General features: G+C 41.4%; 1 long non-coding RNA gene across 2 annotated transcripts; it reads right to left on the bottom strand.

Annotated features, from left to right (window-relative positions):
• Positions 1–1,133: 1,133 nt before the first annotated feature.
• Positions 1,134–58,507, bottom strand: LOC125961414 (uncharacterized). 2 transcript variants are annotated; one of them, XR_007472122.1, is made up of 8 exons: positions 58,474–58,507; positions 37,619–37,718; positions 33,192–33,299; positions 24,935–24,999; positions 24,449–24,521; positions 16,848–17,008; positions 10,837–10,979; positions 1,134–1,383 (listed from the first exon to the last, which is right to left on the bottom strand). It is a non-coding gene; the product is annotated as an uncharacterized LOC125961414 (long non-coding RNA). The 2 variants fall into 2 exon arrangements; XR_007472121.1 differs by lacking the exon at positions 24,935–24,999.
• Positions 58,508–121,896: the final 63,389 nt, after the last annotated feature.

Below are 121,896 nucleotides of genomic sequence, written 5' to 3'. Positions count from 1 at the left end.
ATAATAGATGTCCTTATGATTTCAGCCAGTTCTCTCCAAGATTTTTTTTCACATTAATCATGATTAAAATGCTAATAATTTAATTATTATCACACTGGGGTAAAATGGCAGGACTTTTGAGGCATTGATGTGGAGGCTGGAAAAGAAAATTAATCATATTTCTTTATGTTATTTCCTTAAAATATAAAAACTCAAACAGAAAAGTTTAGAAAGTAATTAAATATTACAATTTTACAAAACTTCTTGTTATAACATATCAGATTTTTACATGAGAAACTTGAATTTGCATCCATAAAGTTTGTGTATCATGTTTTATGCTTAAAGTGGCTCCATGCAATTCCTGTTTGGGTCTTTTTAATGACGATCATGTTACATATATGATAGGTACCATCAGTGCAAAGCTTTGTTAGCACAAGGAAGCTATATAAAAACATACACTATGGTTTTATTGTTTTCTTAAATAAATTTATTTATTTATTTTTGGCTGCGTTGGATCTTTGTTGCTGTGTGCGGGCTTTCTCTAGTTGCAGTGAGAGGGGGCTACTCTTCGTTGCGGTGAACAGGCTCCTCATTGCGGTGGCTTCTCTTGTTGTCAAGCATGGGCTCTAGGCACGTGGGCTTCAGTACTTGTGACACATGGGCTCAGTAGTTGTGGCTTGCGGGCTCTAGAGCACAGGCTCAGTAGTTGTGGTGCACGGGCTTAGTTGCTCCGCCACATGTGGTATCTACCCGGACCAGGGCTCAGACCCGTAACCCCTACATTGGTAGGCGGATTCTTAGCTATTGCGCCACCAGGGAAGCCCAAAACATACGCTATTTTTACAACAAACTTTCAGAAATTTCCAATACTAACGTTTTATTTAAAGGCTCTAACAGCAAGCATATCCTTTCCTGTCACTGGTAAATGTTGGAATTTCTTGTGATAGTGCAAATGGCTTTCAAGTCCAATCAGACTTAAAGGTGAAATACTGTATATTTTACAATAATGATGAACTACCACCAGCAAAGCACAGAGGTGTGGTTCAAGCAATCACTTGCTGGTAGCCTGCATCCAGTAAACAGGCACAACTGAGGACGCAGTGAAGTAACCAACTTATATAAAGGCAGAGATCGGGACCACTACGTACCTGGAAATGGACCAGCTAGGAGACCTGGCCAGACGCCCAACCAACCCCATGCTGGTCAGCTTGGGCACCATGTTCCTTGGGCATCTGGAACACAAGCTCCTCCAGCAGCCCAGGACGCCTTGGCCACTGTTCGTAGCAGCGAGCTCTGCAGCTGATGTGGACGTCCAGCTGGTGGAGCATCTTCTGGACCACATTCAGCACATCCTGCACCGTCCCAGCTGCTCAATGGAGGACCACAATGAAGACCTGGTGCTTCCTGGGGTGGAGGGTGCATAGCTTTAGTACTTGTCAGTTTTCTTTTGTTAATGAAATCCAAATTTGAACTGGCTTTAGACAAAGAAGGGAATTAATGACTTCCCCTTCAAGGATGGTATTACCAGGAATGGCTTTCTCTCTCTCTCTCTCTCTCAGACCTTACATAGAAAAAGAATATATTTCATCAAGTTAAATTTTTAAGTTTAGTTTTAATTTTTATCTATGTTATAAAGGCACGTATTTTAAAGAGTTAAATAATTCTGCAAGGCTTGTTATGAACGAGAGTGATCTCCCCACCCCTATTTCCCAGGCCCCAAAGGAATTACAGTGTAATTATGTTTAGACAAATATTCAGTAGTCATAGTTGCACCATAGGGTATTCTGATTCCTTTTCCTGTTCTGCACACCTTTTTGTTTTCATTAGAGTTAATAATTTTCCTTTTCTCCTTGTCTGCTTACTTTTTTGTGTATTAATTCATCTGAATTAGTCACCACCAGTTGTGTAAATCTCTTCTCAATGTATTCAAACACTTTACAACTTCTATCGATTTCATCTTCTGAAGAAGTTTCTTCAATGTGGATTGGAGCAGCTGAAGAGCAATTGTCTTAAGACGTTGTCTTCACCATCATCCTGGGGATTTCTTATGTTTCTTCCTTATGGCAGATCCCCTTATGTCTTCACCTCTTGGTTTATTCCCTAACTTCTCCTTTGTGTGTGTGTGTGTGTGTGTAGTAGATTCCTGTGACAAAGTATAAGGAAGGTACAGTTTAAGATCTGTGTATCTTCACACTTTATGGATTTGAGTTTAAAATTCTAGGCTATGTAGACTATTACTCAGCAGTGAAAAGGAGCAAATGGTAGCTACTTGTAAAACCTTGGTTGAATCCCAAAACATTAGGTTGAATGAGGGAAGCCAGTCTCAAAAGGTTCCTTACTGTAGGATTTCACTTATATGACACTCTGTAAAAGACAAAATGATAGAGTGATGGAGAACAGGTCAATCATTGCCAGGGTTTAAGGGTGAGGGGAAGCTCTGAGTACAAATGGGCCACACCAGGGAAATTTTGGGGGTGATGGAAATATTCAGCATCCCGATCGTGGTGGTGGTCCCCCAAATCTATACACGTGTTAAAATTCATAGAACTGTACACTGACAGAAAAATGTCATTACCTGTATTATAAAACAAAAACGAAAGAAACATCCTAGGTTATAATTCTAATTGATTCTTGGTGTTTGAGTTAGTTGTGTCCTGCAGTCACCATGACTACCAAATCAGCGAAAACCGAACCACTGCTTCTAGAGGAGATACAGAGTTGGGTTGCTTTGAGTCCCTGGTCATGACATTTTCATCAACACATCAATACATAACTTTATTTTATGTGTGTTTCTGTTGAAAGACAGCTTATTTAATATACATTGTTCATTCGTTAGCGTTGAACTCTCTGCCAACAGAGCTCATGGTCATGCCTGAGCAAAGCTTACCTACCACACCGATGTTCTCCACAAGGCTCATGGCAGGCTTCTTGTACTTAGAGCACTAGATAGCAATTCAGCACTAGGCTTGGGGGCTGTTTTAAACAGTCTGAAATCACTAACAAAAAGCACACACACAAAATGTGGCCCTAAATAGACTGTGAAGAGGCCACTTGCTTAGGTATGAGATCTGAAACAAGAAGGCAGAGCATTGCCTTGGTTGGCCTCAGCTGGAAATGCACGCTTCATGTGATTCAATTTTTTTTGCTGCTCTGCACGTCTTTGAATGACCCCAAAAGCTTCTCAAGTATTGATTTTGGTGATAAAAATAAACTGTAACGAGTTGATAAATTCCAAATACTGAATCCGCTAATAATGAGGATCAACTATATAACTGTCCCTTGGAAATGTGAAGGCCTTGCTCCACTGTCCTTGAGTTTACCATGTTGTTGATGATATGTCTCATGCCATTCTGATTGTTGTACTTTTAGATGCAAACTTCGTATTTTTTTCCACTAGCCTCTACCTTTCCTTGTCCCTTTGTAATCTGAATTTTAATGATGATATTTATTGGTTGGGTCTATTTCCACCCATTGCATGGATCCCTGCTGTCTAATAACTCATGTCCTCTGGTTCTGGGAATTTTATTGGATTTTTTTTTTTTTCATTCCCTCTGTTTCCTCTGTTCTCTTCCTAGAACTCCCAGTATTCGGCATTGGAACTCCTGCACTGGTCCTCTCATTTTCTTAATTATCATTTCTCTCCAGGTTCCACGTCTTGTTATTTATTTATTCTTTTTGCTCTACTTTCTGGAATATTTCTTCAACTGTGTCATCCAAGCTTTCAACTTAGTTTTTCATTTCTGTGCTCATATTTTTAATTTCCCAGAACTCTTGTTACCGGAATTAAAAAAAAATGAACTCTGATTCTTATTTTGTGGCTGCAGTATTTTCTCTTATCGACGATGTTAATGTTTTAGGGAGAGAGAGTTTTGGTTTCCTCCGTGAGGGCTGCCTTCAGCGGTTTGGTTCTTTTAGCCTGTGTCTTTCAGTTTTCCTCAAAGGTCTCGTACTCCTTGGGTGTCCAATTGTCTTCTAGAAAGAGGCAGCCTGAGCATCGCTGTGGAGTGACCTGGCTGGGCTGTGTCATTGCCGATCACCCACCTCCCTACACTCACATATCAGTATCTTTAGGTTTTCTTCTTTATGGGCAAAATTTCCAGAGAATTCTTGTCCACTCACCTGCCTGGAGGAGTTCAGCCTTCTTGCCTGGTCTTGGAAAGGGTGGGGAGGAAGGCCGGGGTCTCAGCAATCAGAATGTCACCTTTCCCCCATCCCCTCTATCTTCAGTTTAGTCCCTGTCCACAGACCTTCTTTCTCTTTCATCCTCTCAAAAGCACAAAGTCCAGTCATTTAACCAGGTTTGAAGGGCGTCGGGTGCCCAGCATGTGGCATGGGGGAGGGGAAAATGGGGATCTGACTCTTTCTTAGATTTTCGCGCACTCTTACTATTTTGGGTCACGCTTTCACCTCCAGCTTGCAGAGGTATCTGGTGCCACTAATTCCTGAGCACCTCCAGGGCTCCTTTCTGGCCTCTCCCACTGCCGGCTCAGGATTTGGCTTTCCTGGATCTGCTGATTCAGTTACCACTTGTTCGCTGCATTCTCAGTGTTGCAAGAGGATTCTCAGAAAAGCTAAAATCATGACTCTCATACTGGTAGAAAAGTGAACACACTTTAAAGATTTTAAGATTTTAAAGGGTGGGGGGAAAGTGTGACTACCAAGGGGCAGCATGAGGGTCTTTTCTGGACAGCGATGGAACTGTTCTGTATCCTGATTGTGGTGGTGCTTACACAAATCTATACATGGGTTAAAATATATAGATCTGTACATTTAAAGGAAAAAGATCAAGTTATCTGTACTGTAAGCTAAAACAAATTTTAAATGTATTAATTAATGAAAAATTTAAGGAAAGGCTTTACCCTTGGAAAGGTATATAATCTGAACCCCTAGAACTGGGCTCTGTGGAGGTGAGATTTGAGGTTCAGGGAGGGAGTGTGTGTGTTGATGGAGTTCTACACGCCCCTCCTTTTCTGACACCGTATTAGGGGCAAGTTGATTTCAAATTTCCTGTCTCTCCTCCTGTGTAGTCAGTGTAATGCTCTCCCCTTCCCGAGATGTTCAAGTCCTTATTCCTGGAAACCATGGACTGGTTACCTTACTTGGCAAAAAGGACTTTGCAGACATGACTCAATGAAGGATCTTGAGTTGGGGAGATGACCCTGGATTGTCTGGGTGGGTCCCGTGTAACCACAAGGGTCTGTATAAAAAGGAGGCAGGAGGAGATGTGGTAATAGAAGAAGAGGTCAGAGAAAGAGAGAGATTTGGAGATGCTACACTGCTGGATTTGAAGATGGAGACAGGCGCCATGAGCCCAGGAAAGCAGGCAGCCTCTAGAAGCTGGAAAAGACCAGGAAACGGATTCTCCCATTGAGCCTTCAGAAGGAATGCAGCCCTGCCGACACCTTGGTTCTAGGACTTCTGACTTCCAGAACTGTAAGCTAATAAGCCACTTAGTGTTTTAAGGTCACTAATTGTGGTGATGTGTTACAGCAGCCATTAGGAAACCAATACACCTCTTTTCACACGTTCATTCAATATCCCTGGTCTGTGACTGTGTTTGTTCTTTGGACCCTCCTTTGAACTGGTTCTAACACCTCCACAAGGAACCAGACCTGCTAACACCTTGAATTTAGCTCAGGGAGACTGAGTTTGGACTTCTGACCTCCATGACTGTAAGATAGTACATTTGTGTTGTTTCAAGCCACTAAGTTTGTGGTAATTTGGTACAGCAGCAAGAGGAAACTTCTCTCTGCTTTGGGACACAAAGGGAATTTTAGTGCCTGTGCCTCAGATGAAAAGGTTGGTGTGGAGAAGTGCTTGAAAAACTCACTAACATAATAACTCAAAATGAAGGCTGCAGCCTGAATTAAAGTAAGCTTTTATTATATCAGGATCACTTATGTGGTTTTCAAAATGCATTCAAATCCCCAAGTTCCTATTAATGTATCAGAAATTCAACTAAAAGTATGAGAAACAAAGATAGTGTTGGGTCAGCATTTCTGTTTGACCATAGTACATAAAAGGTTCTTGAGACCTCCTGTAGTTGTAGGAAATAAAGCTGGTGTTAATGAGGCCATGTCCAAGAGGTGTCAGAGACAGAAGAAAGTTATACAGTGATGGTTACTGACTTTAATCTCTTTTACCACATTGCAAAGAGGACTCAATGGTTGAAACATCACAACTGACTTCCTTTTTGATTTTTACCAGAGATTTCATTGTCTGCTTTGTTTTTTTGTTGGCAGGGATGTGACATTTTTTTCCAAAAAACTTATTCAGCACTTCAAGGTGTCATTATTCTTTAGTCTTGTGTCCTAGCATATTTGGCTCAAGTTAAAAAAAGAAAAGGATGACTTTGGTGTGTACACTTGGCTGACCAGGCCTAGACTAAAAATGAGAAAGAAAAGTGAGCAGAATTGATCAAGAAGATTTCAGTAAGGTCTCATAACAGCTCATTTCTGGCACAAATTGCACTTTTTTTTTTTTTCCTTCAAGGCTTCCCATCTGGGAAATGCTTAAAGAGACACATAAATAACTTAGTTTAGGGCCCAGCTTCTGTTGTGGGTTGAATTGTGTACCCTCCAAAATTTATGTTGGTTGAATCCCCCAGGGAGCTCTGGGGGCAGTGTTGCACATACTCAGCTGTTGTCTTGGTCAGCTTGGGCTGCTATAACAAAAATGCCATAGACTGGGGGGCTTCAGCAACATAAATTTGTCTCTTACACTTTTAGAGTTTGGGAAGTTCAAGATCAAGATGCCGGCCAATTCAGTTTCTGGTGGGAGCTCTCTTCCTGGTTTGCAAATAGCTGCCTTCTTACTGTATTCTCACATGGCAGAGAGAGAGGCAGAGAAAAAGAGAGGAACGGGAAGACACAAACATTCAGTCCATAGCACCTGTCTAGATCTGTTCTGTTCAATATGGCAGACCCCTAGCCACATGCAGCCGCTGAGCCCTAGAAGTACGGCTAGTCCAAATTGAAATGTACTGTAAGTGTGAAATACACACTAGATTTTGAACACTCAGTACCAAAAAAAGAATGTGAAATACCTTATTAGTAATTTTTAATATTGATTACATGTTGAAATGATACATTTTTACTGTAATGGGTTAAATAAAATGCATAATTAAAATTATTTCTACCTCGGGGCTTCCCTGGCGGCGCAGTGGTTAAGAATCCACCTGCCGGGCTTCCCTGGTGGCGCAGTGGTTGAGAGTCCGCCTGCCGATGCAGGGGACACGGGTTCGTGCCCCGGTCCGGGAAGATCCCACATGCCGCGGAGCAGCTGGGCCCATGAGCCACAACTACTGAGCCTGCGCGTCTGGAGCCTGTGCTCTGCAGCAAGAGAGGCCGCGACAGTGAGAGGCCCACGCACCGCGATGAAGAGTGGTCCCCGCTTGCCACAACTAGAGAAAGCCCTCGCACAGAAACCAAGACCCAACACAGCCATAAATAAATAAATAAATAAATAATTTAAAAAAAAAAAAAAGAATCCGCCTGCCAATGCAGGGGACACGAGTTCGAGCCCTGGCCCGGGAAGATCCCACATGCAGCGGAGCAATTCAGCTCTTGTGCCACAGCTACTGAGCCTGTGCTCTAGAGCCCGTGTGCCACAACTACTGAGCCTGTGCTCTAGAGCCCGCGAGCCACAACTACTGAAGCCTGCGTGCCTAGAGCCCGTGCTCCACAACAAGAGCAGCCACCGCAATGAGAAGCCCGCACACCGCAACAAAGAGTAGCCCCCGCTCGCCGCAACTAGAGAAAGACCGCGCGCGGCAACAAAGACCCAAGGCAGCCAAAAACAAACAAACAAACAAATAAGTAGATAAAAATTATTTCTACCGTTTATTTGTGCTTTTGTGAAAAGTAGCTTCTAGAAAATTTTGAATGACACAGGTGGATGGCATTATGTATTGGATGAAGCTGGTTTATACCCTTGCACCTATTGGTCATTAGTTAAAGGCTTGGTTAAGGCATTTCTAGATCTGCCTGATCCCAGGCAGAACTGCCTTTGGCAGCTTGAAGTGGACAAAAAACCCAAGTGCGGGGCTATGGGAAGTAGGTACAAGTTGAGAGTCCGTGTGCAGGAAAATGGGAAAGGGGTGCTCAGAGACACTATATACTCACACCAACTGTTCTAGCCTGTGTAGTACTTATACAATGACTTAGTTTTATTTTCATTTATAAGAACTTTTTTTTATAAGAACTTCTTTTAAAACAAAAGTTCATCATAAGCAATACTACTGTGGCATCTCAGGCTTGACACACTAGTCATATTTCTAAGATAAAGTAAAATAAACACAGAACAATTAAAATAGAATCATATTTATCTCCTGTCCCACTGATGGTGCAAATTTTGGAACATTCTGGCAAAAACCAAGTTTTTTAATCTTCAGCAAAGGAATTCTGTAGAAAGAATAGTCAATCATTCTCTGATATGTGTAATTATGACTTTCCTACTTTTCGATTTTATGAAGCCATTTGAATTCCTCCAATGTGTTACTTTGACACTTAATGCAATGTTTATGCAACTATCATAAAAGTTAATTGTCTTCCTTCTTAAAACTATTTAAAATCCTCATCCTTGGTCTGCCTTATTGACATGTGCACATTAAAGTATGATTATGTGACAACAATAATTTTACAACAATGAATAAATGTCAAATTAATTATGTTAAAACAGTGATTTGTCTGTTTCCTTCCTAATATGTATAATTATTAATTTGGAGGAAGTATGCGGAAAATATTAAGGATATTGTCAGAGCTGAGGTTCAACCTCTGAAGTGATGTTTACTTTGTCTTCTGAAATGTATTATTTGGAAGTTTCCTTTTTGTCCGTATCTGTTACTTGGTGGTCAATAAGTTTTAGGGAAATTCCAGACTATGTCTTAGATTGCAAACCAGTGGCTAGGAGGTGTCAATGGCCACATCACCAGAACTTTCTGTTCATGAAAACTTATTTTTTTGGTGGGAGAGGGGGCAGGGTTTTTGTCTCTCACGATAAGGATTGTACCATCTTCTAATTTTGTTTGTTTGCCAGGATATCTATGCAGCTAAAAATGGAAAGCACATGTGCTTCTTTTCATTCTTTAAATACTACCTTAAATGTATATCCTCAAAGAATCCTTCCTAATTTAGGCTTCACAATTTTGGTAGTGTTTTTTGCCGTCATCTAAGATGATACAAAGAGATGAACTGAATCTCTTTCTCTTTTTGTAATTATACTTAGTTTATAATTTTTCATGTGTGCATTTACATAGTACTCCTTAATTGGAGGTGGAGTTGGTGAAAAGCATCGTGGATGTAAATGGGGGCTCTGGCAGACTGAGGTTTAGCTCCCGCCCTCCTCTCTACTGTGATACGGTATCGACAGTACTGCAAAATTTCTTACTAGAAATTACCAGAGCCCAGAGACCTCAGCCTGTTCTCAGGGCGCCTCCCTAATCCTTGGATGATTTGAAGCCTGCCTCCCTTTTTGGGGGGCCGGCTCACCTCCAATCTTCCGGGTGTGTTGTGGGCAAGCCCCTCCTCTCTCTCCCACACGAGGACCTGCCTCTGAGTGCTGAGCCCTTTCTCTTTTCCTCACTGTCTCCATCCTCCTTTTCCCCCTCCTCCACTCCATTCCCCTTTCTAACAGCCGGGGCTGGGACTAGGGTCAGTGAGTCTTGCAAGTGGAGGGATACATTCTGTCCTTACTTAATTTTTAAATATTTGTTCATCATGGATTTTTTGGATTAATTTAAAAAATATTGCATTAAAATGTTATTTATCTTGATTACTGAGCTTTTTGGGGCCTCCTTAAATTTTTTACCTGAGGTGAGTGCCTCACTTGCCTCACTCTGAACTTGGTCCTGCTCCTGAGCTCTTCCCTGATAAATTGAAGTAAAGGCAGCACAGTCTTAACAATTCTTGATAATCCTTGAATTTGGATAATGAGTATATGGGGCGTCATACTACTGTGTATGTTTGAATTTTTTCAATACAAAATACAACTTTACGAATATAATACAAATAGATGTGTAATAGAGAAAGCTTTGTTGTATTGCTTTACATATATATTATATATATAAATATAAGTATTAATTATAATTAAAAATTCTACACTTGTATTGTAAAAATTTGGAAAATATTTTGCAAGTATAATGAAAAAGATTAAATCCCACCTCTCAGAGGACCACTGATAATGTTTTTATGTATTGCTCTCCTATCTTTTGCCTTTGTGTGTGTGTGTGTGTGTGTGTGTGTGTGTCTGTATGCATGCGTGGGTGTGTGTGTTTGTGTATATGTATAAGATATCAACCAGAGGCAGATGAAGACATCAATTAGAAAGGCCCATTGGCATGGGGATTTGGGGCTTCAACATTTGGGATCATATTTTATAATATATGCAATTGGCACTTTCTATTTTTGCTTAGTATGTCATTAAACATTCATAAAATGATTAAAAATAACTTCTTTTATGTCTAATTCTGATCATAAAAAGGATATATGTTAATTTTAGAAAACTCTATGTTTGTATGTGAATGTGCACTTCCAAAGTATCATCAGACTATACACATTGTTGAATTATATATATATATATATATTTTTTTTTTGCGGTACGCTGGCCTCTGTTGTGGCCTCTCCCGTTGCGGAGCACAGGCTCCAGACGCGCAGGCTCAGCGGCCATGGCTCACGGGCCCAGCCGCTCCGCGGCATGTGGGATTTTCCCGGACCGGGACACGAACTCGTGTCCCCTGCATCGGCAGGTGGACTCTCAACCACCGTGCCACCAGGGAAGCCCGAATTATATCTTTTTATGGAACAAGAAATCATGAATATTTTTCCAGGTCAGTAATATTCCATGATATTTAATGGCTACCTTGTATTCCATCAGATGAATATAGATGAATGTGTTGGTTAAGAACACAGGTTTTGGCATCTTGTCCATCTGTTCTGATCCCTCCTCACTAGCTACGGATCTTGGGCAAGTTATGGAACAGCTCATGTCTCTGTTTTTTTCCCCTATAAAAGTAGAAAGAAACAGTGTATATCTCATATGATTGTTACAAGAGTACATGGCAGGGCTTCCCTGGTGGCGAAGTGGTTGAGAGTCCGCCTGCCGATGTAGGGGACACGGGTTCCTGCCCCGGTCTGGGAAGATCCCACATGCCGCGGAGCGGCTGGGCCCGTGAGCCATAGCCGCTGAGCCTGTGCGTCCGGAGCCTGTGCTCCGCGATGGGAGAGGCCACAACAGTGAGAGGCCTGCGTACCACAAAAAAAAAAAAAAAAAGAGTACATGGCAGAAGGTCCATTAAACCCTTGGAACAATGCCTAGCATATTTCAATGCCTAGTATATTATAATCAATAAAGGTAAGATAATAACAACAACGATAACAATAACAATAATAAAATCATCTAATCCTCTCTGACCAGATATATAGGTTGTTTCCTGCTCTTTGCTTTTTAAAGTAGTGCTGTTAGCATCAACCCTTTTCTTAGGCTAAATTTTTAGACGTTAAAACACTGGATTCAAGAGCACAAATGTTTGTGAAGTTCATGCTATATAATGCTGAGGTGCCTTCTATAAATTTGTGCCAACTTCTGTTTCTACTGTCCGCTGAAATACTTTAAATACCCTTTTTGCCAAGTTAGATATTATTATTATATTAGTTTACATTTCTTTCATTAGATATTCATGCTTTTTCCTTCCCTAGTCCCTGTTACTCACACTTATTTTAATATTATCCCCTTATACCTCACATAAATGACATTTTTTTCATTATTTGCTGAACCAGGGTATAGACAAAACTAGTATTGTTTAAAGCAATGTGGGGTCTTTTGTTTAAAAAGTGTTACACGGACACATGTAAAGAGTGAATGTGTTTCCCTCACATCCTGCTCACTACAATAACTCTTAACAGGTTTTTTGGTATCCTCTGGACCCTTTAAATAATCATTTGAAAAATAATAGTGAGCAAATAATATATTTTTGTCATAATAATGCAAGCAATGTTCAAATATATCTATGAATGCTTATTTTAGAATGACATCTTACTATTCTTACTGAATGCAGAATGCTTTGTGTCTTCAACTCTGTGTCACGGATAAACTTCCACACTGGTATAAGCAGATCTGCTAAATTTTTCAAAGTGTCTGCAAATCATTCTATATCTCGATTATATGACTCTAATTAAAATTTATTAGTCATTCTCTATTGATGGACAGTTGTCTCCAATTTGTTAATATTATATTTTGGTGAGCTGTGACAGGGCAAGAGAGAGGCATGGACATATATACACTAACAAACGTAAGGTAGATAGCTAGTGGGAAGCAGCTGCATGGCACAGGGATATCGGCTCGGTGCTTTATGACCTCCTGGAGGGGTGGGATAGGGAGGGTGGGAGGGAGGGAGACACAAGAGGGAAGAGATATGGGAACATATGTATATGTATAACTGATTCACTTTGTTATAAAGCAGAAACTAACACACCATTGTAAAGCAATTATACCCCAATAAAGATGTTAAAAAAATTATCTTTTGGTTCATTCAACGTCTTTGTACCTATATTTTTGCTTATTTGATTATGGATAAATATCTCAATGTTCAATTGTTGCAGTGATTTTTTAAAAATGCTAATGCAGTCAGCAAGCAAAGCTAGATAAGCTAAGATCTGAGAAAATACAGTTGTAATCCCTCTTTCCCCCGCCAGCGGTTGTCTGAGGTATTCCAACATAAATAATACATGTACTTAATTAAAACAAAACAAAATAAAACAAGTCATTTCCACCCAAATTTGTTTTGAATTCTTATTTACAAACATTAATTTTGTCTTGTTTTTTCCAGCCTTTGCTGTGAAGTTTAATTTTTAACTGTAACCTAAACCATCTTTCAAACAAATCATTTATTCCAAAGGTTTGCAATGTCATAATTGCCTGGTTATTTGGATGATGGACGTGTCATATCTGAAAACAAACTAGTTATCGTGTGAAATTTATTTCAACATGCGTTATCTAAACCACCAACGATGAGAACACTGCATGGATAAATATGATAAAAAATATGATGGATTCAGAAGCACAATGGTCAGGTTTAGTATTTAGTCATTTTTATTATATTGTTGGGTGAAAAATATAAAAGAAGACCAGCAGAGGGACTGTTAATGCATCTTAGAATTTTTGCCTGTTCTCTTGCCTGGGAAGGAGGTAATTCTAGCCTATAAACTCTTGAATGCTTTACAAGTAATAGAAACCAAGTGGTAAAAGCATGTTCTATGTTTTAGTGCTGACATCCTCAAAGGAAAAAAAAATTAAAGATTCAGAACACTTGGCTGTGATTCAGTACCTAAACACTTCCTGGTGTTTTTCAGAATTCCCTGGAGACCCATAAATGCTTCTGTACTGGAGGTACCCACTAGGGCTGCACACTTAGGCCAGTTTATCAAACTAACGAGCTCAAGAGTGATGCTATTTCCAGGTTCAACTCCATGAGGGAGGGACAGAGAGAAAACAAAACCAAAATTCAGACAGAGGAGTAATCCTAAGGGCCAGACTGACAAGAAATTTATTAACTCATACACACCAAAATCTTACCCAGTGTAATATTCTTGGTGGATTTTACTCTACAAATCTTATGCTAGTTCCTCCAGTCCAAGCATTATAGATAAAGCACTGTGGTTTTTACACTGGGTGATGTTTATTGATATAGACTTGAAAAACAGTACTCTACAGCTTTTTCCGCTAGCATAATATTTTCAAGTAACTGTGAAATGTATAGAATGTATTTTTCTCGTTAGGTGCCTAATGCCTTGAAAAAAAATTAACAGAAGGGGAAGGAGGTCCTAAAATTCATTTAGAGGAACTTTTTCTTTGACTTGGAATTTGAATGATGGGTAAAATTGGGGGAAAATAGTGAGTTTCTGTGTAATTTGTGTCATCGGAACAACCACTGTATTAGAACATGAGATACAGTATCAATAGATAATAGAAAATGGAACTTATACGAATGTGTACTTTTTTTTTTAACAACTTTATTGGAGTATAATTGCTTTACATTGTTGTGTTAGTTTCTGCTGTATAACAAAGTGAATCAGCTGTACGTATACATACTACCAAATATAAAATAGATAGCTAGTGGGAAGCAGCTGTATAGCACAGGGAGATCAGCTCAGTGCTTTGTGACCACCTAGAGGGGTGGGATAGGGAGGGTGGGAGCGAGACGCAAGAGGGAGGGGATATGGGGATATATGTATACGAATATGTACTTCTTAAAAGCTTTTGTTATCTATTATTTTCTAGCTGTGTAGGCAAAATTTAGACACGTGTTGGATATACTTCTGTTGACAGTAACATATCATATAATTTAAAATAGTAAGTCCCTCTTACAGTTTTGCCTCACACAATGCTGAATCATTTTGAAATTCAACTGGCGTTTGTTTAAATGGATTATTCAAATACCGTCAATCAAACATTAAAAAAAATTCTCAGAGGTAACTTACTTCAGTTTGGCTCTAATATTTACAGTGTAACCAAATATGAATTTTTGAGTTGTAAAGGTGTTCTTTTAGCATTACAACTTCGGGTTCTTTTTATTCTTTTTCATTTTCTTTCTTCTTTTCCCCCACCACTCTTCTTCCTTCTTCAACAAATTCACAGAAGTAGGAGGCCTTCTGTATTAACTTTATTGTTTATTTGAAAAATTTTCTTTCGGGCATATTTCGACATATCGTTTGGATGAAGCATGACAAAATTTTTAATTGTTCTACACTTTTTCTTGTTTTATGGTAGAAAAACAAAACTAGTAATATATATGATCTGCTAATATTTCTTAACCTTTATATATGTGCCCAAGAGAAGACATTTTTTCCTGGAATGGCATTTAAAAAAAAAAGAAAGTCAAGTATTATGTATATAAGTCTTGCATTCTTGGTAACATTTTTAACTTTAAAACATTATTATTTACATTAATGCTTGAAGTACTTCCCCTTGAGGAACTACCTGTATTTTTTGCATAATGGCCTAGGTTTCAATAGTAGTATTTTGTAAACGATGATGGTAAAATTTATGTTCTTGGACTTTCAGGCCACGATTCATTCTCTTTTGAACCTAAAAAAGAACATTTCTTTCCCAACTGAATGGTCATGCCTCACATTTATTCTAGCCACATGATCTACTACTTTTGCCTTAAAAATGTATGATCATATGATCATGTTTTTATCATCAGGAATTTCATACATGAGTCATGAAGCCCATGGATTTCCTCATGCTTAACATGCTCTTATTTACTTATCTTTTTGCTATTTATGGTTGATACTTCTGGGAGAAGAATTTGTATTTGTATAAATCAAAACTAAGAGCCTATGTTTGCAATTAAGTATATAAATTTTTGCAATAATGCTGGAAACAAAAAGAGTGTGAAGAAGTCCTTTAGGGGAGCAAATACTGCCCCTCCCCAATACCCCTCTACCCCAAATGTGTAGAGCAGGGCTTCCAGATAAGGATAAGAAAAATGGTAATATTACCACTACTTTACGTTTCTGTGACCGTTTATCTTACAGTCAACCCCAGGATTTTCCCTCTCTTCCAACAGTATCCTGTTTTCATTTTCAGATATTATCTTTCCCTCATGAGCATGGTTAATCAAAGGGTTCTCACTTCCCACTGTGGAGGCCAAAGAGGTCTCTTCCAGAAACTTCTAATTATTCCAGTGCAGCCAAGGGTGGACAAGTGACCTAAGGTCAGTAAATCAGATTCTCTTAACCCAGGACTTTGAATTGTGAGTGAAGTGACTCAGAGATGGAAAGATAGTCCAAGAGTAATGACCCCTGACTCCGGTTCTGCACTAGCTCCTGCCTTTGTTCCTGACCTTTGTTCACGCCCCATTCTGCAGCCTTCCCATAAGTTCTGGAGGCTCCCAAACCTCCTTCCAGTGAATGCCCTTTTTGCTTTTGCTGGACAAATAACAGTGGTCAAACAGTTTCTGTTGCTTGCCACCCAATAATTCTAACGGAAAGAGCATCTACATTTCTCATTAACCACACTGGAGTGGGGAGCAGGCATCCCCACCCCCATTTTATAGATTGGGAACTGTGGGTTCAGAGAGGCTAAATGACTGGCACTAAATCTCACAGTGAGAGCCTGACAGAGCTATAATTTGTTCCCACAGTTTTGATCTCTACTTCAGAGGTATGTCTTCAAAGGTAATTTTGATTTCCTTCTGTGGCAAAGCATGGCTTAGATACCAAACAGCTTTGTGTTTGCATCTTGGTCAGTGGCTGAAACTAAGCTTCATTCCCTCAACTATAAATGAGAATAACAATATAAACTCCAAAGGACTATTGTGAGGACCATATAAGATAATGATCTTGGAAAGTACTTATCACAGTGCTTGGCATGCAACTGTGCTCAGTTAATACGATTCCAAAATGAGGAGTTGACAACGTAAGATTCAGGATCTCTAGATGTTATATGGGCAGGTCTAATACAATTAAAGCTCCTTAGCAGTAGAAGAGTTGGTGAGATGGAGAAGCACCCTCAGAACAACAGGCCTAACTGGGTTTAACCAGATTGCGTGATCAGGTGGCGGGGCTACTCCTACACCAGCTGCCTGTCCTCCGAGCTCTTCAGGAGTCATCAGGTATATGCATCTCCCCGTCCTGGACTATGGGGACCACGGGAAAACTGGCACAGGTTTTTTCTCTTGAGGATTGATCAACCAAGACTTTGTTGGGTCGTGCCCTTGGCAAGGAGATTGAATGCACTGTAAAGAATATAAAAGGCAATGCAATGGAGTGGACAGAGCTGAGATCTCAGAGTTTGAATTCTGACTCCACCTCTCACTGGTTTTGTGACCTTAGGCAAATAGCTTACACTTCTGAGCAACAATTTCTTACCTATAAAATGGGCATAACTCAGCTGTCATCTGTGGGCTTCATTATCCCACATCTGGAGAAACTTTCACCTCTGTTCCTCAGGTTCCAGTGTTTGCGGGTGTCCAGCTTTACCTTCTATACTTTGCTGAATCCCTGAGAGACTTTGATCCAGACACCATCTGCTGGAAGATGAGAGAGGAGAAACCTTGAAAAACAAAGTTTACTCAAGAACTTCCTTTAAATGGGAAGAGATTGTCTTAAAACTAAAAGAGGCTAAGATACAGTGATGGGCAAGTTTGTTTGCTTTTCCCTCTTGTGTGCGCCAGACCTGGGTTGTTTAATACAGACCGTGATAATGGACACGGTCTGTATCTTCATGTCCAATTTTAGTAGCCACAAGCTACATGGGCTATTGAGAGCTTCAAATGTGGCTGGTGTGGCTGAGAAACTGAATTTGTAATTTTATTTAAATTTAATTAAGTACAATTTAAATTGAAATAGTCGCATGTGGCTCATGGCTACTATATTGGAAAGCTAAGCTCTAGAGGAAGAACAGGCCAGTTATAGAAAACAACGATGCTCTATTTACATTGAGTGGTACAGTTTAAATTAGTGACCTTGTGACGTAAGCGGCGTGGCCTTACTTCTGAGATTCTGGGGGGAGTGCAAACATTCAGACCATGGACCATGAGGCTGGGATGGAAATGGTGGGTAGAGAAGGGTGAAGGGTGGCCCTCTGTAGCAAGAAAGAAGAGCCATAGAAAATGATCATTAGAGTCTGCTATGGGTCAAATTCATATACTGAAACCCTAATCCCCAGTGTGATGAAGTTTGGAGATGGTGTCTTTGGGAGGTCATTAGGTCATGAAGATGGACCCCTCATGGAGGGATTAATGCCCTTATAAGAAGAGACATGAGGAAGCTTGTTTTCCTCTCTCTTAGCCATGTGAGGGCACACGGAAAAGGCAGCAAGCCAGGAGGCAGGATCTCAGACAGCAGATATGCCAGCACCTTGATCTTGAATTTCTAGCTTCCAGAACCACGAGCAATAAATGCTGGTTGTTAAAGCCACTCAACCTATGGTTTGTTATAGCAGCCTGAATAGACTAAGACACGGTCCCTTCTTGGGTTATTAATTTTTTTAGAGTACTATACTTTTTTGCATAGAGGAAAGTTGATCTTACAGAGCAGGTGGGGGAGAAACCCAGAAAAATGCAACATTTAGCCAAAAGTGAGAGACGGTTACTTGAAAGATACTATTTTGAACTCAAAGAGGCTGCATTTAAACCAGAAGAGACAGAGATACCTTAATGAGCAGGCTTTAATTTTTATTTCTGCATGTCCCTCTCATCTGGCCACCCCACTGCCCCCCAGGGCCTGTTATAGAAAATGAAGATACATTTTCCCTTGCGTATCTGAACACAGCTTGCTGAATGTTATTTTTTTTACCTCAGTTACAATAATTGCATATTTATCTGTGTAACTAGTATTCAATTAATGTCTATCTTGCCTTCTTGACTGTTAACTCCCCAAGGGCAGGGGTTGTGTTTGCTTCCCTCCCTATTGCATAAAGGACCATAAAGCGTGTGTGCTCAGTATGTATTTTCTGATTGTCCAATGACTGGCACCCAGCAGTTACTCAGTAATTGAAACTCACTTAGTAATTGAATCTTTCTGTCTGCATATAGTAAGGGTCCCCCAAATAGGGTAGTTGAAATGTGCTTTTTGATATATGCTGCCTGATAGAGATTGTTGGATTCATTTGTCTGTGATTCTGACAAATAGGGATCCTTTTTCTTTTCTTTTCTTTTTTAGGAATCCTTATTTTTAATAGATTAAGAGGAATGGTTACTTAAGGACAATTGATTAGTTACTTAACAGATTAAAATACTGAATTTAATTTACCTAAAAAATTATAAATATATGATTTCTAGAATTATCTAGATAGCTCAGTTTCCCCAAACTTGTACAAGACTTTTTGCCATGGGTACATAAAATGTGTACTATCATTTATTTTTATTTAATGAACTCACTTAAGAAAGTAAATAACTATCTGAGCATCTTCTTTGACATGAATGTCTATAAAATCACAGATTTACTGTGCTAAATTTTCCCTAATACTTTTCTAATACACAGGAAAATAAACTCATACCTAGTAGAGTATAGAATCGTCAATGATGCCACTTGAATATGTAGCATAACTTGGGGAACTCCAGATGCTTCATTACTGAAGTCATGTTTTATGGATTGTATCTATTTGTTACACATAGAAGGCTGGGGTCTCTAAATTCAGAACTGTAGCCCCCTCCACACAAAGGTGGTAGCTGACTAGGGTGACCAATGGGTCCTGGTTTGCCTAGGACTTTTCACTGCAAGTTCCATCTCCTGGGAACCCCCTGAGCACTGGGCACCTTATAACTGGCACACTCATGACTGAAAGCCACCATCTTTTTAGATTTGGCTCAGTTAGTCCAAAGTCCTTGGGGCAAGGAAGCAATGGTAAGGAGGAGACAAATAAAGACCATCCTAGATGTGGAGGTAGGAAAACTGGGCTTAAGAAATGGACTCTATTGCTCATTTACTACATGATTGTCTTAATTTGGGTTTCCTAAGTAGCAGACCCTGAGATACAGATCCGAGTGCTAGCAGACTGAGAGGTGACCCCAGGAAAACACACATAAAGAAATGGGGCAGTGAGACTAGAATTGAGAACAGCCAATAAAAGATGCGCTATCACGCAAGTTAGTTCTGTGAGTAAATGGGGCCACATCCCTTGTGGGAACCCCAGGAGCTAGAGTGGACGGCATGCCTCCCTGACAGGATGGAGAGGGAGCTGGGGTATTTATACACCAGTTCCTGTTGGTCATTTGTTGAGAACTGCTCTTGGGGATGTTAATTCTCCAGGACTTCTGGCCTGCGCTGAGTGCATATGCAGAGTGGGCTCCCTCCACTGGAAGGAGCCCCTAGGCAAAGAGGTGGGATGCTGGCAGTGGGAAGCTGCTCTAGAGAGCACAGCAATGGAAATGCCTGAGGGGCTGTGGGCAGACACCAGCCAGGTCCCTCCAACAGCCTTGGGCAAGGCAGTTTCCCTTCTTGAGTTTTATTTTCGCCAATCATGTGAGAAGCTAGAGTTTGAGGAAAGCTTCCTAAAACTGTGGACATAGACCACTGCCAGAATGAGAGATGATTTTAGTGCTACATGGACATAGCTTCAAATAGCGCTGAATCCTGATTCGTTCAGTCCTTCTAGAAATATGGATGAGAAAGTCTACCTTGGGTGCTATTTTGTCCCAAACACTTCTTTTCTCTTGCAACCTCCTCTTTTTCATAAAAAAGAGCAAGCCCCAATGCAAAACCCAGTTTCTAGAATGTAATACTACTGTTTTCTTTTAATTTATTTTTATGGTTAGTTTCTATTTATGGTATGTGATCTTGGTCTTTAAATGAAAGTCAAACTGGTTAAAGACAAATATTAAGCTAATAACTGTACAGATGGGATGTTAATACGGTAAAAATCACGAGGGTGAGATACTGAGTAAAATAAACTCTAAATGCTCTCCTGATTCAAAAGTTCAGTGTTTCTGTGTTCTTTGAGAACCTTGTTGTTTTGGTGAAACTCTTATTGTTGGTCTTTTGGTTCATATGTTAAACGTTCTCAGTGTTTAAGCGTTTAATATCTTTTCCCCGTTACTTGTGTGATGAGTTCTTTGGTGTACCGAATAGGGAAAAACTACGATTAACGGTTGTATAAAGATGGCTAGTCTTGGTTACTTCTCTGAAATATGCTGTGGTAGGCTTCCTCAGTACCTTTCATTTCTGCCTAAAGAGGGATTTTAATTTGGTCGTTATCACTGTCTGCATCAGGCCACAAGTCAGCATCAGCACATTTGTACTGAAGGCCAAAGAAGAGTTTTTAAGAGGGGCAACTGTGTCCTCATCTTATATTCATCTGAAGTCATGTTTGCAAGATTCAAGGATTTCTGAACAAAGAAGGTATTTTAATAAGAAAAAGTGATTGTTTCCAATCTTGATGTGCTTTGAGAAAAAGAAAGATATTTTAGACTAACCAATTGCATTTAATAGTTGAAGAGAAAAAGCATTGTGAAATGTAATGATTTTAACAAAGAATACTGTGAGTTGAAGCAATATATTCTAAGCATAGTCTGTTTTATCCATAGCAAATCTGAGTTGCAACATTTTCTGGAAAATAGGTCAAATTCTGAGTATTTTGTATAAACATTATCTCCCACTAGAGGGCGCTCTTTAGTTGCATATTTAACATTCTCTTCCTTTTTGTAAAAATAATTAAAAAAAATGACTACAGTGCTATGAATTCTGATACAATTCTCCTTGAGCATGTTATGAAATTTTCTCCCAGACATTGTTTTATTTTCAGCTTATATGTGTGAAATTCCACTTTAAGACGTATAACATGATCCTGAGTCTTTCAATATGTATAAAAATCCCCATGGTATTATGGTACGATAGAAGCAAAGACATAAGTCTAAATTACTGTAATCCCATAGGTCTTTTGACTATTGTTTCTCTATATATGTTACTGCACAAAGAAAATTTATTGTAAATATTAATACCGTCCGCTTAGATCCTTTGTGAAAAGACAAAGAGAGGCAGTGTGGTCTAGGTGGGTGATTCTGCCGGTTTTTCCAGAGTGATTTTTGTTATCTAAGCCAATTTCCAGGACATTCTTTTAATTTGTTTTTCAGGATTTCAGTCTGTTTAGCTTGTATTGTCTTAGCTGTCTGATAATCATGGCTTACTTTTCTATTCTTCTAAATTCTTTCCCTTTCTCTTTAGATTTGGGCTTCTCAAACTATGCTGTATGAGATGCTAGTATTCTTGAAACCACACTGAGGTATGCTGCCTTTAAAAATAAATTATGGGGCTTCCCTGGTGGCTCAGTGGTTGAGAGTCCGCCTGCCGATGCAGGGGACATGGGCTCGTGCCCCGGTCCGGGAAGATCCCACATGCCACGGAGCGGCTAGGCCCATGAGCCCATGGCCGCTGAGCCTGCGCCTCCGGAGCCTGTGCTCTGCAAAGGGAGAGGCCACAACAGTGAGAGGCTCGCATACCACCAAAATAAAAAAAAAAAAAAATTATGACTTTCCCTCCTGATTTTCAGAAAAGTAAATTAATCAATAGGAGTTTCTCAATTTAAGTTGTTTCAGTGCTTTACATTTTTCTTAAACTGCTACAGTTTAAGGCTATAGTTTAATATGATATTGACATAATGCAGACATGCAAAATTTAGTTATTTAAAGTTTTATAAATTGATTTCCATGGTGTTCTACAAAAGACTTCATCTGCATATGCTTGAGAATTCTAACTTTGTCCTGAAATTACAATTCTTTTTAAATTTTTGTAATTACACATATAATGTAGGAACATATGTTTTCATAAAAATTCAAACAATAATCATTTCATGACATAATTTTTAACATAGAGGTAAACATTATAGTCCCTCTTTATCCCTTCCTGAAAATCCTCATCCTTCCTCAGAAGTAATCACCGTTCACATGTACATGTACAGACTGCAGACATTTCCTATGTGTATCTGTACTTTAAAAATAAACTGTTGGAATGAATAAAGAAGATGCAGCACATATATACAATGGAATATTACTCAGCCATAAAAAGAAACGAAATTAAGTTATTTGTAGTGAGGGAGATGGATTTACAATTTGTCATACAGAGTGAAGTAAGTCAGAAAGAGAAAAAGAAATACTGTATGCTAACACATATATATGGAATCTAAAAAAAAAAGGGTTCTGAAGAACCTAGGGGCAGGACAGTTTTAAAGATGCAGATGTAGAGAATGGACTTGAGGACACGGAGAGGGGGAAGGGTAAGCTGGGAGGAAGTGAGAGAGTGGCATGGACATATATACATTACCAAATGTAAAACAGCTAGTGGGAAGCAGCCGCATAGCACAGGGAGATTAGCCTGGTGCTTTGTGTCCACCTAGAGGGGTGGGATAGGGAGGGTGGGAGGGAGCCGTAAGAGAGAGGGGATATGGGGACATATGCATATGTATAGCTGATTCACTTTGTTATAAAGCAGAAACACACCATTGTAAAGCTATTGTACTCCAATAAAGATGTTAAAAAATAATAAACTGTTAGTTTTTATTACTTCTACCTTATGTAATTATAGCCTATGTATTGATATATTGCTTTTTCTAGTTAACAGTGTGTCTTGGTGACCTTTTTATTTTACTATGTGTAGACCTAACATAGTCTTTACAACCATTGGAGAATATTCCATGGTCTCTGTGGATGTTCTTCCATTTATATTCAAAGATTAAGGTTGAATCCAATTTTTAAAATATTTCACACAACCCTGCAGGGGACACCTTTGTTTATATATCTTTGGTGCCCATGTTGATGGGTCTGTTGAATGGATCTCTGGTGGGGGGGCGGTCCTCCAGGATCACCTGAAGCTTGTGAGAACTTGGGAAATCCCTAAGCCTCCATGTGTGGATTTTGTGAAAAATCTCAGCCTCTGGTTCCTCAAGGATATGACTGCGCCCAAGCTGATTCAGTTTCTCAGAAAGAAGTGGAATTTGAGACCATTAATCTGATGAGGTAAACCTTCATTAAAGAAAAAATGAGAATTCAACTCTGAGTACTTGTTGAGTACCTGATCTGTGTAAGCTGCTGTGCCAGTCATGGCTTTAAATTAAAAAAAAAATAAGTTAAACAGAGTCTGTGCTCACAGAGGGCAGCTAGCAGGCAGGGTAAATTGAGAATCCAGCTAAATCTAATCCCAGGCAGAAGAGTGGGAGACAGTGGAGCAGGCCAGAGAGAGAGAGAGAGAGAGAGAGAGAGAGACAGAGAGGGAATCACCCAGCTGTGGAGGCTCCTGAAGGAGGTGGCATCCCTGATGGGTCTTGAGAGATGGGCAGACCTTTCACTCGTGATGATGAAGGGCAGGGTGGGGAGTAGTTGGAGTGGATGAACTATTGTTTGAAAATGACATGCATTCATCTAGTAGAAAATTTAGAAAACAGAAAACACTTTAAGAAATCCTATTCATTTGCCCTCCCAAAGGCAAACACTGCTGTAATTTTGACATAGTTCTTTTGGGTATTTTTTTCCAATGCATATTTTGTAATGGGGGGGGCACTCATCGCAGCTGTCGGGGTCCTTAGTGAGACTGACTCAGCTGACAAGAGCGGATGCAGAGGCCCCCCCCTGCCCCCGCCCCCCGCTACCCTGAGAGCATCTGGGAAGGGCCTGATTGATTGCCTGTTAAAAGGAGCTCCAATTGTGAACCTATGAAACTAGATACTCCTTCCTCAGGCTCAGCCTCTGGGATATACAAGTGGCTGATCACCATTCTAGAAGGCACCATCCATTGTAGTGAAGAGAAAGTCAAAAAAGTGGAATGTACCCATCAAAACATGTTACATCCTTCTACACTTGTCGAGACGTCAATCCACACCGTTAGGGGATTTTTCTCCACAGGGCTCCATCATTCCTGTGCAGGAATGGTGGTAAGGGATAGCTGGGAGGATTCCAGGCTTTCCAGGTTAAGGAAGAAGTTTCTGTTTGCTCATTAAGCAAACTTAAAAAAGATAACATAAGCATCAGGAGGATAGGTACCTCTCTTTACGGTGTTTGTCTTCCATCCTGGAGAAAGTTATCCTCCCCAGAAGAACGGGCCAAATGTCTTCCTCTAAATGTAGCAAGAAAGAAGCGGAAGACAAGTTGATTTTTTTCTCATGAGACAGTTTGAAACTTCAGATCCTGCAATACATTTTAAGTGTGATTTTTAATGGAGTGTAGCCTGGACCAGCAGGGTTTTGACAGGCAGAAGAAAGAGACGGCATCCCAGGGAGAGGTATCAGCATGTATAAAAATGGGATAATAGGTGTAATGGGGGATGGGAGTGACTCTGAATTGCCTGACTTAGATGGAACAGATGGAAACTTCTGAAGTTCCAAAGGTACCGTTACATGTGGATCAGGTCCTCAAGAACTGTGGCAGACACTCTCCATTTTTCTGGCAGCTCAAACCCTTTTTGCATCCTTCCTAGGCACGGGAGATTCTCCACGTTGTAAGAACTGTCACCTACCATAGAAGGCTCACCTTCCCAGCCTCCCTGGCACCTCTTGTACAGCCACAGTCAGACAGCCACTGCAGATCCTGAGGTCCTGCCAGGGAGACAAAGCAGGCACCATGTGGAATGCATTCTGGTGATTGGAGTGGGAGCCCCATCCAGGCTCTGGAGGCAGCAGCTGCAGGGACGTTAGGACTGCTGTCCAGAGCATACAGGGTGATGCAGGTGGTGCAAGCTGCAGGGTCTGAGTCTGCAAGGGGACATCAGTGTCCCCCTGGAGCAGTTCTGCAGTGGCATTGTGGGCATTCTTCCTGGCTGAGCTGCCTCCAAGCCTGGTTCTCAGTCTCTCATGAAGATTCTCTGACCACAAAATATCATTTCCCACTCAAAACAGCCAGAGATGGTTCCTACTGCAACTCTGAATGCTGACTTTAGGATGAGTGGTTTGAGAGTGGTGGGAGACGAGGCTTCATGAGGTATTTGTGACGTAATTTGACACTGAACAAATGTCTATTAGGACTTGGCTATATAATAATAAAATTTAATTTCTCAGACAATTCAGAAAAGAATGTATTAAGCACATGAAAAATTATGCCGCCTCAGTAATAACAAAATTGCAAATAAAATCCAACATTATTTTTATTTCAGAGAGCTGGAAAAGATTTTTTAAATGCTCGGTGCTGATAAAGATGTGGAAAAATAGACATTTGCGTTCCGTCAATATAAACGTTTTGGAAAGAAACCTGCAATAACTAGCTAAGTAATTCACTAACTTTATATGGCCATGTGCCTTGATCCAGCAGTTTCACTTCTAGAAATTTACCTAGGGAAATAATTAGATGGGTACAGAGGAAATTCAGATAGATGGGGATAAAAACGTCAGCTTTAGTTCTGATAAAAATTTTTTTAGAGGATGTTTTTAGGAGTGCGTCCACCTGGGCACAGCCCACCCAGGGAAAAGCTATGTTTGTCAAAGATTGTTGCCTCAAAGATTGCATGGTTCTGGGACAGAGAGGAAAGGGAGCAAGTTGCAATTAGCCTTTTAATATGTTAGCCCGTCCACCTGAGCAATGCGGACCAATGGCTATCACCCATCTATCAAGTAACTCACTCCTCTGTGGGGTGGGAGCAGGAGTGTCACTGTGATTGTGGTCCCTCTTTAGGGAAATGTGAGACACAGAAAATAAATGTTCCCTGCCCAGCATCATCGTGTGATTCCATTTTTGCTTTGAAAATGTGTGTATGTTTGTGGAAATAGATACACAAATAAGCCTGAGATGGATGTTTGATCAGTAGTTCTCCCTGTGGGTTGGGACTATGAGGAGGATCTTTAGTTTTTCTTTATTATTTGACTTTCAAAAATACACAATAATTATTTTTCATGAGAAAAAGCTGAAATGTTTCTATTAGAAAATGAAGTTTCTGTTCATATTGAGTGTAATTCTTACTTTATGTAAATGACATCTAGTCATACAGCAACCATCTTTTATAGTTAGCTAAACATTGACAATCAAGCGGTACAAGTTCCACGATGAGAGAAACGGCTGGGATTCTCATGTGTTCTCTGCTGTCCTTTCAATGTTTGGATGTAACCCAAGTCCCTCCTCTGCTATCCCTCAGACGCCCTCTTCAAACCCTCTTTATTAAAACCCATTTCTCATGTTTCCATTGTACCTTGAGTGAGAAGTCATTCTCAGTACGTTAATTTACTGTGGGAACACACGAGTCACAGGGAGGTATCAGGATTGAAAAATAAAGTGTTTACAAATAATGATTCTTTGGGGGGACTTGAAGGCAGTAAATCTGGAATCTGGTAAACCTGTGTCCCAGATTTTGTTAGGGTCGCTGTTTCAGATGCAGTTCATTAAAATGAAAACTAAAAAAAGAAAAGAAAAGACAAGAAAAAAGGCAAGTGATTGGTATAAGAGGATTATTGGTCTCTTTCACTTACCTTTTCATTTTCCCCCATTCAATCAGCTTGTATTTAAGACTAAAAATAAACCTATTTAAACTCACACCTGAAAAATCAGTAAGATTTAGGAGGTAATGACAAGGAGGACTGTATCTTTTGTTTTCAGAATTTCAATACCACACCTGCTCCTTCTACCTCCACTGGCCTCTGTTGAAGTCCTACTTTGTTGCAGGCACATGGAAGACAATGCTAGTTGTCTATCTAATATCTGTTCTCTTTTCCTCCTTGTTAGCAGAACCCCAACTTTGTTTAAGCACGCAATGTGTCCAGATTAAAAAAGTGCTCTTCCACCGTCTCCCTGGCAACCAGGGGTAGCCATCTACCACAGTTCTAGTCAGGAAGACTGAGCTGGTCTTTCTGTCAAACTTCAGTTTCCTGATACATGTGCAGTCCCTTCCTACCTTCCCCTTGTTGTCCTTTTGCCTTTATTATTCTTCCCATTTGGAATACAGATGTGATGGCTGGAAAAGAAGTAGCCATCTTGTGACCATGGGGATAAATGCCTTATGCTGAGGGTGATGGAGCAGAAAGAAGGAAAGGTCTGAGGGCTTCACTGACCAGCCCTCGCCTATAAACCTTCAGACTTCCTGTTGTATAAGACAAATAAATCTCTACTTTTTAGGCCAGTGGCTCAGGGTTTTCTCTTATTTGCAGCCAAAAGTATTCTTTTAAAAAACTGAGGGATTTACATAACATAAAATTAACCATTTTAAAGTGAATTCAATTCAGTGACATTTAGCACATTCACAGTGTTGTGCAACTACCACCTCTATCTAGTTCCAAAACATTTTTATCACCCCCGAACCAAAAGAATTCTTAATTGACACAGGTGTTAGACCAATATTGTCTTATTGAATGCTCAACAGTCCTAATAAAGTGGATATTGGTACCAGACATTTTCTATCCAGCATGCCTTCTTCCATGTCCTGGTAACAGCACACAATTTCCCTCTGGGGAAACAATGTCTTCCCCACAGTCTGTCCATGTCATTTGAGTACTGTTGACACCATTATGGCTCCATCATGGGCATGTGGATAACCAGAGCATTGCTGATTTAGGGATAGGCTTAGGGATGGGCACATGACACAATTTGGGCCAACGGTCAAATGGCTGGAGAGGGGTGTTCTATTTTTCATTAGAAAAATATGTAAGCCAGGAGCACCTGGCCGCCATCCTGCTCCCATATGGAGCTGGTCAGCCTGAGTGTGAAGCTGACATAGGGGAAAACGGAGACAAGAAACAGAGTCACCAGGTCTTGATGAGATTTTTTTTTTTTTTTTTTTAACATCTTTATTGGGGTATAATTGCTTTACAATGGTGTGTTAGTTTCTGCTTTATAACAAAGTGAATCAGTCATACATGAACATATGTTCCCATATGTCTTCCCTGTTGCGTCTCCCTCCCTCCCACCCTCCCCATCCCACCCCTCCAGGCTGTCACAAAGCACCGAGCCAATATCCCTGTGCCATGCGGCTGCTTCCCACTAGCTATCTACCTTACTGCGTTTGTTAGTGTGTATATGCCCATGACTCTCTCTCGCCCTGTCACAGCTCACCCTTCCCCCTCCCCATAACCTCAAGTCCGTTCTCTAAGAGGTCTGCGTCTTTATTCCTGCTTTACCCCTAAGTTCTTCATGACATTTTTTTCTTAAATTCCATATATATGTGTTAGCATACGGTATTTGTCTTTTTCTTTCTGACTTACTTCACTCTGTATGACAGACTCTAGGTCTATCCACCTCATTACAAATAGCTCAATTTCATTTCTTTTTATGGCTGAGTAATATTCCATTGTATATATGTGCCACATCTTCTTTATCCATTCATCCGATGACGGGCACTTAGGTTGTTTCCATCTCCGGGCTATTGTAAATAGAGCTGCAATGAACATTTTGGTACATGACTCTTTTTGAATTTCGGTTTTCTCAGGGTATATGCCCAGTAGTGGGATTGCTGGGTCATATGGTAGTTCTATTTGTAGTTTTTTAAGTAACCTCCATACTGTTCTCCATAGTGGCTGAACCAATTCACATTCCCACCAGCAGTGCAAGAGTGTTCCCTTTTCTCCACATCCTCTCCAGCATTTATTGTTTCTAGATTTTTTGATGATGGCCATTCTGACTGGTGTGAGATGATATCTCATTGTAGTTTTGATTTGCATTTCTCTAATGATTAATGATGTTGAGCATTCTTTCATGTGTTTGTTGGCAGTCTGTATATCTTCTTTGGAGAAATGTCTATTTAGGTCTTCTGCCCATTTTTGGATTGGGTTGTTTGTTTTCTTGTTATTGAGCTGCATGAGCTGCTTGTAAATTTTGGAGATTAATCCTTTGTCCATTGCTTCATTTGCAAATATTTTCTCCCATTCTGAGGGTTGTCTTTTGGTCTTGTTTATGGTTTCCTTTGCTGTGCAAAAGCTTTGAAGTTTCATTAGGTCCCATTTGTTTATTTCTGTTTTTATTTCCATTACTCTAGGAGGTGGGTCAGAAAGGATCTTGCTTTGATTTATGTCATAGAGTGTTCTGCCTATGTTTTCCTCTAAGAGTTTGATAGTTTCTGGCCTTACATTTAGGTCTTTAATCCATTTTGAGCTTATTTTTGTGTATGGTGTTAGGGAGTGATCTAATCTCATACTTTTACATGTACCTGTCCAGTTTTCCCAGCACCACTTATTGAAGAGGCTGTCCTTTCTCCATTGTACATTACTGCCACCTTTATCAAAGATAAGGTGTCCATATGTGTATGGGTTTATCTCTGGGCTTTCTATCCTGTTCCATTGATCTATCTTTCTGTTTTTGTGCCAGTACCATACCGTCTTGATGACTGTAGCTTTGTAGTATAGTCTGAAGTCAGGGAGCCTGATTCCTCCAGTTCCTTCTTTCGTTCTCAAGATTGCTTTGGCTATTCGGGGTCTTTTGTGTTTCCATACAAATTGTGAAATTTTTTGTTCTAGTTCTGTGAAAAATGCCAGTGGTAGTTTGATAGGGATTGCATTGAATCTATAGATTGCTTTGGGTAGTAGAGTCATTTTCACAATGTTGATTCTTCCAATCCAAGAACATGGTATATCTCTCCATTTATTTATATCATCTTTAATTTCTTTCATCAGTGTCTTATAATTTTCTGCATACAGGTCTTTTGTCTCCTTAGGTAGGTTTATTCCTAGATATTTTATTCTTTTTGTTGCAATGGTAAATGGGAGTGTTTTCTTGATTTCACTTTCAGATTTTTCATCATTAGTATATAGGAATGCCAGAGATTTCTGTGCATTAATTTTGTATCCTGCCACTTTACCAAATTCATTGATTAGCTCTAGTAGTTTTCTGGTAGCATCTTTAGGGTTCTCTATGTATAGGATCATGTCATCTGCAAACAGTGACAGCTTTACTTCTTCTTTTCCGATTTGGATTCCTTTTATTTCCTTTTCTTCTCTGATTGCTGTGGCTAAAACTTCCAAAACAATGTTGAATAATAGTGGTGAGAGTGGGCAACCTTGTCTTGTTCCTGATCTTAGTGGAAATGCTTTCAGTTTTTCACCATTGAGGATGATGTTTGCTGTGGGCTTGTCATATATGGCCTTTATTATGTTGAGGAAAGTTCCCTCTATGCCTACTTTCTGCAGGGTTTTTATCATAAATGGGTGTTGAATTTTGTCAAAAGCTTTCTCTGCATCTATTGAGATGATCATATGGTTTTTCTCCTTCAATTTGTTAATATGGTTTATCACATTGATAGATTTGCGTATATTGAAGAATCCTTGCATTCCTGGAATAAACCCCACTTGATCATGGTGTATGATCCTTTTAATGTGCTGTTGGATTCTGTTTGCTAGTATTTTGTTGAGGATTTTTGCATCTATGTTCATCAGTGATATTGGCCTGTAGTTTTCTTTCTTTGTGACATCCTTGTCTGGTTTTGGTATCAAGGTGATGGTGGCCTTGTAGAAGGAGTTAGGGAGTGGTCCTCCCTCTGCTATATTTTGGAAGAGTTTGAGAAGGATAGGTGTTAGCTGTTCTCTAAATGTTTGATAGAATTCGCCTGTGAAGCCATCTGGTCCTGGGCTTTTCTTTGTTGGAAGATTTTTAATCACAGTTTCAATTTCAGTGCTTGTGATTGGTCTGTTCATATTTTCTATTTCTTCCTGATTCAGTCTTGGCAGGTTGTGCATTTCTAAGAATTTGTCCATTTCTTCCAGATTGTCCATTTTATTGGCATAGAGTTGCTTGTAGTAATCTCTCATGATCTCTTTTATCTCTGCAGTGTCAGTTGTTACCTCTCCTTTTTCATTTCTAATTCTATTTTGAGTCTTCTCCCTTTTTTTCTTGATGAGTCTGGCTAGTGGTTTATCTATTTTGTTTATCTTCTCAAAGAACCAGCTTTTAGTTTTATTGATCTTTGCTATTGTTTCCTTCATTTCTTTTTCATTTATTTCTGATCTGATTTTTATGATTTCTTTCCTTCTGCTAGCTTTGGGGTTTTTTTGTTCTTCTTTCTCTAATTGCTTGAGGTGCAAGGTTAGGTTGTTTATTCGAGATGTTTCCTGCTTCTTAAGGTGGGCTTGTATTGCTATAAACTTCCCCCTTAGAACTGCTTTTGCTGCATCCCACAGGTTTTGGGTCGTTGTGTCTCCATTGTCATTTGTTTCTAGGTATTTTTTGATTTCCTCTTTGATTTCTTCAGTGATCTCTTCATTATTAAGTAGTGTATTGTTTAGCCTCCATGTGTTTGTATTTTTTACAGATCTTTTCCTGTAATTGATATCTAGTCTCATGGCGTTGTGGTCAGAAAAGATACTTGATACAATTTCAATTTTCTTAAATTTACCAAGGCTTGATTTGTGACCTAAGATATGATCTATCCTGGAGAATGTTCCATGAGCACTTGAGAAAAATGTGTATTCTGTTGTTTTTGGATGGAGTGTCCTATAAATATCAATTAAGTCCATCTTGTTTAATGTATCATTTAAAGCTTGTGTTTCCTTATTTATTTTCATTTTGGATGATCTGTCCATGGGTGAAAGTGGGGTGTTTAAGTCCCCTACTATGAATGTGTTACTGTCGATTTCCCCTTTTATGGCTGTTAGTATTTGCCTTATGTATTGAGGTGCTCCTATGTTGGGTGCATAAATATTTACAATTGTTATATCTTCTTCTTGGATCGATCCCTTGATCATTATGTAGTGTCCTTCTTTGTCTCTTTTAATAGTCCTTATTTTAAAGTCTATTTTGTCTGATATGAGAATTGCTACTCCAGCTTTCTTTTGGCTTCCATTTGCATGGAATATCTTTTTCCATCCCCTTACTTTCAGTCTGTATGTGTCTCTAGGTCTGAAGTGGGTCTCTTGTAGACAGCATATATAAGGGTCTTGTTTTTGTATCCATTCAGCTAATCTGTGTCTTTTGGTGGGAGCATTTAGTCCATTTACATTTAAGGTAATTATCGATATGTATGTTCCTATTCCCATTTTCTAAATTGTTTTGGGTTCGTTATTATAGGTCTTTTCCTTCTCTTGTGTTTCTTGCCTAGAGAAGATCCTTTAGCATTTGTTGTAAAGCTGGTTTGGTGGTGCTGAACTCTCTCAGCTTTTGCTTGTCTGTAAAGGTTTTAATTTCTCCATCAAATCTGAATGAGATCCTTGCTGGGTAGAGTAGTCTTGGCTGCATGTTTTTCTCCTTCATCACTTTCAGTATGTCCTGCCACTCCCTTCTGGCTTGTAGGGTTTCTGCTGAGAGATCAGCTGTTAACCTTATGGGGATTCCCTTATGTGTTATTTGTTGTTTTTCCCTTGCTGCTTTTAATATGCTTTCTTTGTATTTAATTTTTGACAGTTTGATTAATATGTGTCTTGGCGTATTTCTCCTTGTATTTATCTTGTATGGGACTCTCTGTGCTTCCTGGACTTGATCAACTATTTCCTTTCCCATATTAGGGAAGTTTTCAACTATAATCTCTTCAAATATTTTCTCAGTCCCTTTCTTTTTCTCCAGAAGAAGAAGAGAAAAAGAAAGGGACTGAGAAAATATTTGATGAGATTTTTGAGCTTCCAAATGTGGCTGGGTTAGAAGCCAGCTCTAGCTTCAATATTTTCAAATACTGAAGTGAGTTAATCTCCTTTTTCTTTCTTAAACCCATTTGAATGGAATTTCCCATTACACGCAAAAGAGTACTACCACTCACTCAAGAGTATACCGTCCCCGTTTTACAGATGTGAAGCTTGAGCTTCAGGATGGTATAATTTGTCCAAGACCACCCAGCTTTGAACTGAGGTCAGTATCCCTCCAAGGCTGGTCAGTTTACCACTAAGGAATCACTTACCTACTTCTGTTCCATGCTGGCTGTGTCCAAAGCTGGGAGTTAAGGTCCACCATCTTGTTAGTGAACGCAAATCTGTGATTCTCTTGGGTCCCAGGCCGAAAACACTTGCTGGACATAGGCAAGAAGAAAAGTAACATTTCCTTGAACAGATTAATGGACTTAGTATTTACAGTTAGCTATTTTTGAGTTAGTGACAGCAACCTCTGTGGGTTATTTATTGGATTGCACACGACTCTGAAGCAAAACAGCTTTGATATGGTTTCCCAGTGACCAGATGAACTGTATTATTAGGCAGTTGATAGAGGGCTTCCTAATTACAAGAAATAAAAAGAAAAATCTGAGGGCTTCCTTGGTGGTGCAGTGATTAAACATCTGCCTGCCAGTGCAGGGGACACGAGTTCGATCCCTGGTCCGGGAAGATCTTACATGCCACGGTGCAACTAAGCCCCTGTGCCACAACTACTGAGCCCGTGTGCCACAACTACTGAAGCCCGCGCCTAGAGCCCATGCTCCACAACAAGAGAACCCACCGCAACGAGAAGCCATGCACTGCAACGAAGAGTAGCCCCCGCTCACTGCAACTAAAGAAAGCCCGTGCGCAGCAACGAAGACCCGACACAGCCAAAACTAAAAATAAATAAATGAATTTATTAAAAAAAAAAAAAAAGAAAAATCTGAGTACTCCTTCCCCTCCAACATTCTTTGCAAAACATGCTTTGCTAGGCCCTGGACTAGTTCACTAAAATGTGTCACTAGCAAAATATCGAAGAGGCAGAAGAGCCTGAAGGAAACAGTTTTATTGAGTGCCTCTGTGACAAAAATATCTTCAAAGGGAGTTCTATCAATTTTATTAAGCTACATTGTGCACTTTTACATGACAAGCATATCAAGCACAATAGCATTTGAATTAGCAATCAGGTTTTAATAGTATTTGACACTTCCCCACCTTGTACTGGCAGAAGCTGTCTCTCTGAGGAGAGATGCCAGAGAGGAAAAGTCAGCCTCCCGTGGAGAGATGGGTGGCGTCCGAAAGTTCATTTGTGAATTTGTTGGTTGTTGCTCAGAACACGTTTTTCCCACAGTAAGAATGGTGGTTAGGGTCCTGTGCTGACACTTAAGAGCCAAGTGAGCCCCTTTTATCGATTACAGGATTTTGGTTGCAAATAATAGAAACTAACTCTGGTTAATTTAAGCCAAATTACTGGAAGGATAGCGGGAGCCCTGAATCAGTGGGAAGGTTGAGGGACCAGACTTTCCGAGAGGGAGTCCCAGAGAGCTATGCAGCAGACCCACAGTAATGACGGCCATCACAACGTCTGACATCACCCCGTCTACCAAAAACCTGATCCTTCTCGTGGTCCTCCACCTCAGTAAATGGCTCCTCAGGCCAGCGTGTTGGAATTGTACTTGACTCTCCTATTTCTCTCACGCTTCACATCCAGTCTTTTGGTAAACCTGGTTAGCTCTACTTTCTAAATATATATGGAATGTGATTACTTCCTATTCACCCCACAGTTACAACCCTGGTTCTAGGCAGTATCATTTCTCACCTGAAGTACTACCATCACCTCCTCGCTGGTCTCCCTGTCTTCTCCCTCAGTCTACATTCCACTCAGCAGCCAGAAGGATTAAGTTAAAATGGTTGCCTCATGTCTTAGTAAGTGGCTTGAGCTGACTTGATCCAGTTCCTGACACCTCTCCTGCCTTCTCATCCACCATATTTCCATTCCATCCCTCTGCTCCAGCCACATTGACTTCCTCCTCTCTGTTCCTCAAACATACCAAGCAGGCTCCTGCCTCAGGGCCTTTGCACTTGCTCTGCCTTCTGCCTGGAACACTTTTGCAGAGCCTCTCTGTTCAAAAAAGTTTCCTCTGATTGCCCTCTAAAATAGAAGCCATGTTTTCCTCATCTCTCTCACAATCTATCCCCTTCAGCCTACTTTATTTTTCTTCATAGCCTCATCACCACGTGATGTTATATAAGACACAGATGTGTTTATAGTCTAACTCCCTCTTAGGATATAAGCTACTTGAATTTGTCTGTTTTTTTCAATTCCATGTCCTCACACTGCACATATTAGGTGTTCAATAAATTTTTTTCAGAGTGCATGGATGAACACATGCATGGGTAAATACAGGAACAGCCCTGTGGTGGAAACAGACTCATTAGTCATTGTGCTCCCACTGGAAAGAATGAACTCCAATAATTTTCCATTTCAAAAATCAAATTTCAGGGAGGGGTTTCTGATGAGTGTATGTTGACTAACAGGCTCATATCTTACCAAAAGGAGAACAGGATGGAAGTCCCATGAGCTTCCCCAAAGGGAAGAGACACTCCCAAAAGGAAACTACTCCTTATTTTCAACAAATGGTAATGGTTCTTGGGACATAAGTGAGGAAGCTCTGCCCACCAACATGTGAAATTACGCATAGAAATGAAATAACTTTCTGTTCCAGTTTGGGATAGTTGATGCTTCCAGTAACCAAAACCCAAGTTAACAGTAGCTTAGACATACAAGGGCTTATTTTTGGGGCATAACAAATCAGTGAGAAGGCAGTTGCTGGTACTGGTTCAGTAGCAACACATCAGAATCTGGGCTGGCATTTCTGTGATCTTCTTGGTCTTTCCCTCATGGTCACAATATGGCAGCCACTGTCCAAGTTTCCTGCCTTCACACATCCTTCAAAGGAAGAAAGGGGTGGAGGACAAATGACACAGTGTTTTCTTCTGGTACATCTCTCTCTAATCACAGAAGGAAATATCCTTACTAGGAGTTGTCTGAGACTTCCCATTTTCTCTTTTTGGTAAAACTGGAGGACTTGGGACAATGCCCATTTAGCCTTTCCAGTCTCTATGGTAAGAGCTGGGCGTTGAGAAGGGTGTTAGAAAAAAAAAAAAAAAAAGCAAACAACTCGATTTTTAGGGACTTCCCTGGCAGTCCAGTGGTTAAGATTCCGTGCTTCCACTGCAGGGGGCCCAGGTTCGATCCCTGGTTGGGGAACTAGGATTCCACATGCTGAGAAGGGTGTTGGGAATGCTTTTAGGTGGTTGACCAAAGCTGTCTGCCCAAGATCAAACAGCTAGAGGGTTAGGACTTGATTTAATCTGAGTTTTGTCTGGTGCCAAAGTCTATCTCTTGGGCTCCAGGTTAAACTGCCTCTTGGGAGGAAGGTTTTGTTTTCCCTTTCATTTTGCTTTGTTTTGTTTTTAGATGCTGTCTAGGTAGCCAGACACAAGTGGCCATATATTATATGATTCTGTTGATATGAAATGTCCAGAATAGGCAAATCTACAGAGACAGAAAGTGGATTATTGGTTGCCAGGGTCTGGGGAGTAGCAGTGAATGAGGGAGGGTGACTACTAATGGGTATGAAGTTTCTTTCTGCGGTGATGAAGATATTTTGAAATTTGATGGTGGTGGTGACTGCACAATTTTATGAATATACTAAAAATCACTGGATTGTACACTGAAATGTAGAATTTTATGGTGTGTGAATTATAATAAAGCTGATATTTAAAAAAAGGTAAATGCTGAACATATAGTTTTTGTAACCCCCTACATTTAAAAATACACCAGGATCTTCAAAACATCAAAATGCCCTATGCCTCTCCTGCCCTCTCAGGGCTCTTGGGCATATTCACCCCTGCTGAGCTCCCCGGGGTCCAACCTGTCTATTAACTTCCCCTGCCCTCCTTTCACAGATCAGCACTCATTTCTCTCATTCCTTTTAGGTTTCCTTTCTAGGTATTTTTCCGTATGTACTCACACATGAAAAACAATTTATTTCCCTCGCACTCTCATGACCTCATTAAATTGCAAATTCCATGAGACGGTACTTGACATTATAGCTAATATTGTTTCTACGTAGCAGTTGCTCATGTGTCGCTAAGTGGAGGGTCCGATTATAAAAATATTTGAGCAGGACTTTAAGAAGCTCCACAGCAATATTAGACTAGCTGCTTTAGGATGGACATTCTCAACCCAGGCTGTGCTTTAGAACCCCTGGGTAGCTTTTCCAGTGCTGGCGCCTGGGGTCCATGCCCAAAGCTTCTGATTCCATTGGGATGGCGTCAAGGGTAAACCTAATATTCAGCAAGAACTGGAACAGTGGTTTTCAAATGAGAGTGATTTTGCTCCCTGCCCAGGGCACATTTGGCAATGGCGGGAGGTGTTTTTGGTCGTCACAGCTTGGGGAGAGGTATGCGCTGTTGGCATCTTGTGGACCAAGAGAGGCCAGGGATGCTGCTAAACATCCTGCAACGCCCAGGGCAGTCCTCACGACAAGTAATTATCTGGCCCCAAACGTCAGGAATTCCGAGGTGGAGAAACCCTGGGTTAGAGGAGTCAGAGAAGCCTGGCTAGCTGCATCATACGAGTTTAACTCTGGGGCAGATGGTGGCAAGTAGAAACGCATGAACACTGTACCCAGGTAGCCAAGTGGGTAATCATGGGGGTTCAACGCAGCTTTGAGTTTGATCTCCTCATGTGTTCCATGGATCCAGACCTCCTTTGTTGATAAGCTCACCTGAAAGCAAGCCAGAAGTTAGGTTGTTAAAATTCTTATTTTTACAGGCATTCTACAGCTAAAAGCTATCAACTGTCAACCACGATGAGCAATTCACGTTCAAAATGAAGAACTTCTGACAATTACCATGTGTCTTTATGCCTTCGGCATGCTTTCAGAATTATTGCTTTCATTATGGAGCAAAACTTGGGCCACAGCAACACACTCCAGACAACAGTACGCCAGCGTCTGTGATAAGGGGAACAGTAGATAAGAACAAACATCCACAGGCTCAGGAGAGAAGCCTCCGTGGGCCAGGGTGAACACCCAAATCAGATGCAGATCATTCCAAAGCCATCGAAGCAACAAGCATCCTATACACCTTGGGACAAATGTTCACTCTGCGGATTTCTGTTTGTTTGTTTAAAACCAATCACTTGATATGATCTCATAAGCTATTCGAGAGATTGCTATCATGGATAATGAAAACAAAATGACAGGCAGATAAATTTAGTTGCTGTTTAAGAAATCTTGTAAGGTATTCTCAGTAGTATAAAGATAAGGAAATCTCATAATTGAAAGAGCTGAAAACAGCATTAGCACTAGAGCACATAAGGAGAGTAAGGAAATCAATTGTGGAATGTAGGAAAGAAGTTCAGATAAAGCCGAGCTCCCTTCAGTGAATAAAACTGCCCACTATGAAAGCTAGGCGACCTAGCCTAGTGCTTTTCAACCTAGGCTGACCAATAGAACCTCCTGGACAGCTTTAAAAGCTCTGATGCCCAGGCTGTACTCCAGACCAGTACAGTCTGAACCTGTGGGGTGGGACCAGGTTACAGCATTCTGTAAAGCTCCCCAGATGGTTGCACTGAGCAGCCACATTTGAGACCCACTGGCAAGTACTCCCTCTCTCTCCCCACTGTGGTACAGGGTGGCATCTTGGCTTGGCTCACATCATACCCCGTTGCACTTAAATCTTGAGGGACGTAGAGGTACTTTACTTAGTATTTGTAGCAAAGGCGTTGGGACAGTGTTGTGAGCTCAATGGCAGAAATATCCAGTAGCAGCAGTGGCCATGCTACTTGGGTAACTGGGTATTAACAAGAGTTAAGGTCCCTCTGGAGTGACCTTGAAGTGGTTCCTCTGACACAACTTCCCTTGCTTGGTTCCTGCTCATTTTTCCAGCCTTCTTCTCTTTTGGGGGACTTCCTGATTTCCTGCCAACAAATTAATTTCTGCTAAGTTAACCAGATTTGGTCTGTTACTTGTCGCCAAGAACCCTGATGGGTATATTTATTGAATGTTTTCTTGAAATTGACAAATTAAAAAAAAAAAACCTGTTTCAGCTTCATCCTAAGTAATGGTATCCATGGAATCACTTTAGATGTGTTAGTTTTATTTTTCTGAATATACATAAAATAAATACACAATGTTAGAAGTAGACATCTCTATGCTACTTAAAACTGTCCTGTACCCCAGCTGTTCATGAACTACCTTTTGGGAAAGGTTGCGTTAAGATTCTTTTAAGTGCAGTTAATAGAAAGCAGGCCTGAGTAACTTAAGCTGAAATAAGGAATTTATTGGGCTTTCTCATAAAATCAAGGAAGCAGCCATGGGCAGGGCAGCCACAGGGCAGCTTGGGACTTAGTGCAGGCTGTGGCTCTTTTCTCTCAAGTGCTCCCAATAATGTGGTTTAACTCGAAGACATCTCCCGCTGAAACCTGCAAATACAGGGGAGGAAGAGGTTCAGTTGTGGCCAGGAGAGGCAGGCCATGGTGTGTAGACTGCTGCTGGGGGCCCTGGTCCATGTCTAGGGGCAGTTCCCAGCGCAAGGTCATTGACTGGAGCAAGGTAATCGCCTGAAGAGGTGCCTTCCACATTACAGGAGAATTCACACGACCTGGTGGGATAGACTATACGTCAGGCAGGATATGTTCAATGGCAAGTGACAAAAAAAAAAAAAAAACCCAAACCCCCCCAAAGGAAAAAAGGGGCTTTACTGACTCAGAAGACTGGAATGTACAGGAACGAAAACCGGCTGAGTCATTGCTGGATCCAGGTCTCAAATGGTTATGTCAGGACTTAGTTTCACCTCCCTCGCTCTCCCCCGCCTCCAACCCCGGCCCCACGTTGGCTTCATTCTCGGACAGGTTTTCCCTTCCTGGCAGCCCAGAAGTTCAGGGATTATTTGTCCTCTGTAGAGATGCCCATCTCAGTGCCTGGAGCACCTCTCTTGAGTAGTCTGAGCAACATCTCAGGAGAGATTCTAATTGGTCAGGCAAAAATAACGTGTCCCTCTGTGAACCAATCACTGTGGCCCTGGGAGGCTTGGCCCACACTGAGTGGCCAGGCTTTGGCCAAGTATCCACCTTGGGTGGGCTGTGGGTGGGGTCAACTCCCGTCAAAACACATGGGCTGAAATCTGGTAAATATTTAGTAACTGGCTCTGGGGATGGGGCAGGGGACATTTCTATGTGCAAATACTCCCACCATGCCTGATTTCAGACTACCTGCACAGTCTCAAATGGCTTAGAAGGTTGCTAAAAATTTAAGTCAGCTTTCATGAGCTGGTAAGACAAGGGAGAGGTGGCAGAGGCCAAGAGATAGTTTCCTAAAAAATAAAAAAAATCATCATTCTAGCACCAGCACCGGGATGATGGGGAATACGGTGGGCCAGACAAAGCCAACAAAAGCACCCTACAGAGAGTAAAGAAACTTCCATTTATTTTACTAGGTATCTATTGAGGTGTATTTCCACAAAAGTGCTAGGAAGTGGGTTCTAGAGGAGAATTCATTGATCCGTCACTAAGTATTTATTATCTACCAAGGACAGAGCCTGCCTCAATTTTGGGGCACAGAAATGAACTCATCACCTAGTGTGGGAAGCCAACATGTCACAAGAGGTAAAAGATATGGTAAGTGCTCTAATAGAGGACAGGTGTTAGTGGAGGGAGCAGGCAATCTAAACAGGGAGGGAAGGACTAGGGGACATTCCAGAGAGCAGGACTTATCTGTGCTGTTTCTCGCAGGATGTGTGAGAACTTGTCAGGGGTGGACATGCCAGGCTGAGGGTACAGGGTTTGCAAAGTCATAAGGGTATGAAGTAGCTCTAAGTGGTTTCAGATGACTCACGTGGGAGGGGGAGGCAGATAGTTGGGGGCTAGATCTTGCATGATGTGTTAAGGATGTTGGATTTTATTCTGCTGCCATTGAGAGCAATTAAGGTGTTTCAAACAGGAAGAAGGGTCATGATCCAATTGGCATTTTAGAATGGCTGGGCAGCTGTGTGGAGGACTGATTCTAAAGGAGGGAAATTGAAAGCAAGGAGATCAGTAGGAATTTAGGTGAAAGAAGGTGGGAAGAGCAAGGAGGTGAAGTGGAATCAACTTGGTGGCCCATTGGGTGTGAGGGGGAGGTGGAACCAGGAACTCACCATTTCAGTCTAAGAGTAGCTTTAACCCATTTGGAAAGACAGGCTTATATGTAGGAGAGAAACATAATACCTACATGCTAAGGAAGTAATGCCTTAGAAATAAAGTGTCTTACTGGTTTAATATCATAAGCTAAAATGATTCATGATCAGGAAGAAGAGAGATCCATATTGGTTGGCACAATTCAGAAAAACTCATGGATGAGGTAGAAAGGGATGGGCTCTAACTAGCAGGGATTGCATTAGTCAGAATGAACCAAAAACTGCGGTGCAGGTGACACACCCACACTCCTCGTCACTTTTGGGTTCAGGGCTCAAATGATGATGGTGAGATTCCATCTTCCCTCCCCACTGCCCTTTCTCTTTTCCTCTGGGTTGCCTTCATTCTCAGACAGACATACCCCCTTTATCTGGAGAAAAAGAAAAAAAGTCCCCTTTTCTAAAGAAAGGGGATCTGAGATTTCAATTTTTGAGAGATTGCAAGTTTGAAAATATTTTTATTCTTGAGTAACAATTTGGCTGGTTACGGAATTCTTGGTAAGAAATACTTTTGCATTAGCATTTTGAAGAAATGTATTGTCTTCCAGTTTTCAGCATGGCTGTTGTGATGTGTGATGATGCTTTTCTAATCTCTGTCTCTCTGGGAAGTTTTCAGGATTTGAAATTTTATGATATCACTTGGTGTGGACTTTTCTCACTTACTGAGCTGGGTAACTAATGGGTTCCAAACTTTCTTGTTATTTCCCCCTTTTCGCTCCTAATTTTTAGTATTGTTTTATAAAACTTCTATTATTTGGATATTGTATCTTTAATTTTCTTCTTAATATTTTCTCTCTATTGTCTACCTCTTTTTCCTTAGTTCTACTTTCTGGGAGAATTCTCACCATCGTCTTCCAAACTATCGTTTGAATTTTTAAATGTTACACTCTATCTTTTAATTTCCAAAAGCTATTTATCGTTGTATGCATTTTATTTATGAATGCTTTAACACTCTGAAGATATTTCAGTATTTCTGACATTTTTTTCTTGCACATTACACAGTCTCTATTTCCTTAGCATTCCTCCTTTCCCCATGTCTTCATCTCTGAATTTTATCTTTGAGGTTTTTCTCAAATACATGTGATGCTTGGATGTCCATCTGTATTTTGAAGTGAGGCACTAAAAGCACACTCAATGCTTTACGTCTGGGATGACTGCTGACAGGTGGGCCTCTGAGTGGGAGCAATGGGCTGTGACTTGCCTGTTGCATGGAAATCCCCCAGGATGTCAGTATCTGTAGTTTTCCTTTCTCTTAGGTGAGTTTTTTTCAGAGAGGAAACAGTGAGCCTCTCACTTGGGAGGGAGGTGAGTGCTGACCTGGTAGCCGAGACTGGGAGCTGAGCAGAGACAGGATGGTGAGGGTCTTTGTCAGTATGCCTGCTTGTATCATAAAGGGCTGTCACTCTCAGCCTCCTTTGTGCTGGGTGTCCTTCCCTCCAGAGTCTTTAAACTCATGCCCTTAGTAACTTTCATTTCTGTAGGAGGAAGGTGGGGGAGGAAATCCTTAGAGTTTTCCTGATTTCACTCCAAGCCTGCACTTCTGCCTTCAGAAGTAACTGGTGCCTCCCAGTCTCAAAGTTCTCCAGGTGCTGGAGCTGAACTGGCTTCACGATGCCTTCCCACCATCCAGTCCTGGGCTAATGGGAAAGTACTGGGACCTAGTCACTTACCACTTGTTCATTCATTTTCCATCTTTAAAAATTTGGCTGACATTTCTCTCCTGTCATTGTCTGTTCTCCCACTCTCTTTGTCCTTGTGGAGTTTATAACTCTTTAATCCCTTTACCATCATTTTAGCATGGTTTTGAGAAGAAGAGAAGATAAACCGGTGAATTCAACCCACCATTTTAAACCCGAGGTCCTTTAATATACTTTCTATTAATTTTTAACATGTCCATCCATCCCCCTCTCTCTTCACTGCTGCTCCAGACAGTCGGACACCTTGATTGAGCTGTCCTTGATGGCTTTGTTCAAGTCTTTTCCTGTTGAGTATTTCACAAGGTCAGCATCCACAGAGCTGAGGTCAGCCCCCCAAATGTGCATCACAGGAACTTTAGAAGAGCATCTTATTCCTTGTAAATGCTGCCCATCATGTCCTCACCCGCCCTCTTTTCTAACTGGAAGGGGGAAATGGGGCATGACGGAAGAGACTGTGATCTTTGTGACAGATCCTACAGTCATACAAAAATGCAAATGGGAGCCACAACATGGCTGTCCATTTTTCGGTTTTATTATATTTTGAAAGCCTTTTAATTTTCTTTTTCTGATAAAGCCTTTTGAAAAACACTCAATTCTAAAAATACTCCAACAGTGTAGAGAATCAACACAACCTTCCCTAGCTTGTCTCCTTTAATCCTGTGCCTTATCTTTTATACATTTGGTTTGTATCCTTCCATATCTTTAATGCAGACCTTTATGCTTGTACTAGCATATAAGAGTTCATTTATTCATTTAACAAGCAATTATTGAGTCTCTATTTTGTGCCAGGCACTGATACAGCGATGTAAGCAATATGTTGGTGAACAAGACAGGCCAAATCCCTTCCGTTCTGGGGATGTACGTTCTAGTGAATGTGTAAAGCTTTAAATATCCAACACACCTTACATCCACAAATACACACACTCACTGGCCATATTATGCATAGCTTGTTTTTTACTTATCATCTAGTACATCTTTCCATATTAGTACCATAGATCTTCTTTATTATTTTTAATGGTTGTGCGGTGTCTCATTATATGAACCCATCATTTGTCTACTCTCCTAATAATAATCATTTATATTACTTCCAATATTCTTCTGTTACAAACAATGGATCAAGCATGATTTGTGCAAATATTCCCCTATTGATCAACCTTGAAGTGTTTCCAGTTTTCTATTTAAAAATCTTTAATTTTACAAACAACTTTGCAAAATTGATTTTGTACATTTAACTTTGTACTCCTGTGCAAGAATATCTATAGTGCGTGTGTTCCTATCAGAAGAACATTGGGGTCAAATGGAACAGTATTATACATTTTGAAAGCTATTGCCAAACTGCCCTAAAAAAGTTTGAATTTATTTAAACTCCCACTAGCTATGAAGGAGTGTGCCTGGTTCTGAAAAAGGTGTTTTTGATATGCATGGTGAGTTTTTTCATTTTGCCACGTTGCATTTCCCTAATTTAAATTTGACTGTGGCAGGACTGTATGCTTCCAGACACTGCTTGATTTATACCATGTGAGATTTCTTAACAGACTCTCTCAAAGCAATGTGGACATTGAAAACTTATCATTTTCCTTCCACTAGATCTTGAACAAACAAGCTAAAGAAACTTGGTCTCAGACTCATCTTTGAAAAAGTCATTTAATGAAAAAAAAAAATCTAAGAAACCCCCCCAACTATACATCTATATATAATCTTCAATCACTTTTAATCCATAACAAAATGTTATTCTTCAGTTCATATTTAGAAAAGCAAAGCAAATTTTATGTGTAAGGTCATCTCTATATACTCTCTCAATAAGCAATCTCAAAGATCTCTATGCAGGTTGTGGCATGATTTGGTTGTAAATGAATGTGCATTACTAGACATGAAAACCAGAGTTATCCAAACGTGGTGACTAGGATGGGCAACGTTAGACATCACAATATGAACAACGGTCACTCACAGCAACTTCAAGAAGTTATCTCCAATCACCTACCTTCCTTTCACAGACGAGCTTTTCTGTAGGGTTGCTCAAATCAGATCCTTGCTCCTTTAATTTCTTTCTCTCTAAGCGAATGCAAATTGTGCTTGACTTAACCAAGCAGCTCTGCTTTAATTTGCTGGCAAGATGTGATGCGTAACCAAAATGGATTTTTAGGCCCATCAAATGTCTATACTATATGGTTCAAAAGCAGAGTGACCTTTACGACTTGCATTGTGCATTGCATATCTAAAATCAGAGACCAAGATTGGAAATTCTCACACTATTTTCCTTCATTAGAGGAGAAAACAGAATTCAGTTGGACACATGCACTAAAATTAGATTCTTAAATAAACAGCCAAGGTCTTAATAATTCATGCAAAGACACAGGGAAAAAATGAGGAAAATAATTGAGCAATGGCGGGCAAATACCATGTCGTTTTGTACTGCCTCACACTAATCATTGGTACTGTATATCTCTGATATACAGGTTTATTAATGAAACGAAAAGGCATCTACTATGGATAAATAATACATCATATGGCATTCACATATGCTATGTGTAACAGAGATCAGTGACACCTATCAATTCATTTTAAATCAGGTCATGCGTACTTCGCTCAGTCTGCAGTTTGTCAATCTCTACTTTCTGCTTAATAGATGTCGTGGTTTGCTGTGCTTAAAAAAAAAAGGCACTGTAGTGAGGAACCAGGTGAGATATAAAAATAATTTAAAAAAACAGCAAGACTCACTCTGCCTCCGTAAAGGCAGCCTAAACAGTGATATATTTGTACATTTATCATCACTAACATGGAGTCAGCCTAGAGATTTAGTGAAAGAATTCAGCAGTGCCATTAAGAAATGAAGACATTTTGCAAACTTTTTTTTTTCAATTCTACAAACACATTAGGATATTTATGACTCTGGATGAAGAAGAATTAGTATCATTAACATGAAGGGGTTGTCAGGGAGGTTACAGGAAGCCAGGGGTCATGGGACAGGGGGGCAGGAAAGAAAGGCATAATCCAAACTGAGAAAGTAGATTAAATAGAGATTTCTAAAAAAACAGAAAATAATTAGTGGTATAACATAAATAGACATCATTAGCTGTAGTAATGTCTATGACAAATAAATAACATTTGAAAACAATAAAATTCGTGGTAATGTACTGTGTTGTAATATTGCTGGCAACATGTGGGAAGCCTCTGACAGATGTTAAACAGATGTGGCAATTAGCAAACCTTATGGTCATGCCGGTAAGATTATTATGCAACACATTCTCCAGCAAAATTAGATGATTTCCTTCTTTGTGTGGCTTTATCCACGTGGAGAGTGAGCTAGTCTAATGTTCCATTTAAGCAAAGTCGTTAGCTGATATCTCCTCAGCCACACACATATGCAAGTGTGTGTGTGTGTGTGTGTGTGTGTGCGCGCGCATACATATACATATATATTTTTTGATGTCTTCTGAAAGATTTAGAGTAATTCAGAATTTAAACAAGAACAATATCAATTCAGCTGTGTAGCAGATACTTCAATTATAATCGCTAATGGACAAATTGAGAGATAAAAAGACTTTTCTATCATGTTGAAATTCAATGAACAGTTTTCAATTAGGCTCAGGATATAAAAGGAAAAAAGAAAGCGACTTTTCCTTGATGTTTAACATTGCTGAGAAAGATGAGAGGAACTTTGCTTTTTCATTATACTGAAGAGATGCATATAATGCGGCATATTTAAATTATAAATCAGGTTGCTATCTGCCAACTGAAAGCAATATCAATTAGGACTTAGGTGGATTAAGCTTTAAAATGCCTTATATTTAATGACAAAAGTATGACTGTTAATCTCCACAGCCATCAAAGGGATAATTTAAGGCAGCAAGAAATCAAAGAATGATGTCACAAAAATAGGCCCTTGCAGATTTTTGGATAGTATTATCGTAATTAATGTACTTCGGATGACTTTTTTGTGGGTTATGGGCTTTCACAAAAGCATTTATTGCAGGCATAAAATATAAAACTCTAAAGAGTGGGTTTGACTAAGGTTGACTGGAGGGTCCTTACCCTTTCTGCTCAGTAATTCCTGTAAAATAATAGTTTCATTTACAGGCGCAATTTATAATGTTGAATTTATGGCAGTTCATCTGATATAAATCATGGTAATAGCATGATCTATTGTATGTCACTTGAGCGAATGCAAATTAAATATTGTTAAATTAAAGAAAAACTGTTAAAATAACATTAGGTTGTAACTAGAGCTGCTGGAATAAAGGAAATGTGGGGTTAAGGAGGAAATTTCACTATTGTAGGTCTCAATCTGATACTGGAATGTGTTGCCCAAAACAAATGTACCTACGCAAATAAAAAAAATGGGAATGTGGAATTATGGAGAAAGTTATAAATCCACTCCAGAGCATCCTTTCATTTTGATTTCTAACCACAACTCTAAAAATTAAATAGCTGTTTTTGTACTGGGTTTTGCTTCCTACAATTCTTTAATGTCTTATTCAGCAACTGGAAATGAAGTTTCTTTTGTAATTACTTGGTTTTTTTTTTTTTCTTTTGAGTCATAGGCTTTTTTTTTTCTTCCAGGAGCACTTTCAACAAAGCTATTGTTTATTTACTTCTCCAGACCCCAGCATCTCTCTGTTAACAGGCCCAGAGAAGAGAGCACAGGGGGTTAGTCGGTTAGGCAGCTGCTGCTGATTCTTTTCATTGCTTCTACAGTGATACGTTGTGAGGCCAAATCAGCAGAGCCGATTACAGCTTCAATTCTTGAATGTGTTTCTGGAAAGCCTGGGTCATTAATAAGCAGAAGTCATTAAAATGCATCTATCAGACAAATTTACTTCCTCCTACAAATAAGAATTCTCTTTATTCCACTTCAGAAGTTGATTACAACTCGTGTTCAAAACGAACCAGAACCATTGTGCTAAGATAAATTTGGCGTGGGAGGGTGGAAGGAAGAGGGAAAGAAAGAGGCGGTGGGAGGGCACAGAGAGGGAGGAGGTGAGAGGCAGGCTAAGATGAAACAGGGAGTACAGGCAATATTATTTCCCTTTTACTTAAAAAAATATACATTACAAACCATATCATCAATGGATCACACTTGGCAAGGAGTAAGTTGGGGATTTTGGGGTGTGTGTGTGTTCTGTTTCACGTGTAACCTAGCACATTGTCAGAACTCACTAAATGTTGATGGATGACAGGGTGACATACCCATTATAACATCAATTAATTTGCTGTCAAGAAAAAGTGGGTCCTTCAAATTATCCAGCCATAATTGCCTTGGCTTTGCTAACTTTCCCCCCCTCCATAACAGGTTATGTGAGTAGTTATCAACACATATGCTTCAGAAATATTCAATAAAAGGCTGCACTTTTTTCCCACATGCCATGATAGAAAAAAAAGATATAATGATGTGAATATGTGGTTATCCTGATAGACCAAGGAAGCAGCATGGGGGCTGTAAAAAGGAACACTGATAGTAGTGCTGCATAAACCGGGTTTGAAGATGAGCTGTAATATTTATTAAGCACTTATTTGCCAGGTATATACTAACCAGGGTCAGGACTAGAGTAAGGAAAGTGAGGCACTCACTGTGGGTACAAAATTTAGGGGGGAGGGCACGTCAGAAAATTCAGTTATCAAGATAACTCATATTTTGTGCAATATTTTAAAAAATCAAAATTAACATAAAATCCAAAATGAACAAAATATCAAAAATTTAAATAAAGACAGTGCTGTGTGGAGCCATATTGAAACCTAAGGCAAAAAAGGAAAATTTGCATTTCCCATATGATGCTCATATGTATTTTTTAATTGTTAGTTTTTTTCCAGAACATTAAAGAAGTTGGAAAAAAATACTGAAAAATTGACAAGCAGTTGTATTAAAATGCATAACATTAAGTTTAAATATTTTATTTGTACCCCAAACAGAATTGATGATAATTTCACTTTTCTCCTTGAATGGAAGTAAAACCATCATCAACATTTTCAAAATCTAATTCAGAAAAAAATTAACCACTAAAAATATATAAAAGCATGTTTATGGTAATGTATATTTTTTTGTTTTGACTAAGAATCCAGTATGCATTCACACAGAGTTGTTACTGATCCTACTTTTACGTAACATTTTGATATTTTATTCATCATGGATTTTTTCCGATAACTTTGTTTTTTTAAAAAAATGTTGCATCAAAATATGATTGATCTTTTTTTTTAAAAAAAAATAAAGTTAACACTCTTTTGGTTTTGTTTTGGTTTTTTGGCCGCGCCGTGTGGCACGCAGGATCTTAGTTCTCTGACCAGGGATCGAACCTGCACCCCCAGAAGTCGAAGCACGGAGTCTTAACCACTGGACCTCCAGGGAAGTCCCAAAATATGATTGATCTTGATTACTGAGTTTTTTGGCATCCCCTTAAATTCTATGCCTGAGGCAAGTGCTTCATCCACCTTTCCTAGTCTCAGACTTAAAGCACTTTATATATTATTCATTTAATCTTTCAATACACCCACAAGGTAGGCCTTATTATTATGCCTACTTGCAGATGAGGAAGCTGAGTGGCAGGGGACCTTTCAGTGCCCCCCGCCCCCCCACCGCCCCATTCCCTAGGCATTCTGTGGCTCTGCCCCAGGGCCTTCTCTGGTCTCCAGTGAATGGTCTTATCTACATGGGTGTAGAGGTACTGCCCTGTCATTACCCCTGAGAGCAGCCCTCCACCACTGCTGGCAGAGGATGAATATCCCCCCACCCCCTTCCTTGCTAGGCGGGGCAGTACTGAGGCTTGTCTCCTGGAGGGCCTGGCAGGATTGTGTCCAGTTGTCCCCAGCAGTAACCTGCTCCTTGATGAGCAGTAACTTTCCATATTGGGCTCCCTCCCTTCCCTGTCTTGCTTCCTACATCCCCACCAGTGCTTCTGGGGAATCACCTCCCAAATAAACTACTTGTCCTCAAAACCTGTCTCAGGGTCTGTTTTGGGGGAACCCAACCTGAGATACTGTTGTACAGAGATATTGGTTAAGTAACTCATTAAGTTTCTATATTTAAGATGATGTGGGAGAGTAGGAATTCACACCAAGGGAGCCAGCCTCTAGAGTCTGTGTTCCTTCCCACACTCTGCCAACAGCTTGGTGAACTCTGGCCTGTGGGCCAAATCTGGCTCACTGCCTTTTTCTGTCTGGCCATGGGCTATGATTATTTTTATCTTTTATAATAGTCAAAAAATAATAATGAAAAATTACATTTTTTGACATGTGAAAATATGAAGTTGAAATGTCACTGTCTATAAATAAAGTTTTATTGGCACACAGCCGCGCTCATTCATTTACATATCACCTGCGTATGCTTTCCAGCTACAGGGGCAGAGTTGAGTAGTTGTGACAGAGACTGAATAGCTTGCAAAGCTAAAAATATTTACAAACCTTTATGCAACAAGTTTGCTCAGCCCTGCTCTATGGCCTTTCTATTCTAGTTTTGTAGCTTATTAGTTGGGTGGCCTTAGGTAAGTTCCTTTACTTCTCTGAGTCTCATCTCAGATTTTGTAAATATAAAATGGGATAAATAATTGCTCCCTTATAGTACTTGTGAAGATTTAACATTTGAGGTAATATTTGCAAAGCTCCTAGCACACAGTTCACTTCCTGTAAACATAATTTCCATTTCTACCAAAGTAAACTTTATGAAAATATTGTTATTTAAGTTGTCCCTTAGCCTATGAAAACCGTATTTAGTAACCAGCAGATTTTTCTGGTGGGTTGGCCTGGAATAGTGTTTACATTCTATAGTTAATGGTGGGCCTAATTGCCTGTTAGCTGCAGATTCCTTTAAAGTTGGGCAAGACGTGGGAAAGCAGAGAAAACAAACGCATAAAAACAAAGCAGCATGGAAAATGTCAGGGGTAGTATGTGAGAAACTGGAATCAATATTCAAAATGCATGCATGTCTCAATTTTTCTTTGTTACTGTGTCACTGTTTGGAAAAGTCTAAATTATGCTTGCAAAAACTTAACATGCATACATATGTATGAAAGTATACAACTTAGCAGGGATGAGACAGACACACACAACAGTAGGTTTTGCTTAGAATAAGAGGCAGAAGTAGTAGTAAAATTCACTTCCTTACACAAGTGGAGGAGTGGGTCACTGAAGCAGACCCTTCTCAGGGATGTATAAACTGATGATGGGAAATTTAAAGGGTGTGTCTACATTTCTCTTAAATCCATCTCCTTTCCCCATTCCTACAGTCCAGACTGCCTTCCTCTCTCCTGCTTATGGCTTCCCAACCTGGTCTCCTTCCCCCCAGTGGTTTTCAACTGGGGTGATTTTGCTTCCCAGGGGATTTTTTTTTTGTCATAATCACGAGGATGCTACTGATATCTAATGGGTACAGGTCAGGGATGGTGATAAAATCTTACAATGCACAGCCCCCTCCCCAACAAAGAATTCTCCAGACCAGAATGTCAACAGTACCGAGAATCCCTGCTCTAGTCATTCCCTCCAATGTGTTCTCAATTCAGAAGCCATAGTGATTTTTACTTTCTAAAATGTAAATCTGGGGAGTTCCCTGGTTGTCCAGTGGTTAGGCCTAGGCACTTTCACTGCCATGGCCTGGGTTTAACTAAGATCCCACAAGCTGCGCGATGTAGCCAAAAAAAAAAAAAAAAAAAAAAAATCTGATGACGTCATTTCCTTGCTTAAGACCCTTTATTGTGTTCTCATTGCCTGTAGGGTAAGACCTGAATCCTTATTCATGATTACAAAGCTCCCTTGTCTGTTTTTTGCCTACCTTTTCCCTCATCTCTTTCCTCGTCCCATTCTTACTTTATAAACGCACTGTGTCCTTGCTTTCCTACAGACTTTGCATAAACTGTTTCCAAAAGCTGAGTCACTTTTCCACAACCCTCTTCACCTTTTCCTGGCTGACCCCGCTATGCATGAGTGGTGTCAAATATCAGCTTACAGGTTAGCTCCCCTGGATGGCAGCTACCATCTGTCCAACATGATGCTTAATCCCTTTCATTGTAATTGCTTGATCAATTATCTGCATTTCTATTTAGACTTGAGGCTCTCCCAGGGCAGGGATCGTGCCTGTCTTTTTCACTATGACATGTGCGGTGTCTGGCACATAGAAGGCTCTCAGTAAACATTTATTGATGGATGGAGTGCTTACGCTAGTTTGTTTATATGAAACAGTCTATTTAGAATGCTGTTAAGACATTTACAAGTATAGATAGTTGTGATAACTCATACTTTGGGGTTGTGATAATACTGATGTGCCATGTAATTTTACCAAATGAAAAATGAAGAAAGGAAGCAGAAATCCAAAAGGGTGGAACCTGAGCAATGTAAATTAATAGGCTGTTCTAGGTCCTTTGGAGAGGATGGAATAATACTGGTTAATTTAGTAAATTTTAAAAATAAATTAATTTAAAAAAATCACTAGATAATGGGCAATGTCACTGTCAAGATCTGTGGAGGGTATAAGATTTCACTTTGCTTTCCAGCTGACAAGTGAGCCTGCCACAGTTTCATGGATGCTGGCGGAAGACATAAGACTTGGGTCAGAGAAAAAAGATTTTGATACTCCATAGCACAGCAGAAGGCATGAGCTTCCTATTTGTATCTGTTCCCCTTGCCTGCAAGTCCCATGTGAGCACTGTGGAGTGGCCTAGGTAGATTTTGCACATGCAGCAGGTTTATACTATAGCTGAGGACCCCCATGTTTAAGAAACTTCCAATATCATTATAAAGGGGCTACTGGCATATCTGCTCAACCTTTGCCTTAGAGGGGGGCATTACCTTTATTCTCTCGTTCAGCAAACAAATCTGCTTTCTGCTCTGGAGGAAGACACAATTTCTATTTTTCAAGGATATATGCTATACAAACAAACATCCTTGAGAAGACAGTCTGGGACAAAACCTGTCACAAGACATGTAGAAACACCATGCAGAATCACCCCCTCCCCACTGGGAGTCACTATGATGCACTGAACTGTTTATGCTTTTAGAATAAGCTTCAGACTCAACCTTTTTTCTACCCTTTGAAGTTTGAGGTAACATGTCCTTGTATACTCATTTACATGCAAGATAGATGGGATGAAGAGAAAACGTAGAAACATGCCTGGGTTTTTCTGTATTAAGTTATTCTTGTACACGCATAGATAGAGCTTGCTGGCAAACATTCGAAAATGTATTTCTCTGGGAATGGCACCAGCCACCAAACCATCACATCTTGTTGATTCCATCTTCCAAATATTCCTTGAATTCACCTATTTGTCTTCACCTCCATGGCTGCCATCTTGTTTCAGGCTGCTATTTTCTCTCTTGGGGGTTATAGCAATGGCTTCCTAAGTGGTTCTCGCCTTCTGCTCCAGGCACTTCTTAGCCTGAGTCTTGAAGCCCAGTTTCCTTATCTCTGAAATGGACATAGCAACATACCTACCCCATAGAATTTTTGTGAGAATGACATGGAATAAGGTAAGTCAGCCTGACAAGTACTGAGGCTCAACTAATGTTAGCTCTCATGATTTACTACTTCTATATGCACAGGCCCTGAATTCATATTCTCTAATTTTGATTTCTTACAACCAACATGTACTCTGAGGCAAAAATCTTCAAAGTGAAATCACTCCTTATGAATGGAATCAAGTAAGGTCAAAGCATTTTTGGCTGAGAGCCGCTACGCAAGGAGAAGGGGTTTTAAATTGGGAAAAAGGATAAAATAGATCAGTTGATGCTCGCCCTTCAAGGAAATAGAATTTGAACTATTCTCCTACGGCAAAGCAACTCCATCTCACTGGGAATGCACATTTGCTAAGCGCATCAGAATTTTAAAAAAAGATTTGAAAGCTCTTCTCTATTCTGTGATTAATTGAACATGTTTGGGCCAATACAGGAGGAATAAAATTACCACATCACTATATATATGTGAGATAAAATATACGATTAAAAATATTTATTATACTGATGTGGAAAAGAATAATATGTTAAACAGATAAGCACGTAATAATGCATATTTTCCCCATAAAATTTAATTTATCCCTTGGGCTGAGTATAAACTTTCCTCTTGAACAACTTGCTTTCCAACTATAGACTGCTGAGCTAAACTGCTTAGTTTTACAGCAAATTGATCACTACTGTAATATTTCAGGAGCAAAATGATCCTCACCAGTCAGTTTGATTTCAAAGGCCAAAATTTATAGTATTGTTCCTGATTTAGTGATAAGATTTTTTAACATATGGAGCATTTTATCACCTTCTATCAGGACATGGAGTTGAACTTACAAATGAAAAAAAAAAAGCCAACAAAAGAGGGACCATAAATAATATACTACAGAATGACAGAAGAGTTTAATATTCTCTTCGGACTGGTGGGAAATTACTCAGATTTCTGTCCTTGTAAACATATGTCCTGGTCTCTACGGAAGATGTGTTATACGATCTTTACGCTCCTGAAAAAGTAGTCAAAGACAAAGCTGGAACGCCAAACCACAAGGACTTTGCTAATGTATAAAGGAAACTTTATTATATGTATGCTCCCCTGTGTCCCAACTCGACTTTATTCAAGGCAGATAAAATGTAGTCATTGGACACTTCTGATACGTTGAAAATAGGTGCAGACATTTAATGATGGGAAAGTTCATGACTCAGTAAAGATTACTCCCTAGCTGGTAGCTTAGGACAGAAAACTATAAAATCAAATTATGATAATCACTGGAGTCAGGAGAAAAAAGTAGGCCCACTGAGCTCTATTTCCTGAATTTTCGACTTCATTGTGCAATAAAGCACAAGGAACAGATTTTTGATAATCTCGGTAGATTTGCAAAGTAAAACTATTTTGTGATTCCTACAGTGATTTTTTGGGAGATGACAAGTTTGTAAGGGAAGCGACTGGGGTAAGATGAAACATGCAATAATAGAGAATAAAAACAATCTGCTTGCACCACAATCTACTCACATGTATCTGGAATTTACCTTTTGAAGTGTTGGTTTGACATTAAACCAGTAAAAACAGATGTGGTTGTCTTGGTTTTTAACCACCAAAACCTAAAACTCATTTTTTCCCAAACAACATTTCCATCACATAGCGGTGTCTACCTGTCCTGACATAGGAGTTAAACCATTGATCTGGGGCTTAAATAGGATTTTGAGCTTCAATTGTCTATTTTATCCCATGTAACTTATGTGTTGAGTCAGCAAGGCCAAATACACTTCTAGCAGACATCAAATCTAGATAGCTGGGGTCTGCAAGTTCTTTATTTTTTAACCTTCACTCAGATCCGTGTTTTAGGGAGAGGGTCGACATTTTCTACCTGTGACATTAAGAATATCTATGCCTTGGAAAGTGCCCTTGGCTGAAAAATCTCGTTGATGATTTTATATGGACTATCAGCCCCCGCTCTGTCAAATTACACAGCTGATAGCATTAATAGGAGGCCTTCTTTTTGATATGCTTGTTAAATTTATAGAGTTCTTACTATGTGCTTGGTTTTTTTGTTTGCTAAACATTCTTTTTTTCTTTTAACCATTCTGTATCATTAAGGTATTGCTGCAAAAGCTCAGCGACATACACATAAGCATTTGTTACTCTTGCTTGAGGGCGGCCAGCTAAGTGGCCTTTGTCTGGATTGCTCACATATGTGGGTGTCAGCTGGGGCCACTGGGTGACGGATGACTTGTCTCTGCTCCACATCTTGCATCCTCTGGCAGGCTGGCCTGGGCACGTTCTCATGATAGTGGCAGAAGGCCAAGCAGGATACACAAGACTCTTGAGGCCTAGACTCAAACTGCCACATCATCATTTCCGTCGCATTCTATCGGCCAAAGCAAGTCACAAGGTCAACCCAGGTATAAGGGAGTCTTCCTCTTTATCGAGAAACACTGTAAAGTGATCTGGCAAAGGGTGTACACACAGGGATTAAAAAGAATTGGGGCGTGTAATGGAATCCTCCATATAGCTCATTAAACCTGACCATCGCACTATGCGGTAGGTACTGTTATTATTCCCATTTTGCAACAGAAGAAATTAATGCATAGGGTGCTTAATTAATGCTGTAAACAATAAGAAAATCTCCTGTCAGAAATTGAGAGAGTCTGGGCTCTTGCTCCTGTACTAGACTGGTTGTAACCAACACAAAACCTGTAGCTCATGGACTTGGGCTTTGGAAATCTCACACCACCATGGTGGAGTGAGTATCAATTTTAGTTTGCAAAGTGAAATGCACAATGGAACTGTAGTCTCTAGATTTCAACCTACTTGTTGACTGGGAGCTCCCACTCTGCTGACTAAGTTCTTCTTGGAGATTCCCTTCTGTCAGGGACATGTGTCCTTGTTTGTGGTTGCTGAGCATCTGAATTCCCTCCTCAAGTCTGAGGAGCCCTCATGTGTACAAAGCTGAGCTCACCTCCCACTTCTGATGATGGAAAGGTGCTTTCCCAGTCTCCTTGGAAGTTCCAGATTCTGTTGAGAACAGGAAAAGCAGAGATTGCACAGGATCCATTCTGGCAGTAGGCTGTAGCAATAGCAATGGTCACGTCCAGGCAGAGGTAGAAGCTGTTCTGACATCAGTGTCCAATGTCCAGCACAGTTTAAACTACAGGGTCTGTGCCCAATGCTGGCCATAGGGGGCATCACCATGGGACCAGCCTCACAGCTCAGTTTTAGGCACTGTTATGACTGCAAAGTCTCCAGAGCTTCTCGTTCTTCAGAGCTTCTGGGAGATTCTGTGAGCTACAGAGAATACTTTAAAACTTTTTTTTTTCCGCTGAAATTAATCAGAATGAGCTTTTGTTGCTTGCAGCCATGAGTCCTGATCCTTCCTGATTTGTGCCACAGTTTGGGGACCTTGCACTGTGTCCAGGCATCAGAGATGAGTCCCTTGATCTACTGGCTTTAAACCACATAGGCAAGTCCACTGCCCAATTTGCCTGACAAACCCAGCAGCTTCCTGCTAACACTCTGCCATGTTTGGGATGAAGGGACTTTGGGGGAAATGCTTACGGCCCCATCTGCCTAGACTTGCTGTGTGATCATTCGCATTTTGGGACTTGCTGCCTCTTTAGTGGGCTACAAGAAGTGAGGTACAGGCCTCCCACCTTTCTGAGCCCATGGACCACCTTCCTTCTCTCTTTTGCTTAAATTCATCTTCTCCAGCCTGGAAGGATTCTCCTTCTATTCTGGGGAAACCCCTTTTCCTACATATTTTGTCCAATATGCTTTGGGTTTGTTTGCAAACCTCCTCTCTCTGTCTTTTAAAAGTCACGTTTGTTAATTGCAGGATTTTGGGAAAAGAGAGCCAAAAAACCTTGAGAACATCTTGAGTTCTGCCCCGAACTATTGAATGCACATCTGAAAACCTGATAAAAAGTGAGGAAGAGGGCTTCCCCGGTGGCACAGTGGTTGAGAGTCTGCCTGCCGATGCAGGGGACACGGATTCGTGCCCTGGTCCGGGAAGACCCCACATGCCGCGGAGCGGCTGGGCCCGTGAGCCATGGCCGTTGAGCCTGTGCGTCTGGAGCCTGTGCTCCGCAACAGGAGAGGCCACAACAGTGAGAGGCCCACGTACCGAAAAAAAAAAAAAAAAAGTGAGGAAGAGAGGGGGACAATGCTGGGAGAAAACGCTCCTTTTCCAAAGGGTAGCATCTTAACAGCATGAGTGTTGGGACCTCTGGCAGAATAGATTTCCAAATGCCTGGCATAGTTTTGGTCTACTATGTTTTTTTTTTAATTCATGTTCATGACTAATTCGAAATTTTCTGCTATCTTTTTTTTTTCTTTTTTTGAAGATGTTGGGGGTAGGAGTTTATTAATTAATTAATTGTTGGCTGTGTTGGGTCTTCGTTTCTGTGCGAGGGCTTTCTCCAGTTGCGGGAAGTTGGGGCCACTCTTCATCGCGGTGCGTGGGCCTCTCACTGCTGTGGCCTCTCCCGTTGCGGAGCACTGGCTCCGGACGCGCAGGCTCAGCGGCCATGGCTCACGGGTCTAGTTGCTCCGCGGCATGTGGGATCCTCCCAGACCAGGGCTTGAACCCGTGTCCTCTGCATTAGCAGGCAGGTTCTCAACCACTACGCCACAAGCGAAGTCCTGGTCTACTATTTTGATCTCATGCCCTGACATTTATTCCTCCTCCTTGTAAGGCCAACTGGCCCGAGGCAGGGGAACGCAATCAGCCTCACAGGTTGCATCAGACCGAAACTTTCCGGACCGCCCAGTTCCAGAAACTGACCTGGAGACTTTCCACCCGCCCCAGCCTTCCCGCCTTTCGAGGGGCGGGACTAACGGTCCCAAGACTGATGCGACCGGCACCAGATATTGCCACGATACCCGAAAAGACCACCAAATAAGGAATACCCTGCGCCTTCCCGGATTCACCACACCCCTTTCCCTTCTTCCCCTATAAATTCTTCCCAAACCCTCGCCCAGACGCGACTTCTCTGGCCCCTTTCTCTCGGCCCAGTGAACCTCGCCCGGGAGCATACCCAAATAATGCTTGTTTAAGCTCTCCTCCGTTTCTTGGTGCCGTTCCTTACACTCCTGTTCCACAGAACCTATGTTCCTGCTGAACCAAACTGTCACCGGCAAAGCCCAGGAACAATTCCCAGGAAATAAAAATAGAATCTGGGTAATAAAATAAAGCCTAACCTTTTTTTCCTGTGTGCTTCATCTGGTTTCACTGGCTCACAGGCTGCTACGTGCAGAGGCCTCGCACCCGGCGCTTCAGACCAGAGTTCCTGATGGAAAACATCGGCACCGGCACCTCAGCTGCGGCGCCGTGTACACAAGCGCTGCACTCGACACTCAATCCAAGATGGCAGCGGCAGGCCGTGCGCAGAGACACTGCACCCGGCACTGTGATCTGGAGCCGTGAGCAGCAGAGCGACTGCTAGCCCCGCGAGAATTCCGCCCTCTCCCTTCCCCGCTGCTAGCGCCGCGAGAATTCCGCCTTCTCCCCTCCCCGCTGACAAGACCCTATAAAGCAGGCCTGCGCACTGCCTGTGGGGCAGCGTGCGCTCCCGAGCTTTTTGCCTCAAACAGTGAAGCTTTCCTTTGCTTCTGAACTGAGCTCTGTCTCATTCTGTTGTCCTGAGTGACACTGGGCAGGAGGTCTCTTGTTGGGGACTGACTCCAGAGGGTCATAACAAAACCAGGTAACGTCTCCAATATCTCCTTGCTTCCACATCTCTCTGCACAATTATTATCTCCGTCTGACATGTCCCTTATTTCCTAGTTCTTAGAGGCCAAATCCTAACTGCCCTCAAGAAGAAATGAAGATGGTGAGGGGAATACAGGCAGTAACTATATAATATCCTTGTATGGTGACATATTGTAGCTGGACTTATCTTGGAGATCATTTTGAAATGTATAGCAGTATCGAATGGCCATGTTGTGTAACTGGAACCAACATAGTGTTGTTGGTCAGTTATACTTCAAAAACAAACAAACTCATAGAAAAAGAGATCAGATTTGTGGTTACCAGGAGTAGGAGTGTGGGGAGGGGGAATTGGATGAAAGCAGTCAAAATGTACAAACTTCCAGTTGTAAGATAAATAAGTACCAGGGATGTACAACATGATAAATATAATTAACTGCTGTGTGTTATATATGAAAGAGAGTAAATCCACGAGTTCTCATCATAAGGAAAAAAATTTTTTTCTATTTCTTTAATCTTGTATCTATATGAGATGATGGGTGCTCACTAAACTTACTGCGGTCATCATTTTATGATTCTAAGTCAGTCATTATGCTCTATACCCTAAACTTATACAGTGCTGTATGTCAATTATATCTTAATAAACATGAAAGAAAAATAAAAGAGAAGTGAAGAGAGGAAATCCCCATTGGCAGGCAGAGATACTATTTGAATAAGTGTTTCGAGAAATAGTTTGGCCGTTTTTGGAAATGTGTATAGACAGAGTTCTTATTTTATGGAGGCTTATGTTTTGATAGAATAACTAGTTGAAAACTTGAACTTTTGGAGTTCTGGGGTAGTACCATACTGCTTTTCCTCAAGGAGAAGATACATTTCCTAAGCCCCTCCTTCCTTGGAACTCTGGGTTCTTATCAACCTCATTTGTTCACTGACTAATAACAGGAATGGGTGCAGAGGAGAAATTTTCAAGTGCTCAGGAATAAATGGAATGATAATTTTAATGTCAGTTTAAATTTAAGTGGGCTAGAAATTACCTATGTGGATTTCGTCCTCTTGTGCTCTCTCTTCTCTTTTATCTTGAAATGGTAATTTTCAAGGATGTCTTCCTTCTTTCAAGGACATTTATTGAGAATTTACCATGTGTAAGACATTATGCTAAGCATTGGCTTTATGTATATAGTAGAACATTAAACAAGTTAGGAATAATGGGGTGTAAACATAAAGCAATTTTATTTTATCTCCCACTATCACTTAAAACTTTATTGAACTGGGAGGGGTTTTCCTCTGCCCTTAGATGATTTTTATTTTGATCACTCATTTTAATAGAAATTTCTACAGTTGCTCTGTTACTAAACATAGGTTTAGTTCAGAAATTAGAATGTCTTGCACCATATAAGAAGCCAATTTCTGAACGTGACTTAAATTGAAATCTCCTTCCCTTAGACATGCTCTTCAGGAAAGCCTACATCCATTAAATAGGGACGTGGTCACCTTCTTTCTTCCTTTACTCTGTAGATACAAGACAGTTCAAAGGGGTTTCTGACCTTCTTGTTCAGAGAATGGGGATGGAGTTGAGGCTGGGTGAGCAGGGAAGTGTCCACGTTCCTGATAATGCTGTGAAATGCCTCCACAGTCTGGCACTAGCAGATGTGTAAGCTGACTCTTTTCCCTCTCATTGTCCTGGGTTCTTTGGAGATTCTTCTCCCACTGCTGAGAACTTGCATAAGAACCTTTCTGTTTTTCCATTAATTCTTGCTTAGGGGACAAGGATTTCCCTTGATGATGCTCTCCCTACTCAAGATATCCAGATCCCCCAACTCTTTGCTCAGAGGGTTTACAGGTACCTTGGATTATGGCATTGAACTGTCTACATGGGGATGTGTTGGCACTAGGTCTCATATTCTGTTATGAGGTCCTGGAGACAAAATGCCATCGGTAATGAATTCTCTCTTGCAGCTTCCGGATTCCAAGGTGTTTACTCCTTCCCCAGTCTGAGCCACTTGTCTGCCCCCTGCCCCCCTTTCCTACTATCCAAGTCTGAGCCCTATTTATTGGGAGACAAAAATTCCCCCTGGAAACATGCATCTAAATTTTTCTGTCTCAGAATTAGTCTTGTGGCTTCTTTGAGTCTGTTTTTGGTTTGGGAGAAAATGTTCCTCGGAATGCCAGTGAGAACAGTGGGGGAGGGAGTGAGGCTGAAATAACACAGAACAATAGTTAAAGACCTACTCCTGCCACAGACCTTGATTAAAGGGTCATTAAAGGTTTTTCTAAGAGGTGTTATTTTTTGCTGGTACTGAAGGATAAGTTTGTCTCTGAGGTAAAGTAAAGAAAAAGGATGTTCTTGACAGAAAGGATAGGGCCCCAAAGGGAAGGTGTCTGAAAGTACATAACACGTGTGTGAAAATGGAAGATCCTTCATGAAGAAGCACTTGGTTTGTCAAGCGAAGGGGCTTGCCATTTACCCAGCAGCCCCTGAGGACCCTTTGGAATGTTGTAAACAGGTAAGTGAGGTGTTCAAGAAAGACAGTGACACCTATAGGAAAAAACTAACAAAAGACACGTAAGATATCTATGGAGAAATTTACAGAAACAAAGCAGGCACTTGACAAATAGAGAAATCTGCTGTTGTAAAGCCCAATAGTTGTGCTGTTCATTGGTCTGATTTTCATGTCTATTTTTTCCCTTGATTACTTTTCTGCTGGATGTGGAAAGGTAAGGAACGGAAACAAAACTTATTTAAATATTTCCTCCTCCCTTCTCTGCTCCTCTTCAGAGAGTTGTTGAAAAAGTAAAAACAAAGCAAGACCATTTGGGTTTTAGAAGTAAGTGGGAAAAAAGAAGCATGCCAAAAAGGATATGTATATGTATATTCACTTGTAAAAAAGTGAATGAATAAATAAGCAGAGTACATATGGCAGTGTTAGTATACTCATGGAAAAAAATTTGGAGGAATATACACCAAACTGTGAATATCAGTGTTTTGGTGTATTTTCAAGTATTATATCTGAAATACAATATTTTTAAAAACAATAAGTATGTATTACTTTTGGAACCAGAAAAAATGGTTTTTTTTATATATATATATGTATAGACACACACACACACACCCCTATTAAGATGTCACACTTAAAATAATATCCAAAGTCCTATTAGGGCTCTCATGGCCCTACCTGATTCCACCCCTCGCTATCTCTGCCCTAATTTTCTTCCTTTCTTCCTCTTGTTCACTTCCCTGCAATGCAGTGGCCTCCTTGCTCCTTCTTCGTCATGCCAAGCACATCTCCACTTCAGTCTGCATTTGCCTACATTTGTGGCCCCAGGTATTTGCATGAGTCCCTTCTCCAGTTCAGATAGGTCTCTTTCAAATGTCATCACTTCAGAAAGGTGTTTCGGAAAGTCCTCATCTCTTAACTTACTTTATATTTCTTCATAGCACTTACCTACTAAATTGTATCATGTCTATTATCGATCTATCGGTCTGCCTGTCTGTCCGTCTATCTTCTATCTATCTCAATCTATCAATGTAAACTCTGTGAATACTTTTCCTAGAAGAGTCTCTGACACACCATAGGAATTCAATGAATATCTGTTGAATAAATGAGTAAATATATATAAATATATAGAAATCATTAGCTTGTAAACAGACAGCAATTTAACTTTTGTGTAGTAAGGGTTGAGTTTGCAATCTCAGAACTTTTGAAATTTTGGGAGGGATAATTCTTTGTTTTGGAGGCTGTTCTGTGCATTGTAGTATGTTTAACAGCATCCTGGCCCCTACCAATTAGATGCCAGTAGCTCCTCCCTCCCTGACCCCTCACCAGTGGTGACAACCCAGAATATCTCCAGATGTTGCCCAACGTCCTCTGGGGGTCAAAATCCTTCCCCTTTCCCTCATTGAGTACCACTGCTATGGGAGAAACCCAGAGTCAAATACCTCTTCATCATTCTAAAAATATGTAGAGCATCATGAAAGTAAACAGGGTAAATTTTGATCTACTGCTATGCTATAAGAAGGTGATGAGCTTAAAATTCCATCATGGATTCTCATACTTTCATGAGATTTACTCAGGTCTCAGCACCTCTCTACATTTTGGTTTTCTTGTTTAGTATAAATGCAATCTAATTTAATCTGTATATAAACATATCAATTGCATATTAAAATCAACATATTATAAACATCAAGCTGAATGCTTTCTTGAAGAAGCAAACTAAAAAAATTCATATTAATATCACAGATAAGCCAATTATTATATGAAGTAGTAAATAAAAAATATGATTAATCTAAAACTAGGAGTTTCATAAAGCAAAATATATGATATTAAGATGAGACTGCTTTAGAAACAATATTATGAATCCTCACATTTCACATGTAATTTGTTTAAAATTAATTTCCCAGTGTGCTATCTTATTTTTGTTTCACCTAGACTTATACTAATAAGTTTTATGAAACACTGATATTACTTAAAATCACAGCACAGAGAAGAAACCATTTCTCTGCTCTTAATTGAGGCAACACACACTGGTTAGCTTCAGAGTACTCAAGGCCCTGAGGATTTGCAGGTATGCTGGAATTCTTGATTATATGCCGGAAGGGAGCAGCGATGCAGCTCACCTGGTTTATTAAACAATCAACATTTTGGATTACCTAATAAAAAAATAACCTTTATAATAAAGACAATACAATTTTGAGCACTTAGTATGTGCAAAGCCCTTAGCACTATGACTACTTAATTCAGTCCTTACAACGACCTGGAAGTTTGATATTATTATTATTATTTATTTATTTTTAACATCTTTGTTGGAGTATAACTGCTTTACAATGGTGTGTTAGTTTCTGCTTTATAACAAAGTGAATCAGCTATACATATACATATATACCCATATCCCCTCCCTCTTGCATCTCCCTCCCACCTTCCCTATCCCACCCCTTGAGGTGGTCACAAAGCACCGAGCTGATCTCCCTGTGCTATGCGGCTGCTTCCCACTAGCTATCTATTTTACATTTGGTAGTGTATATATGTCCATGCCACTCTCTCACTTCATCCCAGCTTGCCCTTCCCCCTCCCCATGTCCTCAAGTCCATTCTCTACGTCTGCGTCTTTATTCCTGCCTGGCCCCTAGGTTCTTGAGAAACTTTTTTTTTTTTTTTTTTTGAGATTCCATATATATGTGATAGCATATGGTATTTGGTTTTCCCTTTCTGACTTACTTCACTCTGTAAGACAGACTCTGGGTCCATCCACCTCACTACAAATAACTCAATTTCATTTCTTTTTATGGCTGAGTAATATTCCATTGTATATATGTGCCACATCTTCTTTATCCATTCATCTGTCAGTGGACACTTAGGTTGCTTCCATGTCCTGGCTATTGTAAATAGAGCTGCAGTGAACATTGTGGTACATGACTCTTTTTGAATTATGGTTTTCTCAGAGTATATGCCCAGTAGTGGGATTGCTGAACCGTATGGTAGTTCTATTTTTAGCTTTTTAAGGAACCTCCATACTGTTCTCCATAGTGGCTGTATCAATTTACATTCCTACCAACAGGGCAAAAGGGTTCCCTTTTCTTCACACACTTGCCAGCATTTATTGTTTGTAGATTTTTTGATGATGGCCATTCTGACTGGTGTGAGGTGATACCTCATTGTAGTTTTGATTTGCACTTCTCTAATGATTAGTGATGTTGAACATCCTTTCATATATTTGTTGGCAATCTGTATACCTTCTTTGGAGAAATGTCTATTTAGGTCTTCTGCCCATTTTTGGATTGGTTGTTTTTCTTGATATTGAGCTGCATAAGCTGCTTGTAAATTTTGGAGATTAATCCTTTGTCAGTTGCTTCATTGTAGATATTTTCTCCCATCCTGAGGGTTGTCTTTTCATCTTATTTGTTTTCCTTTGCTGTGCAAAAGCTTTTAAGTTTCATTAGGTCCCATTTGTTTATTTTTGTTTTTATTTCCACTTCTCTAGGAGGTTGGTCAAAAAAGATCTTGTTGTGATTTATGTCATAGAGTGTTCTGCCTATGTTTTCCTCTAAGAGTTTTATAGTGTCTGGCCTTACATTGAGGTCTTTAATCCATTTTGAGTTTATTTTTGTATATGGTGTTAGGGAGTGTTCTAATTTCATTCTTTTACATGTACCTGTCCAGTTTTCCCAGCACCACTTATTGAAGAGACTGTCTTTTCTCCATTGTATATTTTTGCTTCCTTTATCAAAAATAAGGTGACCATAGGTGCGTGGGTTTATCTCTGGGCTTTCTGTCCTGTTCCTTGATCTATATTTCAGTTTTTGTGCGAGTACCATACTGTCTTGATTGCTGTAGCTTTGTAGTATAGTCTGAAGTCCAGGAGCGTGATTCCTCCAGCTCCGTTTTTCTTTCTCAAGATTGATTTGGCTATTCGGGGTCTTTTGCGTTTCCGTACAAATTGTGAAATTTTTTGTTCTGATTCTGTGAAAAATGCCATTGGTAGTTTGATAGGGATTCCATTGAATCTGTAGATTGCTTTGGGTAGGATAGTCATTTTCACAATGTTGATTCTTCCAATCCAAGAACATGGTATATATCTCCATCTGTTTGTATCATCTTTAATTTCTTTCATCAGTGTCTTATAGTTTTCTGCATACAGGTCTTTTATCTCCTTAGGTAGGTTTATTCCTAGGTATTTTATTCTTTTTGTTGCAAGTAAATGTGAATGTTTCCTTAATTTCTCTTTCAGATTTTTCATCATTATTGTATAGCAATGCAAGAGATTTCTGTGCATTAATTTTGTACCCTGCTACTTTACCAGATTCATTGATTAGCTCTAGTAGTTTTCTGGTAACATCTTTAGGATTCTCTATGTATAGTATCATGTCATCTGCAAACAGTGACAACTTTACTCTTCTGATTTGGATTCCTTTTATTTCTTTTTCTTCTCTGATTGCTGTGGCTAAAACTTCCAAAACTATGTTGAATAATAGTGGTGAGAGGGGAGAACCATGTCTTGTTCCTGATTTAGAGGAAATGGTTTCAATTTTCACCATTGAGAATAATGTTGGCCCTGGGTTTGTCATATATTGCCTTTATTTTGTTGAGGTAAGTTCCCTCTATGCCTACTTTCTGGAGGGTTTTTATCATAAATGGGTTTTGAATTTTGTCGAAAGATTTTTCTGCATCTATTGAGATGATCATATGGTTTTTCTCCTTCAGTTTGTTAATATGGTGTATCACATTGATTGATTTGTGTATATTGAAGAATCCTTGCATTCCTGGGATAAACTCCACTTGATCATGGTGTATGATCCTTTTAATGTGCTGTTGGATTCTGTTTGCTAGTATTTTGTTGAGGATTTTTGCATCTATATTCATCAGTGATATTGGCCTGTAATTTTCTTTCTTTGTGACATCTTTGTCTGGTTTTGGTATCAGGGTGATGGTGGCCTTGTAGAATGAGTTTGGGAGTGTTCCTCCCTCTGCTATATTTTGGAAGAGTTTGAGAAGGATAGATGTTAGCTCTTCTCTAAATGTTTGATAGAATTCACCTGTGAAGCGATCTGGTCCTGGGCTTTTTTTGTTGTTGGAAGATTTTTTTTTTTTTTTTTTTTGGCAGTACACGGGCCTCTCACTGTTGTGGCCTCTCCCCTTGCGGCGTGCAGGCTCAGCGGCCATGGCTCACGGGCCCAGCCACTCCGCGGCATGTGGGATCTTCCTGGACCGGGGCACGAACCCATGTCCCCTGCATCGGCAGGTGGACTCCCAACCACTGCGCCACCAGGGAAGCCCTGTTGGAAGATGTTTAATCACAGTTCCAATTTAAGTGCTTGTGATTGGTCTGTTTATATTTTCTATTTTTTCCTGGTTCAGTCTCGGAAGGTTGTGCTTTTGTAAGAATTTGTCCATTTCTTTCAGGTTGTCCATTTTATTGGCATATAGTTGCTTGTAGTAGTCTCTCATGATCTTTTATTTTTCTGCAGTGTCAGTTTTTATTTCTTTTTCATTTCTAATTCTATTGATTTGAGTCTTCTCCCTTTTCTTCTTGATGAGTCTGGCTAATGGTTTATCAATTTTGTTTATCTTCTCAAAGATCAAAGTTTTATTGATCTTTGCTATCGTTTCCTTCATTTCTTTTTCATTTATTTCTGATCTGATCTTTATGATTTATATCCTTCTGCTAACTTTGGGGTTTCTTTGTTCTTCTTTCTCTAATTGCTTTAGGTGTAAGGTTAGCTTGTTTATTTGAGGTGTTTCTTGTTTCTTGTGGTAGGATTGTATTGCTATAAACTTCCCTGTTAGAACCGTTTTGCTGCATCCCATAGGTTTTGGGTCGTCGTGTTTTCATCGTCATTTGTTTCTAGGTATTTTTTGATTTCCTCTTTGATTTCTTCAGTGATCTCTTGGTTATTTAGTAGTGTATTGTTTAGCCTCCATGTGTTTGTATTTTTTACAGATTTTTTCCTGTAAATGATATCTAGTCTCGTAGCATTGTGGTCAGAAAAGATACTTGATATGATTTCAATTTTCTTAAGTTTACCGAGGCTTGATTTGTGACCAAAGATATGATCTATCCTGGAGAATGTTCCATGAGCACATGAGAAGTGTATACTTTTGTTTTTGGATGGAATGTCCTATAAATATCAATTAAGTCTATCTTGTTTAATGTGTCATTTAAAGCTTGTGTTTCCTTTTTTTATTTTCATTTTGGATGATATGTCCATTGGTGAAAGTGGGGTGTTAAAGTCCCCTACTGTGATTGTGTTACTGTTGATTACCCCTTTTATGGCTGTTAGCATTTGCCTTATGTATTGAAGTGCTCCTATGTTGGGTGCATAAATATTTACAATTGTTATATCTTCTTCTTGGATTGATCCCTTGATCATTATGTAGTGTCCTTCATTGTCTCTTGCAACAGTCTTTATTTTAAAGTCTATTTCGTCTGATATGAGAAATGCTACTCCAGCTTTCTTTTGATTTCCATTGTTATTTAAAAATTTATTTAGTTATTATTTATTTTTGGCTGTGTTGGGTCTTCGTTGCTGCACGCAGGCTTTCTATAGTTGGGGTGAGTGGGAGCTACTCTTTGTTGCGGTGTGCGGGCTTCTCATTGTGGTGGCTTCTCTTGTTGCGGAGCATAGGCTCCAAGTGCGCGGGCTTCAGTAGTTGTGGCACATGGGCTCAGTAGTTGTGGCTTGTGGGCTCTAGAGTGCAGGTTCAGTAGTTGTGGTGCATGGGCTTAGTTGCTCCAAGGCATGTGGGATCTTCCCAGACCAGGGCTCCAACCCGTGTCCCTTGCATTGGCAGGTGATTCTTAACCACTGTGCCAACCAGGGAAGTCCCTTGATTTCCATTTGCATGGAATATCTTTTTCCATCCCCTCATTTTCAGTCTGTATGCGTCCCTAGGTCTGAAGTGGGTCTCTTGTAGACAGCATATATACGGGTCTTGTTTTTGTATCCATTCAGCCAGTCTGTGTGTTTTGGTTGGAGCATTTAATCCATTTACATTTGAGTTAGTTATCAATATGTATGTTCCTATCACCGTTTTCTTCATTGTTTTGGGTTTGCTATTGTAGGTCTTTTCCTTCTCTTGTGTTTCCTGCCTAGAGATAAGGAAACACAAGAGAAGGAAAAGCATTTCCTTTGTAAAAAAGCATTTGTTGTAAAGCTGGTTTGGTGGTGCTGAATTCTCTTAGCTTTTCTTGTCTGTAAAGGTTTTAATTCCTCCTTCAAATGTGAATGAGATCGTTGCTGGGTGGAACAATCTTGGTTGTAGGTTTTTCTCTTTCATTGCTTAAATATGCCGTGCCACTCCCTTCGGGTTTGCAGAGTTTCTGCTGAAAAATCAGCTGTAACCTTATATTTGTTGCATTTCCCTTGCTGCTTTTAATATTTTTTCTTTGTATTTAATTGTTGATAGTTTGATTAATATGTGTCTTGGTGTGTTCTTCCTTAGATTTAGCCTGTTTGGGAATCTCTGTGCCTCCTGGACTTGATTGACTATTTCCTTTCCCATATTAGGAGAGTTTTCAACTATAATCTCTTCAGAGATTTTCTCAGTCCATTTTTTTCTTCTCTTCTTCTTCTGGGACCCCTATAATTCATATGCTGGTGCATTTAACGTTGTCCTAGAGATCTCTGAGACTGTCCTCAATTCTTATCATTCTTTTTTCTTTATTCTGCTTTGCTGTAGTTATTTCCACTGTTTTATCTTCCAGGTCACTTATCCGTTCTTCTGCTCAGTTATTCTGCAATTGATTCCTTCTAGAGAATTTTTAATTTAATTTATTGTGTTGTTCATCATTGTTTATTTGCTGTTTAATTCTTCTAGGTCCTTGTTAAACATTTCTTGTATTTTCTCCATTCTATTTCCAAGATTTTGGATCATCTTTACTATCATTACTCTGAATTCTTTTTCAGGTAGACTGCCTATTTCATCTTCATTGATTTGGTCTGGTGGGTTTTTACCTTGCTCCTTCATCTGCTGTGTATTTCTCTGTCTTCTCATTTTGCTTACTTACTGGGTTTGGGGTCTCCGTTTCTCAGGCTGCAAGTTCGTAGTTCCTGTTGTTTTTCGTGTCTGCCCCCAGTGGCCTAGTTTCGTTCAGTGCGTTGTATAGGTTTCCTGGTGGAGGGGACTGGGGCCTGTGTTCTGGTGGATGAGGCTGGATCTTGTCTTTCTGGTGGGCATGACTGCATCCGGTGGTGTGTTTTGGGGTGTCTGTGAACTTATTATGATCTTAGGCAGCCTCTCTGCTTATGGGTGGGGTTGTGTTCCTGTCTTGCTAGTTGTTTGGCATAGGGTGTCCAGCACTGTAGCTTGCTGGTCATTGAGTGGAGCTGGGTCTTAGCATTGAGATGGAGATCTCTGGGAGAGTTATCGGCATTTGATATTACATGGAGCTGGGAGGTCTCTGGTGGACCAATGTCCTGAACTTGGCTCTCCCCCTTCAGAGGCACAGGCTGGAGCCTGTCAGCCACACGGCTCAGAAGGGAGAAAAAAAAAGAAAAATATAATAAAATAAAATAATTAAAAAATTATTAAAAAGAGAAAAAATTAAAAAGTCATAAAAAATAGAAAGAAATAGAGAGCAACCAAACCAATAAACAAATCCACCAATGATAATAAGCACTAAAAACTATACTAAACCAACCAACCAACCAACAAACAAAAAAGAGACAGACAGAACCCTAGGACAAATGGTAAAGGAAAGTTACACAGACAATATCACACAAAGAAGCGTACACATACACACTCACAAAAAGAGAAAAAGGAAAATAAATATATATATTAAAAAATAAAAAGGAAGAGAGCAACCAAATCAATAAACAAATCTACCAATGATAATAAACTTATTTATTTATTTTTTTTTTGCGGTATGCGGGCCTCTCACTGTTGTGGCCTCTCCCGTCGCGGAGCATGGGCTCTGGACGCGCAGGCTCAGCGGCCATGGCTCACGGGCCCAGCCGCTCCGCAGCACGTGGGATCTTCCCGGATCAGGGCACGAACCCGTGTCCCCTGTGTCGGCAGGCGGACTCTCAACCACTTCGCCACCAGGGAAGCCCAGATAATAAACTCTAAATACTAAACTAAGATAAACATAAAGCCAGAAATAAATTAGATGCAGAAAACAAACCCCAAGTCTACAGTTGCTCCCAAAGTCCATCGCTTCAATTTTGGGATGATTCGTTGTCTATTCAGGTACTCCATGGATGCAGGGTACATCAAGTTGATTGTGGAGCTTTAATCCGCTGCTCCTGAGGCTGCTGGGAGAGATTTCCCTTTCTTTTCTTTGTTCGCACAGCTCCCGGGGTTTAGCTTTGGATTTGGCCCCACTTCTGTGTGTAGGTCGCCTGAGGGCATCTGTTCTTTGCTCAGACAGGACGGGGTTAAAGGAGCCAGTGATTAGGGGGCTCTGCCTCACTCAGGCCAGGGGGAGGGAGGGGTACTATAGTTATAATTGGAATGCAGGGTGAACCTGTGGTGGCAGAGGCTGGCGTGACGTTGCAACAGCCTGCGGCGTGCTCTGTGTTCTCCCGGGGAAGTTGTCCCTGAATCACGGGACCCAGGCAGTGGCGGGCTGCACATGCTCCCGGAAGGGGGGTGTGGATAGTGACCTGTGCTTGCACACAGGCTTCTTGGTGGCTGCAGCAGCAGCCTTAGCGTCTCATGCCTGTCTCTGGTGTCCACACTGATAGTCACGGCTCGCAGCCATCTCTGGAGCTCATGTAGGCAGTGCTCCGAATCCCCTCTCCCTGCGCACCTCGAAACAATGGTCTCTTGCCTCTTAGGCAGTTCCAGACTTCTTCCCGGAGTCCCTCCCGGCTAGCTGTGGCGCACTAGCCTCTTCAGCCTGTGTTCACACAGCCAACCCCAGTCCTCTCCCTGGGGTCTGACCTCTGAAGCCCAAGCTTCAGCTCCCAACCACCCTTCTCCCCGCCCTGGCAGGTGAGCAGACAAGCCTCTTGGGCTGGTGAGCGCTGGTTGGCACTAATCCTCTGTGTGGGAATCTCTCCGCTTTGCCCTCCGCACCCCTGTTGCTGCGCTCTCGTCCATGGCTCTGAAGCTTCCCCCTCGCCCGCCCACTGTCTCCACCAGTGAAGGGGCTTTCTAGAGTGTGGAAACCTTTCCTCCTTCATGGCTCCCTCCCAGAGGTGCAGGTCCCATCCCTATCCTTTTGTCTCTGTTTATTCTTTTTTCTTTTGCCCTACCCAGGTACGTGAGGAGTTTCTTGCCTTTTGGGAAGTCTGAGGTCTTCTGACAGCATTCAGTAGGTGTTCTGTAGGAGGTGTTCCACGTGTAGATGTATTTCTGATGTATTTGTGGGGGGGAAGGTGATCTCCACGTCTTACTCCTCTGCCATCTTGAAGGTCTCTCTGGTATTATTATTAACTCCAGTTTATAGAAGGGGAAACTGAGAGGCACACTACTTGAGGTCACGTACTACTAGTAAGTGGTGGAGGTGGCCTTTGACTCAGACCTGGTAGACTCCAGAAATGCAACATAACCATTATATCACTCTCTGCAGAGATAATTAGCAGCCTTATGTTATCTGAATTGCTATTTTTTGTGTTAAATAGATTTTCTACATTGATAACTTGTCAGTTTTTGTATCCTTATTCATAATATGTCTTTTCACAAGATCAAGTGGACTCTAGCAGAGAAAAATATGCCATGAATAAATGAAAATCCATATTATAAACTTAGGGAAAATGGCTAGACTGTGAAAAGGGAGACATCCAATGAGAATGCTGTTAGAATGGTCTAGATAAGAGAAGATGGCAGCCTGGGCTAGGCAATGGTAGAAGCAAGAAGAGAAGAGGATGGATTCTGGAGACCTTTGAGAAGTAGGATTGGCAGGGCTGGGTGACTGGGATGTTGGGAGTGAGGATGAAGGAGAAGAGAGGAATGGTGCTAATTATCTGAGCTGTCCCCTTGGGAGGGAGCCACCCTTCATTGAACTGGAAAGGGTGTGTGTGGCAGGAGATGTGGGTCCTTGTTGTCCTATGTTGGGGTGCAGTGCCTGCAGGACAGTGAAGTGAAGACGTTCCTCAGGCAGTTGGATAAGTGGGCCACTCTTCTAGGCTACTTCTCACTTTCCCCCTTGAATTGGAGATGCTTCCACACACTTTATTCTTCTTTACCAGAGTGTTAACTGTGAGGGCAGTGTCAAGGTTTGTTCATCCCCGTCTCCTCCAAAATGCATGATGCATTGCTGCTACTTCAACAAATATCAAGAAACGTGAAGAAATATGACCCAGCTTTATCTTGGCCTTGCCCCTGTTTGTCCTGGGCTGTGTCCTGTACTTTCCCATTCACAATATGCCATTTCTTCAGTTCTCTCCAGCTAGAGACCATTGTGTTCAAGCACATCCCTATGTATTTTACGCCTTCTTACACTTTAAGGTCCATTACAACTTTCACTTCCTCAATGAAAACTACTTCTGAGCTTCCTATGGGCACTCATTGTAACAGTTTTCTCCTTTTAACCTTCGAAGCATCTTATTTGTAGCCTTTTTTCCAACCCACCATAAGCTTCTTTCTATACCGATTTATATTTCAAGAGCGTTTTCTGGTGCTTGGAACATACTAGGCAGGTAACACATGCTAGCTTATTCTTATTATATGCTGGTATCATATATTCAATGCCCACAGGGTCCTCCCAAATCCTAGCAATGGACCTTGAGCAAGTCACTTAACATCTTTGAGCCTCAGTTTCCTCATCTGTGAAATTGGATCATAACAACATCTGCTTCATAGAGTAGATGTACAGATGAAATGCACTTAAATACATAAAGGGCTTAGAAAATTGCCTGACACATAGTTGTAGAAGTGTTAGCTGTTATTTTTATGGGGACCTACTAGTGAAGTGAATGAAGCAAGCTGAAATTGAGAAAATTTTTTTCCTTGAAGCACATGAATTCCTTGATCTGTTTTAATCTTCCCACTTTAGATAGAGATGTGGGTATAAGGAATAGTAGTCATATTTCTTAAATTCACTATAAGGAAAACAATAGCATAAGTATGGTGATAAATGGTACCTGAGACTCAGCTTCTATGCAAAGGACGTTAGGGAGTGGTGGGGACTGGAAGAAGTGGAGCGACCTCATGCAGTCTAAGGGGGCAGCCACTACTCAGGCGAATTGTTTTCATGTGGGAATGCAGACCTCCTTATGTTATGGGATTGTCAGGTTTTTAAAGAGAAGCCAAAACTGAAATCTTATATGAAGTCTCCTAATTTTTAAATGTTGGCAGCTAAATAAGTAAAATTTAATATCCTTTGCAGTGCAACAACAGGAGGGTAAAAAACCCCTGCATCTCTAGCTCAGCTTGGCCCCCAGGCCACCAGTTTGCAACCTCTGCTTCATCTTATAGCTTCCTCTAGGGTTTGAACTGTGACCTCCCCACAGAAGATAGGCAGATAGATGTGAATGGAATTGAATTTTGGTCAAAGAAGTCTGGAGCATTTTCCATACATAAAACTGGGCTTATAATTTTTCTTTTAATAATCCAAAAGATATTTCCCATTGTTACTGTATATTTTTGTCTTTGTGTGCACATTGGTAACATGCCCTGAATGCAGAAAAGCCATAAACTAGGTCATTTCCTTGGACAGGGAAATTCTCTGAAATAAAAGTAGTAAAAAAATCCATCATTTTCCTGCTAAAGAAGTATATACTTCCCCCCCGCCCCAAAACATACACAGAGTTTGATACAATAAAAAAAAAAACACGTCAGACCAAAATGCTAAATTCATGCAGTTTAAAATTTTTAATCACTTTAATTTAAGCAGAAATCCTGAATTGGTTTTCCTGCAAGAACACAGCTCAACTGCTTAGTTTCCCTTAAGACAACATTGACCTCTACAAGGAACGTAGTTATTTGTTTTTATTTTTTCTCCTTCCCTTCCAGAAGTTTGTAGGTTTTATTTTTTTCCATTTTGTAGAATTTAATAATGGGTGAAGTAACAAATGAGGAGATAAAAATATTCCTGGAAAACTCTAGGGCACATGCGGGTATGTAAACAGATATTGTAGCCATTCCCTCAAGTCGCATCAGTATTTGACTTTATAATTTGAGCTCTGCTTATTACTAAATTTAACTTGTATATGTGTGTCTCTCCTTGAATTCAAGTACATGGCAGGATCAGAATATATAACATGCCAAATTATTTATTTCATCAGCGCTTCTGTCGGTTTATGTATTGGTTGGTGCATTGATCTATTTTAACATGGTCTATCAAGGAAGGCATTTCCACGTCTTTGTTTCTTATTCCTTCTTCTTTCCTGAGAGCTGTTCCTGCCCTCTATTTCAAATTGCCCTCTCTTCTCGTTGGCAAATGTTCAAGGTATAGCTATTTCCTTTATTATTCCCTCTAAACTTTCTTTGTTCCCATCTCTGTCTTTTATGATTTCGACTGTGTCATCAGAAACTGACTGCTGAGCCTGCCAATTAGCCTTTGTTAGCGCTGGCCTCAGCCTCCGCGTGTGTGTGCTGGACAGGAGGGCAGGTCCTATTTCGTATGTACTGCTGTGTCCCCACGTGGAGATACGCCATTACGGACAAAAGAGCAGTAGTAGATGGGCTCAGATTAGCTGCTGACAAACTTCCTGTGTTGTGTGTATGGTGGCAGTGGGTTGGGGGGTGAGCAGGCCAGGGCAGGAAAGGGAACCAGGCCCTGACCATGCACCAAAAAGCAGATTTAACTGACAAGGTAATTTTTCAACACTTTACCAAAATATCAGTTGTTCTGAAATGCTTTCCAGCAAAGCCGTTGTCTGCCTCTATTGGTGAGTGCAAATGGGGGTTGGGGGCACAGTGACAGAATTAACCCACCTTTTTCTGCCCCTTGGTTCCATCTGCCCAGTTCTGCACCATCAAGTGGCCTCTCTCCTTAATGAATATTTTGGGGTACCCTGAAGGATGAGGCAAGTGAGGCACTCGCCTGGGGTGCAGAATTTAAAGGGTACCCCAAAACTCCATTATCAAGATAAATATTTTAATGGAACATTGAAAAAATCAAAATGAATGCAAAGAAATCCACTATGAACAAAATATCAAAAATTTAAAATGAGGACAGGGTCAGTACAGCCGTTGTTTCCTGATGCCTCAGGCTCCCACATGGCTTGGCTATGCAGTGCTATTCCTGATTCTGTCTTTATTTAAAATTTTGATATCCATCTTATGGAGGAGAATACTGAGAAATTGGGTTCTCAAGGCTCCAAGGTGTGCTGTATTATGTGGAGGTGCCCCCCTGTAATACTCTTTGATAAAGGGGCCCCAGACAATATGCTGGTACCCCCATGTCTTACAGAGGTCCCGTGCCTAAAGCATCTTCAGTGTTTACTCACATTTTCCAGTTCTGCATCAGACTTGGGGACAAGAGTCCAATAGGGTCTTGGCCGGGAAATAAACCCAAGAGCCTCAAACCATGTTATATTTAGAACCACGCCTTCTTTTAGGTGACTAAGAATTCTGTACGAGGCCAGTCTCACTGTGTTGGAATCCTTGTTCCCTTGGGATAACTTCTCTTCCAGGATGCTCCTCAGGCTCCCTGCAGGTTTCACCACAGTGAACCAGACATACCCATCACCCTCATCACCTTCATCACTACTGGTCCACGTTTATTGAGTGCAAAGAGCACCATTTCTCATTTAATCCTCACAATCACCTTGTCTGGTGGGAAAAATGATTATCTGCCTTTTGCCAGTGAGGAAGCTGAGGACCCAAAGAGTAAATTCCCTGGCACCCTCTTGCCTGGAAGCAGTGGAGCTTGAATTTGACCCACATCTCCCTCATTCTAGATTTTGAGCTCTTCACCTCTCCCAGTCTTGTATTTGCTCTAGAGTCTGTGGCGTCTCTAGAGCCAGGAAGATGTGTAGAACTTTATTTGCTCTACACTCTCCCCCACCCCCCTAACACACTGCCAAAGTGCTGGTGCTCTGCCCCTGGTTAATACTGTGGTCCTTGGTCAGTAGTTCTTGGTCATACTGGTGATTAAGGCAGAGAAACTGCCCTGAGAGAGTTCAGCCCAGAAATAGAATGAAATATCTTATCAGTTAGGGTTGTTGGCTGTAAGCAACAGAAACTAACTCTGGTTAACTTAGACAAAGCCTGAGTTTATTAAGAGAATACTGGCTTCTCACAGAAGATCAGGAGAGTTAGGGATTCAGGCTCAGGGGCCACATAACCTCTGGTTCCAAAGCCCTTAGCCCTATTTAACTATTTGCCTTTCTGTAGATGTGCGTTTGTGGAATACATACCCTAAATGAGGGGGCCACCAGGGAAATTCAGTAAGAGGTGATAAAGCCCTCCAATGAACATCTTAACTTGGAATCACAGCCTTTCCTCAAATAACAGAACCTAATGACTCAGAGAGGCTGAATACGTTGCCCATGGTCACAACAACCTTATACTCATTCCTATCGTAGAGATGAAAATCTTGAGACCTACTGAGGTTAAGTAACTTGCCTAAGGTTTCTGAGCCAATAAGTGACAGAACCAGGATTTGAACCCAGACTACCCACCTCAGACACCAGGCTTACAACCATCTGAAAAATAGAATTTTGTAAACACCAAATCTAAAAACACATTTAGAAAGTATAGAAGGTTTAAATTTACCTTTATATTTGTGTCAAAATACATACCCTATGCTGAGGGGTAAATCATTTTACTCTTGATATTGACCTCTTCATTTAATTCTTACAGCATTATTTAAAAAAACATTCCCTATGTATATATCATCCAAGAGTTTTTTTAACAAAAATGTTCATAACTACTTAAATTTACAAGCAGTATTACCTTTGGGATGTAATTTCTAGAAGTTTACCATCTGTTATGGAAAGAAATTGAGAACTTTAAAAACGTTGCTTAGAATATGGCAATTTAAGTGTATCTGTGAGTTTAGCCTTGTCTAAACTTATCAGCCTTGTCTTTCTCAACCACCCTGAGATCCCAGATTCCCAGGCCTCAGCCACCAGGGGCAGTAATAGAGTGCTGATCACTGACCTGCATCATAGCCTTTACCTGCACGGTAATACTGCCCCACAGATCCTGCAACCCACCTTTTTCTCAGGCATTTCTGAGAGTTCCCATGTGGGGTCTCCCATGTGCATACAAACTATAGGATCACTATTTATCCCAACTTCTGTTTATGGGAACAACTCCCATGAAAGGGTTGAGACAAAAGGATGTGCGTTGTGCTTATTTTGTCTTCTTGATCTCCTTGTATCTCCCCATTCTCCCTCTCCAACTCCCATTGGGGACCTGAATAAAGCTGGGTCCTTGCAAGTTTCTTCCCCCTCAACATGTACATAGATTCTGTCTTATTTAGGGTTCTCCGAGAAGAAGTTGAGATAAAGGTCTAAGTGCAGGTCATTTCCTTGGGAGGTGGTACCAGGAAATACTAAAAAAGGGGTAAGGAGTGAGACAGGGAAGGAAAGTTGCGTCATCAAGACAGCTACCACCACAGGCAACTGGAGTTTAATGCCTTCTGGAAAATTCTGGAAGCCAGTGTAGAAAAACACTTCACAGTTGTTCCTACCGAGGAGGGAGGGAGTTGGGGTATTTATACACCAATACTGTCAGTTGGTGGTTGAAGGCTGCCTCCCGAGGTCCTCCTGGTCCTTCTGATCTACCGTGCCAATGGCCAACTTGTCTCCAGAGGCCAAAGAAATCTCCCAGGCAAAGAAATGTAGGTGCTGCTGGCTTTGGATGTCAGTGTCATTCACTCAGGTGATAAGAGCCTGGCCCTGAAGTGACGGGTACAGATGCCACAGGGCTCCCCATTTCACTTATCAGAGGGAGCTTTGCATGTTTCTGTCTATGGCCTTGACTCAAGAAATTCCATATTACCCATCTTCCTGTTTCAAAGTCAAGAAAATTTTGGAAGAAAATGTTAATGCAAAACTGTTTTGCCAAGAGTAGTGTCTGGTTGTTTTTCTGGAACTATCTGGCCAAATATCTCAAATTAGTAAAAGGACATTTTCTTGTGCCCTCCTCTCTTACCCCTCTTTAGTAGATACTGCTTAGATTCATTTGTCATGGTTTCTCTATTTCCATGTGACAATAAGAAGATTAAATCATACAGCTTTAGTTTTTTTTTTTGTCTATTTTTTTCTCTTACCTCTGCTATGACTAGTGTTTCTATTTATTTTAATTAGAATTTGGTCTTTTATTGAACCTATTTTCTTTCTATGGAATTTTTTATAAGCTGTGTTCAGGAATGCACAGAGTTTCTAATAAGCTGAAAAGAATTCTTTTCTTTCAGTTGAGACAGTGTGTGCCATCCAGGCTTGGTTCTGGTGGGCTAGAATTCATTTCAGAGATCAGGCAAATGGGTCATGATAGCAAATGAAGCTAAATTTTATTCTTTGGAATCATTCCAGTTCTGTTCTAGTACCTAAACAATGAACATTACCTTAATTTTTTTACTATTATAATCTGGGCCTTCCTTTCTTTTTTTTTAAAATAAATTTATTTATATATATATTTATTTATTTTTGGCTGCATTGGATATTTGTTGCTGCATGCGGGCTTTCTCTAGTTGCAGCGAGTGGGGGCTACTCTTCGTTGCGGTGTGCAGGCTTCTCATTGCGGTGGCTTCTCATTGCAGAGTGTGGGCTCTAGGTGCGCGGGCTTCAGTAGTTGTGGCACGAGGGCTCAGTAGTTGTGGCTCACGTGCTCTAGAGCGCAGGCTCAGTAATTGTGGCGCATGGGCTTAGTAGCTCCACGGCATGTGGGATCTTCCCGGACCAGGGCTTGAACCGATGTACCCTGCATTCGCAGGCAGATTCTTAACCACTGCGCCACCAGGGAAGTCCCTGGGCCTTTCTTTCTATACAGTAACTGCTGACAACACCAACACCAAGAGAAGCTGGTATTAGATAGTGCTGCACTGTTTCCAAATGTTGGGATCCCTGTTCTGCCTCTTTTGGCTGTGTTATCTGGGGTGAGTTGCTTTACCTGTCATCAATTTTCTTCATATGTAAAGCGGGCATGATAATAAAGCCCAACTTATACGTCACTATATTTATTAAACAGACTTAACGTATATAAAATGCTTAGTCCAACGCCTATAACATAGTAAACACTTGATCAATGTAAGCTTTTATTACAAAACACAGACACACACATTTTATTTAAATGGAAGCGACATTGTATGCTTGTGAGTATGTGCATCTAATATTGAATTATCAGGTAATTAATTCATGGCTTGTGTGCATATATATATACCATGGAGTTGGTAAACAAATGTATATACATATATCTGTGAGTCATATTCTCATCCCAATGCCTGTGGCCTTAACTTTGAAATGTCAATTATATCACAGCTAAATGGGTGCACATGGCAGTGTGTTTGAGCGTCATTCGGCCTTCTCGATCAATATTGACCTAATTTTATCCTGAGTAGCTCTATTTCCCTGCATTGGTGTGTGAACGTCTGTGAATCGTCTCAAGGAAATGAAGTCATAGTAAGGTCCGGAGAATGTGATGAGATGATTACTCTGAACTAAATCTCTTTGGTCCTGTACTCTGTCACCTCCATTTGCCGCTGTGGCTCACCCCTGGGGAAGGGGAACGACTCTCCTGTTTAACTCTGAAGAGGTAGGAGGAAAAAAAAATGATAATAGGAGTAGCTAACAGTTACTGAAAACTCCCCATGTGCAAGCACTTCATTGCAAATTCCTTACTGCCCTGTGGAGCCCAAGCCTTTATTCCTGCCATCCCTAATTGATAGATAAGGAGACTGGCTGAGTGAACGCCCAATGATGCTGAATACCCGGCAGGGCCAAGACTGCAGCCCTGCTGCTCAGCTCTAGAGCTTGCCATTTAAGAAAATAAACTTTGATTTTTGAAATAATTTTAGATTTCCAGAGGAGTTGCAGAGATAGAACGAGCCTACTGTTTCACCATTGCATTTTACTGTCTCTTGAGACTCCAAGCTTTTACCAAATCATGTCAACTTTATCACCAGCCCACCCAGCTTCTTAACTGTAGTTCTGACCTTAGTTATAGGCCCCGATTAACTACATTCAAGACCCCATTGGAGGACACGATGCAAAATTTATTCTTTCATTTAGCAAATAGTGACTGAGTACTTTCCTCGCGCCTCGCATAGAGTTAGGGACCAGGTGGTGAGCAATGCAGTCCTGCTGATTTGTACTCTGGGGAAGTAGACATTGCACATACACATACACACACACACACACACACACACACACACACACACACACGCACACAGTCAGCTGAGTATAAATCTACAAGGAGCAAATGCTGAATGCATCCAGCAGTGGAGGCTGACCTGGTCTGTGAGGCATGGGGCAGGGAAAGGCGGGCAGGAGACATTTCCCTTAGGAGGTGATGTTTGAGCTGATACTTTGAAGGGAGAATGGGAACTAAAGGTAAAAACGGGGGAGGGGAGGACTGGTACAGGCAGACAGAACATCTACACAGACTCTGGCGTCTGCTATCAGCTTTCTTTTAATGAGTTTCTGGCTCAGAAAGGTGAAAGAAAATTTCATTTCCTGGAATGCCTGTGCAGGTGCTTTTATTTCTTCAACCCCTTTTTAGGTCTTACCCACTCTGTGATTTTCCCCTTGGCCAACTCTCTCCTCCCCAGAATTAACCACCCTATACTATATCTGAGCCCTGGACATACTCCTATAACCTCACACAAACACTATTTTAATTATTTTCCTGGAAATATCTATCTCCTCTACTATAGTGGTTGCTCCTTGAGGAATATATCTTATTTCTCTTCTGTATTTCCAAATAATGAGTGCATAGCATTCATGCATACATCAGGCACTTTGCTAAATCTTTTCATGCACTATTTTATTTATTCCTCAGGACAAACCTGTGAAATTGGACTATTTATGCCCTATCATTCATTTAGCAAACATTTATTCTGCACCACCCACTGTGTCAGGCACTGCTCTAAATCAGGGTCACATCTGGCCCTCTGCCTGTTGATGTAAATAAAGTTTTATTGGAACACAGCCATGCTCACTCATTTACATACTATGGATGCTTTCATGCTACAACAGCAGAGTTGAGTAGTTGTGACAGAGACCATGTGGCTCACCAAGTCTAAATATTTACTATCTAGCCTTTTTTTTAGAAAAGGTTGCTGACCCCTGTTCTAGATACTTGGAACACAGGGGCAGAAAAAAATAGACAAAAATCTTTGCCCTCCAGGCGTTTACATACCACTTGTAGCAGCGATTGCTAATTGTTCAAAACTATTCCTGGGCAATGGTTGCACTATATTTCCTAGACTCTCTTGTAGCGAGGTGTGGCCATATGACAATTCTAGCCAATAGAATGTGAGTACAGAGACAAAAGAATAGGGACAGGACCTGCACCTCTGGGAGGGAGCTGTGAAGGAGGAAAAGTTTCCACACACTAGGAAGCTCCTTCACTGGTGGAGAAAGTGGGTGGGCAAGGGGGAAGCTTCAGAGCCATGGAGGAGAGTGCAGCAACAGGGGTACGGAGGGCAAAGCGGAGAGATTCCCACGCAGAGGATTGGTGCCAACCAGCGCTCACAAGCCCGGAGGCTTGTCTACTCACCTGCCGGGGAGGATGGGGGCTGGGAGCTGAGGCTTGGGCTTCGGAAGTCAGATCCCAGGGAGAGGACTGGGGTTGGCTGCGTGAACACAGGCTGAAGGGGCTAGTGCGCCACGGCTAACCGGGAGGGAGTCCGGGAAAAGGTCTGGAGCTGCCGAAGAGGCAAGAGACTTTTTCTTGCCTGTTTCCTTGTGCGCGAGGAGAGGGGATTCAGAGCGCCGCTTAAAGAAGCTACAGAGACGGGTGCGAGCCGCGGCTATCAGCGCGGACCCCAGAGACGGGCATGAGACGCTAAGGCTGCTGCTGCCGCCACCAAGAAGGCTGTGTGTGAGCACAGGTCACTCTCCACACCTCCCCTCCCGGGAGCCTGTGCAGCCCGCCACTGCCAGGGTTCCGGGATCCAGGGACAACTTCCCCGGGAGAACGCCCGGTGCACCTCAGGCTGGTGTAACGTCGTGTTGGCCGCTGCCGCCGCAGGCCCGCCCCGCTTCCATGCCCCTCCCTCCCCTGGCCTGAGTGAGCCAGAGCCCCCGAATCAGCGGCTCCTTTAACCCCGTCCTGTCTGAGCGAAGAACAGACGCCCTCCGGCTACCTACACGCAGAGGTGGGGCCAAATCCAAAGCTGAACCCCGTGAGCTGTGCGAACAAAGAAGAGAAAGGGAAATCTCTCCCAGCAATCTCAGGAGCAGCGGATTAAAGCTCCACAATCAACTTGATGTACCTGCAGCTGTGGAATACCTGAATAGACAACAAATCATTCCAAAATTGAGGTGGTGGACTTTGGGAACAACTGTGGACTTTGGGAACAACTGTAGACTTGGGGTTTGCTTTCTGGATCTAATTTGTTTCTGGTTTTATGTTTTTCTTAATTTACTATTTAGAGCTTATTATAATTGATAGATTTGTTTATTGATATGGTTCCTCTCTTTTTTATATTTTAATATATATATGTATGTATATATTTTTCCTTTTTCTCTTTTTGTGAGTGTGTATGTGTATACTTCTTTGTGTGATTTTTGTCTGTATAGCTTTGCTTTTACTGTTTGTCCTAGTGTTCTGTCTGTTCTTTTTTTTTTTAGTATAGTTTTTAGCATTTGTTATCATTGGTGGATTTGTTTTTTGCTTTGGTTGCTCTCTTCTTTCTTGCTTTTTTTCTTTTTTTAATTATTTTTTATTTTTTATTTATTGCTTTGGTTGCTCTCTTCTTTCTTGCTTTTTTTCTTTTTTTAATTATTTTTTAATTTTTATTTATTTATTGCTTTGGTTGCTCTCTTCTTTCTTGCTTTTTTTCTTTTTTTAATTATTTTTTAATTTTTATTTATTTATTGCTTTGGTTGCTCTCTTCTTTCTTGCTTTTTTTCTTTTTTTAATTATTTTTTAATTTTTATTTATTTATTTTTTTGCGGTACACGGGCCTCTCACTGTTGTGGCCTCTCCCATTGCGGAGCACAGGCTCTGGACGCACAGGCTCAGTGGCCATGGCTCATGGGCATAGCTGCTCTGCGGCATGTGGGATCTTCCCGGACCGGGGCACAAACCCGTGTCCCCTGCATCGGCAGGTGGACTCTCAACCACTGCGCCACCAGGGAAGCCCTACTTTTTTATTTTTAATAATTTTTTAATTTTAATAACTTTCCTTTCTCTCTCTCTCTCTCTCTCTCTGTCTCTCTTCCTTTTTCCTCCCTTTTCTTCTGAGCCGTGTGGCTGACTGGGTCTTGGTGCTCTGGCCAGGTGTCAGGCCTGAGCCTCTGAGGTGAGAGAGCCGAGTTCAGGACATTGGTCCACCAGAGACCTCCTGGATCCATGTAATATCAAATGGCGATAACTCTCCCAGAGATCTCTATCTCAATGCTAAGACCCAGAACCACTCAACAGCCAGCAAACTATGGTGCTAGACACCCTGTGCCAAACAACTGGCAAGACAGGAACACTACCCCATCCATTAGCAGAGAGGCTGCCTAAAATCATAATAAGTTCACAGACAACCCAAAACACACCACCGGATGTGGTCCTGCCCACCAGAAAGACAAGATCCAGCCTCATCCACCAGAACACAGGCACCAGTCTCCTCTACCAGGAAGCCTACAGAACCCACTGAACCAACCTTACCCACTGGAGGCAGACACCAAAAACAATGGGAGCTACAGGGCTTCCCTGGTGGCACAGTGATTGAGAATCTGCCTGCCAATGCAGAGGACACAGGTTCGAGCCCTGGTCTGGGAAGGTCCCACATGCCGCAGAGCAACTAGGCCCGTAAGACACACTACTGAGCCTGTGCGTCTGGAGCTTGTGCTCCACACCAAGAGAGGCTGCGACAGTAAGAGGCCCACGCACGATGATGAAGAGTGTCCCCCGCTCGCCCAACTAGAGAAAGCCCTCGCACAGCAATGAAGACCCAACACAGCCAAAAATAAATAAATAAATAAAATTTAAAAAAACAATGGGAGCTACAAACCTGCAGCCTGCAAAAAGGAGACCCCAAACACAGTAAGTTAAGCAAAATGAGAAGACAGAGAAATACACTGCAGATGAAGGAGCAAGGTAAAAACCCACCAGACCAAACAAATGAAGAGGAAATAGGCATTTACCTGAAAAAGAATTCAGAGTAATGATAGTAAACATGATCCAAAATCTTGGAAATAGAATGGAGAAAATACGAGAAATGTTTAACAAGGACCTGGAAGAACTAAAGAGCAAACAAACAATGATCAACAACACAATAAATGAAATTAAAAGTTCTCTAGAAGGAAGTAGTAGCAGAATAATTGAGGCAGAAGAACAGATACGTGACCTGGAAGATAAAATAGTGGAAATAACTACCGCAGAGCAGAATAAAGAAAAAAGAATGACAAGAATTGAGAGTCCCAGAGACCTCTGGGACAACATTAAATGCACCAAAATTCGAATTATGGGGGTCCCAGAAGAAGAAAAGAAAAAAATGGACTGAGAAAATCTTTGAAGAGATTATAGTTGAAAACTTCCCTAATATGGGAAAGGAAATAGTCAATCAAGTCCAGGAAGCACAGAGAGTCCCATACAGGATAAATCCAAGGAGGAACACACCAAGACACATATTAATCAAACTATCAACAATTAAATACAAAGAAAAAATATTAAAAGTAGCAAGGGAAAAGCAACAAATATAAGGTTACAGCTGATTTTTCAGCAGAAACTCTTGCAAGCCAGGAGGGAGTGGCAGGACATATTTAAAGTGTTGAAAGGGAAAAACCTACAACCAAGATTGCTCTACCCAGCAAGGATCTCATTCATATTTGATGGAGAAATTAAAACCTTTACAGACAAGCAAAAGCTAAGAGAATTTAGCACCACCAAACCAGCTTTACAACAAATGCTAAAGGAACTTCTCTAGGCAGGAAACACAAGAGAAGGAAAAGACCTACAATAACAAACCCAAAACAATTAAGAAAATGGTAATAGGAAGGTACATATTGATAACTACCTTAAATGTAAATGGATTTAATGCTCCAACCAAAAGACATAGACTGGCTGAATGGATACAAAAATAAGACCTGTATATATGCTGTCTACAAGAGACCCACTTCAGACCTAGGGACACCTACAGACTGAAAGTGAGGGGATGGAAAAAGATATTCCATGCAAATGCGAATCAAGGGACTTCCCTGGTTGGCGCAGTGGTAGGAATCCGCCTGCCAGTGCAAGGGACACGGGTTCGAGCTCTGGTCTGGGAAGATCCCACATGCCTTGGAGCAACTAAGCCGATGTGCCACAACTACTGAGCCTGCGCTCTAGAGCCCGCGAGCCACACCTACTGAGCCCGTGTGCCACAACTACTGAAGCCCGCATGCTTGGATCCCATACTCTGCAACAAAAGAAGCCACCGCAATGAGAAGCCCGTGCACCACAACAAAGAGTAGCCTCCGCTCGCTGCAACTAGAGAAAGCCCGCGCACAGCAACGAAGACCCAACACAGCCAAAAATAAATAATAAATAAATTTTAAAAAATGGAAATCAAAAGAAAGCTGAAGTAGCAATTCTCATATCAGACGAAATAGACTTTAAGATAAAGACTGTTATAAGAGACAAAGAAGGACACTACATAATGATCTAGGGATCAATCCAAGAAGAAGATATAACAATTGTAAATATTTATGCACCCAACATAGGAGCACCTCAATACATAAGGCAAATGATAATAGCCATAAAGGGGGTAATCAACAATAACACAATCATAGTAGGGGACTTTAACACCCCCTTTCACCAATGGACAGATCATCCAAAATGAAAATAAAAAAAGGAAACACAAGCTTTAAATGATACATTAAACAGGATGGACTTAATTGATATATATAGGACATTCCATCCAAAAACAACAGAATACACTTTCTTCTCAAGTGCTCGTGGAACATTCTCCAGGATAGATCATATCTTGGGTCACAAATCAAGCCTTGGTAAATTTAAGAAAATTGAAATCATATCAAGTATCTTTTCTGACCACAACACTATGAGACTAGATATCAGTTACAGGAAAAAATCTGTAAAAAATACAAACACATGGAGGCTAAACAATACACTACTAAATAACCAAGAGATCACTGAAGAGATCAAAGAGGAAATCAAAAAATACCTAGAAACAAATGACAATGAAAGCATGACCACCCAAAACCTATGGGATGCAGCAAAAGCAGTTCTAAGAGGGAAGTTTATAGCAATATCATCTTCCCTCAAGAAACAAGAAACATCTCAAATAAACAACCTAACCTTACACCTAAAGCAATTAGAGAAAGAAGAACAAAAAAACCCCAAAGTTAGCAGAAGGAAAGAAATCATTTCTTTCCTCATTTCTTTTCACTCATTCCTCCAGAGCAGGGCTTGGCAAAGTATGACACATGGGCTACCACCAGCTGCCCCATCACCCTGCCTGTTTCTGTAAATAAATTTTATTTGGACCCAGACACAAACTTTGCTTCATATTGTCTACGGCTGCTTTTGTCCTACAAGGCCAGAGTTGAGTAGTTGTGCCAGAGACTGTATGGCCTCAGAATTAGAAACATTCACTATCTGTCCCTGTACCTAAATTGTTTGCTAAGCCCTGCTCTAGAGCTGATCAATGTTTGCATTTCTTGTCTATTATTTCAGACTCTTTTACATGTTTTTGAGTAAGTCTGAATATGTATCCAATTATACAAACACATCTTTGCACATAAACACACACATATATGAATGCATATATATGTACACACATACACACACATATACACACCTATATATTTTAGCTTAAAGGAGTCATACTATGTATATTGTTATACATAATGTATCTTGGTAATTTTTCCATATCAGTGCCTATAAGTTTACTGTTATTTTGAGGAAAGGATATGGAATCATGGTATGGATGTACAATAATTTATTTGATCATCCCCCCACTCCACTGATGAATATAAAACTTGTTTCCAATTTCTATCAGCAGTCTTGAAGGCTTCAAACTGCCTTTGAAAACCCAATTGTAGCTGCCATTCACTTAATTTGTAACATGTTAAGTCTTTGTAGCAGGGAGGCTAAGTTCATTCCATGTTAGAGTTTCTTACACACAGTTAACAGGACCAAAAATATATTCTGCATTTCGGATCTTAATTATGCACTTAATTAAAATTCACATTGTGAGTAAAAGGTAAGGACTATATTAGATTGTGGTTGTTGGCATCCTGATTAATACACATATAAGCTTTAAAATCTGTTTTTACATTATGGTAGATTTTCCAGAAAGAAACACGAAGCTTTAAAATGCATTTTAGAAAAGACAGAAGGAGATATGAACTCGGTGGAAGAAGTCCAGCTTATTCCAGAGCAGACGATAGCTATATATAACAAAAAAGGGAGCCAAAAGTCACACCTTAATTTGCGTGTCGTTTAGAGCAGGCAGGTCCTTCTCTCTCGCAGAATTAGAACCAGTGCAAAACCAGAGAATGAGAAATGCCAGGTATCAAATTCCAGGATAAAACATGCATGTAATTTTCTATTTTATAAAACCAAATAACCAAGTTTCACCAATCTGAGGGTCAGGTTTCGGTGGGAGCACCTGCTTAGTTTCTTCCCAAAGCTTCCGTTCCTCCTCAACTCACATTTTCCAGTGTGCGAACCTCATTTTCCTTTTTTTTGACCCTATAAAGGTCCCCTGTATTCTGAGAGTAATCTATGGGCTTGATGTGAATTTTCCACTTTGTTTGGTGCATTTCCATTTATAAGCCATGTTTTTCTCACTTTCTGTGCTTCACGCTCAGTTTATTTCCCCTAAAGAATCAAGAAATGACTGTGAAAAGTTTGTTCACGTTTTGAGGTGGCCTCAATTCTTCTACTTCTGTTCTCCAGAATCTGCCACCTACCCCCCCCCCCCCCCACCCCGCCACCACCCAGTTCTCGACTCTAGCTTTTTCCTTCCTATTTCAGCTTTCGGCCACAGTGACTCTTAAACCCTTTACTTTTTTGATTACTAGTATTCCCTTTGCTCTTTTAATTTTGTTGTCTTCCTTTGCTCCTTTCTTCTTTGTTTTCAGTCTCTGACCTATTGCTTCTCTGCGATTGTCTTTATACCTTGAACAATTTTGAGGTGCGTATTAAACGTCTGAGGCAGAGAGCACTTGTTTTCTCCTAACATCTCCCTTTCTTTCTTAGGAACGAGAACCCCAAAGGTTCTCCAGGCATGTGTCACTGAGAATAACATGGCATAGCCCAGCCTTTCGTGGGACTAAGGAGACCACTTCACCTCTTTCTGGCCTAATGGATGTGAGTAGAACTGCTTTTTGCCACTGTCTGGGGGCACTTGTGCGCAGCAAGGCCATTGACTGCTTGCTTGCTGGAACTGGTTGTGAGGGTTGGCAGAGCAGCTCCCTTGGACCTGGACATGGAAGCCATGTCTTGACCTTGGTAGACCTGATAACCACGGACACAGGTTAACACGGATATCTCAGTAAGGCCAGGAGATAAAAGCCAACACCACCAAAGACTAGAAAATATTACCAGACGCTATTGGAGAGTAGAGTACAGTGATAGACCAGATTCTGCCTCCTCATGTGATTATATGCCCAAATCTCCTAGTCTTTGGAGGCTGCCCAAGGGAGAAGGAAGGAGAGTGTGTGTGTGTGCGCGCGTCTGCGCGCATGTAGAATTCTGAATTGATTGTGTTTAGCCCCAAATGATGGCATTTACCTGGAAGTGACTACATTTTCTGCTATTAGGTAGATAGGGGATTTGAGAAAAAAAAAGAAATTAGAGTTACAAAATTAAAAAAAAATTATATTCTTTTACACTCATATTTGTGTTCTGTGAAAATTATATCCACTGTGGGAGTTTGGGCCCAAGAGGTCAACTGGGGATCATTGCTGAATTTTAAGCACAGCTGTTACACTGTCAGATTTGTGTTTTCTTCCAAAGTCTTTTGTCTACAGAATTGTGACCACGTGATGGTCACAGATCACTTTCATCCCCTCGTGGAGACTCTCAGCTGTCCTACATATGTCAGTATATTTTTGCAGAGTCAGATGGTCTTTCCTGAAATATTTTCTATTGTCATCATTTGTGATCTCCACTATAGCCCTGTCTTTGTATATTTTCTTCAAAATAGGATCCAAGTCAATTTTGGGAGAGAGTGTTTAGATTTTCTTGGTCAAATTTAAGAACTGCAACTGACTCAGTCACTCAACTGATAAGGAAAAGCAAAAAAATAGAGCATGACTTTGATTTGAGAAATAAAATTTTAAAACATGTTGCCTTTTCATGTTTTTTGTTTGTTCATAAAGTGGTAGTATAGTAACATTAAAGAATTTTTTTAAATAAGAAAGAAAAGCATTCACAACGACCTCACTCTGGGTTTTTGGTTGACAAAAACAAAAACCGAATTGAAACAAGCTGAGATGGAGAAAGCACATATGGGCTCAAGTCATGGAAAAATCCAGGAATAGGGCTGGTTTCAGATAAGGCTGGATCCCGAGAGTCCACGAACATCCATCAGCATTTCTCTGTTTCTTAGTTCTGTTTTCAATGTGTGGGCATTGTTCTTGAGCAGGACAACCCTTGGAGTGGCAAGATGGTCACGAGCAGCTCCAGCTTCTTACACCATGGTTTCAGCAACCTCAGCAGTAGGAGGTCTCATTGTTCTTGATATTTTTTTTTTTTTTTAACATCTTTATTGGAGTATAATTGCTTTACAATGGTATGTTAGTTTCAGCTTCACAACAAAATGAATCAGTTATATATACACATACATTCCCATATCTCTTCCCGCTTGCGTCTCCCTCCCTCCCACCCTCCCTATCCCACCCCTCCAGGCGGTCACAAAGCACCGAGCTGATCTCCCTGTGCTATGCGGCTGCTTCCCACTAGCTAACTGCCCTACGTTTGGTAGTGTATATACGTCCATGCCTCTTTATCGCTTTGTCACCGTTTACCCTTCCCCCTCCCCATAGCCTCAAGTCCATTCTCTAGTAAGTCTGTGTCTTTATTCCTGTTTCACCCCTAGGTTTTTCATGACATTTTTTTTTTTAAAATTCCATATATATGTGTTAGCATACGGTATTTGTCTCTCTCTTTCTGACTTACTTCACTCTGTATGACAGACTCTAGGTCTATCCACCTCATTACAAATAGCTCAATTTCGTCTCTTTTTATGGCTGAGTAATATTCCATTGTATATATGTGCCACATCTTCTTTATCCATTCATCCGATGTTGGACACTTAGGTTGTTTCCATCTCTGGGCTATTGTAAATAGAGCTGCAATGAACATTTTGGTACATGACTCTTTTTGAATTATGGTTTTCTCAGGGTATATGCCCAGTAGTGGGATTGCTGGGTCATATGGTAGTTCTATTTGTAGCTTTTTAAGGAACCTCCATACTGTTCTCCACAGTGGCTGTATCAATTTACATTCCCACCAACAGTGTAAGAGGGTTCCCTTTTCTCCACACCCTCTCCAGCATTTATTGTTTCTAGATTTTTTGATGATGGCCATTCTGACTGGTGTGAGATGATATCTCATTGTAGTTTTGATTTGCATTTCTCTAATGATTAGTGATGTTGAGCATTCTTTCATGTGTTTGTTGGCACTCTGTATATCTTCTTTGGAGAAATGTCTATTTAGGTCTTCTGCCCATTTTTGGATTGGGTTGTTTGTTTTTTTGTTATTAAGCTGCATGAGCTGCTTATAAATTTTGGAGATTAATCCTTTGTCCATTGCTTCATTTGCAAATATTTTCTCCCATTCTGAGGGTTGTCTTTTGGTCTTCTTTATGGTTTCCTTTGCTGCGCAAAAGCTTTTAAGTTTCATTAGGTCCCATTTGTTTACTTTTGTTTTTATTTCCATTTCTCTAGGAGGTGGGTCAAAAAGGACCTTGCTGTGATTTATGTCATAGAGTGTTCTGCCTATGTTTTCCTCTAAGAGTTTGATAGTTTCTGGCCTTACATTTAGGTCTTTAATCCATTTTGAGCTTATTTTTGTGTATGGTGTTAGGGAGTGATCTAATCTCATACTTTTACATGTAGCTGTCCAGTTTTCCCAGCACCACTTATTGAATAGGCTGTCCTTTCTCCACTGTACATTTCTGCCTCCTTTGTCAAAGATAAGGTGACCATATGTGCGTGGGTTTATCTCTGGGCTTTCTATCCTGTTCCATTGATCTATCTTTCTGTTTTTGTGCCAGTACCATACCGTCTTGATAACTGTAGCTTTGTAGTATAGTCTGAAGTCTGGGAGCCTGATTCCTCCAGTTCCTTCTTTCGTTCTCAAGATTGCTTTGGCTATTCGGGGTCTTTTGTGTTTCCATACAAATTGCAAAATTTTTTGTTCTAGTTCTGTGAAAAATGCCAGTGGTAGTTTGATAGGGATTGCATTGAATCTATAGATTGCTTTGGGTAGTAGAGTCATTTTCACAATGTTGATTCTTCCAATCCAAGAACATGGTATATCTCTCCATCTATTTGTATCATCTTTAATTTCTTTCATCAGTGTCTTATAATTTTCTGCATACAGATCTTTTGTCTCCTTAGGTAGGTTTATTCCTAGATATTTTATTCTTTTTGTTGCAATGGTAAATGGGAGTGTTTTCTTGATTTCACTTTCAGATTTTTCATCATTAGTATATAGGAATGCCAGAGATTTCTGTGCATTAATTTTGTATCCTGCCACTTTACCAAATTCATTGATTAGCTCTAGTAGTTTTCTGGTAGCATCTTTAGGGTTCTCTATGTATAGGATCATGTCATCTGCAAACAGTGACAGCTTTACTTCTTCTTTTCCGATTTGGATTCCTTTTATTTCCTTTTCTTCTCTGATTGCTGTGGCTAAAACTTCCAAAACTATGTTGAATAATAGTGGTGAGAGTGGGCAACCTTGTCTTGTTCCTGATCTTAGTGGAAATGCTTTCAGTTTTTCACCATTGAGGATGATGTTTGCTGTGGGCTTGTCATATATGGCCTTTATTATGTTGAGGAAAGTTCCCTCTATGCCTACTTTCTGCAGGGTTTTTATCATAAATGGGTGTTGAATTTTGTCAAAAGCTTTCTCTGCATCTATTGAGATGATCATATGGTTTTTCTCCTTCAGTTTGTTAATATGGTTTATCACATTGATAGATTTGCGTATATTGAAGAATCCTTGCATTCCTGGAATAAACCCCACTTGATCATGGTGTATGATCCTTTTAATGTGCTGTTGGATTCTGTTTGCTAGTATTTTGTTGAGGATTTTTGCATCTATGTTCATCAGTGATATTGGCCTGTAATTTTCTTTCTTTGTGACATCCTTGTCTGGTTTTGGTATCAAGGTGATGGTGGCCTCGTAGAAGGAGTTTGGGAGTGTTCCTCCCTCTGCTATATTTTGGAAGAGTTTGAGAAGGATAGGTGTTAGCTGTTCTCTAAATGTTTGATAGAATTCGCCTGTGAAGCCATCTGGTCCTGGGCTTTTCTTTGTTGGAAGATTTTTAATCACAGTTTCAATTTCAGTGCTTGTGATTGGTCTGTTCATATTTTCTATTTCTTCCTGATTCAGTCTTGGCAGGTTGTGCATTTCTAAGAATTTGTCCATTTCTTCCAGATTGTCCATTTTATTGGCATAGAGTTGCTTGTAGTAATCTCTCATGATCTCTTTTATTTCTGCAGTGTCAGTTGTTACCTCTCCTTTTTCATTTCTAATTCTATTGATTTGAGTCTTCTCCCTTTTTTTCTTGATGAGTCTGGCTAGTGGTTTATCTATTTTGTTTATCTTCTCAAAGAACCAGCTTTTAGTTTTATTGATCTTTGCTATTGTTTCCTTCATTTCTTTTTCATTTATTTCTGATCTGATTTTTATGATTTCTTTCCTTCTGCTAGCTTTGGGGTTTTTTTGTTCTTCTTTCTCTAATTGCTTGAGGTGCAAGGTTAGGTTGTTTATTCGAGATGTTTCCTGCTTCTTAAGGTGGGCTTGTATTGCTATAAACTTCCCCCTTAGAACTGCTTTTGCTGCATCCCACAGGTTTTGGGTCGTTGTGTCTCCATTGTCATTTGTTTCTAGGTATTTTTTGATTTCCTCTTTGATTTCTTCAGTGATCACTTCATTATTAAGTAGTGTATTGTTTAGCCTCCATGTGTTTGTATTTTTTACAGATCTTTTCCTGTAATTGATATCTAGTCTCATGGCGTTGTGGTCAGAAAAGATACTTGATACAATTTCAATTTTCTTAAATTTACCAAGGCTTGATTTGTGACCCAAGATATGATCTATCCTGGAGAATGTTCCATGAGCACTTGAGAAAAATGTGTATTCTGTTGTTTTTGGATGGAGTGTCCTATAAATATCAATTAACTCCATCTCGTTTAATGTATCATTTAAAGCTTGTGTTTCCTTATTTATTTTCATTTTGGATGATCTGTCCATTGGTGAAAGTGGGGTGTTAAAGTCCCCTACTATGAATGTGTTACTGTCGATTTCCCCTTTTATGGTTGTCAGTATTTGCCTTATGTATTGAGGTGCACCTATGTTGGGTGCATAAATATTTACAATTGTTATATCTTCCTCTTGGATCGATCCCTTGATCATTATGTAGTGTCCTTCTTTGTCTCTTCTAATAGTCTTTGTTTTAAAGTCTATTTTGTCTGATATGAGAATTGCTACTCCAGCTTTCTTTTGGTTTCCATTTGCATGAAATACCTTTTTCCATCCCCTTACTTTCAGTCTGTATGTGTCTCTAGGTCTGAAGTGGGTCTCTTGTAGACAGCAAATACATGGGTCTTGTTTTTGTATCCATTCAGCCAATCTGTGTCTTTTGGTGGGAGCATTTAGTCCATTTACATTTAAGGTAATTATCGATATGTGTGTTCCTATTCCCATTTTCTTAATTGTTTTGGGTTTGTTATTGTAGGTCCTTTCCTTCTTTTGTGTTTCTTGCCTAGAGAAGTTCCTTTAGCAGTTGTTGTAGAGCTGGTTTGGTGGTGCTGAACTCTCTCAGCTTTTGCTTGTCTGTAAAGGTTTTAATTTCTCCATCAAATCTGAATGAGATCCTTGCTGGGTAGAGTAATCTTGGTTGCAGGTTTTTCTCCTTCAACACTTTCAATATGTCCTGCCACTCCCTTCTGGCTTGCAGAGTTTCTGCTGAAAGATCAGCTGTTAACCTTATGGGGATTCCCTTGTGTGTTATTTGTTGTTTTTCCCTTGCTGCTTTTAATATGTTTTCTTTGTATTTAATTTTTGACAGTTTGATTAATATGTGTCTTGGCGTATTTCTCCTTGGATTTATCCTGTATGGGACTCTCTGTGCTTCCTGGACTTGATTAACTATTTCCTTTCCCATATTAGGGAAGTTTTCAACTATAATCTCTTCAAATATTTTCTCAGTCCCTTTCTTTTTCTCTTCTTCTTCTGGAACCCCTATAATTCGAATGTTGGTGCGTTTAATGTTGTCCCAGAGGTCTCTGAGACTGTCCTCAGTTCTTTTCATTCTTTTTTCTTTATTCTGCTCTGCAGTAGTTATTTCCACTATTTTATCTTCCAGGTCACTTATCCGTTCTTCTGCCTCAGTTATTCTGCTATTGATCCCATCTAGAGTACTTTTAATTTCATTTATTGTGTTGTTCATCGTTGCTTGTTTCATCTTTAGTTCTTCTAGGTCCTTGTTAACTGATTCTTGCAATTTGTCCATTCTATTGTCCATTCTATCTCCAAGATTTCGGATCAACCTTACTATCATTATTCTGAATTCTTTTTCCGGTAGACTGCCTATTTCCTCTTCATTTGTTAGGTCTGGTGGGTTTTTATCTTGCTCCTTCATCTGCTGTGTGTTTTTCTGTCTTTTCATTTTGCTTATCTTACTGTTTTTGGGGTCTCCTTTTTTGCAGGCTGAAGGTTCGTAGTTCCTGTTGTTTTTTGTGTCTGTCCCCAGTGGCTAAGGTTGGTTCAGTGGGTTGTGTAGGCTTCCTGGTGGAGGGTACTAGTGCCTGTGTTCTGGTGGATGAGGCTGGATCTTGTCTTTGTGGTGGGCAGGTCCACGTCTGGTGGTGTGTTTTGGGGTGTCTGTAGACTTATTATGATTTTGGGCAGCCTCTCTGCTAATGGGTGGGGTTGTGTTCCTGTCTTGCTAGTTGTTTGGCATAGGATGTCCAGCACTGTAGCTTGCTGGTCGTTGAGTGAAGCTGGGTGCTGGCGTTGAGATGGAGATCTCTCGGAGATTTTTGCTGTTTGATATTATGTGCAGCTGGGAGGCCTCTTGTGGACCAGTGTCCTGAAGTTGGCTCTCCCACCTCAGAGGCACAGCACTGGCTCCTGGCTGCAGCACCAAGAGCCTTTCATCCACAGGGCTCCTTAATTTGGGATGATTCGTTGTCTATTCAGGTATTCCACAGATGCAGGGTATATCAAGTTGATTGTGCAGCTTTAATCAGCTGCTCCTGAGGCTGCTGGGAGATATTTCCCTTTCTCTTCTTTGTTCTCACAGCTCCCAGGGGCTCAGCTTTGGATTTGGCCCCGCCTGTGCGTGTAGGTCGCCGGAGGGCGTCTGTTCTTTGCTCAGACAGGACGGGGTTAAAGGAGCCGCTGATTCGGAGGCTCTGGCTCACCCAGGCCGGGGGGTAGGGAGGGTCACGGAGTGCGGGGCGGGCCTGCAGCGGCAGAGGCCGGCGTGACGCTGCAGCCTGAGGCGCGCCGAGCGCTCTCCCGGGGGAGCCGTCCCTGGATCCCGGGACCCTGGCAGTGGCGGGCTGCACAGGCTCCCCGGAAGGGCGTGTGGCTAGTGACCTGTGTTCGCACACAGGCCTCCTGGTGGCGGCAGCAGCAGCCTTAGCGTCCCATGTCCGTCTCTGGGCTCCGCACTCTTAGCCGCGGCTCGCGCCCGTCCCTGGAGCTCTCTCAAGCAGCGTTCTTAATCCCCTCTCCTCGTGCACCAGGAAACAAAGAGGGACGTAAAAGTCTCTTGCCTCTTCGGCAGGTCCAGACCCCTCCCCGGACTCTCTCCTGGCCAGCCGCTGCGCACCAACGCCCTGCAGGCTGTGTTCACGCCGCCAACCTCAGTCCTCTCCCGGCGCTCCGACAAAAGCCGGAGCCTCAGCTCCCAGTCCCGCCCGCCCCGGCGGGCGAGCAGACAAGCCTCTCGGCTGGTGAGTGCCGGTCGGCCCGATCCTCTGCGCTGGAATCTGTCCGCTTTGTCCTCCTTACCCCTGTTGCTGTGCTCTCCTCCGCGGCTCCCAAGCTCCCCCACTCAGCCTCCCGAAGTCTCCACCCGCGAAGGGGCTTCCTAGTGTGTGGACACTTTTCCTCCTTCACAGCTCTCTCCCGCTGGTGCAGGACCCGTCCCTATCCTTTTGTCTCTGTTTAGTTTTTTCTTTTGCCCTAACCAGGTACGTGGGGGGTTCCTTGCCTTTTGAGAGGTCTGAGGTCTTCTGCCAGCGTTCAGTAGGTGCTCCGTAGGAGTTGTTCCACGCGTAGATGTATTTCTGGTGTATCTGTGGAGAGGAAGGTGATCTCCGCCTCTTACTCTTCCGCCATCTTCCCTGAATCTGTTCTTGATATTAAAGAAGAAGAAAAATCCAAGGAAGTGATTCTCATTGGTCTGCTTGGGCCCATGCTTCTCTCTGAATGAATTACCATGGCCAAGGCAATGTGATGACCTATGGAGGCCAGGTCTGGGGCATGTGCCTTACTTTGGATTTGGGGGTGGGCTAACCCCAGGGATCACATGGATTAAAGATGATAGAAAGGTAGTTTTCTCTCCCCTAAATTAGAGTGTTGTTCCCAGAAGGATAAATACACGTTGAGTAGGGAAAAATCAATAGAGAGCCACCAAACTTATAATTGCATTCTCCAAACACAATGAGGGCTTCCATTTTCTATGTTTCCTTTTGTCTATGTTCATAAACATTACACATTTATTTAGTAACAATTTTAATGTAGAGTAGACCAGGCATTAGCAAACTACAGCCCAAGAGCCAAATATGGCCATCACTTGTTGTTGTAAATAAAGTTTTATTGGCACAGAGCCACGCCCATTCGCTCAATGTTGTCTACAGCTGTTTTGATGCTGCAGCAGCACAGTTCAGTAGTTGTGACAGAGACCACATGGTCCTTGAAACCTAAAAATATTCACTATTTGGCCCATTACAGAAAGACTTTGCCATCCCTGGTGTATATTGGAATTGGAATTCTGCTTTTTTTTTCACTTAACGGTTTCTTTCTTCCTTTCTTTTTTTTTTTTCAGAGATTTTTTTTTTTTGATGTGGACCATCTTTTTTTTAATAAATTTATTTACTTTATTTATTTATTTTTGGCTGCGTTGGGTCTTCGTTGCTGCACGTGGGCTTTCTCTAGTTGCAGGGAGTGGGGGTTCCTCTTCGTTGCGGTGCACGGGCTTCTCATTGCGGTGGCTTCTCTCTAGGTGCGCAGGCTTCAGTAGTTGTGGCATGTGGGCTCAGTAGTTGTGGCTCACGGGCTCTAGAGCGCAGGCTCAGTAGTTGTGGCGCACAGCATTAGTTGCTCCTTGGCACGTGGGATTTTCCCAGACCAGGGCTCGAACCCATGTCCCCTGCATTGGCAGGTGGATTCTTAACCACTGCGCCACCAGGGAAGCCCTGGAACAACTTTTTTAAAGTGTTTATTGAATTTTCCACAACACTGCCCCTGTTTTATGTTTTGGTTCTTTGGCCATGAGGCATGTGGGATCCCAACTCCCCGACCAGGGATCGAACCCGCATCCCCCGCACTGGAAGGTGAAGTCTCAACCCCTGGACTGCCAGGGAAGTCCCGGCTGAACAGTTTCTTGTGAATAATTTCATGTTTTCAGTCTTTATATCCGTTATTATAAATATTGGCTACAGAAATACTTCCACTGGGTTGAGTGATTCTCCTTTAGTCATATGCCCCCAGGTAGAGAGCAATACTAAAGGTTTCCTGTAGGAATCCACTCTTTTTATGCATGTGAGTAAAATGTAGAGGCCTTTTAGGTGCTTGCCCTATGGCCCTCTAAGCTTAACTCTATTGAAGCCCTATGGCCCTCTAAGCTTAACTCTATTGAAGCCCTTGTCAAACTGTGATTATGTTTTCCTTATATAAAATATGTCAAGTGCAGGGACAGTGATTTCTTAAGTATCTTATTTTAATATCTAGCACAATGAAACGCACTTAATTAAGTATGTTATTTACTACCTGTGAATTTACAAATTCTACTGTTGGTAGTAGAAATCAAATCATCTACCGCCTTACTTAAAACCTTCTGTGGTTCTTCCATTGCTCTTAAGATGAGAGAAAAAAAATCCTTAACTTGATGTATAGGTGCTGTGTGGTCTGGCCTTGATTTTCTTCACACCTGGCTTTCTATGCTTCAGCCATCCTGGTCTAGTTTCCATGCCTCCAGTGCCCCATACTTCTTCCCGCCTCCGGGGCTTTGCACATGCTCTCTGGAGATTATTATCTAAGACAGATGGTGTGTAATTCTTCCTATTCCATAAGCATCACATTCCCCTTCTACATATTTCATCTACAAACCTTCATACAAAGGAATTCACTCACCAAACATTTATGTATTACTATGTGCCACGAACTGTTTTAGAGTGAGAACAAGACAAAAGTAAACAAGACAGGTGCAGTTCTGATCTCATGGAGCTTCTCTTCAGTGGAGGCAGCAGACAAGTAATCCATCAGTTATAACACAGAATGACAGGTGGAGGTGCAGGAAAAGAGAAAGCAATGTGGGACCAGAGATGAGGGCACCTGATCAGGTTGGGGAGCTCAGAGAAGACTCTTAGAAGTTGTGATATCAAAGATGCCACAAGAAGGATGCAGATTTGGCAAGTGAAGGGAGGGAAGTATGCTCTTGGTTGAGGCAGCAGCATTTGCAAGCCCCAGAGTTGAGAGATGAGGGATGCTGAGAGGATTTCTGAGTTTGTCAGAGAGCCCAGCTATGGTGTGATCCCCCTGGAGGCTGGGCCAGGCCCCTGGTCCTCTCTCTCTCCGATGGGAGGAGGCAGGTTGGCCTCCAGGCATTCTCAGAGCCTCACATCCCACTGTGGTTTCCCTTTGCTCTCCCTACTCCTTGCTTTCACTACAATCTGATTGTTAGGGTATAGGCCAGGATTACAGTTTGAATTAATATCATGCTCATTTCCTGCAAACTATGACTTAGATCAAGGGTTGGCTGATTGTTTTCTGTAAAAGGCCAGAGTAAATGTTTTAAGCTTTGCAGGCTATTCCAGTCTCTGTCACAAATACTTAATTCTGTTATTAGAAGGAAGCCCTGGGCAGTATGTAAATGAGTGGGTGTGGCTGTGTTCCATTAAAACTTTATTTAGAAACAGGTTTGGCCAGAGGATCAGAGTTTGCTGACCTTTGACTTAGATGATCAGCAACATCTTTATCTCTGTCTTGACTTACTAGTTAAAAAAACCCCAAACACCTTTTATTAGTGTTTTCCAAACTGTGCTTTGTAGTCTGGTGTTTTAATGGAATTTTGTAAGACAGAAGTCCCCAACCTTTTTGGCACCAGGGACTGGTGTCCTGGAAGACAATTTTTCCATGGATTGGGGCAGGAGGAATGGTTCAGGCAATAATGCAAGCGATGGGGAGCAATGGGGAGCGATGGGGAGCGGTGGGGAGCAGTGGGGAGCGATGGGGAGTGGTGGGGAGCAATGGGGAGCAGTGGCGAGCAATGGGGAGCAATGGGGAGTGGTGGGGAGCAATGGGGAGCGGTGGGGAGTGATGGGGAGCAACGGGGAGCAATGGGGAGCGGTGGGGAGCAGCAGATGAAGCTTTGCTCCCTCTCCCTCTGCTCACCTCCTGCTGCACGGCCTGGTTCCTAACAGGCCGCGGGACCGTGGCTCGGGGGTTGGGGACCCCTGGTGTAAGAGTCTGCGGAGGTGTCAGAATGATGAGGGCCAAGAGAGGGAGGCCTGACCCCAGGGCAATGGGCATGTTCATGAACCTGACATTTTGAGAGACTGATCTGTGAAATCAGATCTTCTTTATATGTGCGTGCATACAAATGCCTAAGTGTGGTGGTAAAGAAATGGTGACATTTTTTTCCACAGGAAAATTGCACTTTTGTGAATAACTGTTTACTATTTCTATAAGGATAAAGTCCCAAAGGAGTTATCTTCTAGTCTGAAGCAGTAGGAAGATCAGAATTTATTTAGTCTGGACGTGACTTTTGGTTGGTTTCAAGAGAAAATGATGGCTCTTGTAATGATTCAATTTGCTTTTTAGTCAGACCAGCCAGTGTAAGTTTTTGGGTGAGGGTCAAATTCTTGTTTTCTTTTCCCATGAAAGATGTTATTTGAATGACCTTCCAGCTGGGGCTTTTATGGTGTCCTATCCAGTAGCGCTTCTTCCCCACTTGTGCCAGGATTAGGGGTAATATTTCTCTCTTTCCTTCTGGCTGCCTCCCACTCTGTTCAGTCTCTGATTCATGAACTTCTCCCTGACTCCACACTCTAATTTTGTGGCACTCTCTTAGCATCCTTTCACCGTTTCCTGAGAGTGCTTAGCACTGCTTGTCGTGTTCCAGTGGGAAGTGTGAGAGGGATGATTTGTTCGTGTCCAGCTCCCCCATTGGAGAGGAAGACCTACACCAGCAGGGACCACGTCTATCTGGTTCACCATTGCACTGCTGATGCCGGACACAGGGCAGTGCTCAGTAAGAATCTGCCAGACAAATTAGCATTTGTGGCTTTTCACTGGCATGGAATTGTAGAGAAATTTGTAGGGTACAAATGACTTAGAGGAACAGTTCTGCAGTGATGTCAATTAGGAACCTGTTAACCTGTAACAGACTACTGACAAATAGTAACTCAAAACCTAAGACCTTTATGGTTTACTCTAGAAGAGGATGTTGTGCTATTGGAATCCTGCCCACCATCACCCCCTTCCCCAACATACACTCACAGTGTTCTCACGTAGGTCACTGGCTTATCACTCAAAGCAGGATTCTCTGCCTCAGGGCTGTCTCTGGACTGGGCCCTGGATGGCCAAAGGGGTTATCTGCTCATTAACACTCTGAATTGGTTTCCTTCCCTTCCCTGTCTCCCCTGCTCTTCCCTACTGGTACTTCCTGGGATCACCTTCCATGTAAATTATTTACACCCAAATGCTGATCTCAGGCCCTGCTTCTGGAGGAAACTGATGTAGAAATATTTACTTAACAGAAAGCCCAGAGGTGGACAGTGCTGGGGCTGGTTCACTCAGCATCTCGGCAAGGTGGTCAAGCACCCAGACTTTTCTATCCTTCCCTTCCCCCCTCGGCAGCAGGTGGCTTTGTACCTTCAGGCATGTTCCGTCATGATGACAAGATGGCCACTATAGCTTCAGATAATGCACTCGCACCTGAGCAACCAAAGTCGGAAGCGCTGGGCTGGGGGTAAGAGTGGAGGAGCGGCAGGTGAGGGGCTCTCTCTTCACACGCTCTTGTTTTTGAAACAAGGAAAACATGTTTCCCAGAAGGCACCCCTTTGTGTCTCATTGGCCAGAATTGGGTCACATGACCTGCACTTGCCTCAAAGGAGGCTGGGAAGGTGAATCATTGGGTTTTTTTCAGTCTCTGGGGTGGGAGGCGGGTCTGGCCATTAGGAACAGGCATACAGAGCCGTCACGTTCACTATAGCCGGGTGCACCTCCCCCTTTTAAAATATTTTGTGGCAATGGGTGGTGAGACCACCAATCTCTTTGTCAGTTAAAGGTGGGAATACACGACAAAAAGTGCTTCTAGAAAGGAATTTTAATCTGTTCATGGCTGAAAAGTTTAAATTTTACAGCAAAAGTTTGAAGTCTCTGTAAACGACAGAGATGAAAAGGTCGGCATTTAAATCTGTTTCCTTAACAGATGGCTCCCAGAGTGAGCCGAGATCGGAATTCACTTTCTGGGCTCCGCCACTCTCCATAAAGCTGGTCGTGTGGTTTATGACATCAGCAGAGCCCCAGAGTGAATTACAGCTTGTCCTTGTATTCACTGTGGTGCCATCTATTATGCTACTGTGTGTAATGTTGATTAGGAAGGTGTCTTTGATAGCTCAGTGGAGGAAAAAGGACTCATGTTAGAGGCCTGAATTACAGTAATGGTTAAAGACAAAGGTACATAAAGAGAAGGCTGGACATTAACAGCCTTTTGCATTTTTGTGTGTCTGTGTGTGAAAAGGAAGAGTAAGATTAGATCAAGTCATCAAAAAAGGACGCACTCCAAATTTATGAACAAAGACTTTCCTGTCGCTCCCCACAAATAATTCCTAGTTGAAGTCTACGTGTCTCCTTAATAAAGTTGTGCTCCTTACCTAGTGCTGGGTGAAACACATACACTTAACCCATAATTTTTGAGTCTTGAAAAAAGAGCTGTCTGTCACTCTTGGCACTGAAAGTCAAGGTCATAGATCAAAGTTCATTACAAAAAACCAAAAGTCAAAATTATTTTCTTCACGGGAATTTTACTGGGTTAGATATTGCTTGAAACAGCCATTGGTTTTAACTGGGACACTTTTTGGGTAATAAAATTCTAGAAATGGTATTTGTGTTAACATTATTTGACCAGGAAGAGTTAAGATTTAAATAATTGTTGTAAAGACAAGCCTCTTCGGTAAACTATACACAGTGCTTCTCAAATTTTGGGGTATACCAGATGCTTAGACCTTTGGTCAACTTGCTGAATCAGAGTCTCGGAGCGTGGGGCAGAGACGCCTGCATTTTTAATAAGTTCCTAGGGAATTCTGATGCGTCCTACCAAAGTGCTGTGTTGCTGCCAAGGAGCTTCTTTTAAAAAGTCCTCATCCTATTCTAGATGCATTTACCAGCCGCTGTGCTAGGCCTTACCTGTCCAGCATGGTATCCACGAGCCACATGAGGTTATTTCAATTTTAATTTACATCAGTTAAAATGAAATAAAATAAAAATTTAGTTCCTCAATTGCATTAGCCACCAAGTGTTCAATAGCCACATGTAGCTTAGTAGCTAACATATTGGACTGCAAAGATCTAGAACATTTCATCATTGCAGAAAACTATTGGACAATACTGGACTAGACAGTAAACAAAGTAGATACAATTTCTGCCTCAATGGAGAAAACAGATCAGTCCCCACCCCCCCATAAACGGACAAATCAACAACTACAAATTCTGTTTTATGAAGGAAATGAAGGGCTGTGACTAGGACTGTTACATGATTTGTGGCGCCCAGTGAAAAAGTGAAAATGCAGGGCCTCTTGTGAAAAACATTAAGAATTTCAAACAGCTATAGCAGAGCATTAAACCAAGTCTGGGGCCCTTCTGAGCAGAAGTTTTATACCCAACAGGGCTGCAATATACTAAAATCAAGGGCGGGGGGGTAAGGATGTCACAAATGCTCCTACCAGCAAGTGACAGTCTGAGTTGGAAAGATGAGAAAGAGCTAGAAATGCAGAACACACAGGAAAATAAGGTTTTGGGCAAAGGGAACAGCCTACACAAAGGCCCCCGAGGTGGGAAAGATGTAATATTCCAAAACCTGAAAACATTCCAGAGTGGTTTAGGGAAGGAAGGACAGCAGGGGTCAAGGCTGAAAAGCGGGTCATGATTGTGTCCCGGCAGCTGGTGGCTGTGCGGTCAACCCCAAATCCCAGTATAAGCTCACTTGCACAGTTCGGCCCACGGCCCCATTTTGGGTTTCCTTTGTGAGCCTGTGAGCATCCCTAACTAGTAAGGAATCCTAATCAGGCAGAATGAAATCCTACTTTTTTATTTTTAAGACAAGAGGAGAGAGGCACAGGAAATGATTTGCTTTGATTCACAATCTGGTGCCGTAGAAGGTTAAGGAAATTGGTGAGAATGCGCCGGCTTCTGAGCACAGACTGGCGCTGGAGCGCCTCTGGGATGGAGCGTTGGGCAGAAGATTCGTGACTCTCCCATGTGTGGAGAGAAGCGTTGCCTTGCACATGCTACTTCCCAAAAAGGTGTTTCATCAACAGAAATGCTGATTCTCTGGCTCCCTGATGCTATATTTAGAAGTGACATTTACATTTCCACAGATCAACAGCCCCGTTTGGATATAGTTCCAAGAGCTTCGCTGTTATAGGGAATATGCTGGCTTTTCTTTTTCCCTGTTCCCCTTTCTTAGATGTTGGGAATTAGCGAAATTCGGAGGCATCTGTAATTTGGTAGATAAAAATAGCTGAATATGATAAATTTGTACATTTTTAAAGAGGTCACAGTGTAGTATGGTGACTTTCAAAAGGGCTTGGGGGAAAATTTATCCTACACTATAGTTTCTGTCTCATTCATCTACAAAATACCTCTGTGGACTCTAGCTAAAGGCCCCTCAAGCCCTCAAAAGCCTTTCCATTGTTTTTTTTTGGGGGGGGGGGCTAATTTTGAATCTGAGTTTCTGATACCTTAAGGTGGCTTACTTATTGATAGTTTGAAATCAGAGAGAAGTTAACTTCTTTTATTCAGCAGTAAAACATCACTTCATTGAGGCTTTATATCTGTGCTGTGCTATATATGTGCATATTACTTTGTGTCTGATGGTGTTTAAATATTCTAAGCATTACTTTTTTGACACATTTTCTTCTTGGCAAAATAGTTCTCACAGCTATTGGTAAAAAAGGAAAGGATCCAATTTCTTACTTCCTTGTCAAGAGGATGGACAAAATTGGAAAAGTAAAGATAACCATTGGTGCCCATTAATCTATGGGATTATTGATCTGCCTTTGGTAGTAACATCCTTCAGCCTTCTGGAACCTGATCAAGGGACCCCATAAAATTATGAGCATGTGCTACCATCAGAGGGCAGTGTGCACTCTCTCCAAGAGCCCATAAAAATTATGCGTTTCCCTGCCGTAGCTAAAAGGATTTGTCTGGCAAAGGGCAAACCCATTAGGCATAAACATTCAGCATTTTTTGCTGTTGCCTGTCATAATGGAAACAATGATCTGAAAGTTCTGATTAAACCTGCAAGATTTCCTATCTAGTGTATGTCTTCAAGCATATGCTTCTTAAAGTTATATCTTTTAATTTCCAACTGTACTAAAGAGACAGGAGTTTAGAGCTGGGATAACTTTTTTAGGACTTTGGTAGGGAACACTCTCTTGAATCTGTGTCGCGGCACTCATTGGAATACAGATGGTCAGTAAATAATGGGTCTTCATCAAAACAATATCCAAAGTTAAAAACAAATTGCTTTAATGAAAAAGGAGTTATGATTAGCTCCAAGATGTGCTGGATAGTTCTTATCCACCAAAACCTAATGCAAACGTGAAGAATTGGTGAATAACTTTTTCAGTCCTGGTTTTTCTGAGACGCATAAAAAAGAAATCTCTGTATATATGACCATTGGTAAGCCAGTAAACAAAGGCCAGAGAACCCATTTGTACAAACCTGAGTATTTGCATTTAAAATATGGTCACCTGCGACTTTGTCAACAATCGGAATTTGATTCATCTGTGGGCATAAAATCTCTGTGTTGGAGGGTGGACCTGGAGCTGGGAAAATTACCATTGCGTCGACTCAGGAGCCAACATCAGCTCGTGGTTCAGGTGTGAGATTGTAAAGGAAAGGGTCTGGGAGACTCGTCTTTCAAAAATTTCAGCAAATAAATTGTTTGCTTTACAACTTCAGGCGCAGTTGTGAGGGGCAGCGTTGTTTTTCTGCTGACTGCGACAGATTGAGCTCTTCTGCTGGGATTTCTCAAGAGGGCAGTAAGGATCCGAGGCTCTTTCAGTATTTTTCTGAAATGACGGATCATCGTCGTGCAGCTGCCGTGGTTAGGGAACGCAGCACATGCTCCTGGGCTGGAGAGAGCTGCCGAATGCTCCAGAAAGGAAATGCTGCTGCCTCCTCTTATGTCCTCCAAGATGATATTTTGGGATGATTTCCCCCTTTTCAAAAAGAAATGTATGGATTTATTAATAGAGTGTAAGTATTGATACAACATATATGTATTAATGGTTGACAAAGGATTTAAAAATTAAATGGCTCCTGGGATGGTGCCTTGATGGCTGGGTAAAACCAGGAACGGTTAATCAAGACAGAATAGCTGGGAAAGAGAAGTTCATGTAACCCAGTGGTCCTCAACCAGCGGGCACTTTTGCTTCCAGGGGGCATTTAGAGACATTTTTGATTGTCACAGATGGGGTTCTCCTGACATCTAGTGTGTAGAAGCCAGGGATGCTGCGGAAGACCCCGCAAGGCATAGGGTAGCCCCCTCCACAAAGAATTACTTGGCCCCAGATGTCAGCACAGAGCTTGAGAAACCCTGATACAAACAATCGGGTAGCCAGGAAGGGATTGTGAAAATAGATTATAGAACACTAAAGAAAATCTAGTTTATTTTCAGTGTGTTAGACTCTGAAGATGAAAAGCCAGGAAGTCTGTGATATTCAGGATTGTTTTTCTTGTGCTTCCTAGTAAAAGTGTTAAGTTCTGAGACCCAAGCAAATGTGAGCCCGCTTGGCAAGGGGAGTCGTTGAGGTGGATTTGCTGAGTGGTGGGAGAATGCCTTTTTATATGCTGCTGTGAATTTGGGGCTGGTCTTTGTTGCAGTTCCCTAGATGCAGGGCCTCCAGATGCTGTTTTTTTTTAACCGCAGGTTCAGTATAGAGATGCTGATGTGCCAGTGCAGAAACATTCTCTTGGGAAGGTTCTCAAAATGGGATGTTTTGCAAATGGCAGACTTTGGTTGGATATTTCTACAGCTGCATTTCTCAACCAGGGGTGATTTTGTTCCCCAGGGAAACATTTGACAACGCCTGGAGACATTTTTTGGTTGTCACAAGCAGGGATGGTGCTACTAGGTAGAGGCCAGTGACGCTTCTGAAGATCCTGCAGTGCACATGACAAACCCCTCCCCTCCCCCAATGCAGAATTCTCAGGCTCCAAATCTCAATAGTGCTGAGGAGGAGAAAGCTTGTTCTAAGGTTTCTGGCTTTGCATAATACATCATAATGCATTTTCCTTTCCTTCCTGCTCCAGAATCAAAAGTCTCACCGTTGATGAAAATTTCCTATCCTCAAACATTCCACAGATGATTTGCTTGTAGGGGCAAAGAGTGGAAATTGCATGCACTGTGTTTGTAAGGTTGATCCATGCACTGCCAGGCATTTTAAAGGGACAGCTGTGTGCCCAGAAGTAGGCATTTAGACAGAGAAAACAGGTTGGGGACATGCCGTCATCCTGGAAACGCAATGAATTTTCCAAAGACCCAGGTACAGGGCCAGTCTTTGCAAGAACTGGAAGGTGACATGGCTTGACAGAAATATGCAGGAATGAGTGGACATGGTAACCTGTCAGGAGAGAGGTGAGGAGAATAAAGACAACATGAAGCGAGGATGAAAAGCTGGCAGTCTGGATGGAGTTAGACCGAAGCGGGTTTGAATCCCAGCTCCACTATTCACTGGCTCGGTGATTTTGAGCAAGCTACTTCCCGTCTCTCAACTGTAGTTTCTGCATCTGTAAAATGGGAATAATTGTGCTCTTTAATTTAGTTTTAATTGAATTAGGGCTTTAAATGTAATATGTATTAAAGAGCTTTGCAGAGTGCTGGGTATCTCCAAGTGCTGAATACCTGCTAGCTACTTTAGTATTATTATCATGATCACTGTGAACACTGTTTTCATTGTTCCAGAATTTTTGTGCTGAACAAAGATTTTACATGTCGCAAAGCATTGCTTATTCGCACCCCCTTTCTACTAATCTGAGAAACTAGAATTTTAATTGTATGATTTTGGGGGTATCTCTTTCATATATCTTTTCTCATATTTTGAAATTTTGTCTGCATAGTGGGAACATTTAAAACCATTAGTCAAAAGATAATTGTTTGGGTTATTTGCTTACTCACATTGAAGGAGATATATTTCTTTTTTTTTCTGTTTGGGTTAAAATAATCAGGAATTAAACAAATAATGTAACAAGGTGAAAAACTATCCTGGCAGGTAGCACTAGAATTTCCCTCATGTAGATAAGACTGAATTCCTAGGCCAGCAGATGTGGCAGGTGTTTAGGGCAGAAATTCTACACGCTGTGGAACAGCTGTGTGACAAGGCAGAGGGAATGTTTCCGCAGGCACACATGTAGAATGTCTCTGTCCCTAGAAGGGCCACATAGGTTATCGCAGCTCATGATGTATAAAGGTAGGGGCTAGCCTCCCATTCAATTGTTCAGCCGCTCTACAAACATTTACAGGGGACCTTTCATGAGTAAAGTGAGGCTCTGCTGAGGCTTGAAGCTAGACAGGAACTTTTATCTACAAGAAGATTGCAGACAGGTGGGCCATCCCAGAAGTGTCCACGTGACAAACAGGATACCCTTAATTTTATTAGTACTCCTCCTTAAACCACATGTCTGGTCAGGTCACAAAACTGAGGATACACGCCAGAGTCCGTATAATGCCCTCCCCAGAGGTGGGCAGCCTTCACCTGGGAGGGGCCAGAGAATAAATATTTTCTACTGTAGGTCTCTGTTGTTACTACCCAACTATGCCATTGTAGTTTGAAAGCAGCCATGGACAATTTGGAAACAAATGGGCATGACTGTGTTCCAATTAAACTTTATTTATGGATGGTAAATTGTGAATTTCATGTAATTTTCATATAAGAAAATATCCTTTTTTTTTTTTTTTTGCGGTACGTGGGCCTCTCACTGTTGTGGCCCCTCCCGTTGTGGAGCACAAGCTCTGGATGCGCAGGCTCAGCGGCCCTGGCTCACGGGCCCAGCCACTCCGCGGCATGTGGGATCTTCCCGGACCGGGGCACGAACCTGCGTCCCCTGCATCGGCAGGGGGACGGACTCTCAACCACTGCGCCACCAGGGAAGCCCTATCCTTTTTAAAATTTTCCAACCTTTAAAAAATGTAAAAACCATCGTTAGTTCCTAGGCCATAAAAGAACAGATGGTGGGCTGGATTTGACCTGTCCACCCCTTAACCTAGAACATGACAAAGGAGGGAAACCCTACCCTTTCCAAATAAAAATCCCATAAATTCCTACTTTTCTGTCTTTAAGGTGAAAGACACCACCCTGGATATTTGAGGACTTGATTTGATTAACTCTATAGGAATCAGCCTGCCAATACTTGACTACTTACCCACACTGTCTCTGTTGGTACTACTTGGCCCTGACATTTGAAAACGGGGATGGCTGTGTTCCAGTAGAACTTTATTTACGAAAACAGGCTGGTGTGGCCCGCTGGCCCTGGTTTGCTGGTCCTTACCCTCCATGATCTAAACATGCCTATCTCCCCCATTCTGATGTCGTCTTCTACCTCCCACTTTTCCTCTCAATTTGTTCTGTCCCTGTAGGACTTCTGCTACTTGCTGGGTGTGCCAAACCAGCTCTTACCTTGGAGATTTGGTACTTGCTGTTGTGTCAGCTTGAAATGCTCTTCCCCAGGCATCCCCTTAGGTCACTCTGCCCTGCATTAAGGTTCGTCTGTTATTCCTCAGAGATGTCTTCTCTGCTATCCTATAAGATAGCAAGACCTTTTGTCCTGATAGGCACCATCCTTTACTACGCTTTATTATTCTTCACAGCATTTCTTGTCATATATATTTATTGTCTATCTCTCTCCTAGGGTGAGAGTTCCATGAGGGGAAGGTCTTAGTTTTCTTTTCCACTTCTGTCTTATCTTTAGTGCTTAGAAAAGTGCCTGGTGTATAGTAGGTGTTCACTAAATGCTCTTTGAATGCATAAATAAAAATACTTAGAATTTTGCTCTTTGGAATCAGACTGCCATCTCTTATCTGAACCCACAAAGGAGATTTAAGGTTTCTTTTACTTAAAATAAAATTTCAGCTGTTTGGTCTTCCTGCTCATGGAGACAGTGGAATGTTCTGTAGTAACCCTAATGACACAAATATAATGTAAGTCACAAATGTAACATAAAATTTCCTAGCAGCCATATTAAAAGGGTAAAAAGAAAAAAGTGAAGTTAATTTTAATAATACATTTTATTTGCCTAATATATCCAAAATATAATATTAACATGTAATCAATATTAAAAAAGTTACTAAATGGGTATTACACACTGTTTTTGGTACTAAGCCTTCAAAATCCGATGTGTATTCTATACTTGTGGTATTTCTCAGTTTGAATAAGTCACATGTAAAGTCTTCAATCGCCATATTGGTTAGTGGCTACTATACTGGACAGCACAGGACAATAGAGTTTGATTCAGGACAGGAGACAGCATAGTGCCCTGGTGACTCATAAGCAGTTCTTCAGTAGCAGTTAAATACCTGATTTTGGCCAACCTTCATTGTGTTGTAGTCTGCCAAAGTTTTGGGATAAACCATCGCTGTCAAAATTTATTGGTGCTCAGGGGAAAATCAAGATTTCTGTGGTATAATGCAACGCTATAAATTAAAACGAATGCTTTTTAAAAAATTATGATGTTACATCATGCTTTGAGGTAATATAATGTGACAGGTTGTAACTTTTGTAAGATTGCCTTAATGTAAAGCAGGAAGTGAGTCTGAGAAAGTTTCCATTGCCCAGGACTTGAGAATCTGGGCCACGTTTCAGCTGGCCACGATAGTGTGCCACTGCTCAGATGTTGGCGCAGCAGATTCCAGCTGAGTCCTTAGTTCAGTTTGGTGTGGCCCTTGTGTGGTTCATGTGGATTTTAGGTTTATTCTAAGAATCTCCCAAGGATTAAGAGGGAAATGAAGAGAGATCTTTGTAACAAAACCACTCTACAGGGTTATATGATTTTGGAACTGGAGTCCCCACTGGTCTATATGGCATGACTGGCAAATAAATTTCATCTCAAATGCAAGCTGAGATTGGTGTTTAGTGGTTTTCTGGGGTCCTGTGTTAAGAAAACTTCTGAGGATGCCTCTGGACTCATATGAGAGAGTATCTTATTCAACCAGCAATGTTTGCCATGGGCATGGGAAAGGGATAGTTGCCGTTTATATGCTATGTATTTGCCCTTCCTGACCTAAGGTGTCTATTTCCTGCTTCTGGGGTGGGCACATAACAGGAGTGAGGTGAGGGTCCTGCAATTGGGTTGAACTAGAGGCCAGCTTACTTGAGGCAGCCAGTTGGCTAGAAAGCTAGAACTGTGGTCAATGCCTTGCTGACCTTGTTGTGTGGGAAACAGTCCCCAGTGCTACGTCTTGAAGTTGAGGCTGGGATGAGCACAGGTCTGGACCCAGAAGGATTAAGAGAAGAATGGAATGTGTTATATAAAATAATTGGCATAAGCAATTCTGACTAGAGAGGGAGAGCTTGCAGGGCAATGGGCTTCATGGTGATCCAGATTGCTTAGTAGTGTCTGCCTGGAGCTCTGTGTTGGAGGGATGCTGAGGTTGTAAGTGTTTAGGGAGAAAAAGACTTATGATTGATTAGTAATGTCTGCCGTGGGTGTAGAAGATGTGCAAACCAGCACACATGCTACATAATTACAGCCTCTGATTTAGAGGCATAGTGTGCTGGGATTCAGAGAGTCATGATTGATTGTTAATGTCTGTTATGAGTATAGGAGTTATGTAAGACAACACACACCTCATTGTATATTGGCAATCTAATTTAGAGGTGTGGTATAGGGATGACATAAATACGTTCCTTTGTTGTCTTTGACAGGTGCATGTTTTGTTTTCTCTCTTTACATTTACATTATTTGTCCATTTGACAGATGCCCATTTAGTTGTCTAGGTCTATGCTGGAGCTAAGCTATACTCATTCAGTATTAAATGAGTCTCCCCAAAACTGGTAAGTGCCATCAAACAGGTAGAAGAAAAGGGCCAAGGAGTTTAAGAACGGCTTCATGAAGGAGGTGGCATTTGAATGGTGTATTGAAGATTGGGCAGATTTTCAGCATGTGGGAATGAGGGAAAGAGCATTTGGGTGGAGGCGACAGCACAGGCAAGAAGGTGTGTTAGGAAAGCATGCGTGTGTATGGGGAACAGTGAGTAGGTGAGTTTTGCAGGAGTGCTTCCTGCATAGAAAGAACAGTGAGAGAGAAGATGGAGGAAGTTGAATGGGGTAGATTCTGGGGGGCCTCAAATGCCAAACTAAAGAACTGGGACTTAACAAACTGACCATATTGAGTGATTTGGAATATTCAGTAGCTTCTGTTTGTGTGGACTGAAGAGGTACCAGGTAGATGCCTTTACCACCTGGCATTCCCACCATCATAGCTTAAGCCCTCAGGGCTTAACATAATTTATTTTCAAGAGCCTGCAAATGTGTGACAGGATAAAAATTATATTGATTATAAAATGTTCCCCCATCCTTTCCACATTCCTTGCCTCCTAAAGAAGACTGTGGCTTGGCTTCATTCTATCTCCTCCCCTTTTCTGCCCTTCAAAGAGGGCCTTATGTCACGTAGGTCTTTGCGGTGGAGAATAAAAAGGAAGAAAAGGAGCAAGATTGAAATAGGTGTTTGGTGAATTGAGCTGGAGGATGGTTTCCGAGTGGTTTGAGGTGAGAAGTCGGGCTGTGCAAGGCCATGGGGGACACAGGATAAATATTTAAAGGGTTATTTCTTGCAGTCAAATATAAAGGACTGGCATAATTCTGAAATCACTTTTGCTTGCATGCGATGGGTTCCTTTAACTGTGACATAAATCGGGGACAACACAGGATGGGTCCTGGGTCCCAACTTCAGAAACGTTACCCATGGAGGCCACCTTGGGTCACACTTCAAATCCTCATCAACCACTAGGAAGATGCTCATCCTGTACATCAATTTGGTTCTCAGGTCATCCTCAACGGGAAAATTCTCATAGAGTCGAAACTACCCTGGGGGCTTCCCTGGTGGCGCAGTGGTTAAGAATCCACCTGCCAATGCAGGGGACACGGGTTCGAGCCCTGGTGCAGGAAGATCCCACATGCCGCGGAGCAACTAAGCCCGTGAGCCACAACTACTGAGCCTGTGCTCTAGAGCCCGCGAGCCACAACTACTGAAGTCCACGTGCCACAACTACCGAAGGCTGCGCGTCTAGAACCCGTGCTCCGCAACCATATAAGCCACCGCAGTGAGAAGCCTGTGCACTGCAACGAAGAGTAGCCCCCGCTCGCCGCAACTAGAGAAAGCCTGCGCGCAGCGATGAAGACCCAACACAGCCAAAAATAAATAAATAAATAAATAAATTAAAACAAAACCAAAACGAAAAAACTACCCCCAGAAAATCCCCAAACTAATTACATAACAATACAGCATCTTTCAGTAAGTCCAAGCCAGCCAGGCTTTCCTCCAGGGTTAGTATAGGATCACAGATTCTTTGGTGGAACTCCAGATGAAAGAGCTGGCTTGTGTTTAGAGGCACAAAATCTACGGTCAGCAGGGTGAGATGCTCACCTGTGGGAGGGACGTGCTGATGAATGACAGAGGGGAGCTCAGATTTACACCTCATTCTCACACCTGTTCTGGGCACACGCTCACTGAGGAAAACGGGGAGCAGACTTAACCAGCATGCACGGTTTTCTTCCTTTCGGCCTCTATCTTGCTCGACCCAGCACATATTGTAGATTTGGCAGGAGCTGAATGCATGTAGGATGTGACTCTATAGCATGATATTATCATGAACACCCAGGATGGCTTCATAGGACCATGACATGGAGGGGGAGGGTCAGGAAGTCCCCACTGCAGGCTGCCCACTGCCCATCCCATTAGCACAGAGAAGAGCATCCAGGATGATTTTGATGGTTGGAGAGAAAAGTAAACTAGAGTTTAAATGTATTCTTTACTTCCAGTGCTGATTCCTAATTTCTACATAAATACAAGCCCTGGCGCGAGGACAGAGGCAGAAGCGTCATATGTATGTGCCCTCCCTCTGGAAGCCAGCTAATAATTTCTCATTAGCAACAGTACGTGAAAGAGACTGCTGTTCCACTGGAAGCCTGTTGACTGTGATAATTGTGTTTGAGTCTGGAGACCTCACCTGGTACCTTCCTGCCCCAGCCCAGGTAGGTGACGTTTTGGAAACTGCATAAACTCTGCATGACCATGGAGGAAGGAGGAACCTTTCTGCCCCTCAGAACATGGGACATGGGTGGGGGAAGTGTGCTCTCACAGCCAAAGCCATAGAGATGATGGCCCCATTGTTTTCCTGCCAAATGTGATGTGACCAGTTGGGAGGAATCTGACAAGTTCTTCTTACATTCTACGTTTTCCTGTTCTCTCATTTCACTCCAGCCTTTTTCTTTCACTTTTGGAGTTCATTTCTATCTTGCTTTTTCCTCCCGAGCTGCCTTTGTGTAGCTGCCAAAGGAAGGCTTGTGCTTTCGATGGGAAGAGAGGGTTATCTGCTGCCTTCAGCGCCCACACTTGCTCTGTGAGTTCCCTGACACGGGGGGCTGTTCGAGGCATGTGATAAGCTCCCCCCACAGTCGGAGGCTCCCACCATACAGCTCCTCATCCTCTCTGTCACAAGGCCTGCTGGGACCCCACGCGATGCACAGCAGGAGTCCTTAGAGGTTGGCTTCTCTGAGGGTGGGGAGAGCTAAAAAAAAATGCCTACCTGACCATGACCTTGAGAGTCAGAGAGGGCAGAAAATTCTTTTTCTTAGAAGTCCTGACTTCTTTTGGTTTCAATAGTTTGTATACTGGTTAGGCTGGAACATATCTAGACTTCTCCTGCAAATTCTGTCAGTGGTCTAACTTTCTGTGCCCTTGTATTTAGGGAATTGTACACAGTGGCGGTATTAAAACTACTAAACTGTAGGCACCAACCAGTCATAAGAGAAGCCCAGTCAATCAGAACAGGTGCTGGAAATGAACAGTTGGCATTGCCTTGCCAGGGTGTGCCTGCTGAGTGTGGCCTTATATGTACCCCACGCTGCTGGGGCACTTCCTGTGCCACTGAATCACACAGCTGTCTTAGGGGCTAGTGGAGTCCATCCTATGTGCTTTTAATATATATCAATCAAAAGTATATAAAGCAAAGGAGAGCAAGAAAAAAGCAATCTAAATAAGGACGCTCACCAGTCTATGTAACACTTAATGCTCCACACAGTGTGAGATGGGAAATGAGAATTTGCTTTTCCTTCGGTTGGCCTCAATTCCTGCATTTCACTTAGAGAGTGGGCATCTCACCCTGTTTGCTGTGGTTCTAGCATTTAAAGAGGCATATTGGTCATATAACATGGCCTTTCAGTGCTAGTGAGCTCTAGAATGGACCAGAAAAGTAACCATCTGTTTCAATTCTGTAGAAAAAGGATCTGCGCTGGGCTTGCTGGGAGATGGTGTATAGGTGTAGTCGGTAGGTAGGTGTAGGCATGACACCCTTTTAAGGATAATTTGGACCATTTGTAATTTGCGCTTTTTGTGCTGCCTCTAGAGCCCAACTCCTGTGCACGTTGTCTCTTGACTGTGTTGGCATCTTGTACTTGGCTAACTCAGATTTAGAGAGGAGTGTAAAGCTGCCTTCTAGGAAAATGGAAGTCAACATGAGACCATTCAAAAGTATCCTCCTCTTCTTAAGGTCACTAGTCATTTGGTTTCTAGACCAAATAAACCCCACATTTCATCATTCTACCTCTTCCCATGATAATAAACCAAGATAATCCCACATTTCTGATGGTTTCTAGCATTGTGTCCCTAGAGTAGAAATAATACAGATTGTGTGTTCAACCTCTGGATCATTCATTTCACACCTCCCACAGGAATCTCTTAGTCCGTTAACATCTGGATTTCCCACTTGCAAACAAACCCCAAATTACACAGGAGTTTAAGTTAGACTTTCATCCAGATAAATTGTCTCACAAATCGGGAAGGAGAAAAGTGATTTTAGATTTATTTGCAGAACAAGGGCTATTATAGAGGTAGGTACTCCATCTTTTATTTATTTATGTTTTGGCTTCAATATTTTGGGCAAATTTGACTTTAAACTTAGTACCCCATCTAAAATTTTGATCCTTAAGTAGATTTCAAACAGAATGTATCAATAACAAAGTCATGTGTATGATCTGTTGGCTAAACAATACTGGGCTTTTCAGAATTAAGGCATCCATTTGTGATTTACCTACATTAAATAAGAAATTGAATAGAATTCCTTTTTTGACTCCTAAGTGGATTTCGTAGCTAAAAAAGAAGTAGTAAATACAAATAGACAGGAGGAAAATTTAGTTTCTCTGTACTAAGTGCTGAACTAGTCACCAGTATTCAGTAAGTCTTGTTGATTCGATTTGAATTGAAAAGAGAAATGAATAGTTGGTGTTTCTTATACTGATGACTACCACAAAGACCAAAATGAAATTTCTGATGAAGCTGAATAAAGGTCAAACTTTAAAAGACAATTGCATATATATTTTGAAGGAATGAGACCAGCAGTATTCCAAATATGAAACAACAAGGACACATCGATGATGTGGAAATTGTCACCTCATCTCCTTAATAGTAAATACTTAAGTACTAGAATAAAATGTGATTCCAGGTGGAGTTTTGGTATTTCTTAGAAAGCTGAAGTAATCTGGACTAATACATCTGTGTTTCTAATTGTGATAATTTCTATTTGTGAAGTAACTGTAGAATAGTTATCATGACTAGTTTAAAGAATAACTTTGAAATCTACATATTTATACATTGGTTTTCCTTAGAGATAAATTATAATTAAGAAGCTTTCTTTAAACACACACACACGCAAACACATGTACACACACACGCAAACACATATACACACACGCAAACACATGTACACACACAAAACTTTACTTCCTAATGAATGGGATCTTCTAGTCAGTTGTCTTTTCGCTCACGTGAGGAATTACGGAAACGTGGTTGCACGTGTTGATCCAGGGGTGGTCCTTAGTATTGGATAACGTTTGTTCTAAAGAGGGCTGTAAGTAGCAGCCTTGATCTTTTCTCTGAAATTCCTTCCCTCCTTCAATTTCTGGAGAAAGGAAGCCATGGTAAGATTTGTGTACCATGGAGTGGAATCAGGGGCTCCTGGAGGTTCCTGCACCCTTTCTCACTCACTCCTCCACTGGTAATATCCGAAGTGCTCACACCTTCTTACATCTATCTCTTTTGCTCATCCATTTCTCTTCTTGGAATATGTTTCTGCCCTCTCTCTTTCTGGCTAAATCCTATTTGAACTTCGAGATGCAGCTTAAGCAACCAGCAATTAGGTGCTCCCCTCTTGGCGTTCTCATTGCCCTCTGGAAATATTTTGGTGGTAACACTTTGGTAATTATTATTCTACCAGTGCGTCTCCCTGCCTAATCTGTGTTCTTTTGAAGGGCAGGGTATTTTTCTTTTATCGTATTATCCCCAATATCTGCAGAGTCTAGAACATGGTGAAGCTCAATTAGACATTCTAGTCAGTATAATAAATTATCTTTCAAATCATTCCATTTTCTTCATTGGGGAAAAAGTGTCTGGAGGTGGGCATGTCAGCACACTGCTGGGGGATTGGGCTGTGCAGATTTTGCCAACAGCGTAGTGCTTTATTCCATTGTTTTGGTTTATTTTCCATAATAATATTTAATTTCTTTTGAATATCAAATAACATTTTGGAGGGCATATGGGTTTTTTTTGGTTGTTGTTAAAGGGAGGGGTCCCATATTTTAAATATAAGAAAATAATTGGAAATATTCCTTTTAATCATAAGAACAGCTAACATTTGTTGAGCGCAGACTATGACCCAGACAATATTGCCAGAATATGTTCCTGCTACCGAGTACCAAAAGGTCACTATTTTATTTTAATAATTAATTAATTAATTTATTTTTGGCTGTGTTGGGTCTTTGTTGCCGCACGCAGCGCAGGCTTTCTCTAGTTGTGGTGAGTGGGGGCTACTTTTCATTGTGGTGCACGGACTTCTCATTATCATGGCTTCTCTTGTTGCGGAGCACAGGCTCTAGGTGTGCGGGCTTCAGTAGTTGTGGCACGCACGTTCAGTAGTTGTGGCTCATGGGCTGTAGAGCACAGGCTCAGTAGTTGTGGCGCACGGGCTTAGTTGCTCTGCGGCATGTGGGATCTTCCTGGACCAGGGATTGAACCCGTGTCCCCTGCATTGGCAGGCGGATTCTTAACCACTACGCCACCAGGGAAGTCCCAAAACATCACTATTTACATCTCGCTTGGGTGCATTCCATTGGCTGGAGAAGGTCACATGCCTGTACCCTAGCTGCAAGAGAGGCTTGGAATGTGAATAAATAGATTTTAGTCTTTATAGTTGTAGGTGGTCACTATGTTTCATCCAGACTCATTAGTAGGAATTCACCCATGTCTATGAAAGAGGGTTCATGTTTGGGACTGGCAAGGACACGTGGCAAATGGCCACTATGTCCTGTAAGCTGTAGCGGGTGCTCCCAGAGTCCCACCCCTACGCCCTCACCGCTTCATTAGACACTGGCCCAAATTCCATCATCCAGCACCTGCATTTCCTTTCCAAAGGACTTTCTCTTGCTTCTGGATCCTGTTTTACACCGGATGCCAGCGTGGCTGAGAAGGACTGATCTCCAAGTACCCAACATGGTACCTTCATTGTTAACAAACCCTGTATTGGCTGCCTCCCCTGTCCTGTCTAATGTCCCCCACTTCCCTACTGGTGTTTCCTGGGATCACATACAGAATAAACGACTGCCACATACTCATATGTGAACTGATCATGGTCAGGGGAATAGAAAGCTTTGATTGGGTCAGTCAGGGTCATGTGCCCACCTCTGCAACCTGGGCCCCGGGGAGACTCCACTTAAGACACACAGACCACAGATGGTGGAGGTCTTGTTTTCAAAGGAGGTCTTGGGGGTAATTACCAACATAAGAAAGAGTAGATTCTGAGCAGGACTGAAGAAGAAGAATCCATTAATAATATGTTGGTCAGCAGAATAGACGACTCCATTGGGAATAAAAACAACAACACAGGCTTGAAGATGCAAGTGAGAAAAGGAGAAAACGGGATCAGAAACAGCTTTGGTGTAAATTTAGATCTCCTACAAATTCCTTGAAACAGTTTTGGGGGAAAACCAAGGGACAGGTGGAAGATTCCAGAAAATGAGATTCCAGAAAAATGAGGGAAAAGAAATGGCCAGAATGTTAGGAGAACTTGTTGAGTTTGGAGTCATAGAGGACAGAGCACGGAAGAGCCACATAAAAGGACTGGAGTCAAATGCCACTGAGAGAACCAGAGGGGAAGAAGGAAGGCGGAAGTGAGGCTTGGGGAGCGGGCTGGGATGCTGGCTTAACAGAATGACCGCAGGTCTGAATCGAATGCAATCGAATTTTCCCGATTCGGCTCTCACAACGTTTCTCACGCTCTGAGTAATCTAGACCTAAGTTTCAGTTTTTGCCAGCCACTGTTCTCTAAAACAGGAATTGCTAAGAATAATAAAACTCTTAGGTTAAGAGCTGTGAACTTACAGGAAATTACTGAAATGTGCTTAACTCTTGATCCTCACAACCAAGAATTTTTAAAATGCTTCAACCATTTCATCATAATTTTACTTCTTCTCAAAGTATTTTGAGATAATTTTTATGGAAGATGCCATATAAAAATAAATTGGTTTGAAATGGCAGAGGCTTTGAAAGATTATAATAGATTGATAAAGTGGGTCACCTCCTTACATGTTTGGCACGATGCCCAGAGAAAGAAAGTAAAAAAGTAAGAAAGAGACAAAAGTTGGGATAGGGCAAGAAGCCTTTTAGCCGAGAAAAGCAACCACACAATGAGAATAGTGACCTTTCAGCTTTCAAGGAGTGACCTTTGTCCTCATGCTCAAAATATATTCTGGTGGAAAACACTCCAAGAACTTTAAGGTTTATGAGAGCTAAGAATAATGTGCAAGGGTGTGTGTGTGTGCGGCGGAGTGTGTGTGTGTACGCTGATGTAGACATAATAGCACATTATGAACATAGGATCATATCCACGTAATATTCCAAGAAGGATGGGAAAGGAGGTATAAATCAGAACCTTTGCCCTTGGGCAGTTGGTCTGGGTCTAGGAAACTCTGCTGGTTGTCAATATATTGACGCAGCCCTTCACACACCTGGTGAAATCTGTGGACGCCAGTGCATGTGCGTCTTCCCAGCATGAACTCTTTTAAAAAAAGTATTGACTTAAAAATACAATATTAATTTGGGCTCATTGCAGAGATCTGGACAATATGGAGTAGCACAAACCACTCTGGATCCCTGACAATATAGACCAGGGTCTCAGAAGCACCTGGAATCAGAGCTGCTGGAGCTACTTGCTAGAAGTGCAGCATTTTTGGTCTCGCCTTAGACCAAGTGTATCAGGGTTTTGGAATCTGCATTTTTCTTCTTCTTCAGCTTTTGTCCTCATTTATACATTTAAATTGAAATTTTATCTATTTTTGCATAGATGAAAAATGTTCATAAGTTTAAACTCAAAATATTTAAAAGATATATAGGGAAATGTAAGACTTGGTACCATACCTGATTTTCAGAATACTTGTTTCCCTCCAAGATGCAAACCCTGTTACCAGATCTTTCTAGAGACATTCAATACTTGTGCAAGTATATAGGACATTATCTATCTATCTATCTATCTATCTATCTATTTACCTACCTACCTACCTCTATTATATAAAAGACTATACATACACACTTATCTATTAAAAATTGAAAGGGTAGCAAACCACATACATGGTTCTGAATTTTTTAACTGCATCTTGGGAAAATTCCACATATGTACATTCAGAGCTATCTTGTTAGTTTTTAGGCACTGACTTGATCCTTCATAATTGATCAGTTTCCTCCTGATGGATATTTTAGCTTGTCTCTAGTATTCGCCTCTGACAGACAATGTCATGAGTAGCCTTGTTATTTTTATACGTAAGGAGAACATAACCCATATCAGTTGGTATTTTTGGTTTCAAGCCGCAGAAAATGAACTCTGGCTTACTGAAACAGAAAAGGAATTTATTAGAGGATCTGAAGAGGGCCAGAGTGCCAGAGAAGCCAGGAAAAAGGCCAAAATCAGTCTGTGGGAGGAACTGGTATCATGAAGACACTCCTGGGTCCGGATGCTTCTGCCTACACCAGGCAGAAATGGGATTTCAGTTAGAATCACTGCTAGTGCCATTTCTGGAAACCAGATATAGCTCTGTCACTGTTGCTGCTACCTTACCTAGAATAGATGATGCACAAGCTCTGCTTCTTTGTGTTATAAACTCCCAAAGACTCACTTGATTGTTGGAGCCTATGTTATATATCCTTACTACAAAGGAGTCCAGGAAAGTGAGAATATAGCTTCTACCGTGGGAGTTTTGTAAGAAGGTCAAGTCCTTAAACAAAAGGGGTTGTGCTGGCTGGGTTTCTCCCCAAAGCAAACCCTTTTCCAAGAGCTTGGGTCCAGGGAGTGTATTTGGAAGATGCTTCCAGGAAGCACAAGTGAAGGAGTGGGGAAAATGGGACAAAGAAGGGAGGAAAGTCAATAAAAGAAGCATTAGCTGGTGGTTTACCACTGTGGGCATCTGGGCCTCAATCCCTTTGGGAACTCTCTGAGGAACTGTGTAGGACAAGCTTCAGAA

Source organism: Orcinus orca, chromosome 16 (assembly GCF_937001465.1).
Source record: "Orcinus orca chromosome 16, mOrcOrc1.1, whole genome shotgun sequence".
NCBI classification, from domain to species: domain Eukaryota; kingdom Metazoa; phylum Chordata; class Mammalia; order Artiodactyla; family Delphinidae; genus Orcinus; species Orcinus orca.
This window is presented reverse-complemented; position numbering and strand designations above follow the sequence as displayed.